This window comes from Miniopterus natalensis, chromosome 9 (assembly GCF_054644295.1).
Source record: "Miniopterus natalensis isolate mMinNat1 chromosome 9, mMinNat1.hap1, whole genome shotgun sequence".
In the NCBI taxonomy this organism is placed as follows: Eukaryota; Metazoa; Chordata; class Mammalia; order Chiroptera; family Miniopteridae; genus Miniopterus; species Miniopterus natalensis.
Window position 1 is genome coordinate 835,716 of NC_142089.1, and position 129,163 is coordinate 964,878.

General features: G+C 61.8%; 4 protein-coding genes across 4 annotated transcripts; 2 read left to right on the top strand and 2 right to left on the bottom strand.

The window, feature by feature from the left end:
* Positions 1-781: 781 nt before the first annotated feature.
* On the top strand, positions 782-57,513 carry SKI (SKI proto-oncogene). Its single transcript, XM_087820067.1, has 7 exons — positions 782-1,790; positions 51,272-51,394; positions 51,507-51,622; positions 52,244-52,506; positions 52,600-52,901; positions 54,114-54,344; positions 54,547-57,513. Exons 1-7 carry the CDS (start codon positions 822-824, stop codon positions 54,733-54,735), a joined length of 2,193 nt encoding a protein of 730 aa, XP_087676193.1. The 5' UTR covers positions 782-821; the 3' UTR covers positions 54,736-57,513.
* Positions 57,514-69,944: 12,431 nt separating this feature from the next.
* MORN1 (MORN repeat containing 1) lies at positions 69,945-96,457 on the bottom strand. The gene is made up of 14 exons (XM_016216832.2): positions 96,382-96,457; positions 95,527-95,598; positions 94,054-94,152; positions 93,451-93,561; positions 92,255-92,345; positions 91,613-91,700; positions 90,058-90,154; positions 88,206-88,316; positions 83,717-83,840; positions 83,129-83,298; positions 79,304-79,440; positions 79,098-79,177; positions 72,094-72,140; positions 69,945-70,167 (listed from the first exon to the last, which is right to left on the bottom strand). The coding sequence occupies exons 1-14, from the start codon at positions 96,455-96,457 to the stop codon at positions 70,019-70,021; spliced, it is 1,452 nt and encodes a 483-aa protein (XP_016072318.2). The 3' UTR covers positions 69,945-70,018.
* Positions 96,458-96,774: 317 nt separating this feature from the next.
* RER1 (retention in endoplasmic reticulum sorting receptor 1) lies at positions 96,775-106,914 on the top strand. Its single transcript, XM_087820068.1, has 7 exons — positions 96,775-96,863; positions 99,666-99,753; positions 101,065-101,169; positions 103,135-103,234; positions 104,486-104,564; positions 105,516-105,651; positions 106,073-106,914. The coding sequence occupies exons 2-7, from the start codon at positions 99,673-99,675 to the stop codon at positions 106,160-106,162; spliced, it is 591 nt and encodes a 196-aa protein (XP_087676194.1). The 5' UTR covers positions 96,775-96,863; positions 99,666-99,672; the 3' UTR covers positions 106,163-106,914.
* A 450-nt stretch (positions 106,915-107,364) lies between these two features.
* PEX10 (peroxisomal biogenesis factor 10) lies at positions 107,365-113,603 on the bottom strand. The gene is made up of 6 exons (XM_087820069.1): positions 113,490-113,603; positions 112,721-112,801; positions 111,831-112,237; positions 110,285-110,460; positions 110,034-110,169; positions 107,365-108,984 (listed from the first exon to the last, which is right to left on the bottom strand). Exons 1-6 carry the CDS (start codon positions 113,599-113,601, stop codon positions 108,916-108,918), a joined length of 981 nt encoding a protein of 326 aa, XP_087676195.1. The 5' UTR covers positions 113,602-113,603; the 3' UTR covers positions 107,365-108,915.
* Between the last annotated feature and the right edge of the window lie 15,560 nt (positions 113,604-129,163).

A 129,163-nucleotide genomic window follows, 5' to 3' on the forward strand; every position in this document is an offset into this window, starting at 1 on the left:
CGGGGCGCGGGGCGGGGCGGCGGCGTGAGCTCAGCGCCCGGCGCTCAGTCCGAGCCGGAGCGAGCCGCCGGGAGGATGTACGCCGAGCCCCGCGCCGCCGCCGTGCTCTGAGGCCGCCTCACAGCGCTCCGCCGCCCCGGAAGCCGCGCGCGCGGGGGCCGGACGGGCGGGCCGCGGAGCCGGCGCGGGCGGCGGGGTGGGCGCGGGCAGGGCCGGGCCGGGGCGGCCGGCGGCGGGCGCGACGCGGCCGGCCAGCGCCGCCGGGACGAGCCGGGCGGGCGCCGCGCGGTGGGAGGAGCGGGGCGGCGGCGGCGCGCCGCGCGAGGACGGCCCGGCGGGCCCCGCGCCCGCGCCCCCCGCTCCTCCCGGGCCCCGCGGCCTCGGCCACCGCGGCGATTCGCGCCTCGCGGCGCCGGCACCTGCCCGCGCGCCCCCCGCGAGCCCCGGGCCCGCGAGCGTTGGCGTTGGCGTTGGCGGCGCGCGCCGGGGCATGCCCCGCGCCTAGGGCCCGGGGGGCGCGCGGGGGGCGCGCGGGGGGCCCGGGCGGCGGCGGCGGCGGCGGGCGCGGCGCGGGGCGCGTGGATGTGGCGCCGGGCCCGGGCGGCGGCGGGCTCCAGCGGCGGGACCCCTTCGCCCCGCCCGCCTTCCCTTTCGCGCCCCCGGGCGAAGCCGAGGCCGCGGCCGTGATCGGCCGGGAGCCGGCGGCGGGGGGCGGCCGGGGCCGCGGCCGGGGCCGCCGCCGGGGCGCTCGGGGCGGCGGCGGGGGCCGCGGGGGCCCCGGCGCGCGGGATCGGGAGCGGCCCGTGGAGTCCGAGCGCACCATGGAGGCGGCGGCGGGCGGCCGGGGCGGCTTCCAGCCGCACCCGGGGCTGCAGAAGACGCTGGAGCAGTTCCACCTGAGCTCCATGAGCTCGCTGGGCGGCCCGGCCGCCTTCTCGGCGCGCTGGGCGCAGGAGGCCTACAAGAAGGAGAGCGCCAAGGAGGCGGGCGCGGCCGCGGTGCCGGCCCCGGTGCCCGCGGCCGCCGAGCCGCCGCCCGTGCTGCACCTGCCCGCCATCCAGCCGCCGCCGCCCGTGCTGCCCGGGCCCTTCTTCATGCCGTCCGACCGCTCCACCGAGCGCTGCGAGACCGTGCTGGAGGGCGAGACCATTTCGTGCTTCGTGGTGGGCGGCGAGAAGCGCCTGTGCCTGCCGCAGATCCTCAACTCGGTGCTGCGCGACTTCTCGCTGCAGCAGATCAACTCGGTGTGCGACGAGCTTCACATCTACTGCTCGCGCTGCACGGCCGACCAGCTGGAGATCCTCAAAGTCATGGGCATCCTGCCCTTCTCGGCGCCCTCGTGCGGGCTCATCACCAAGACGGACGCGGAGCGCCTGTGCAACGCGCTGCTGTACGGCGGCGCCTACCCGCCGCCCTGCAAGAAGGAGCTGGCCGCCAGCCTGGCGCTGGGCCTGGAGCTCAGCGAGCGCAGCGTGCGCGTGTACCACGAGTGCTTCGGCAAGTGCAAGGGGCTGCTGGTGCCCGAGCTCTACAGCAGCCCGAGCGCCGCCTGCATCCAGTGCCTCGACTGCCGCCTCATGTACCCGCCGCACAAGTTCGTGGTGCACTCGCACAAGGCCCTCGAGAACCGGACCTGCCACTGGGGCTTCGACTCAGCCAACTGGCGGGCCTACATCCTGCTGAGCCAGGACTACACGGGCAAGGAGGAGCAGGCACGCCTGGGCCGCTGCCTGGATGATGTGAAGGAGAAGTTCGACTACGGCAACAAGTACAAGCGGCGGGTGCCCCTGGTGAGTGTCCCCACCGGCCTCGGTGGAGGGAGTGGGAGGGGCGGGACTGGGGAGAGGGTGAGGGCCCTGTTCGGGCAGGGGCTCTGTCTCTGCAGGCTGGGACCTGTGCTTCTGCCTCCCCCTACGTGTCAGGGTTTTGCTTTGTTTTAAGAGAAAGTCAGGTCGGCTTTAGAGTCCTCGTTGACAGTCCTGTAGCTTGGGAGGAAGGCTCTCCTCCTGCCTGACCCCTAGGACTAGCCAGCTCGCCTGGTTATTGGGGGCGGGGGGCTCTGGCCTGGTGGGTGGAGAAGCCTTCCTGAGGCCCACAGCAGTTGCCCAGATAGCCCGGGAAGGGCAGGCCTCTGACCTCAGACACTCTTGCCCAGAGTCCTGGGAAGTTTAGATCTGGACCCGGCCCAAGCTGGATAGGCCCAGGCCTTCCTCTGGGGGTACCCAAGGAAGTGTCCAGACCAGGTGGGGGCAAAAGGGCACTGCCATCACCCTGAAGCCCCCAGGCTCGCAGACAGGGGTGCCTGCCTGTGGTCCCCAACAGATAAGATTTGACTAGGCAGAACCTTTTGTATCTCGAAGTCCTGGGAAAACACACTAAAAAACGGAACCAGGTGTACAGGCACCGTGGCAGGGGGCCGAGACTTGGGGACTCCAGCTCTGTGCGTCTCCCTGGGCCTTCCAGGGAGTGAATCCAGAGTCTGTGTGTAAGGGCCAGGGCCACTGGGCAACGGGCTTGGGGCCTAATCAGCGGGCACCCGGGGCCCTGAGTTATAGTGGCCGATGACTCGCTATTTGTTTTGGATGTGCCCATTTTCTTCTCTCTGTCTGAAATGCTGGAGGGCACCGAGGGCAGGGAGGGCCTGGCCCAGGCTCTGTTTGTCTGGCACGGGACGTGTGTGATCCCGGCAGCTCCCGAGCCACTGGGCCCTGAAACCAATCACTGAGGTCCGCACCAACTTTTTGTGGCATCTGTCCCCTCCCCAGGTGGCTGCAACTTGCCTTTTAAATATCCAGGCTTATTAAATTGCACACACAGAATGCTGCACTGGCTCAGCTATTCTTGGGAGGCCTAATTAATTCAGCTATTGCATCAAACTTCTTTTTCTGAATCTGTGAATAGAGGCTCCCGCCTGATTTTCTCTGGGCGCCCCTCCAGCGGAGTGTCAGTCTTGGGGAGCGGAGGAGGGGCTGGGGAAAATGAGGGCCTGTCTCCTGTGCTTGGAGGGGGCCCCGCGTGTGCGTGTGCATGCCTGTGCATGTGTTCTGTGGTGTTTTTGCCCTAGGCTAGCCCAGGGCCCAGGTGGCAGATGTCTGCAGACTGGGGGGTTACTGCTGGGCAGGCCGGAGGGTCCGCGTGGGCAGCGTGGGGTTGGGGGGATGCCTGTGGAAAGCCTGACGGCTGGGCCCTTCATTTCAGACAGGGTCTTGGCTCTGGGTGGCATGACAGGCACTCCCTGGGAACTGGGAGCCTTTCTGCGTGGGGTGGCTGCACCCTGGACAGCCAGTGTGGCTTGAGGGAGCCCTGTGTGCAGGACTGGTTGGTTCTGGCAGCCTGGAGCTGGTGGACAAGGCCATGGCAGGTCACTTACCTTCAGAGTGGACAGCAGAGGGTGTTGTCTGGCAGGGCGTGTCTGCATCTGTGTTTGTGTCCGAATCTGGGTCATGTGTGTGCTTGTGGTCTCCTGCTTTCCTGGGGTTTGGCTTTTAGTTAGAGCTGCAGGCCAGGCCTAGGCTCCCTTGCAGCAGGCCCTGTGGTTCTGGGTGCAGGTGTCTTCAGGCTCAGGGAAGGCCTGACTCGAGCCCATGGGCCCAGGCGCTGCCTGTGGGGAGAGCAGGACAGTCATCTGAGCCATGGTCTCAGACAAGTGGTCAGAGCACACTTTCACTGGCCATTTCAGCAGATGGTCAGTGATCTCCTCAAAGCTGCTCAGAAGTCTTATGTACTGATATAAAAGAAATTCCCCAAGTGGTTGGGGTCTCCAGGCCTAAGTGGCGGCCCACCCCTGTCCTCATAGGGGTGGCCTGGGCCTGTGGTCCGGCATGCCTCCCTCCAGGCCTCGGCACTGCCTGCCTGTCTGTGTCCCCTCAGACCTCTGCAGGCCACACCTCCAAGAGCTCCTTAGTGCCCCTGCTGCTGGCTCCTCCGCCTCCCAGGCTTTTCTGCCAGCCTTGCCCCCTTGTCCTGCTGCCTTGGCTCTGACGGCACTGTTGGGAGTTTCGGGGTGTGTGGTTCCCTTTAAATCTTCCCAGTACGGCCGTGTGCTTGTGTGTCTACGTGCCAGAGGCACCACGTGAGGAGGAGGGTCTGAGCCTCAGGGTGGGGGGACACACAGCTGCCCAGACTCTGCTTTCTGCTGGGTCTGGAAGGAGCTGCCTGGGAGGACCCCTCCCAGTGCCCTGCCTGTCTCTGTTCACTCCTCCCACTCGCCTCTGGACAGTGTGCTCGTGGGGCGTTTTTATTTATTCACTTCCTTCGTCGCTTATCTTAATAATTTGATATGCCGAGGATGTGAACAGAAGGCAACAAAGAACGTGCTAGAGCTGCTCCTCGTAGGGGACAGGGCTCCCCGAGGCAGAGGGTTCTAGTGGGCGGAAGTGCGTCCCGGGTGTGGGCGGCCAAGGTGTTGCCAGGCCTCCTGCCAGACGGACACTCAGTCAGCACTTCTTTGCCAGCGATGGTGGGAGGGGTTGGTGATTTTCGTGGAGTCCCTGGTGACCCGATCGCCCTCGCTCCCCTTGCTTCACCTGTGGCCCAGGACTGGCGGTTCCTGTGTTTGCCCCAGGGTGGACCCGAGCGTGGACCAGGTGCCAGCACTGAGCCTTGAGACCCTGTGGAGGTGGCAAGGCCCGTGTGCAGGTGGGCAGCCTTCCTTGGTGATGCCACTGATGTAACAGGCCCTGGCATGAGTGCTCTTGGCTGTCCCAAGGCACTGCTTAGGCCCCGGCTGCTGTCCATGGGTGTCCACAGTGGGTAGCTGGGTGGGAACTGCATGGGGGCTGCTCCCACATCCTTACTCTGCCCCTCACTGGCTGTGTAACCTAGAGCTCAGTTTCCTCTCTGTGCCTCAGTTTCCTCATGTGTAACATGGGGACCTAGGTAAGTGGTGGCCATTGATATTTTATTTTTCTCAGGTGTGTAAGTGTTGGTATCACAGGTGGGTGGAGATCTGTTGGTTTTGCTGCTGAAAAGACATTGCAAAGAGATGAGGACCTCGGCTCCCGCTCTCCCCTCCCATTCTGCACAGTCAGCTCTGCCCCTCCCTCTCGGACTTGTCTAAGGGCTTTTGGACTAAATTGGACTAATTTTTTAGCAGCACAGGTTGCTGTCAGTCATAGAGGAGACGTTGGTGCTACCAGCTTGGGTGCTGCCTGGGTGAGGCTTGTGGTCCCTCCTCCCAGGGGAACAAGGTGCTTCCCTTTCAGGGGACGACAGGGCAGTGCTCTGCCTTCCCAGGGCCAAAGCAGGGCCAGCTCTGTGTGTTGGAGAAGCAGGCTCCTCGGAGGTGCTGCTGGTGGTTCGGTGCCCTGGTTTTCAGACCGCAGAAGCCATAGCGCTGTCTCCGATTCCTGAATCCTGGGAGGGCTCTTCTCGGGAGAGCTGCCCTCATCGTGGGGCTGATGCGTCTTCGGGGCGGGCGCCTACTGGCCCCACGGTGTGTGGCGTGAGCATCCACGACTGGGTGGTTGGAGTTTCTAATGTCGGAGTGGTTTTCCTTGCCTTGCCCGATGACTTCCCTGATCAGAGGGCGGTGTTTCTCGAAGCAGAGACCTGGACAGGCCATCAGTGTTGAGGAGCCTCTGAGAGTCTCTTGGTCCCTGTTGGAGAATGACTGTGGCTTTTAGGTGGAGAGGCTGGGTGATTAAGGGGGGGGTGTCCTGGCCTGGGGACCCTCTCAGGTGCATTCTGCTCTGTAAGCTGAAATTCCCATGGGAACGAGTCTCATCTGGGAGGTCCCATGAGGCTGGAGCGGGTTCTAGGAGTCCCCTTCTGTCATGGGGTGGCCACACTCACTCAAGGCCCCCAGGACCGGGCAGAGATTTAAGGATCACCTATCCCTTTGTCCACTGGTGTGCTCTAAATTCGTGGTGTCCCATGGTGATTTCCTGACTCTGAAGGTGGGGTACCACCCTGGGTGATGCTCTGCGGTGAGGCTCTGGCACCTCTCCCCCATGCAGAAGGATGGCGCCTGTGAGTTAGTCTGGACGGGAGGGCAAAGGCCTAGAGCAAAGATCTGGGGGTGTCTTCTCAAATAGGGGAACAGCAGCTGGAGCGAGGCTTTTGGTTTCTGCCCTGCACACTGTAGTTGGCTGTGTGAGAGAGGGAGGGTGTGGGGCTACTGGGTGTCCTCTGTCTGCCTGGGCTGCCGGGTGTCTGTCCGCAGCAAGCAGAGTCACAATGGGTGGTTCTCCAAGAATAGTCTGTCTGCCCATGTCCAGCAGCCTTCTTTGGAGCTGGGCTGGGCCCCTTGCCTTCTGGGATTTCCCCGATGGGGGCGTCTCTCTGGGGGGCAGCAGGTCATTGAGTGGCTCTCACCTCTGTCCCTGCTGCCCTCCCTTGGGTCCCTCCGTGAGCGCGGGGCTTTGGGAGCAGGGTCACTGCCTTGCCTCAGCGTGTGGGTGTCTCAGTCCTTCTGTAGCAGGCTGTGCAGTGTCTGTGCCGGGTGTCGGGTGAGGGCAGACAGGACGGGAGGTGAGGAAGTGTGCAGAGTGTGACCCCAGCCCTGCCCCACACCCTGGCCACCAGGCGCTTCCGGGCCTGCATGCTGGCTGTCTGGCAGGAGGTGTCCGTGGCCAGTGGCCGGCGGCCGGACTCTGTGGCCCAGAGACTATTACACAAGCAGCAATAATGTGGCTCTTTCTAAGGATTGCGAAAGAGGGAGGGTTTCTCCACTGGAAGAGTTATGCAAGTTTCAACTGAAATGTTTTTTGAAAGTTTCTTTGTTTTGAGTCAAAATACAGAGGCTGAATTATTTCCCTAAGACCTGTGAGAGCCCGAGGAGGAGGAGAAGGCTTCCCTTCTTCCTGAGTGCCGTCCCCTCCCGCCTGGCTGGCCACTGGGCCTCGGCGGGCAGGGCACGTCGGGATGGCGGCTGGGCAGTGAGATGGTGGAGCTGGGCACGCCTTGTGTTTATGAGCCGGCTCAGACGCAGGGGGCGGGCCAGACTCGCAGAGGGAACAGGAAGTCACTGCTCAGGAGTATGCGGGGGTGGGGGGTGGGGGTGGCCAGTGGCTCCTGCTGTGGCCACACAGGGTCTAAGGTGGTTTCAGTCCTTGGCCTTGGGTTAGAGCCACCAGCGGTGTTGGTGGGAGTGGAGTGGGCCAGGTGCCCCCCGCCTCCCACCCGCCCTCTGGGAGGTTGGGCCCCAGGTAGGCCAGGTGGGGCCTGTTCAGGTGACTGCTGGCTCAGGAAGCACCTAGCGTGGCCCCAGGGTTGGCAGCCGAGTAGCGGCAGCTCAGATGCTGCTTTTCTGTGGAGAGAGGACCAGCTCACCAGGAGCCCTGCCTTCCAAGCAGCCAGGCCCTCCTGCTTCCGTGGGCTGCGCGTGGCATGTGTTTTTCCAGGCGGCATTGCTGAGGCACCTGGTGAGGTGGGGCCTACTGGGGTTCCGGGGGTTTTCCAGCTCTGGGAGTCACCACCACTCGTGTCTGCTTATCAACTAAAATGAAGGACCCAGGCTTGGGTGTGAATTTTAAAGGAGATGGTGGGGACCAGAGTGACATCTGGAAGAAGGACCAGAGTGGATGGAGCACCTGCTGGGCAGAGGAAGCCTGCTGGGTGCCAGTGCCCATGTGTGGGGTCTTCGGGGTTGGGGGGCATCTTGGGCTGAGCCTGAAGGATAGAACCAGACTCTGTCCTGGTGTTCAGCCCCCGTGTCTTCTCTGACTCACAGAGAGCTGTGACTTCTCAGTTTTGGAGCCATCGATAAGGATTCAGGAAGTCTCGGCGGGACTCTGGCCGACAGCCCGCCGCGGTCTGGGTTCTCCTGTGATGGTGTGTTTGTGGTTGTGTTGTGGGCCTCACCGGGGTGTGAGGGTGGGGGGCTTGGTCACAGCTGGGTCCCTGATTCCGGCCCCCAAATAAATACCCATCAAATGACTCACGAAGGCATGAAATCATTAGTTGTCGGTTTACTGGCAGCTCTGCTCTCAATGGCTGGAAAGGAGAGATGGAGAGGGAGCCATTCTCAGGACCACAGTGGAGGCATTGGGCGAGTGGTGCTTGTCCTTGCCCTGCTGTGTGTGTTGAAGAAGGTGGCTTGCTCAGGTCTGTGTGGGGCACTTTGAGCTTGGGGCCGCGCTGACGGGTCCATGCTGGCGCATGGCTGCTGCCTGTTGAGCGGCAGCGTCTCCGCTGTGGCCCTACCTGACTTGGCTTCCACTGGGACACTGGCCGGCTCCTTTGAAAGAAACATTTTTTGTTGAAAATAGGCTTCCTGCTTGTTGCAGGGAAATGGGGTGGCGGCAGCAGTGGTGGGAGGTTGGCTCCTGGGCTGTAGGCAGGTGAGGTGACATGATTGGCACCCTGGTCAGGGGTTCGTTCTGTCCTGAGGGTCAGCGAAGCCACAGGCTGTTGGAGCACAGGTGGTCTGAGGGCCCAGGGTGCCAGCGGAGCTCTGGTGTGGCCCTCGCCTCCTAACTCAACCCCTGAGCCTACATGTGAGGTTGTGAATGGGGGTGACAGCCACCAGTGGCAGCTGAGTTGTGCACCTCCAGTCCCCGGGTGCAAACTCCCAGGTGTGGGTGGCACCAAGGAACCAGGCTGTCCCTGCTCGAAGCAATTAGGAGTGGGGGTGGTGGACATGTTTCTGGACTCCCACCAGGTGTCGGATTTTCCCACTTACCTGCATCATTCTTCCTCTGCCCCCGAAGGTGGGTGTGACTTGGTGTTTGGGGAGTAGTCTGGAGTCATGGTCTCCTGTACCCCCTTCCCAGCCAGGCAGGGGAGCTCCTCCAGGCCTCTCCTGGGCCACGCGGCCCCGTGCACTAAGAGAGAGCAGCTTGCTGGGGGGAAGTGTGTTCCTGGCGGGCTGAGTGCCTGTCTTGCCTCATGTGTGGTGACCCTGGATCAGAAAATGACCCCAACACTGGAGCACCCCACATCCCTGTGGGTCAGCAAAGCCATACCTGGCACTGGCTGGCAACAGGGACCTGGGCCCCACAAGGCCACGGTGTCTGAGTGACTGCGAGAGCCTCTGTTGGGGGGCTGGTGCCTCCCTTTCCCTGTGGAGCAGTGCCAGCTCCTCTTGCACGTCCCAATCTGTTTGCTGTCACCTCAGCACTCCGTCCATGATCGCAGCCCCCTGGCACTGTTGTGTGGCTCAGGCCTGGCAGGTGGATGAGGCAGCCATGTGGAAGCAACAGTGATGGGATGCTTGCTTTCCAGACCCCGCCGTTTCTGTCTCTACACAGAGCTGGAGTTTGCTGGGGGAGCGTGTCTGTCTGTATGTCGTGGCAAGTGTCGCCCTCCTGCACATGGTGGTGCTCGTGGTTCTGCTGGAGGCTCTCTGTGTCGCCTTCGTCCCATAGCTGCGGCTCTGGGAGCAGTGTCTTGTTTTCTGCCATCTGAGGCCATGCATCTGTTTGCCTAGGTTCTGATTTCATGTGAACTCACTGCTACACTTGACTGTTACAGCAGACGTGGCTGTCACCCACGTGGCATCCTGTGCAAGGCAGGGGTGCCTCACGCAGGGGCCCGTGTGCTGGTCTGGGGAAGGTGAGCGTGGTCATGTGCACTCTGACACATTACCACCAGAGGGGTGGGTGGGTCTCTCCACTGGCAGGGCTGGCGTTGGGCAAGTACGCAGGGGAGCAGGACAGACTGGCAGTCAGGCCGCACCGTGGGGAAGCTGGGACCCGCTCCCTGGAGGACAAGTGCGCCTGTCCCACATGGTTCTGGTACCCGCTGGTATGACAGCCCATGTGTAGCAGGCGTGCTGGGCAGCAGGCGGGCACCGCCATCACACTGCACCACAGTGACCATGTCCACTGGGTGGGGGGCTCCCTGCCTGGGGTCAAGCCTCTGATGCCCCAGGCTCTCCTGGCCCTCTCTGCTGCCGCTCGCTTCCCAAGGTTACAACCGATGTGCCCAAACCATTAAGAAAATTATACTCCCAAGTCGAATGATATGCAAATGCAGTCAATTAAGCGAGGGGATTTTAATTAGCAGTTTAAGTTCATGTGTGAAGTGCCTTGCCTTAATTACTTGACAGTTTTGTTGTAAATTTGCTAAGTTTTTTTTGCAGAACTATCAAAACTGTGATTTTTTTTAACATCCTTGTGCGCAGTAAGTGTCGCCCAGCCTGCCTGACCCTTGTCGATTTTGTCTCAATTTACAAAGGTCTTTAAACTGTGAAAACAAGGTAAGCCGTGGGCTGCCTCCGTGCGGCTCAGTGAGGGAGCTGCTCTGTTTCCTGGAGCGGGGCTGGCGTGGTCCTGGGCTCTGGGTGGAGGAGGGGAGCACCTCCTCTCAGTGTGGCGCCGGCAGCCCAGGGCAGTGGCCCGGCTGGGAAATGTGCCAGGAGGGCCTGGAGTGGAGGTCAGGAAGGGCCTTGACCTGTGGGACCACAGAGCAGCAGTGGTCCCAGAGCCCAGCCTGGGAGCTGTTTGGTGAGAGGCCCTCGTCCTGTGGGCCTGCTCCTGGGCCCCTGCAGCTCACGCCGTGGCCCCCGCTGCCTGCCGCAGGCCCAGGGACTTCCAAAGCTTGATGTTCCTTCTTGGCTACGCTGGAGGAAGCCCCTGCTGCTGCCTCCCGGGACCAGAGCATCACGTGTGCGCGGGGCTTGGGCTCAGGAGGCGGGCAGGCTCCCCTCTTTCCTCGAATCCGTGTGGGGAGAGTTTGCTTTCTTGGCTGTCTCGTGTTAGGGGGTCCTCTGTGGTTGTTCATGCCCCAACTTAATTGCCCGCCTGAGCTGGATGCCACCGAGGCTTTTGGTTATGTTTTCTCACATGTTTATGCCTGAAGCGTGATTTTTGTGCTGGGCCGAGCTCTCCGTGACGAGGCTTCCCTCTCGGTTCCCTCTGTGAGCCCCAGAGGCCGAAGACGACAGCCCACAACAGGGCCTGCGGTCCCTGTGGTCCAGGCTTCTGGGGCCCTGCTGGCTGTGCAAGCAGGTGGGAGGGAGGCAACGGGGCCTGGAGAGCTGGGGAAGGGATGCAGTGGCACCCGGGGCTCCGCAGCTCCCTGGGCTTTGCAAGGTTGGCAGGCTCTGGTTGGTGGGCCTGGGGACCTGGGCCTCTGCCGGGCTGCTCAACCTCTGAGGGAATCGGCGCAGGAAGCCAGGAAGCTGTGGGGCTGCAGGCAGGGCCTCGCCCATCCCCGTGCATCCCTCTGCGGCAGCACAGATGGCCTGAGTCCCCCTGCACCTACTCCTGGCGGGACCAGCGAGGAGCGCTCTCAGTGTCACCGTGAGGCACCTATGGACGCAGTGTCATGTTGTGGTGGGACGCTCCATGCCAGCACCGACCAGAGCCTTGTTAATGAGCCTGGCCCAGCTCAGCAATTACAGCGTCCAGCTCATATTGTTTCATCTAACTCTCCCCTCTTTTTTGTGAGGAGGCTGTGATTTTTTTAAAAGCAAATCTCAGGCATCATCTTATTTCATATTTAAGTGTTTTAATATCTGTTTAACACACACAGAATTGTGAGAAACCACAACCCTACGGTGCCATTCATGTGCCCAACAGAACCAGTGGGATTCCTTAACGACCACCAGCCCGTGTTCGGATCCCCGCCATTTCAGAAACGTCTCTCCTGTGGTTCTTTGCGGGGTCCGGGGCCTCTGTGTGCATGTGCCTGTGTGTGCACGTCTGCATGTGCACGTGTCCAGCACACAGCATTGTGAGCCTCCTGCGGTATTGAGGGTCTGGAACTTATTTAACGTCCAGGACATTTTTGTTGTTGTTATTACAAGTGATGCCTCACTGTCTTCCCGGCATGGCAACACGTGACAGTGTGGACTCAGCGTGCTGGGCCCCTGCTCCTCTCTCATTGCATCCCTCAGGGCATCCCCTCCCAGCCGTCCCCCTGCTGCCTGGACCTGGGCCCCAGCTAGGACGCCGAGGCTCTGGCTCCAGTGCGGTGGTGGCCTCACGCGGTAGCTCGTCCCCATTCTCCTGTGGGAGCGTGTGGGCGCTCGTGTCTGGAGCAGGGGACAGAGATGGCAGGTCGAGCCAAGGGGTGGCCCTGTTTGGATGTCCCACTGCAGGGAGGGCAGAGCCTAAGCCCCAGGGTGGTCTGTGGGCTCGGGTGTTGCTACAAAGGCATCTCCACACAGGGAACCTCAGATGGGAGTTCCCCTGGGAAGACTGGGCGGGTCAGCTGTAACCCTGTTGTCTTATTTATTCATACATGACACGAGACGTGTTTCTCCTGCTGCTTAGTTCCCGTGGGTGACTGTGCTGGGGTCTTTGTGCACCTGTCCTTTTTTTCTCTTTCATTAAACACAGTGGGTGGTTGTTTGTTAATGACACGTGAGTTTCAGGGGCACAGTCCCCTCAGACCCTCTGTGTGTTGCACTCTGTGTGTTTGCTGTGGGCACGCACTTCCGATCATTTCCTTAGTGTACTCTGATCCCTAGGAGGGTCAGGGCCTTTTGGAGGGGCCTTGGTTTTACGTGTTACCAACATTTTCTCTAAATGCCCATGTAGTTTACAGGCCTAGAGAATCATTAAGAAGCTGCCCGTTTTCCTGCCTCCTCACCACCTTAGATTATTGTCATTCAGAAAACACATTCCCATTGCTGTACAGCCATCACTTCCATCATCTCCAGAACTTTCCACTTCCAGGACTGAGCTCTGTCCCCACCAAACACTCAGCCCCACTCCTTGCCCAGTCCCTGCACCACCGTCTACTCTGTCTCTATGGATCTGACTCCTCCAGAGACCTCCTGTGGGTGGAATCCCACAGCATTTGTCCTTCTGAGTCTGGCTCATTTCACTCAGCATGACATCCTCTAGGTCCATCCATGTTGTAATGTCAGAGCTTTATTTCTTTTTAAGGCTAATAATATCCCAGTTTGTGTGTGTGTGTGTGTGAGAGACATTTTGTGTGTCCATTCGTCTATCAGTGAGCACTTGGGTTGTTTCCATGTTTGGCTCTTGTGAGCAGTGCTGCTGTTAACGTGGGGGTGCACCCAGGGGTGGAGTGGCTGGGTTATGTGCTGATTCTATGTTTAATTTTCCGAGGAGCCGCCACACCGGTTTTTGTTACGTCTGTACCAATTTACATCCCCACCAACCGTGCACAGGGTTCTGGTTTCTCTGTGTCTTGCTAACTCCTGTTGTTTTGTGTGTTTTTGATGGTAGCCCTCCTAGTGGGTGTGAGGTGGTGTCTCACTGTGTGTTTTTTATTTAAATTTTTATTTATCGATTTGAGAGAGAGAGAAACGTCGGTTTGTTGTTCCACTTATTTATGCATTTACTGGTTGCTTCGTGTATGTGCCCTGACTGGACATCAAACCTGAAACCTTGGCACATGGGACAACGCTCTAACCAACTGAGCTACCCGGCCGGGGCCTCGTTGTGGTTCTAGTTGCATCTCCCTGGTAACCAGTGACGTTGAGCATCTTGTCATGTGCTTCCTGACCACACGTGCCTTCTTTGGAGAAGTGCCCGCTCAGGTGCTTTGCCCTTTTTTCGAGTTGGGCTGTTGTGTTGTTTGGCTGTAGGAGTTCTCTGCACATTGTGGGTATTGATCCTGTCACCTGTAACTGTCTGGTGTTTTGTGTACCACTTGTGTTGTGGTGTAGTCTTCCATCTGTGGCTGGAAACCAGGCTGTGGGGTGTTGGAGGCAGGAGCAGCTCTGAGCTGGAGCTCTGTCTGTTTTTTAAACATGTTTTTATTGATTTTAGAGAGAGAGGTAGAAACATTGATGAGAGAGACATCGATTGGCTGCCTCTTGCATGCTGCCTACTGGGGATTGAGCCCATAATCTGGGCTGTGCCCTGATGGAATCGAACTGGGGACCTCTTGGTGTCGGGAACAGCACTCAACCACTGAGCCACACTGGCCAGGCTGGAGACCCTCCCTTTTAAGAGTACATGCCATGCATCCTGGGCCCCTGCCTGTTAGAGGTGGCAGTGACCTGCTGGAGCCAGGGGCTGCTGGCAGCCGGGGTGTCACATGGGAGTGCAGCAGCAGCCGACCTGAGTGTGCATATTGTTCATTAGGGAGCCCTACTGTGTGTCTGGCCTGTGGCCACCCAGAGAGAGCCCCAGAGAGAACTGGTGGAGGGCCAGGGGGTCCGTGGGTGGGCTGGTGGCTGCCTTTGCCTCCTGGGAAGGCCTGTGTGAGAACACTGGCGTGTGAGTGCGTGTGTGTGCGTGTTCCTTTGTGCCTTGGCCTGGGGGTGGGGGCAGGGAGCAGGCTTTCAAAGGGTGAGTCCTCATGCACCTCTCTTTCCCTTCTTGAGTCTCTGTCCCACCCGTTTCTGGGGAAAGTTCTTTAAAAAAGAACTGGAGAACGGACTCACTGGAAGGGACACTTCTCGCCCCAAAAGACTGGGCTCCTTTCTTTTCAATCTCAGCACCAAACGTGTTGGACCTAGGGCAAGGAGATGGCCACCCATGCCCTGGGACAGCTCAACCCTGACTTTTCCCCAGAGGGTAGGAGAGGAGCCAAGGCTGCTCCTGGGCAGCAGGAGGGGCCACAGGATGAAGGTCAGCTGGGGGTGGGCATGGTGGGCCTGCAACTCAAGTCCAGCTTGGCCCTAGGATATTGGGAGTTTGGGGAGGCCACGGTGACAAGTGGCCTGGCTGAGGCTGGTCCTTCTAGGAGGGCTGTATGCTGCTGAGCTCTGGCACCATGCAGGGAGGTGAGCCTGCGCAAGTGGTCAGGGTCATGATGCTCAAGGGGAAGCCAGGCCCCTTCTCCTGAGCCCCGGAGGGCATAGCCGGCTGCCTCTCAGGGTCCTGAGGCCTGGACAGTCTCCTGGGCCAGGCTGGGCAGTGCCCACACTGCCCTCAGCCCCCTCCCTGGCCACTCTGATTGAACCGATGACTCAGCCATGACAGCCATTTCCGTTACTTGGTTTCCAAACGCCCCATCTTGACCTCCTGCATCCATGCGGCCTGGACCTAGGAAGGCTGACTCCTGGCGGGACCAGTGCTGGGCCCTCGGTCCAGCTTTGTCTTAGCTGCTGAATATTCATGAGGGCCATGAGGGTGAGGGCAGCCCCCCCCAAGTGGCTCTTGAAAGGAGGGGCCTCGAGTTTTGTTTTGCAAAACAGCTATGGCCCCACCTGCTGGGTGGGGGCGAGGGCTCTGCTTGGACTCTAAAGGAAGGCCCAGGGCTGGGAGCCAGCGGGGCCTGGAGGGTGGCTCTTTGTGTTTGGGTTGAGGAGAGACTGCAGCCCTCAGAGCCCCTGCTCCCTTTCCCTCCGCCCAAGCGAGGCAGCAATCACTGCTTCCCACTCTGATTCTGACCCACTGTTTCCTTCGCCATCTCCTCTGTGCAGAGTAGATGGTGTAACTTTGGGTATTTCTGGCCAAGGAGGAGTTTCTAGAAGGTTGAGGGGAAGCACTGTCTAGTGGTTAGGGGCGTGGACTCCCCAGGCCGGGACCCCAGCTCTGCCGGGTCCTGGGCCATGTCCTGTCCTGGCCTTAGTTTCCCCATCTGTAGAAGGTGGGGATTGGTGTGCTCACACGCGCCCCTGCACGCGGATGGCGAAGGCACAGCAGCGTGGCGGCTTCCAGCTGCGCGGCCCTCTCTCAACAAAGCCCAGTTCATCGACAGGAGCCCGCCAGGCACACGAGGCTGGCACTGCAGTCCTCCCCACAGCCCGCCAGGCTGGTCTCATGAATGCCAGCAGGTGCTGAGAGTGGAACGCAGAGGGTGTGCCAGCAGCGGGTGCATCGTAGACTGAGGCTGGTGCTGTCCGCTGTCAGTGTGCCCACACTGGCCACCCCAGATCTACAGCCCCTCCGGGGTCTCAGCCAATTTCCCCAGATGGTGTTCACAGAGGGGTATTTGATGGTACATCTCACCTGGGCCTCTGGGTGCGATCCAGTTGTGGGCTGGTCCACACAGCCCCTACCTCGCCCACGGGGATGCTGGGAGCCACCACTGTTGGGGGAGCCCTGCTTCATCCATGCAAGCTGATGGTGTTGCAGGCTCCTGGGCCCTGAGTGAGGGCCAGGCGTGCGCAGGTGAGTGGCTGTGCAGACAGCTGTGCTAGTCAGTTGGTGCCTGAGTCGGTTAGGGAGTCACTTCTCTGCTGGGTTTGATCTCAGACGATCCCATGGCCACAAGGAAGACCTGGGTCGTGTTCATAGTGAGGCTGGTGAGACAGGTTTTCGAGCAGGACAGCTCTTGGTAATCCTTCAGGCAGCGACTTTGGTAAATGTGCCAACAGTGGTGGCTCCTCACCGACAGCCTGACCCAAACGGTGTGGCTGAGTCTGGGGAAACGCCTATCGGGAAAAGGGAGGTTTTTCAGAAAATGGAATAAAGGCACTGTGTAAAGAACCGGTATTGAGGCTCAGTTTCCTGTCCTGCTGTTGGTGGGCGCTGGCTGGAGGTTTGGGGAGAGAAGGGCCAGTGCAGCTGGCTCATGGACCTGATTTGTTTGACTTGCCCTGGCCTGACCCAGGGGGGGCCTCTTGGTCCTCCTGTCCCCCTGGGTTCCTGGGTCGTTGTACCAGAGGATTGAAGTGGAATCCGGGCTCTGTTGTGACACCCAGGGTTTGTTACATGCAGTTCGGGAAATTTGGAGTTTTTAGAGTTACGTGTCACGCTGTTTCATTCTGGGGCCTCTGGCTGCCTGTTTTACAGAAGGCACCGCACGTGGTTCAGACGTGGAGGGAGCTCATTTTCCCGCACAGCTGACTGGAGGCTCAGATGTGGCCCTGGCTGGGCCGGCCCTGAGCTCCTGACGCACATTCTCAGCACGTGTTCTTGGTGTTCCCAGGTGTCCACAGTGTGGGTGGACTGTAGCCCAGCGGGCAGAGGGCAGACACCGGCGTCAGTAAACCTGCCGCCTCCTCCGCCTGCTCTGTTTTATCCTGAACTGTTTTCCCACCTCTGGTGAAGCCGAGAGTGCCATTCACCAAGGCTCAGGACTGCAGGTGTCGGGATGCGCGGGTGCTCATGAGAGCATGTGTCCTTCACTGTGCTCCTCGGTGTGGCCACAGCAGGGTGCCACCTGGGACCCAGGACCCAGCAGGAAGGGGATGTGCCTCTTAATTGGATCACCTTTGTCCCAGAGGCCCTCTGCCTCTGGGTCCCCCTCTGCCTTACGATGCTGGCGCATTTGGAGGGCGAGGCCATCCTGTGGATTGTCCCTCCCGTCAGGGTTCCCAGCGAGTTCCCTGGTGGGACACGGGTGGCATTTGGGGGGGCCCAGCAGTGTCCCCCATCCTCCCCAGCACTGGGGCAGGAGGCTGAGTCGTTGACTCCCCTTGGGTCGATGACTTTGATCTCACCCATGGGTGGGGCCTGCCTTTCCCCTCCCTGGTTAATAAGCAATCCTCAGGGCGACTTTGGACCCTGCCAGCATCCTGTCCCCATGAACTTTCTCCCAGTGGGTCCAGTGTCCCTCGAGATCCTGCCTGACCCGGTTAGATGGCTGTCGGTGTGCTCGGTCTCCTCCCTCTGTCCTGCCGTTCATGTCCCTGTTTCTAACCCAGTCCCTCACAGTGTTGCAGTCCGTTCTTGTCATCATTTTGATACCTAAATTGTCCCTCTTTTTGCCACCTGCTGGGACTCGGTTCCTCCTGATGTCCTTTCCCGGAGGACCCCCCCCAGTACCTCCTGGCAGCACGATGCCCACCTGTCCTGACCCGGTCACTGTGAGGGAGCCCGGTTTCCAGGGTGGTTTGGACGGATGGATTCGCTGGCCGTAGCCACGGACGCATCCTTCTCTCTCGGGTTGGAGTTGGGGCAAGATAGGCAGCAGCCGCTGACGGCAAACTATTTTCTGCACGTGAGCGTTGGCTCCATGTCCCGTTGTTGTAGGTCATTTATAGAAACCGGGCCGCTTCCTCCCATCCGTGGTTTCCTCTGGCTCTGGTCTCTGGAGGCCTCCCACGCAGTTGTGTCCGGCGGCATTTCACTGTCCCTGTCAGTGGCTGGATGGCAGCCTCCTCCCAGAGCCCGTGTCTGCGCCTGTAGCTGCTCCAGGAAAGATGAGAGTGTTGTGAGAGTCGCTGCTGCTGTTTTAGGATGAGGGCATGCCCGCCGCATGGCTGATCGTCTAAGAGTCCTGTGGACCCTGCAGGGGTAGACAGGCTCCTGACAGGTGCCCTGTAGCAGCAGGGGCGGCCGCCCCCAGTTCCCAGGCCTGTGCTGGGCACACTTCGCCTCCCAGGGAACGTCCTGGGCCCTGGAGCCCTCGGCACTGTGCAGTTGCGGTCTCTATGGGTCACAATGCTTTGTACCTGTTGATGGCTTCTGTGTGCTTGGGTTGCTACTGTAGAGAAATACCAAACATTAAGCAGAGGACCAGCACTTTGGTGACTTGTGGCTTTAGAGGAGACCCAGAGCCACACGACATGGCCACCTTGCTCTTGGACCTTGTCGGCATAGTCTGTAGGCTCCAGAGGAACAGGCCAGTGTCCCACAGCCCTGCTGAGGTTGGGCAGGCCACTCACTGCTCAGCTCTTAAGAGCCTTCTAGTGGTTCCAACTTGTCAATAGAAAGAAGGTTGTGAGCACTGCCTCATGAAGGAAGATGCCTTACTGGGTGAGGATTCCATGGCAGGGTTCGATCATCGTGTCTTTGGCTGCTCCACGGGGTTCAGTGCACTGCGTACGGCCTCACCCATCTGGACCCCAGGCACATGGGCGTGGGCGGAGACCGTCATCTCTAGCCCTAGCCTCCATGTTGAGCAAGAGTGGGTGTCACGGGCCGGGGGCACCCCAGCCCCAGGACTCTGTCCGCCCTAGAGGAGGCTTCTGCAGTAGCATGTGCTCGGTTTGATGGGCCGTTTGTTTGTTGACCCCAGGGCCAGCCTTCTGTGGCAGGGAGAGGGAAGTTGTGAGCTGGTCTGTCCTCAGGACGGGCTTGCTGAATAAACAATGGGCAAACCCAGATTCTTTCAAACTCTCCTGCGCACACAAGCCTCGTCCCCAGCACATGTGCATCCATTGATCTGGCCACCTGCTCTGCTGTCTGAGGGTCTGAGACAGGCAGGAATGGGCCACCGTGACGGTAAGGGGACGAGATGGGCTTCCCAGGGCTGCTCTGGGTCTCCTGGTGCACATCTGCTGGCCGTCTGCAGGGCCTGGGGGTGGCATGGGGCTGCGCGGTGGGCAGAATAGGGCTCCTGCCACATGGAACCAGCAGCTGGCTCACCAGCACTTTCTGCCCCAAGGACCTGATGCTCACTCAATGCCACCACCCCACCAGGGGTCAGTTTCTGTGCAGACTCCTTCACTCAGACCCTGAGGCCCTGTGGCCCCAGGAGCCCAGGCCCAAGTGGGAAGGAGCCCCACAGCTGCCAGGTGGCAGTGAGGGGTAGGAGGGACCCATTAGCAGAGGCCTTGGCCAGGTTCAGTGCTGGTGGTCTGTGTTTCGTGGATCAGCTGGACATCTTGTACAGGGTACTTACTGCTGGCAGAGAAATTTCTTATTCCCCTAGACACCCACACTCGTGGTCCATGACCTGCCTTGATGCCAGCTCTGAGGGTTTCTTCTCGCCGAGAAACCGTCCCAGGCTCACATGTGCCTGGCCACAGTTGCCACCTTATTGGCGTGGGATTGCCCCCTTTCAGGGAGGTGAAGTCGTTGGCACTCGCCCCCCCCCCCCCCCGTGTGTCAGCTAAAGAAGGACCTGTCTCAAAGGTGCCGAGAAGAGGCAGCCATCATCCCTCTGGGCTCCTGGGAGAACCCAGCCGTGCTGGAGGAGGTGAGGCCTGCTGCGCAGCCTTTGGGGCCTGCGGCCTGCCATGTCTGAGTTCCTTCATGGGTCTGGCACTGTCCTGAGCTGTGCTGTGTGTTCTTTGTTTCACATGTCCCTGCTTCGTTCATAAGTGGCCTCTGGATGGACCCAGGGGGCAGCTATGTTTCTCTGAACCATTTTGATACACGTGGGAGTTGCTTGTAGATACTGAAGGTTCTAGAAGGTCCATCCTATAGATAGGCCACAGCCTAGCTGGATGCACCTGCTTGGAGTGTGGCTGGTGGGCCTGCTTTCTGCTGTAGCAGCGCATCGGTCCCGCCCCCTGGTTGGTCCTTCTGCCCCAGATAAGGTGTCACCCGGCTGTGAGCCTGATGGCGGAATTGTCACATGTTGGTGCTTATGGAAGGAGCCTCACCCTGGAGCACACCAGTGCCCTTCCCTGTGCATCTCTTGTGTCACACAGTACTGGGAGACCCTCGCCCCACCAAGGTCATCTTGTCGCCTCCCTTTCCTTCGAGCAGCCTTGCAGTGATGCTTCTGTGTCCCAGGACTTGCCATGCCGAGAGCTCCAGATCCTGTTTATGTGTCTGGTGGCTTTTTGCTTTGATTTCCTTGGTGCTCGGTCTGGACATGTTGAAAACACACCCGCTGTCTGTCCAGCTGTCCTGTGCACTCCCGGTCGTCACTGCTCTCTCTGGGGGTAGGCTCAGGGGGCCGGGGGTGGGAGCTCAGGGAATCTTCTCTTTGCTTCTGGTGTCCCCACTGTGCAGGCCAAGTTATTCTGGCTGAGACTCAGTGATTGTGGGCAGGATTGGGATGTCCTGGGTCGGCTTTCCCCTGCTGTGGGCGCCAGCGGCCTTTACTCTGCGCTGCCCAGCGAGGCCTCTCTGCTGTGCTCTGGAAGGTGTGGACTGGTGCCCTGCTCCTCGGGCTGATGTCGCTGCTTCGTTTGTTTGGAGTTTGAGGGTTTGGTATTTGTATCATAATGTGGTGTTCTCTGCACTTTTATCGTCACTTAAGGTGTCTCTGGACAAGGTCTCTGGCTAAAGGGCTGAAGGCACGATCCAGGCGTCCCGCTGTTCGCTGCTTTTCCTTCTCTTGACCCTGTTTCTGGGTCATCTGCGTTGCTGCTTCCTGCAGGCAGAGCCTGCCACCTGTCCAGGCCTGCTCACGGCCTGTGTCTCAAGTCTTGACAAATCTGTCCCTTATGCTGATTATTGTGACTGTGGGGCTGTGTTCACCCTGATCTACACAGGTGTCCCGACCTCACTTCCTGTTCGCTCCACCCTGGGTCCCGTGTCCCGACTTCACTTTCTGCCTGCTCCACACTGGATCTTGCAGTTCTGACATCACTTTCTCTGTTTTGTGTCCTGCAATTCTGACCTCACTTCCTGTCTGTCGCCTTTGGGTCTCCCAGTTCTGCCCTCGCTTCCTGCCTGCTTTGCCCTGGGTCCCCCAGTTCTGACCTCACTTCCTGTCCCCCTTGGATCCCACAGCTCTGACCTCACTTCCTGCCTGCTTTGCCCTGGGTCCCCCAGTTCTGGCCTCACTTCTTTCAGCCCCCTGTCCTGGAGGTGGTCCTGGTCTGGTTTTCTCCTCTCTTTGGTGGTGTCTCTGGCCTGAGCCCTGCACAGGCTCTCCCTGCCCAGGAGGCCAATATGTGAGACCATCTGGCCCTGCACTGGGTACCCACGTGCCTGGTCCCCACAAGGCTCCCACCTGATGGGCTTGCTGAGGTGCTCTGGTTCCTTCCCTCTGGAGGGCCTTCTGGATGAATGGTCCCTTGGGTGCCTGGGCCACTGATCGCCTGGTCCTCCCCTCTGCCTCGGGGTGTTACTTTATGGTGTCCCCAGCTTTGGCACCTGACGCTCACTGTCTTTTCACCCTCTGCTTTCAGCTTCTGGGGCTTCATTTTTAATTCTGAGCCTCCCTTTCTTGCTCCTTTCTTTGTGGAAGCGCCCACCTGTTCCTGTTCCCTTGCGCTCCGTCCCCAGGGATGTTGGCTGTGTTTGTTTGGCAGTTTCTTTTGGTTCCCCTGAAGCTCCTGGGCTTGTTTTTGACTTTGGCTTTTGCGGGGCAGCTTTCCCTGTGTTGGTGATTCTGGTCCCGTCGAGGCTGGAGCACCAGTGGCAGCAGCGAGAGTCCAGCTCTGTTCCTCGCGCAGACCCGCTCCCTCGGCAGTTCCCTGTGGCTCCCGAGGCCTGAGCTTCCCTCGCGGCCCCTGCGCGTCTTTCTCCGCAGCCACCTCCCACCCTCGCGTGTGCTCACGGCCCCTCGTCCACTGCAGGGCAGGGGTTTTGGTGAGTTTTTACCGAGTGGGGCTGCAGTGCTTCTGCTCCTCTTTCCTCAGGGTGCACTTTATTAGCTTCCCTGGTGTGTCCCTGTGGATTAGCACAGCTTGGACAGTGGAGGCCGGGCACAGGGCCGCCTGTGACTTGGACCCGAGGTGTCCCCAGGATGAACGGGATTTACTCTCTGAGAATGTCCTCCCCGGTCATGTGTGTGCCCGTGTGTGTGTGTGCCTGCGTGTGTGCGCATGCCTGTGCGCGCGCATGTGTATGCACCATGTGTGTGCCCGTGTGTGCGCTCGCACACGAGTTCGCTGTCCTTGAGGTCTCACAGGCGGTGTCTGAGGCAGAACGTGTCCTGGTGGGTGCTGGAGAGCTGACTCAGGCCCCTGGTCCCTGGGCTGACTCATCCCCGAAGGGTGACTCAGCCCCAGTCCTGTGAGTGCTGCAGGGCTGTTTTTCCAAATGGGCTGGAGAGGAGCCGGCAGCAGCCCTTCGAGACGGGTGCTGAGAGGCGTCGCCTCTGCCTTGCTCTCCCCCCCCCCCCGCATGTTCCCGTGTGTGCTCCCCGTCAATAGACTTAGGTTTTATCCTGCGAAATGCTTGCTCGGTGGTGTTCATTCTTGGCTCCGGGTCAGTCTATCACTCTTGCTGCCTTTTCTAGACCAATGGTTCTTAAATTCGAGCTTCAGAATTCTGAAAATGACCGGCTTCTGGGTCCCACCCCCAGAGCTGTGGATTCCTAGGCTTGAGGTGGGTCCTGAGAATGCATTTCTAATAATTTCCCAGGTGACGTTGCTGCTGCTGGGACCAGACCCCGCCCTCATCACAGCTCTGGGCCACAGCAGCCCCCACCTGTTTGTGTAAATAAAGTTTTATTGGCTCTCAGCCTTCCGCTGTTCACGTGGCCTGTGGCTGCTTTTGCGTGGCAGTGGCAGCCTTGAGTCACGGGAGCCCTGGGCCCCCAAAGCCAGGAAAGCCTGTGATTTGGCCCTTTGCAGGGAGAGCTTGCTGACTCCTGCTTCAGGGTTTCTGTGTAACTTTTTGGGAGGGGAGAGAATGTGTTTGGGATGAACTGTAGAAGAAATGGTGGCCTTATGCTGCTAGCTGACATTTGTCACTGAGCTATGGATGTTGTTTAAAGCTATAGGACAGACGAATTCTAGAACATCAAGGGTCCAGGTGGGATCGTTGCTGTGTCATTTTTAAAAACAGCCTTTTTAGAACCATAATTAACGCAACAAGCGGCACATAGAGTGTGCAGGTTGGTAACTTTGACAAATGTGTACACACATAAAACTGTCACTGTGGTGAAGATAAGGAACCTGTCCATCAACCACAGGTCCCTGTGCCCCTAGGGACCCCTCCCCAGCCCTGCTCTCAGGCTGCTGCCGATCAGCCTCCTGTCACAATAGGTGAGTTTGCCTTCTCTGGAGCTTCACATAAATGAATCTGGTTTTTGCTATGGTTTCCCCCACTCAGCATAATGATTCTGAAATTCTTCCCTGTGGTTTTGTGTATCTATCAGTCGCGTCCCCCCCCCCCCCCTTTTTCACTGCTGGGTGGTGGTCATCGTATGGATTTGCCACAGTTCTGTTTACCCATTCTCCTGCTAAGGTGATTCAGGTCATTTCCAGTTCTCAGCTGTCACAACAGCTGCTGTGGATGTTCATTGACAAGTTTTTGTAGGGACACACGTCTTACTTCCTCGGACAGATACCTGGCTGTGGAGAGGCTGGACCATGTGTTCACGTGCACGTTTAATTTTAGAAATGCCAGAGTACCTCCCAAAGTGCTCACACGGTTTTCATCCTCATTAGCATGCTCGAGGGTCTCGGGTCCCCCACATCCTTGCCAGCACTCGGGGTGGCCATCTTTCCACGTTGGTCCTTTTAGAGGGTGCACAGTGCGACCTCACTGGGCTTTCGTTTGCGTTTCCCTGCTGGCTGCTGTGTTGGGCATCTTCTCATGGGCTCATGTGTCACCCATGCATCTTCTGTGCTGCATGTCTGTGCCGGGTTTGCCTGTTATTTTAAATTGAACTGTTGTCTTACTGTTGAGCTTTAAGAGTTCTTTATATATTCTGGGTGCAAAGTCCTGTTCACGTTTGTATTTTGCAGCAACTTCCTGTCTGTCTGTAGCTTATGTTTTTTTCCCCCTTAATAGCGACTTTTGAAGAGTAGAATTGTGAAATTTTGGTCAACTCCACTCTATCAGTTTGCTCTTTTGGGCTGGGTTCTTGGTTTTCTAGCTGAGAAAGCTTTGTCTACCCCAAGGTAACGAAGATGACCTTCTGGGCTTTCTTCTAGGAACGCTGTAGTTTTCAGGTTTACGTGTGGTCTGTGTTCTGTTTGGAGTTAAGGTTTTGAGTCTGACGCAAGGTGTGCCTCCCAGCTCCTGCCCCCACCTGTGGGTGCCTGGGTTCCAGCGGCACTTGTGGCAAAGCCAGTTGGTCATCCTCTGGGTTGTTTTTGCACCTTTGTCTAAACCCAGTGGTCCACGGGCGTGTGGGCTCACCTCTGGACTCTGTAATGTTCAGTTGGTTTATATGTCTGCTTTTACATCAATAATGTGTCGTTTTTGTTACGACTTTCTAATTCTTAACATCAAGTAATGTTAGCTTTCCAACTCTGTTCTTTTTTTAAATCTTCACCTAAGGATGATTTTTAGAGAAAGTGTGGGGGGGCGTCAATGTGAGAAAGAAACATTGGTTGCTTCCCGCACAAGCCCCAGCAGGGCCCAGGATCGAATCTGCACCCCAGGTACATGCCCTTGACCAGGAATCACACCCAAAAACCCTCAGTCCACAGGGCGACGCTCTAACCACTGAGCAACACTGGCCGGGGCTCCCAGTCTCCTTTCAGAGGTGTTCTGGCTATTCCAGGTCCCCTACATTTCTTTGTGAATTTTAGAACCAGTTTGTGAATTTCTATGGAAAATAATCCTGCTGAAGTTTCGATTGGGGTTGAGTTGGGTGACAGGTATGTTCAGGAAAGAACTGACATCTTAAAACACTGGGCTTTCCACCCACGGTCCGGCACAGGCGTTGCTGGCCTGACCGCACCTCACAGATGTCGTGTTTTTCACAGGTCAAAGGCCAGACCCTCCAGCAGCCGAAGGATGATGCTAGCGGGAGTCTGGGACCCGGCCTGCAGTGTCCCCAAGGTGCTCCCGCGCCACTCCATTGGTTTACTTGCGTTTAACTTCACCAGCGCTGCCGTTCCAGTGCACAGTCTCTGATGCCTTTTGTCGGTTCCCTTTTTAAAAAGGTTTCCCTTTTTCCCTTGTGGTGTTACAGGCAGTGTAGTTTTTATCTTTAAATGTCAAGTCCCTGAGTTAAAGTCTCCAGTACTGTGGATCTCTGTGTATCGATCTTGCGTCCTGCGATCTTGCGACGCCCTCACTAATTCTAGTAGCTGCTTTTTGTAGATTTGCCCCGGTTTTCTGCACAGATGATGGTGGCCTCTGCGAATGAGCCTTGCTTCCTCCTGTGCAGTCCGGGTGCCTCCTGCCCGGCTCGCCTGAGCGCAGGGGGTGGGCCCTGCTGGCGGGGAGCCCGGGGGCCCGGTGGGGGCGGGCCTGTCGGAAGGGAAGCCCGCTTCCCTGAGGAGGGGCTGCGGCCGGGCTGGCCAGTGTCCTCTCCTCCTCCTCCGGTTCATTAACCTGGCGAGTTCCAGCGACTGGCTCACCTCTGGGCCCTGGGATGTGCACCCCGTCAGGCGCTACCCTGTTAGGACCCTGTCTGCTGGGCTCCCTGGGATGTTTTGTGTAGTTTTTGCATTGGCCCTCGTGGGGGATGCTGGCCTGGGTGTTCGTGTGACGTCTTGTCCGGTTTTGGCGGCACAGCCACGCCGGGTCCCTAGACCAGTTGGGAGGTGTCCTCAGCCTCTTCCCTCCCCTAGGGAAGGACTCCTCCTTTTTAAAGGACGGGGTAGCACTTGCACGGCAGCCCATGGGGCCGGGAGGCTTTATCGCAGGAGCTGTTTTTAACCTCACAGGGCTGCTCACGTTATCTGTTCTCGATGAGAGGTGTTTGTTGTTACAAGTAATTGCCTAATTCTTCTACGTTGTCAAATGAGTCGGGCGTAAGGCTGTTGGCCACGGCCCCTCGCCGCCCGGAGTACCCGCAGGGTCCGGCTCCCGGTCCCGATGCCACCGCCCTTCTCTCCTCTGTTCCCGCATCAGTCTGGGTGGAGGGAGGTTTATCAGTTTTACTCACCTTCTCAAAGAACCAGTTTTGGCCCAGCTGCTGTGGCTCAGCGGTTGAGCGTCACGCCATGAACCAGGAGGGCCCCGGTTCGATTCCTGGTCAGGGCACGTGCCCAGGTTGCGGGCTCGATCCCCCAGTGGATGTTCCTCTCTCATCGATGTTTCTCTCTCTCCCTCTCCCTCCCTCTCTCTCTAAAATCAGTAAAAACATGCTGAAAAAAAAGAGCCCGTTTTGGTCTCATTGATTTCCCTCCGGCTGTTGTTTTTCTGCTTTCTTATTCCATAGGTTTCTTTTGTTCTTTGTACCCTCTTACCTGGCTTACTTTAGGCTGAGTTTTTCCTTTTTTTGAGACCATTTTTTCTAATAGACATTGGTTTTCTCCTAGGCGCTGTTTTAGCAGCAGCCCACAAATTCTGATACGTTGTGTTTTTTTTCATTCCGTTCATAATACAGCCGACCCTTGAACAACACGGGTTTGAACGGCATGGGCCTTTTCAATAGATGCTGTAAATGTATTTTCTCTCACAGTTTTCTGAATCACGCTGTCTTTTCTCTGGCTGAGTTCACTGTAAGAACACAGAATACAACACAGACACACACAGCATGTGCTACCAGGCTGTCGGTAGTTCAGTTTTGGGGGAGTCAAATGTTATACACAGATTTTCAGCTGTGCACAAGGTCGCACCCCTGGCCCTGGCATTGTTCAAGGGTCAGCTGTACTTTCCAGTTACTTTTTTGATTGCACGCAGGTGTGTTTCCTCCCAGATTGCAGTCTGTCCTGGCGTTTCTGTCCTGGAGGAGAACCTGTGCCAGGCAGGCCCCGCGGTCGATGGCGTTCAGATCGGCGTCCTCGCTGGCTTTCTATTGACTGCCCTACCAGTTACTGACAGGAAGCGCTGACGTTTTCTGTTGTAACTGTAGGTCTGGCTCTGTGTAGTTATGTCCGTTTCTGCTTCGTGTATTTTGTAGCTTTGTTATTAGGGACCTCAGTGTTTATGGGTTTTGTGGGTGGGTTTTTAAAATTTCTATTACTTGACCGTTTTATTGATTCTGAATCTCCCCTGTCCCTGGTTCATGCTCTCTGCTCTGAAGTGCACTTTCTCTGGTGTTGACGTAACTGTCCAGCTTCTTTTGGCTGTTGTGAGCATGGCTCATCCCTGTCCGTCTTCTTTCTCGCCTGTCTGCGTCCTCTGTTTAAAACGGGCCCCACGTTATCTCTCCCAGTCTGACCATCTCTGCTCTTTCACTGGGTGTTGCCACTGTGAACATTTAATGTGACTGTTGAGATTAGGTGTGAGTCATCTTGTTGTTCTTTTTTATTATTATTATTATTTGTTTACTTTTTAGTGGTTTTCTGCTTTCTTTGGAGTAACCAAACATTTTTTATGACTCCACTGTATCTCCTTGTCGGCTGATTTGCTGTACTCACGCTCACTGTCCCAGTGGTTGCTCTGGGCCTCAGGTGTACCTTTTCGCTTTCTGCCTCCGACTTCCCATGTCACCCTTCAGTGGTGGCCTGGGCCGTCACCTGTGGTGTGAGGACATCATGGCAGAGTCCATCCTTTCTCCCAGCTGCTCACCACCACTGCACTGCCACATTTCATAAGCCATGGATACATTGTTGTTGTTTATGACTAAATACTTGATTTTTAAATGTACTTAAGTAACAAGAACAGATTTGATATAGTTACTTTGTAGCTCCCATTTCCAGTCCTGTTTATTCTTTTGTGTAGACACAGATTCCTTCTCGTGGTGTTTTCTTCTGCCTTGGGTTCCTTTAGCATTCCTCCTTAGTGTGGGCCTGCTGGGAGTGGGCTGGGGGTGTCCTTATTTCCCCCTTTTTTGGAGAGATTTTTGCAGTGGGTATAGGAGTCCAGTTGGCGGTGTTCTCCCCAGAAGCCTGGTCAGCTGTCCTTCCTGCTCACTCTGCATGAGATGCCTTCAGGCTTTGGGCTTTGTGACAGGTTTGAGCATCTCAAGGATGCAATACTTCGCTGTAGTTTTCTTTAGGTTGCACGTGTTTGTGGTTTATGGTTTTCTTAAGTTTTTTGGGGGAAGGGATTTTTGGCTACTATTTTTACAGCTTTTTCTGCTGCCCCACCTCCTCCGGTCCCTCCAGTTACCCATGTATTAGGCCGGCTTAAGTAGCCCGAGCACCTGGCTGGTCTTACTCCTTTGGACTCCTTTTCTCTCCGTTGCATCTTGGCTGGTTTTCCCTGCCCTACTCATGCTCACCCATCTCATCTTCCGCAGGCCCGTCTGCCGTCCGTCCGCTGCAGTTTTATCTCAGCCCTGGTTTTCATCTCTGGTCTGACAGGACTCTCGTATCTTCTGTCTCTCTGTTTGACTTTTTGAGCGTGTGGATTATAGCCTTACTGATGGTTTTATGTCCTTTGGGAACTCACCCATCTGCCGGTTCTGGTGCGTCTCAGTGGACTGATGGTTCTCGTCATGGCTCACGTTCTCCTGCTTCTTTGGCTGCGGACATGGTAAAATTTACCTGCTTGGGTGCTGGGTATCTCTGTGCTCCTGTAAACCTCCCCACGCTTTGTCCTGGGCACAGCTGGGTTCCTCAGAGACAGTTGTTCCTTTCAGGTTTTGCACTTAAGGTTTTTAGGTGGGTCCAGAGCAGTGCTCCTTCTGGGGCCAATTACTCCCCTTTCCTGTAGTGGAACCTTCCTGCGTAGCCAGTGCCCCACGAATTCGGAGGTTTTCCAGTTTGCCCCGTGGGAACAGGGGCTCTGCCCCGCTGGGTGTGCGCCCCAGGCTCGGCCCCTCTGATCCTCCGTGTGGGTCTTTCCTGCCTTGAGCAGTTCGCTCTCGCGCTGCTGCAGACCTGTGCTCCACAGGCCTGGCGCTCTCCCTGCTGCTGTGGGTCCTGTGGACTCCAGCCACATGGTCTTGTGTACCGTCAGCTCCATCTCCTCTCCTGGAGTCCACTGGGCCTGCCTGGGTCCCCTCCCTGGGCCGCAGCCTGGCTCTCTCGGGCAGTGAGTGGGCGGTCGGAGGGCTCACCGTGATTGCCTCTGTCTCCCGGGGATCATAGGCCACAGTTCCTGGTGTCTGGTACCTCGAGCGCTGCTCCAGGCGGGGCGTGTGGCCCTGTAACATCATCCTGGCTGCAGTCCGCCCTGTCGCAGCGTAGCTGTTGCCCCCACAGTGTTCACTCTGAGCCTCTCTAGTCAGCACGCTCTTCGTAAAGGACCCTGGAGAACGAGACGGGGACGAGAAGACTCGTCAGTCTGCTCGGCACAGACAGCTGCCCGGCGGAGGCGGCTCCGTGTTCTGGGGCCAGGTGCCACATGCAGCGCAAAAGTAACTCCCGACTCTGCGCGACGGGTCCTGGCGGTGATGGTGACTTCAGGAAGGAGGGAAGGTGGCTCCAAGGTGGAAGGTTTTGGGGGCTGTGGCACCGTGCTGACTGGCAGGCCTGGGAGCGGATGCGCTTCCCTTGCTCAGCGATTTGCTGCGTCTGCCCGTTCGCTCTGTCTTCATTGCCGCCTCCTCGGCTTCAGCGGGATTGATGGGGAACAAAGTGCTGTGATTTTGACTATTGAAGCCCACAGCTGCACTGAGCCAGCCTGAACTGGAGCAGTCACAGGCTCGGTGGCCACACACTCCGTGGTGCCTGTGAGTGTGGAGCCAGCTGAGGAGGGAGGGGGCTCACCTGGTGCCACTGAGAACTAGGCCTGAGCGGAGAGAGGACTGGCTGTTCCATTTTGCTGGGACTCCTTCAGCGTGAGGAGGCGGCAGGCTGGGGGCTCTGTTCAGGGCGGGACAGAGCAGTGTGCGAGGGCGAGGCCAAGTCCTCCGCTGTGGGTGTCATCACATCAACACCAGGTTTCAGTCCGCGTTCATCTGGAGCCTCCTGTAGGCTGAAGGTGCTCGAAGGCCTTGGGGTGTGGCCAGGCCCGAGGGCAGTGCTGTGTGCTCACAGAATACCTTGGCACAGGGCTGTAGGGACCACTTGGGTCAGCGCTGTGTTCTGCTCTTTTCTGCAAGGTGCTGGGCGAGAGAAGTGGTTGGCGGGCTGTGGCCCAGAGGAGGAGTGCGCCCAGGCGTCTCTCAACATCTCAGCCCCACTCCTGAGTGCGTTTCAGGGACACGATGGGCCTGGGCGTCCAGGCCTTTGTGCTTCTAAGCGGTGCTGTGGCCCGTGGTTCCTTCTCCGGGTGACTGGAGGCCCCCCGCACACCCCGAGGGCTGGCCAGCCGGGAGGCTCCTGCCCCGGGAAGGCTCGCGCCTTTCTCTGCAGCCTGGCCTGGCCTTGCGTGTGACACTGCATGGCTTGTCCCTGGCACACCTGCAGTTCAGGCGTGGCACTGGGGTCAGGCAGGCCAGGCCAGGAGAGTGAGGTTCGCTTTGCTGATGGAAACCCTGTGGATGGGGGTGGGGATGGGCGTGGGGAGCAGCCTGGGGGCTCTGTCCTCACCACCTGCTGGCTCATTGGGTGTGTGCTGGGCTGAGGGAATCGCCGCGTTTGGGGCATGCACAGGAATCTGTGTCCTCAGTCCCCGTGCACAGGCCCACCCGTGTCCCTGCACATCCCCCTCCCGTGAGGCCACGCCCTGGGCCTGCAGTCGCTGTTCCAGAGTGGGGGTTAGATGTGCTCTTGTTGTAGGAGAGCCTGTCTGGGTTGGGGTCAGAGGCCCGATGGCACTGCTGGGGCTGTTGTCATCCATTTTGCCCCTGTGCCCGTCCAGTGGGTTTGGTTGTTTTTGGTTCTCACATGAGCAGGTCTGGGAGATGCTGGACCCTGCCTGGTGACCTGCTCTGCCTGGGCAAAGGGGTGTGGCCACAGGTCCAGGGCTCCGTCCCCATTTACGAGAGGTCAGGCGGTCACAGTGGGTGATGAGGCCTGCAGGCCCTGGCCGCCATCTGGCGATTGTAAAACGGGCAATACACATTGCTGAGGGGGATGGTGGGGAGGCAGAGCGCAGACGGTGGGGCCCCCTCCTCCCGCAGACACCTTTGTGGCCCTCTCTCTGGTGTCTGTGCCAAGGGTGAAAAGTTCAGCTTGTCCCATCTCCAGAGGAAACTGGGGGTGGGGCCGAGCGGCTTTCTTTCCTTTGGGTCCTAGGACTCCGGGGGTGGCCAAGCAGGGCTGGCCCATTGTTGGAAATCCCTGGGCGGACAGAGTGGGCCATCGTGAGCTTTGCAGGACTCTCAGCCGGGCCTTGGACGAACAGACAAGTTCACAGGAATCCTCTCCTGCCTGCCACCCCCAGCCTGGGCTGTGCAGGTTAATGCTGTTCACAGCAGGTGATAGGAGTATGAGGATCACTGGAACAGTCCCCTCACTTGTGGTCAGTGGCCCTCACGTTGCCATCACTCTTCCATCCCTTGGCACATCCCCAAGGCTCCAGGTGGTGGGCACCTGCCCCCCCATAGTCTGCTCTGGCTGTTGGGGAGCTGGAGGGAGACAGCATCCTTCTTACAGGGTGGGACTCGAGCTGCATGCGGGCCCTGTGCCTGGCAGCCTCGAGGGCCCACGAGGGCCCTTTGATAGCATTCCTTTTTAGGAGGACCTCCTCAGTGTCCCATCACTCATTTTCCTGTGGACAAGAAGGGCTGGGCTGGGGACTCATGGCTGTGGCCAAGGCTCTGCTGCTGGCCACAGATGCCATTTCCCTGCCAGTGCTCGCCCTTCCCGCCCCCACAGGTCCCCCTGGACACCGATTCTGCCTTTGTTTCTGAGGGGCTCCTGGGTGTCTGCCTGGCCCATGGGGACTTGGGGACCCTGGGGAGCCCTTCCCCCCAGCTGCAGGGCCAGGATGTGTTGACATCTGTGATTACTTGAGTGGCTGATGCAGGGACAAAGACAGCTGGCCAGAGTTGCAGAGAGCCCCTTCGAGAAAGAGGACCTGGTCCCCAAGACTACAGGCATCGTTTCCCAGATGGGAGGGGGATGGGGGCAGTGGGGCGGGTGGCGCTTGTCTTGTTTCCCTGTTTCTTCTTCTCTGGGGGGCACTGGCCCCTGTGGGCAGGTGCAGGGCCAGCAGGGCCGAGAGGCCTTGGGAAGGGGCTCGTCCTGGCTGATGGGGACACCACGCCTCCCAGGCCCCTCGCTGTGCTCCAGGCCTGGGCCCTGCAAAGAGGCTGGGTCGAAAGGTCACTGCCCTGATTTTTATTGCTGGCTCTCGAGTTCTCACGACCCCGCGCCCTCTGCAGAGACGGGCAGGACGGGGCTTTGACAGGGCCTTTCAGGGAATGAAAAACGTCGAAAGTCTGAATTGAAAGTCACCAAGGTGAAATGTTTCAGTAGCTTAGAAATGGTGCTAAAAACAGGAGAAAACACACATGCATCTAGGTCTGGGGTGGATGGAAACCAGAGTGAAGTGGGCAGCCCCCTCCCAGAGCAGGCCAAGGGGCCACAGGTGCTGTCCCGGAGCCCTGCGTGGGGCATCTGCATGGGGCCCGTGAGTGGGGGCACCCTGTCGGTGCTCCCCAGGGCTGGCCAGCAAGGGTGGGCGCTCACTGGCTCAGGTCCAGAAACCTGGGTGCCTTTCTTAAACTGGCAGAGGGTGAGTTTGCATTGGCACATCGCACCCAAGTCCCTGGAACCAGACACTCCCACGTCTCATGAACATTGTCCCTCATGCAATCGCACGTTTTATCAGAACCGGACTTCCTGTGGCTGGTTCACGTTCTGTCCCAGTGTTGGAGCCTCCTCTTGCCCTTTATCACGTGCGCCGGTTTCTCGGCCTGGCAGCAGGTCTGGTGCTCTGTTCCCGGGATGATGGGGGTCACCCAGCAGCCCTGTGTGACCCGTGTGACCTGAGGCATCCTGGTGCTCAGCCAGCCCTCCACGAGCTTCTTCCAGGGGTGGTCAGGTGGCGGGAGCTCCGGGTCTCAGGTCCCGGAGCCACTGGGTGGCTGACACTCCCCACTGCCCGAGAGCACAGGCACTGCCCCCGCTGCCAGGAAGACATTCGTCTCGTGGCCCAAATGTCCGCCCGGCTCACTCTTCCCGGATGACCCCTGAGGACATCTGGCCCTGTATCCTGTACTGTCGAGGGGCCCACAGCAGCCACCTGGGACTCTGGCCCAGCGCCCCGGGGAGACTGAGCATGCTGGGCTGGGGTAGGGGGGTGTTGGTGGCACTGGTGCCTGTTTGTGAGTAACATGGGGCCGCCCCACAGACCCTCCTTGTACAGAGCCACCCGGACAGGAGGTGGGAAGGGCCCCTGTGGTTCCTCTTCACTCTGCGGCTGTGCTAGGACCCGATTCCCCAGAGGGGTCGGAGCCTTGGCCGCCTGCATCTCTTGCTGTCGGTCACTCTGCAGTCAGTTCTGAGACGCAGTGCAGATGGTTCCGGTGGTGGGAGGGCGAGTGGGGAAAGCATGGGCCCCGCGGGACTGGCCGTCATTTCCTGTGGGTCTGCACCAGCCGCTGAGCAGGGCCCAGCAGGGCGCCCAGAGTGTGGGGTTCAAGCGTGGGATCCAGGAGATGTTCCAGGCTCCTCACCTGAGTGTGGCCTAAGGACCTGGGGGCGGGGCCTGGCTGGGGGTGCCCAGTGACTCTGCGACCATGACACCCTGTGTGGAGCTCCTCTCTAGTGGCCGTGCATGTGCAGGGTGGGTTGGGCTCTGAAGATGGGGGCAGCCCGAGTGCTCAGTGCTCCAGAGTAGGGGTGCCAAAGCTGTAGGAGCTGGGGGAGGGTGCGTGTGGCTGTGGGGAGGGGCACAGTGGGCACCGAGGCAGCCCCGTCTTTGGACCACCTTGGCATCATTCCTTAGAGGCAGCCCTCTGGTTTATGGGATTACAAGACTGTCTAGAAGCACAGGACGGACAGGGCTCCCCACTCCTTCCTTCCTCTCTGCAGCTCCTCCCCCACCACCGTCTGCTTTCTGTTTTCTGGGAGCAGGTCAGTGCTCACAGGCTGGGGAATTCTCCCTCACACCTCTGTTCTGGCTCCTCTGTGAACTTCCCAAGCATGTCCTCAGTGAATCCTGGGTGTGAGTTCCCGATTTGGCGCAGATAAGTGCTGCACACTCACGTCCTTCCATCTGCTCACATGGCACCTGAGTGCCGTGGCCATGTGTGTTCTGGCTTGTGGCCAGCCTGTCCCCAGCCCTCCAGCCCTGGTGACTCTTGGCCACATGGACCCCTGCGACGTGTTCCTGCAAGTAGGATTCTAGGTTGGCCGGTGTGATGTGATGGACAGTGAGATGGACGTTGCCATCTAGCCCCCTGTAGCAGTGTGGCCGTGGGACTTGAAGGGGCCACAGTGTTGGGTCCCAGGACAACAGTAGTGATGACAGGGTGGTAGGAGGGGAGGGAGGCCGAGAACCAAGGATACAGCCCCTGACCCTCTCTCCCTCTGGCCAGCACGTGGCAGCACCCACCAGCCTCCTGCTCTTCTTGGGTTGTGTTGCCGTGGTCCTGGCGCATCTTTGCTGTTTTTGGCTCTCCAGTCTGTCAGGGTCTCTCCTGGGCCTGGTGCCTCCTACCTCCAGGAGCAGCCACATGGGGGCTCTGAGGGCTGGTCAAGCCACTCCTGGAGAGAAGGGCGGAGAGAGACTGTGACAGCTGGGGTCCTGCCTGTGTGCAGACAGTGGGGAGGATGCTCACTCGGCCTCGGGAGCTCCCACGAGTCCCACTGGTGCGGTTGTGTCTCCAGAAGTCACAGAGCTCACGCTGGTTTCCCTGGGGAGAATGCCCCTGGCACTTCGAGGGTGTAGCACGGGGGAGCTGTGAGCTGTGCTGATGGCAGAGCAGGGCGAGGGCTTCGTGGTGAGGACATGGTGGCCCTCTGGCTTGCGTCAGGCCAGGGTGTCTGAGCTTATGGTTTTAAGTGGGGGAGTTCTCTGACATGATCTGGGTGGGGCCTGTCCCCCCAGCCCTGGGTCAGGAGGTGGTGGGGGTGTTGTTCCTGGAAACATCTGCTGTGTCTTTAAATGTTTGCTGGAAGGAAGTTGCAGGGGGGCGGGGGGCGGGGCGACCAGCCACAGGCCAGCACCCTTCCCTCTGGGCTCTGTTGGAGAGTCCTGGACGCACCCCTGCCTGGCCTGGTCCCCTGGCTCCTGGGAGCACACCACCCCCTCCCTCCCACACCTGGGCAGGTCTTGCAGGCTCCATGTACTGGGAGGATGTTGGGGCTTGGGTTGAGTGACTATGTCTTGCTCATCCCAGCTTTTCTTTCACTCTGAGGGGGTGGGAGTGGGGCTGCTCTGTGTGGAGGAGCCGTGTCCAGCCTCCAGGAGCAGGTGTCTGCCTTGGTGGAGCTCAGTCCCCAAAACCACCTCAGCCACTGTGCCCACAGCCCAGCCCAGGGCCGGGGTCCATGTGCTGTTCACACTGGAGCTTCCTGGAGGAAAGTGGCCTGGCTCCACCTGCCCACCCCTGCCCTGGGAGCAGGACATACCCCAGGGACCCCGGGACCCCTCCACTGCTGCGGCCAGAGGTGGTTATCTGGGTGCCTAGTGTTATCTCCAGAGAAAGGGCTAAGACCAGGGGTGAAGAAAGGCTGTCTAGGCCACGGGGACCCTAGAGGGAGGGGGTCACAGCTCTCCTGGCTCCTGCCTGCTCCTACACCCTGGGTGGGAAGGGCCAGACCAGGGCCTGCAGGACTCTGTGCCTCCAGTCCCCCTACCCCCCCCCCCCCCGCAAGGTTTACAGACCCGTGGGAGACGGTTTTGCAGAACCACAGTCCCTGCATGAGATGCACCCCCTCTGCCCCCTCCTGGATCTCTGCCCAGAGGGGTATACGTGGGGGGGGGGGGCAGAGCAAGGGACTGCCAGCACCTCTGAAGGTTGGCTGCCTGCGTTCTTGGATTCCTGGTTGCTTTCTTTCAGTAACTTGTTAGTGCTGCTGACTTTATGGGGAAAGATGAGCAGCCTGTTTGTGGCTCCCGTCCTGACACGCTCAGGACCCAGTCTCTGAGGGTTTTCTTTGTTCTGAAACTTGGGGATTCGTGGGCCCCTGTGTCCCCTCACATGTTTGTAACAGGTGTCCATGGGTGTCCGAGCCCTTTTCCTTCCTCTGACATTGGGATGATTCACACAAAGCGAGACACCCCCCCCCCCCCCCCACGGGGAGAGCCAGGCAGAGGCTCCTCTAACTGCAGAGCATGGCCGCTGCAGGTTCTCTCCTTCAGGGGCTTGGAGGAGGGTCTTGGTCTGACTGGTGAAAAGTATTTTGTTTGAAAGAAGGTCTATTTCAGGCCTTCAAACCTTAAAACTTCTTGAAACGTGTGACCTTTGGTTTTGCCAGCACACATGTGCCAGTGCATCCCTGCCCTTGACAGCTTCTGGCTAGGGTGCAGTTTGGCAACCGGTGACAATAATGCACACGTGGGTGCCCCCCCCCCCCCCGACCCAGTGGCTTTGCTTGCGAGGGGTTTCTCTCTCCCTCTAGTGAGCGAAGTCTGCAGGCAGGAGCTCTGGGCAGGCTGACAGTGGCGCTGTCCTTGCCATCTCCATGGGACTCTTGCCTCATGGCCCAAAGTGGCTGCTTGAGCCAAGTCTTTACTCCCATGTGCCAGTTGCAGCTGGGGCACGTGTCTTTAGCTCACAGGACAGGGTGGAGTTATGTGACTGTACCTGAGTGCCAGGAGGGCTGGCAGGTGAGCCCTTTAAGGTGAGCAGCAGTGTGCTTGATGCAGGCCCGGCCACAGCACTCACACCTGGCGCAGCCTGGCCTTTGCTGTCCTTGCTGGGAGGTGGTGCAGATCAGCCTTGAGATGGGCCCCAGGGTCAGAGCAGCAGCCCATATAGGGGCCATTTGTGGGGTTTGGGAGGTGCACAGCTGGGTGCACGCAGACCTGGGAGTCCAGTGGGACCGCCTCTCTGTTCTTTCCCTCTCCTGTGCCCTCTGAGCCCCAGGGGGTCTGTGGAGAGCAGCCCTGGCCTTTGGTGAGGACCCGGATTGGTCTGAGCCAGTCTGAGTGGGCTTCCTGTTAACTGTGGTTAGGTGTGCATCTCACTGCTGAGGGGGGACCATCCAGTCCTCCCAGAGCTGCCTGGGGATGCTGTGTTCCCAGCACCCTGGTGCTGAGGCCCCAGGACCTGAGGTGGTCACTCCTGTTGCAGGAGCATCTCCATCTCCACGAAGCTCTGGCTGAGTCCTGCACATGCCCCTGGGCTGAGGGCCAGAACCCTGAGAAAACCCTAGTGCTGATGAGACACCCAGGGCCTCCTGACAGCCTCAGATGGATGTGTCCGTGGGTCCTCCCTCAGGCTTTGCTGCACCCCCAGAGGTGTGTGGGTGTGACCCGGATCCCCTTGGACATTGCCACACCAGCTGGGTCCCTCCCGAGGCTGACTTCCTGACCAATAGTACCCAGAACCAGGTAGAAAACTTGTCTTCCATTGACGCAGAATGAGATTCGGATTGGAGGACCTTTCGGAGGTGTTTCTGCAGCCCTGTACAGGGACTCTGGCCAATCACTGGATGGTCACCCAAACTCCTGCCCACCTGGCACCTCTCTGTAGGCTGTGTCAGTGTGCTGTTTAGCTACGGCCCTGAAACCCTCCATCGGGGTGAGTGCAGCCTTGAGGACACCCGCCTCCTGCTGTAGCCCATGCATCTCTGGGCCCCGTGCGCCCCCCAGGCAGACACCCCAGGGGAGGGAAGCCACAGGCAAGCCCCTGCCCCCATCGGCCTTCCCTGGGCACCATGTGCTCCCTTCCCCCATGTCCAAGCCCTGTGCACCGGCCTGCGAGGGGGTTGGTGGCTGGCCCCCCTCCTTGTTCTTGCTGCCTCTTCTCTGGGCTTGCCAAGAATGCCGGGAAATTAGGGGGAGGGGACACAGGAAATGCCTCCTTCCCTCTAAGGACAGCTCCAGCTGCAAGTGGAGGGAGCTGGGGGAGGGGCGGGCCTGTGGAAAGTTGTCCCCCCGCCAAGGCAAACCCGCACATCCCAGCCCTGCAGACAGAAGGGCTCTTTCTCCCCGTGCTGGCCATTGTGAGTGTCCTCTGAAGGGACATCAGGGCCTGCTTGCGACGGTCTCCTGCTTTCATCCAGGTCTCTCTGTCAGCCCCTTGAGGCTGGGGCTTTTCAAAAGCAGATTAAGTGGTGCCCCACCCATTACGGGCTCACCTTGGCCCCTTCTCCAGGAGGCCACCCCTCAGCGTCCTGTCTGTGTTGGAGGAGCCTGGCCCTGGGGATTAAACCCCTCTGCACAGTGATCCCGGCTCTTTGTCCTGCGGGTGGCATCTCCTCACCCTGCCGGGGGCCTGGCCTTTCTCCCAGAAGGGTCCTGGGGAGGCCATGGTACCTGACACCTCACATAGGCATCTTCTAGAAAAATAAACCCAGTTTAAAAAACAACCGAGGAGACAGGCTGTAGTTCAGGTACTTAAAAAAATAAAACAGAAGACCTCATGCTGATTAAGTCACTTGGACCCCAGTCTCAGAGTGAGGGTCAGAGTGGAGGTGGGATGAGGAGGGGGTATGGCCCATCCCTCCTGGGACCCCGCCCTTAGTGAGCAGAGTGGGCCCAGACCAAACCCAGTGCCAGGAGTCTGCTGTGGGTGGTGGGCGGGGCTTCCCCAAACCGAGGAAAACCTGGAGTCCACAGGCTCCAACGCCAGTCCCAGCTGTCCACCCTTCATCCCGGGGCCTGGGTGGGGGCTGCTGGTCACTCCTCCTCTGCCCAAGAGAAGGTACAGTGGGGCCTGTTCTTGCTCCCCCAGTGAGCTGCTCTGCCAAGAAGTGTCCGGAAGACCCCACCCTTCCCACGTGGGCCTTGGTCTCAGGCAGTGAAGGAAGGGGCTTATGGGGCATGTGAGAGCCAGGGGCCCGGATCCGGGCTGGTGTTGGCCCTGGCGGGGGGAAGGGGTCATGTTCCTACTGGGCCCTTGGTGCAGGGACTTCATGGGACACGGGCCTGGCAGCACTGAGAGCCTTGGTGCCTGAGCCCAGGCTGCCTCCACTGCCAGGCCTGCCTCTGGGCATCGGGGCCTGGAGCCTGCCCTCGGATGCTCTGCTGCGAAGGGGCGGTTGGGGCCTCAGGGCCAGTCCACTGGTTTCTGAGCTGTGAGGGATTCTGCTGTTGGGAGACGAGTCCTGTTTTATTTTATTTTATTTTATTTCCTTTCCTTTTTTATTTTATTTTATTTTGTGTCATTGTCATTTTTTTAGTCCTGTCCCAAGGATGTTTTCCCTATCGCTTCTCAGAGCGTGTGGAAGAAGGGGAGAGAGAGAGATTGATGCGAGAGAGACACATCAATTGGTTGCCTCCCTCACATGCCCTGTCCAGGGCCAGGGTTCAAGCCTGCAACAGAGGTACATGCCCTTGGCTGGGATTGAACCTGGGACCCTTCAGTCTGCAGGCTGACGCTCTAACCACTGAACCAAACTGGCCAGGGCGAGATGTGTCATATTTTAAATGACAGGACTCCTGGTGAAGGGAGGATGTATTGGCTCGTCCCTGCCATCCGCTGCTCCCAGGTGGCAGAGCTGCGTCGCCCCAGGTGGAGTCGGAAGCATCTGAGTCCTTCCCCCTGGCCGGTCAGGCCCCATTCCATACTCAGTCCTGGCTCTCCTCCTGGTCCCTGAGGACCAGCCTCCACCTCCCTGTCCCAGGTTGCTGGGCAGGGCCCTTTGCCCCCCACACCACCGCAACTGGCAGTCATAGCCCCAGACGGGAGAGGTGTTTGTGGGTCCCGTTTGTCACTTTGTCAGGGCATTTTGTGGAATGTGTTCTGCCAGTTTACTGGGGAATGTTCTGGAACTACTCTGGTGGCCTGCCTTTCTGTGTGCTGGCCGAGCTGGTGACAGGCCGGTGGCTTCTGGGCTCCAGCTTCCCGTCTCCACATTCAGAACATGGTCACGTCCTTGGGGACCCGTGAGCCATCCTCCAGCCCAGGCACTTGAGGCCCTGGGGACAGACCCATGGTGGCTTCGCTGGTCTGAGCTTCCCTGCAGCTGGGCAGCGCAGGCGGCCAGTGTGCAGCTCAGTGTTGTGTCGGTTTCTATGGCAAGAAAACAACCAGGGCGTCTGTGGAGCTGGAAGGAGGGGGAGGTGCCAGGAAGCAAAACAGACCCGCGAGTGGGCGGGGCGGCCACTGGTTTCCACTTCCTGGCTGGGAAGCGGGTGAAAGTGGCCTGTTCTGTGTGAGAGCTGCCTGGAAGGCCAGGACCAGACCTCCCACAGGAGCGGGACCTGCCGGGTGGACTGGCCCTGGGGAACCTGCCCTGGGGGGACCTGTCCCAGGGGAACCTTTACAGCCAAGAGCAGAGGGCAGCCACTGTGAACCTCTGTCCTGCTGGTGGGAGTGCCCAGCCGAGCACAGAAGGCCACAGAGGGTCTGGTGCCAGCTGTCCTTGGTAATGACCCAGTCCCAGCCTGCCTGCCTTCCTGCACTCACCTCCCCTCTCATCCACCTCCCACGCCCACCCTGCCCCAGCCGCCTTGCTCAGCCCTGGGTGCCCTGCTTTCTTCAGGGCCATTGGTAGATGTGGGTGTGGTGGCCACTGCAAGCATGAGGCGCTGAAGCCACGTCCTCCTTCTTGTCACAGGTCACCATCTCTTGGCCACCAGTTCCAAGGGCGTTGCCTCCCTGGAGCCTCCCCAGGGGAACCCAGGTCCCCGATGTGGCACCCCCCTGGCTGAGAGCATGACCCTTGGGGAGGCTCCCCAGGCTGCCGCGCTGAGCAGGGACTCCTGCACCCCAGACCCCGTGCTGCTGAGAAACCTCCCCAGATTGTGTTCCCTGCCCCTTCCCTTCTGCACCTGCCCTACAAACACACACAACATTTTGCTTTCACTGAAGTTTGGTTTTGTCTCGTGTTTGGAGCTACTAGAGTATTTTTGAGTTTGGGGCAGGTAGTGCGGTGGAGCTCTGGGCCTTGCTCAGCTGATTTTGTGGAAACAGCCTCACCACGTGGCACTGGTGCCGAGCCGCTGCTGCTCCCTGATGCCGACTCTGCCCACGGCTTTGTGCTTTTCTGTCCCCTGCGCAGCCCGCTGTGTGTGTGGGTGGGTTGGGAAGGCGTCCACAAGTGGGCTTAAAGCTGTCTTTCGAAGCTGTTGTTATTAAACCCAGTAGAAAGTGTTTCCACGTTTCCCTGTCCAGTGTGGGGCTGGGCGGCCACCCAGTAACACTCTCAGGTACTGTTGGCTGTGTGTGGCCGGCACACTTGACCTCCGGCAGCCCCTTTGCCTGTGTGGGGAGCCCTTTGTCTTGGGCTCTTCCAGGCCGAGTCTGACCTCGCTCCTCTGCCCTCACTGGTGCCCCCCGCAGGACCCAGTGGACAGTTTGCAGGGGGTGTCAGCTGGCAGGCACAGGGCCCCCTCCTGCTTCCTGGATGAAGGTGCTCACCTCATCAGGTGCAACCCTTCTCCTCTCTGTCTTCAGGCTTGTGTGGTTTTTATGGCTCTTCAAGGTTGTTTCAGGTAAAGAAAAACTGGAAATTTAAGTTTCTGCAGTAAATTTTACTGTCCATCTTCATAGTGAGTGATGCCCCTTTCAAACCCGAGTGTGAGAGCATTTGACGCACCCACATCCTGAAATTGCACTGTTTTGTGCCTGGAACACACATCTGAATTTCTTTCACACAGCTGGTTCTTGTTCACCTCTCGATCCCCCCGATGTGCACCCACTGAGGAGCGGGGAGGGCTGGGGGTCCCTATGTCCTGCCTTCCTCATCTTTAGCGCAGGCCAGGCACCGGCAGGTCGTCTTGCTGCTCTGACGGCAGGTGGGCGGTGGCCGGCCAGAGGGAGCCCGGAGCTGGTGGTGCCCCTGCCTAAGCCCACCTTTGTGCCAGCAAAGTCTTCGCAAGTGGGATGGGGCTGTGGGCTGCAGACTTAGTCCTGGCAGGGCCTTGCGGGGGACCAGGGGGCCCTCTAGGGGTGGTTATGGAGCAGGTACCTCGTCCCTCCCTCCTGCTGCCTTTCTCAAAGCTGCCCCTTGCTGGGTGTTACCTGCAAGGTCAGCACTGAGATAGGGGTCTGGTGGGTGGGGAGCCTCCAGTGGCACTGTTTCCTGGGTGTGCCCCCCCGGGATGCTCAGAGTGGGGGTGTGGGGGGCTCTGGTGCCCTGTACTTCCTTAACATCCCCAGGGCCTTGGCAGCCATTGGGGGCCCAATGGCTCTTCTCCCAGACTTTCTGTGGTAGAGTCATGTCTGCTCTCGATCTGCTACAGGCTGGAGGCCATGCTTGTCCAGCTCTGGGGCTTGGCTGTGGTGGGCCCACAGGTGTGGCAGGGCAGTTCCCTTGGGACTTTGGGTGATGGGGCGAGATCCGGGGGGTGGAATTTGGGCCTTAGTTCCAGGCTTGGAGGTTTTCGTCCTTTGACCCCTCCAAAAAACCCACCACCCAACCCAGCTGAATGTGTGTCTATTTGCTGCCCACGACCAGCTGCTGGGCCTCCTGCTTGGTGGGGAGCCCCTGTCACCTCCGGGACCCCAGCTGCCAGGCTCTTCCTCCTCCTTCATCTCCTCCTGGGCTCCCGCGCCCCCGCGTCTCGTTATAATTGAGCTGTTATGCATAATTCATCGCAGGGCGTGAGCTGGAGCCTTTGTGCTGGGAAGGGGGTTGGACGAGTGGAGCTTTCTCTGCAAGACTTGGCAGGCCCGGGCTTGCCAGCTCCAGGCCCAGCTGCTCCTCCTGCAGGAGAGGGTGGCGGGGAGATGGCGCCTGGGGAGGTTCGTCGCTGGGGACACAACCCCCGTGTTGGGTCAGGCATCCTTGGGGGTGCAAACAGCATGGGCGCCCTGGCTGCTCACCTGGGCCCTGTCGACCTGCTGGTTTCCTCTGAAATGAAACACCTCCGACTCTGCTCTCGGCCAGGGCCTGGGGGGTCACCGGCTCTGAGACAGTTGGTACCTGATTCAGTATTTGGAGGAGTGAGGAGGAGGCAGGAGCCGCCAGGTCCCAGGGGCCCTGATTATGGCGAGTGAATCCACGGTGGGTGCATCTGGGGTTCAGTAGCCCCTTGGTCAGCATCAGGCTGATGTCCTGTACCTTTGGGACCAGATGGGGGCAGCAGGACATGTCTCTCTGCCACTGAGGACCTGTCTGAGTGCCCCCCATGAGCCTATCCTGCCAGCCTGGGCGGATTTCAGGCCAAAAGCAGTTTCTTTGCACCCTTAGCTCTGTGAGAGGCCCTGTCCGGCCCCTGGGTGGGGGCGGAGCCGACAGCTTCCCGAGGTCCTCCCTCGTCAGGCCACACCCGGTTCATACGGCCTGCCCCGCACCTCACACTGACTTCCAGGGGCCATCACTTCCGACAGATGACACACGGGGTGTTGTTACCTGTGGCACGTGCTGCACGTGTTGCACACGCGTGCACACGCATGGACACACACAGAGGTCTTTGTGTGTCTGAGCGTGGCAGGTGTCTCTGTGAGTCAGGGATGTGGCCTTTGTCCTGGGCACGGGGTCAGGTGATAGGAGGGGTGGGAGGCCCCCTGTGGGTTTGAAGAGAGCATTGGAGGGCATCCCCTGGTCCCCGCCCCACGCAGGGGTGCATCACCTTGGAGGAAGTGGGTTTGGGGCAGCCCCGAGTGTGAGCCTTTCAGAGGGTCACTCGGCGACTGCCGTCCACACGGAGGTGTGGAGATGGCGGGGAGGGTGGTGTGGGAGGAGCCGGGCACTTCCTGTAGCAGATGTGTGGGGGTGAGGGAAGGAGGCCAAGGACGCGCAGGATCTGGGGTTGGGACACAGGTGACTGCTCCGTGTTTCTGCTGCTCCCAGCAGTTAGGGCGAGTGTCCCAGCCTGTGGGTCAGGGTCCCAGGCCAGAGGGGTCCCAGGCAGAGCTGCCGTCATCTGCTGGGAACTTCCTTGTCAGACAGAGGCCTGGCCAGGCACACAGGCCTGGTGGTTCTGGGGCTTGGGCTCCGTGTGTCCGTGGCTTGTTAAGGGGAGTCATCCTTCCTGGGGGCTTTGGTGGGTTAGGGCTGCAGGGAGCAGTTGTGTCAGGTGAGTCCCCGCCCGGCTGAGAAACCTCTTGCTCAGGCCAGTTCTCTGCCAGCCAGCCAGCCTTCCAGGAACTTGACCACAGTCTCCGGTGCTGCGGCCCCTTTTCCTCTTTCTGCAGCTCTGTCTCAGTGTGGGTGGAGAGGTGTTTTTTCGGGTGAGCCACCCTTGCCTTGCTCCCCTCGCTGGCCAGGGCTCTCAGGAAAGACCTTTTGCTCACCAGCTCCCAAAACAAACACTGGATTTTCAAAACAGCTTTATTGTTGGAGTCCTGGGTCTGTTTTAAAGTCCTTGTAACAGTTACCTTCCAGTGACTGAAAGGAAAAGATTCTAACTGCCCCCCCCCCCATCCATGTGGTTCTCTGGTTCTAAAAGTGAGGGTTTGTGTGGTTGGGGAGGCCCTGGGATCAGGAGGGACGGTGGCATGAGGGGTGCAAAGACCTCTCAGGGTCGGGATGGATGTCTACTGTCCTCATGGGAACCCATTCCCGGTCTTGGCTCCTGTGATCTCACCCGTGGCCACGCCCCTGAGCAGGTGAGCCTCCCGCCTCCGGAGGCTGCTGGGCTCTGTCTGCCCCCCACCTGCCCCAGGACTCTGCGGGGTGGGGGTAGCTCCCAGATGTAGGCGCCCCCTCCACATTCGAGGCTTCCTTTGTGTTCAGACAGATGGGGGCTGGTGGGCAGTCTCCAGCATGCCCTGACCACCCCGGACTCCAGAAGCTGCAGCCCAGGCATCCCCCTGCATGGAGCCTGGGGAGGGACAGTGCTGAGTGGCCATGAGGGTCAGGTGGTTTCCTCAGAAAGTGGGAAGTGGCAGGAGAGGCAAACTTATATTGAAAAGTCAAAGTGACTCTAAAATTGCTGTTTCCACTTTGTTTTGGAGTTTGGGTTTGTGCTGCCTCGGCACCGCAGTAATCAGAAAATAGGTTAATTTCAGCTAAGCATAGTATGAAACGTGAATTATCACGTGGAAAATACTAATAGTGCTCATAAAAATAGCTCCGAGTTTCTAGATCAGGGAGATCTTTAGGAGGGGTCCACGGCGCAGATCCTGGGCTGGTGGGGTGTGGAATTCTGGGCACGAGAGTGAGGCTTCACCTGCAGGGGACGCTTGGTCTGGGTCAGCATCCCCACCACCACTCTTTAGAGGAGGCCCCAGGGGTGTGGCCATCTGCACGGTGCTGCCCAGACCCTCTGCCCACATGCCCTCCACACTGGCCTCCGTGATGGCTTCTCCTGGATGGGGTGCGAACTGGGTGATCCCCTCCTGGCGGGCGGGGTCTTTGGCCCGAGGTGGTCACTGCGGGCTTCCCCAGACTGATAGGACAGGTGTTGATTCCCCTTTATCTCGGCCCCTGGGACTTGGGTGTCTCCTCCCGAGCTCAGCTCCGCATCAGCGTGATGCCATGTCACCTCTCTGATGGTCAGAGTGTGTGTGAGGGGTTCTGGGTCTCTCCACGAAGGAAGGGGCTGAGAGGTGGCACAGCGGGTGCCCCTCCCGCTCAGGGCTGAAGGCTTCGTGGCTGGGCCCACGTGACAGCGATGCTCACCCGAAGAAAATCGAGAGGGCCTGACAGTGTCTGCTGGACATTTCCATGAATAGTTCTGTTTTCACCTGTGCTGTTGGCTGTTTTTCTCTGACCACACACTGAATGACGGGACAATGACAGGCCCTCTGTGCTCGGTCATAGAGACCCTCCTCCCAGCACTGCTGCTGGCCTGGCCTTGGGCTCTCCCTGCTGGGCGGCCGTCATGTACACACACCTGCCCTCGCGCACCTGTCCTTGCTCTGGGGGGTGAAACCCACTTGGCTCTGTCCCCGGGCTGGGCAGTCTCAGGAGGCTGATGTGAAAAGTCCCTCCTCCAGGAATCTGGGGGGCTTGAGCTCTTGCTGGACCTTCCTTCTCAGTCCACAGTGGCTTTCTGACTGGAAACCGCTTCACCATCCAGTCCCACGTTGAATCTGCCCACTGGGAAAAAAGCTGCCTCTGAATTGGAAAATAGATATGTGTGTTAAGATTCATCTGACGCCCGTAACGTTGAAAATGCTCCAGCCTGGCTGGGTGGCTCAGTTGGTTGGAGTGTCCTCATGTACGTCAGAAGGTTGCAGGTTCAGTTCCCAGTTGGGGTGCATGCAGGAGGCAGCCAGTCTATGTTTCTCTCTCATATCAATGTTTCTCTCTTCTCCCTTCCTCTCGCTGAAGTCAATTTTTTAAAAAGGGGGAAAAATGCATTTTACTTGGGTGCATTTTGCCAGTTTGTAAGAATGTTCCATCACCTGCTGGCTCTGAGGCCTGGGTGTGAGCTGCAGGCTGGTTCCAACTGCTGAGGTGTCCCTGGTCTGGGGTGCAGACTGGTTCTCACTGCTGTGGGGTTCCTAGGTCTGGGGTACAGACTGGTTCTCTCTGCTCGGGGTGCGGGTGAGTTCTCACTGCTGGGGGTGTCCCTGGGTCTGGAGGTGGGGCTGCTGTCTCTTGAGTGGTTCATAAAAATGCTGATGGGACCACAGGTGATGCCAGTCACATTTTCAAAATGCTCTGCCCCTGGGGGTAGCTTCAGGTTCCAGGGCTGGGAGGTGTGCGGCCAGGTCACTGAGAGGGAACCTGGATGGTCAGGCACTGAGGGTGGGGGACAGAGTGAGGAGCGGCAGAGCATAGATGCTCGTCCAGTTATTTGAGATGTCTTGGGTCTAGTGAAGGGGCCCAGCACGGTTCCCCTTGGCCCGTGGTTGTGTGTGATGGTCTCGTGCCATCTGCCCACCTGCGAATTGGTGCCAGGTGTGAGAGCCAACTGGGCTGGGCCTTCTCCTGAGCTCCCCTCACAGGACCCTGGCCCGGGCCATGTTGTCTACCGGGGTGGACTCGGCTCCATTGTCAGCCCTAACCAACATAGGGTGCCTATCCCTCGCCTGGCAGGAAGCAGCCTCCAGGAGCTGGGAGCCACCTGTACTCCTGGTGGCTCAGGCCCCCGCCCGCCAGCCCACCTCCTGACTCAGTGGAGCAGGTTGGGGTGTGTACCCGGCCCAGCCTCACCCTCCATACACTCCTTGCTGCCACAGCTTAGTCCAGGATGGGCTGTGTGTCCTGAGCGCTGTGGGATCCATCCCCTGGTCATGAGGACCAGGACGCTCCCTGCCCTCTGACCAGGGCGTCCTTTCCCTGGTGGTCTGTGTGGGAGCCTGATCTCTGGGGTGAAGCCATGTGGTGCCTCGGTGCTGGTGTTGGAGAACCTGTAGGTTGTGGCTCAAAGATGTGTGTGGGTCGTGGCCTGGAGGCCATGGTGCCCCAGGGCTGGTTTGCTTGTGGCATTTCTCCTCGTGGCGGCTTCTCTGGCCTTTGCTGAGCTGACAGTGAGTTGGGAAACCACTGACCTCGGCGGTTTGGTTTTCAACCAACAATTCATTTCACTTTTTTAAAATAGGTTTTTTTATAAGAGCTTTATTGAGATAATTTGCATAAAATTCACCCTTTCCAGTCTCGGCAACTGTCACCATTGCTTAATTTTAGAACGTTTTCTTTCATCCGTCCAAATAAACACCCGGTACCTGGTAGCTCTCACTCCCCAGCACCAAGCACCCACTTCCTGTCTGGATGTGCCTGTTCTGGGCCTTCCACATGAATGGACTCACCCACCATGGCCTCTGTGCCGGCTTCTCCCTGAGCAGTGTTCTCGGGGTTCCTCCGGTTGTAGGGAGTGTCTGTGCCTCACTCCTGACTCGGCCAAGTGACACATGTGGACAGACCACTGCTGGTGGACATCGGGCAGTTCCCACGTGTGGTCTGTTGTGAACAATGCTGCCACGAGCACTCACGTGCAGGTGTTTGTGTGGATGTTTGCTTTCCACAGTTGGGAGTTCGTGCCAGGAGTGGTTGTCAGATCATGTGGGGAGTCTTTGTTTCACTTGGGGGACCCGCACACTATCACAAAGTGGCATGTCCCCTTCCTCCAGCAATGTGGGTGGAGTCTAACCCTCCACATCGTCACCAGACTCCCACTGTCTCCCGGTGAGCGAGCGAGGCTCCCCGCTGTGCTCTTCAGTTCAGCTCTGGGGGAACCGTAGTTCCCCGTGCGAGTGTCAGAAGTGACAGAGACCTTCCCCGAGTGCTGCATCTAAGTCCTCCGAGGGTTCCGGTTCCTGTGGATATGCACTGAGCAGCGGGATCACCGGGCCATGTGGTCACCAGTGTTCCCACAGCAGCTGCATGTGCCACATTCCCGCCAACAGTGAGCAGGCTCCCGGTGTCCCCGTGCTCTCCAGCGCTTGCTGTTTCCTGTGGGCTTGGCCGTTGCCCTCCTTGTAGGAGGTTTGACTTTCGTTTCCTTGGTGACCTGTGATGCTGCTTGTTGGCCACATGTGTGATTTGTTTGAAGAAATGTCTGTCTGAGTCCTTGCCCTTTTTTCAGGTGTTTCCGTGTGTGCTGAGTTGCTGTTCCTTTGGTGTTCTGGTCACAGACCTCTTGTCAGATAGTCTAATCTGCAGTTACTTTCTCCCTTTCCGTGGGGTGGGTTGTCTCTCTCTTTCATGATGGTGTCCTTTGCAGTGTAGAAGTTTCTGGCTTTGATGACCCCCCTCAGTTCTTTTTTATCTTCTGTTCCTTGTGCTTCAGTATCAGCTAAGCAATTTGTTTCCTCGGGGGTGGGGAGGCATCTTAGCCCCTTCAGCAGAAACCTTCACACCTCACCTGACTCCAGACACTTGGGCTTCTCTGGCTTCTGTCGTAGAGAAGCTGCACAGAACCACCTGGGAAGGTGAGGCTCGGGGTGTCTCCTTTTAAGGATCCACCTTTCAGCCATGTAGGAACTGAGGTGATAGTAGTGGAGGTGCTGTCAGTGAGGGTCTGTTCAGAGCGGCCCTCAGGATGTCAGCGCAGGCAGGTTCTCAGGGCTGTGGGTGATCCTGCTGCTTCTGCCACGCTGGCCTCCAGGGTTGTGCCCTGTGGGAGTGATGTTGCTGCTTCCTGTGCAGAACAGGGCTCAGTCTCCCCATGTCTCACTCAGTACTCCCAGAAACCCGTCCACTGCAGCCAGGACGGCTGGGATGCTCTCCCCAGCCAGCTCCCAGCACAGCCTGCCCGTGAATTGGATGGGGAACTCTGTCCCCATTGTCTGACTTTGTGCCCACAATGCTGTGTAGATGCCTTGCAGGTGCTCTCAGTCACACTTGAGACTGGCTCCTTTCCACAGCCTGCTCCCCTTCTGTGGGTTGAGACCTGGTGGGAGGGGGTGATAGAAAGGATGCTGGGGGTGATGGAGAGGGTGGTAGAGGGGGGAGGGGATGCTGGAGCAGGAACAGGAGGGGTGATGGAGGGATGCAGGGCAGGTGGGCTCCACAGCATAGCACGTGCATTTGGGTACACCCATCTCTATGTGAGCTTCCCATGGGCGGTCCCTGCTTGCTTGGGGAAGTACGTGCTTGCACCCTTGAGGTTGGGGTCCCTCTCTCTCCGGGTGGCAGAGTGGGGGCCCAAGCCCATCTTCCTCCAGCACCGACACCTCCTCCCTATGTGGCCTGTTATCCGGACTCGGCCAGCGCTCGCAGCCGCACCTAACCACCAGCTGCAGCCCCCGGTGGGGGAGGGCCCAGGCGCCCCTGGGTGATGGGTTCAAGTGCTCTGTGTCTGCACACTGGCCTGGACAGGAAGCTGCCTTCACCCTGAAGGTGCACCCCGCACACCCAGCTGAGCGTAGGGGGCTGGGCTGACGAGTGCCACGAGGTGTCTGACACCTTCAGCAGTCTCCCTGAGGTTTCTCGGAATTGGTGCCTGTGGCTTTACTCTTGGTGAGAACCTGACTTGTTTCCTTCCTGTGTCCTATCTGCTCAGACAGGAAGCCCCACCCATGCCACGGAACACCACCCCCCCGCTGTCTGTGCTCAGGTGGGAGGTGTCTGCACAGTGCAGGCAGAGATCTCCCGCCAGCTGGCACCCTCGCTGGAGTTCATCTCCCCTAAAAGGCAACGCTGAGTGGGTCTTTCCTGAATGATTGTCTTTGTGTCTGCGCAGACTGTCCAGGGGTGTCTGTGGTTTACCTCCGAGACATCTCCCAGGAGCTGGATTCGCACCTGACTCAGCTGCCCTGTGCCGCCCTGGACTGACCTCCTGGCCCCAGGTGTCCAGGGTCATTGTCTCCCCTGGGGCTGCAGGACTGCCTGCTTTCCTGGAGTGAAATTTGGGAATGAGGCTTCCTGGCCCTCCCCCCTCCACTTGTCCCCTGAGCTGAGAGGGGCTGCAGGACTCATGGCTGTCCTGGGTGTGGTGCGGGCCATTCGCGCACACACACATGCACACACATGCTGGCTCACTCGGTCGGGCTGGACGGGACCTTCCCCTGGAGCCCTCGGTCCAGGGCCCCCTGTCTGGGGTCCAGCCTGTCCCATGTCTCCTGTTTCCCAGTGACAACCGTGGTGAGCAGTGCCAACTGACCACTTGCCTCCCCCCACCCCCCAGGGGAGTCCCTGCCCTCTCAGGGCCAGTTTGGTGATACAATACTTCCTCCAAGTGCCCCAGGAGGTGGGAGGAGCCCCACATCTGCCCTCTCCTCCTGAGGTCAGACTGGGAGAGTGACTGGGCATTGTCCCAGCAGCTCCTCTCCCTAGGTGAGTGGTTGTGTGCTGGCCCATGGTGTGGACCCAGGCACAGCTGCCCTGGCGCCCACATCGCCTCTTGGACATGGCCAGGCCCCTTGTACATTGGGGAGGCACTCTACATTTTCCAAAGACAGTTGTGTTTTCCTGAAAGAGACCCTGGACCCCCAGCATCATAGAGCTCAGCTTACCTGTACACGGTGTCCTCTGTGTTGAGAAGTTTCCTTGGAGGCCTTGTTGCTGTGGCCTTTTACCTGCACCCTCCCACCTTGTATCATCCTCGGGCCCAGAAGCAGTCTTTGAAGTCAGTTCTAGTTGGTGAAGTGCAAACTCTCGGGGAGCCGTGTGACACCCCTGGAAAGCTTTGGGTGCCTGACAGAGGGCCCCATGCTCAGCCAGGGAGCCTGTGCCTGGGGCCTTCCCAGACAGGCCCCTAGGCACAGGGAGGCAGGGGCTGTTCCGAGTTGCTGCGCATGCTCAGTGCTGTGGTGAGTCCCGCTGAGGTCCTCTGCCATTGTGGGGTGAGGTTGTGGCTCCTGGCCCCACACATGGTTCATCAGTGCCCAGGTGATCCCACACACAGGTCAGGGTCTGCCGCGCTGGGCCAGCCTCATGCACAGCTGGGTCTGCTGGTTGGGGGACCCCTACCCAGGGCATGGATGTCACGAGAGGTGCCAATGGGAACATTTGTATCGCTCACAGGTCTCCTCTGAGCCCCCTGTCTCCATAAGAAAAACAGATGATGCTCCCTCCCAGCACCCCACATCTTCTGAGAAGGACAAGCAGTCCGGCTGGCTGCGGACCCTTGCCAGCTCCTCCAGCAAGGTTCTGCTCAGGCGGGCGGGGTGGGGTGGGGGCAGAGCCAGGGGCGGGGCCTGGCAGACAAGGGGTGGGGCGGCTTGAGCTCAGCCTCTGACTCTGCCCCTGTCCCCCTCAGAACCTGGGCTGTGTTCACCCGCGCCAGCGCCTCTCCGCCTTCCGACCCTGGTCCCCTGCGGTTTCTACGAGTGACAAAGAGCTCTCCCCACACCTCCCAGCCCTGATTCGAGACAGGTAAGGGCTCACTCTGCTCGGTCAGCAGTCACCGCAGGCCTGGGCATAGTTGGACTCTGCAGCCTGGGTGTCAGGGGTGATCAGCTCCCTACTGAGCTGACCCGCCAGTGTTTTCAGACAAATGGAATTGAAGCGACCTCAGGTGGCCTGAGTGCCTGGGCAGACAGTGAAGCACCGGGGTGTGTTCCCACCCGCGTGTGGTCTGCATGCATAGACTATTACACACGCTCCCTCATCCCAGCTGCCTGCCACCGAGCCTCCGTGGGCTGTAGCTGTGGGAACCAACTGCCTCACGTTTTAATTGTCCTGGGTATCTGTGCCCGTGGCCTATGGGTGATTTCTAGGCTTCACACCCCAACTCCAACTGCCTGGCCATTGCAAGTATTGGTCGTTTTGATGGGCCTCAGGGTGAGCTCATCTAGAACTTTCTGTGGTGTCAGGAGTGGCTGTGGCCCATCCATGACATGGCGGCCAGGATGTGTTTCAGCCTCTGGGGCCCCTGGCTAGTGTCTCCCTCACAGCTTCCATGCTGAGTGCTCGCAGGCGGGCAGCTGGGGTGGGGGTGCATAGAGTGGGGCCTGGCTGGCACCTGCAGCCCTGAATGCCCATCTGCCCCTGCAGCTTTTATTCCTACAAGAGCTTTGAGACCGGCGTGGCCCCCAACGTGGCCCTGGCCCCCCCGGCCCAGCAGAAGGTCGTGAGCAGCCCACCATGTGCCACCATTGTCTCCCGGGCCCCCGAGCCCCTCACCACCTGCATCCAGCCGAGGAAGCGGAAGCTGCCGGTGGACATGCCTGGGGCCACAGAGCCCCCGGCACCAGCAGTCGCCCCAGAGGAGGACAAGGACTCAGAGGCCGAGGTGGAGGTGGAGAGCAGAGAGGAGTGTACGTGAGCCTGGCCCTGCTGTTCCCCCAACCAGCCCTTCGGGGGGGCTGGGCGTGAGCTCCCCTGTAACCTGCGCCCGTTTGTTTCCACAGTCACCTCCTCCCTGTCCTCGCTGTCCTCGCCATCCTTTACCTCATCCAGCTCCGCCAAGGACCTGAGCTCCCCCGGTGTGCACGCCCCACCCGCCCCACCCACAGCCCCAGACTCCGCAGCCCCTGCTGACGCCCCAAGTGGGGGGCTGGAGGCGGAGCTGGAGCACCTGCGTCAAGCCCTGGAGGGCGGCTTGGACACCAAGGAGGCCAAAGAGAAGTTCCTGCACGAGGTGGTGAAGATGCGTGTGAAGCAGGAGGAGAAGCTAAGCGCCGCCCTGCAGGCCAAGCGCAGCCTCCACCAGGTGAGCTGCGGGTGGCGCCGGCTGTGCCTCAGGCGGTGGAGGCTGTGCCGTGGTCAGTGAGGAGCCCAGGGCACTGCAGGTGTGACTCCACTGCCCAGCTCAGCTGTTGTCATCAGGAAGTGGCTCTGAGGGTTGCTTTAAAGCTCTGTGTTCTGAAGGTGGTGCCACCAGGCCTCCGGCAGTAGGCATGCTGGCACCATGCAGGGTCTCCACCGGCCTGCCTTAGGAAGGAGAGGGGACAGCACATGCACAGATGCTCACACTGCCTCTGCTCCCCCCGCACCGGGTTCTAGATGAGTCTGCAGAAGGGATTGGTTGCTTTCTGATAAAGATAGGGCTGGAGGCTGGAAGCGGTCTGGGCCCCACCTGTGCGTGAGTCACCCCTAGCAGGGCAGATGGGGACCCCCCTGTGGGTCCTTGAGCTCGGCCAGTACTTCCAGCTCGCCTTCTCAGGCTCTGTTGTTTCTTTTGGGAGCTGGGCAGTCTGAAAGCTCCCAGCGCCTGGGGGAGGGCAGGGCCTTCCCAGCAGCTTGGGTGAATTCTCACCTCTGCTGGCGTCTGGCAGCTCGAGGACAGCTTCACACGTGGGCTGCTAGCACAACACAACCCTGTGGTCTCGAGAGCCCCAGGATCTCAAACAAATGTCCTCTCTAAGCACCTCCCCTTAAGTGTATTTCAGGCATTAGGCTCCAGAGGCTCCCCCTCCCGGGCCGCGGTTCTGGCTGGAGGTGTGACTTCCCACATGCATATTTATAAGAGTGTTTGCGGGGCTGAGTCACTGATAACCCGCTGGAGCAGGCTCAGGAAGGGGGTTGTCTCCATCTGGCTCCCTGCCACCTGCCGCTGGAGCTGGGTGAACCCCTGGCTGCAAGGAAGTCCCAGGGGGTGGGGCACAGAGGGACCTCGGGGGAGAGGGCTCGAGGCAGGTTCAGAATTCGGCAACCCGCCCTTTCAGACCCCAGGCCGAGTGGGTGCGGCGAGAGCAGAGCCCTGTGCGTGGAATGGAGGGGGAGCTCGGCCTGGGGCCTTGTGGGGCCGGGTCAGGGCGCCGGAAGACGGGGGGCGCGGAGGCAGCGAGGTCCTGGTGCGGGGCACTGCTGGGGGGCACGGGCGCTGCAGAGCCTCCAGGCGGTGGGTGTGTGGCTGGACGCGCCCGGGACGGCCGGGGCGGGGGCGGAGCCCGGGGCCCTGACGCTGCGCCCGCCGCCCCAGGAGCTGGAGTTCCTGCGCGTGGCCAAGAAGGAGAAGCTGCGGGAGGCCACGGAGGCGAAGCGCAACCTGCGGAAGGAGATCGAGCGCCTCCGCGCCGAGAACGAGAAGAAGATGAAAGAAGCCAACGAGGCCCGGCTGCGCCTGAAGCGGGAGCTGGAGCAGGCCCGGCAGGTGCGCGTGTGCGACAAGGGCTGCGAGGCCGGCCGCCTGCGCGCCAAGTACTCGGCCCAGGTACGCGGGCGGGGGTGGGCGGAGGCCCCGGCGCGTCCCGCTCGGCTCCCCTCCGGTCAGCCCGGGCGGCGGGCGGGCAGCTGCTGCTCTGCGCCCCTGACGCCCGGGGCCCGGGGCGCTGCTCTGGACCCGCCCCCCCAGAGGCTCCCTGGGACGGGGCTCAGGGCTCGGGGCGGGGCGGCTGACGCCGGGTCCGTTTCAGATCGAGGACCTGCAGGTGAAACTGCAGCACGCGGAGGCCGATCGCGAGCAGCTGCGCGCCGACCTGCTGCGGGAGCGCGAGGCCCGCGAGCACCTGGAGAAGGTGGTGAAGGAGCTGCAGGAGCAGCTGTGGCCGCGGCCGCGCCCCGAGGCCGCGGGCGGCGAGAGCGCCGCCGAGCTGGAGCCCTAGCGGAGCCGCCGCGGTCCCGGGTCGGACGCTGCAGGGAACGGGCGGCGGTCACCCCGCCGGGGCTCCGCGCGGGGGGCTGCCCCCTCCCAGCCCAGATAGCACAACGTCTTACTGTGCCTACAACCAAGCGAGTGTTTGGAACCACATACTTTTGGAATCCACTGCAAAATTTTCTACTGGCCAAGTTCACGTGAGCAAGCTGGGCCCCCGCAGCCAGAGCCAAGGCCATCGGTGCGCGGGTGGCTGGGGCCGGCCTCTGCTCGCTGGGACGTTCTAACATTTACACTTTTGTTATAAGCTATTTAAAACCAATAAGACTTGATATTCAGAAAAAAATCAACACCTTTTTTAATGACTAAACTTTTGAAAGCCCCACCAACACACGACGCCATCTGAGGACCCGATAAGGGAGCTGGGGCGGCAACTGCCCCGCCCGCGAAGCCATCGCAGCTCGGTGCGCCCGCGCCGCGCGAGGACGGGAAGGGTTTTTCTCCAGAGTCTATTTTTTCAGCGACAAGGACCCAGGCCCCTGCGCTGCTCGGGCCGAGCGAGGAGCCGCCTGGGCTGACACTGCCGCCTTACCCCGCCCGCCCGGGCTCCCGGGCGCCGCCCAGGCCTCGCCTGCCGGGAGGCCACCCGAGACTCCGCGCCGCCGACTACAGCGCCCCCTGCGCAGCGGGTGGACATCGCTCCTTCGTCCTGGGACTGAGGCTGCAGCATCGGAACAAAACAGCATTATTTCACTTTTTCTCTTTCCTTTTGTTTGTTCATTTAAACGTATATTTAGAACCGCACTTTGTCGAAAATCTTCCCTTCTTTTTATTCCCCAGTTGACTGAGGTTTTTACTTTTCAAACGTCGAGACCGACTTCTAGAGCAGGCCACTTCCTAAGTGCTCGAGCGTTTAGAAACCCCTCTGGTGCTTGGTTGAACAAGGGAATCACAAGACAACGAAATGCAAAAACTGAACTTCGGGGGGTAGTTCTGTGCCTTCCAGCATCTTGTACAGCGAGTCCCGACGCGTCTTTTTACCCCCAGGTATCCGTCTTCAGTAGCGATCGAATCCGCCACTATCGAAATAAGTTCCTTGCATTTATTCCAAATAATCTCGTTTACTCTCAACTGTTTATGCAAATTGTATAAGGTTTTTTATGCCCAAGCTCGAAAACGATTTCCCAGTAGACAAGAGGCGCCACCCACCCGAAAATGATGGTATTTATTTACGTTCGGAAGATCTTACCGGAATTCTTCGCCTGACCCCGTCCTGACACCGCGGCAGCTGTGCGCGAGGCCGGAGCGGAGACGTGGGTGCCGACACCCTCTGCGGGGTTCGCCCTCGGTTTACTGGGGGCCCAGGTGCTGCTGGACCCCCTTCTGAAGTGCAATGCAAAGGGGACGCCATGTATACGCAGCGTGTGTGGGTTTTGTTTTCCCTTTTGCTTTGTTTTTTGCAGTTATTAACCCGTATGCATGGACTTCTAGCCGCGGCCACCACCCCTCCATGGGCATTATTACCGTGTCGTGTAAAGGGTCAGTTGTTAGGCAACTCTCAGAATGCCGTGTCAGCCTTGTTTTTCTAGAGTTGTGTTTTTTTTCAGTCACTTTTCAAGGGAAACTAAATGGTGTAGTTGGAGCAAAGCTTTACGTGTCGGTGTGCTTCTGTGCGGCCGTGCTGCTCAGCGGTGTGGCCGACCGAGGCCGCCCTGCGCTCGGGCTCTGGAGGGAAGTGACTTCTCCAGGTTGTGCACGAGGGTGCCGCCTGCCCTTGCCCTTTGCACTGTCCCCCCTGGTCCCCTGCACCTCTCTGCTGGCTTTGTCCCCGAATGTCGTCGGAAAGAGCTAGATGTGGGGTGGCATCCTGTCCCACCCAGGCCTGCAGAGCCAGGGGGCGGAAGGTGGGAGGCGAGGCAGTCGGGCGGGCTCCCCTTCACCAGCAGCTCGACTTTCCTGGGCAGCTCCCTAGGTGGGTCCGGCGGGCAGGGGTGTCCACCACCCCCACCCTCGGGTGCAGCTCCCCATGCAGGCCCAGACCCGCTCGGTGTCCTTCCAGAAGGAAAAAAGGGATCGGTCCTGTAGGCTGTTGACTCCCCGTGCGTGACACCCATTGTCCGACGCTTGCGTGTTTAGCTGAGTTGCTCGTGTCTGTGCTGGAAGAGACTCCACGAAGGGAAAACACAACAGCAATAACTCATCCACGGAGCAGCTAACTCACCCGATACTCCGCTTTCGTTCGGAACTGGCCGGGACAGACGCCGCCTGTAAATACTCCCGTTACACTCTGTATCATACGTGTACAGGGGGTTCCCAGAAGCCCTTTTCCTACCCGGTAGCTGTCTCGTTTAGTGGGTGGTTTTAACGGAACAGGCTCCTCTGCCGGGAGGGGCGGGGACACCCTTGCGGGTTTCCCGAGCAGCCCCTGCCCGAGCTCGCCCGCGCCGCCCGGGCGCTGGGTCCAGAGGAAGCTTGTTCTTAAAGTCAGGAGTCACACACGACATTTTTTTCGATTAAGGAAAAAAACACAGCTCTACCTTTGTATCCGCCAGGAGCGTCCGCACCGCCGTCCCTGTGCTCTCCCTCGCTGCTGCTAACGACAATATGACTTACTCTACGATTCGAAAACTATTTTTATGTAATTAATGTATGCGCTCTTGTTTATAAATGCCTGATTTAAAAAGAAAAAGAGAACGCTTGGCATATTTATCTATTCGCTCTGTACCTGCTCGTCCTTTGGCGCCCCTCCCCCAAACATGACCTTGTACAATAAAGGACTTTGAGAGGACACACGGCCGCCATGCTTGGGCCACCCCATAGCCCCTGCTCTCCCCCTCCCCGACTCCCCCTCTTCCCCTCCTTCCGCTCCCCCTTCCCTGGCTGCCATCCCTGCCGGAGCCCAGGGAGGGGAAGGGTCATCTTGTCTGCCGGTCAGATCCATCTGTCCCCCAGGTCACGCTGAGCTGCGGCCCCTGCTGGTACTAGGGTGTCAGCTGGAGGCCCTGCCAGGGAAGGCTGGGTGTGCACCCCTTCCTGGACCAGCCTCCGTGGGGTCTGTGAGGCCTGGTCCCCCAGAGCACCAGCCCATGTCTTTCATGGGGAAGGGAACAGGGTGTCAGAACCCTCGACCCCAGAGTGTTGCCCTGGGGGAGAAACAGAGGCCCGCTCCATGCCAGCCTGACTTCCCGGGAGGCTTCTCCAGACCTCGCAGACCCCCCTGTGCTGGGGCCTGGGCGCCAGACTTCCTTTGCCCGCCCACATCGGGCTCTCAGCCTGGCCCCAACTCCTCACTAGTTGTCCAGAGAACCAGGCGGTTGGGTGGGAGGACAGGCACAACCCAGCTTAAGACCACTCCCAGGTCCCTGTCCTGCAACCGTGGGGTGTCCCCCCAAACCTGGGCCCAGAAGTGCTGCTGCACACAGATACCCCCCACCAGTGGTCCCCAGGTGTAGGTGGCCTGGCCCAGGTGGCCTGAGAAGGCCCATGCCATGCTAGAGCTGGCCAGGACAGGCTGGGTGGAGGGTGGGAGGACAGTGGGACCCAGGAGAGAGCCCCCACTCACTTGGCTTCTGCTGCTTAGCCCCTACCAAGGCCCAGAACCCAGGACCCCAGCAGCTGAGATGGGCGGAAGACAGGCAGGCTAGGTGGACAGAGGCTGGGCCGCTACCCCCTTCTTGCTGTGCATGGGCCAGGAGCCCTGCCTGGGGCCCTGAGGTGTGGACAGCAAACCCACCTCAATGGGGCACAGCTGAGGCCTGGATACCCTCTGCTCCCAAGAGCATCCCCCCACCACAGCACCCTCCTCAACCCAGGAGTCACCTAGGCCTGGCTCCCTGCCCGGGCAGGGCTGGATACCTGGGCTCTGTCCTTTTTGTGGAGCAAGCACCAGAGGGAGGAGAGGGAGCCAACGCTTGGTGGCCAGACCCTGTGGTCCCTGTTACTGGGCCATGTGGTCCCTCCTGCCTGACCATGGCCTCTGCCTGGGTGTTGGGGCACACCCAGCACTGTCCACCAGGAGGGTCGCCCTCCCCGCTGTCTCCTGGGGTCTCCTGAGTGGGCAGCTGTCCACTGCAACCCATTGGGGTCCTGGGCCCCCTGCAGCCATGGGTGTGAGCCGAGGGGAGTTGTGGGCTGCAGGTGGGCAGCTCAGGCCTGAGCCCACCCAGAAGAGCAGCACGGCCACAGTGATCTCCAGGACTTGTCCAGGACTTATTGTCATCACTGGGCCTCGGTTCCCACCACTGGTGTCCTCACCCCAGGGCCTGCCAGGTGGGTGCCCAGAGCTGCCATGAGGCCCGGTCCGGGCTTTCTACCTGCTGAGGGCCTTTCCTCATCCTCCCCCAGAGCACCTGCCACCAGCACCCAGACCCTTGGGCCCTCCTGGCTCCCACCCTTCACCACTTGAGGTCCAGAGAATCGAAGGGCGGGCCACGGGGCAGGGAGGCGGAGGTGGGGAGGCTGGCCCTGCTGGAGGCCACGGGCAGGCAGTGTGTGGTGTCCATGTGGCCAGTCTGCAGGCCTTGCAGCTGGGCCGATGGCAGCTTCCCGGCTCTGGGCTCAGCTCTCTGAGCCCAGGCTGCCCCAGGCTTCACTTTGGGTATAAACTTACAGCATTAAAAAGACTCTGGCCAGTCCAACTGGTGTGGCTCAGTGGTTGAGCGTTGACCTATGGACCAGGAGGTCACGGTTCGATTCCTGGTCAGGGCACATGCCAGGATTTCGAGCTTGATCCCTAGTAGGAAGCGTGCAGGAGGCAGCCAATCAATGGCTCTCCCGTCATTGATGTTTCTCTCTCTCTCCCTCTCCCTTCCTCTCTTCGAGATAAATAAAACATTTTAAAAAAAGGCTCTGGCCTTCACCATCCCAGGGCAGACAGGATAGGGGTCTCCTGGCATGAGAACCCCCTTCCCAAAGCCATTCTGAGGGGGTCAGGGAGCCCCCTGTGGGTTTAGGGAGAGGTCAGCACAGGAGAAACCCCTCCCTGGTATTCCTGGCAGCCCCTTGCCTCCAGGACAGGGAAGAGGGAAAAGGCTTGGAGAAGGCAGAGCTGGCCCTCCCACCCCCGCTTCTGGGCCACGGCCTCTGCGGGGACCCACAGCCGTCCTGCAGCCTGGTCTCCATGTACCCGTGCTCTGGGGCTTACCTCCCCTTTCCCTGCTGATGCCACTTTCCTCCCACCCCCACCCCCAGCCTGGAAGTGAGTGAGCCCAGGGCAGAGGGGTTGTTCCTGGGAGCCTCTTGGGATCCCTAGTCTGTCCCTGTCCCCCACCCCAAGCTTTCACTTCTGCCTGTCACCAGCAGCCTGGCCCTTGTCCTCAGCTGTGCCTGCCTGTCTCCTCTTGGGTCTCCGCCCCTCCTCTAGTCTGTGGGCCCCAGGGCCATAGTCTGGCCCCGGGACCCCACCCAGCACCCTGTGGTCAGGGGGCTAACCGCAGGCCGAGAACTGGAACTCAAGCCCTTATCTGGGGCGGCGGATGCCAGGCGTGCCCTCCTGGAAAGAGGAAGCCGCCTGCCCACTCACAGCAACAGCTGCACAGCCCATCCCCGAGCCAGCCCTGTGTGGCCCTCAGCCTGCACCCCACCCACACCCCAGCCTGCCCTGCGCCCCCTCTCCTGCTCTTCTGCCTGTCTTGTCATGGTTACTCCTCTTGCTGGCCAAGAAGAGACAGGCCAGAGGCCCCAAGCACTGGCCTGAGTCTGATCAGGGTGGCTCATGAGTCCCGCGCCCCTCCCCAGGAAGGCCTCAGGGAGCTGTTGGCCCCAACCCTGGATGCACTAGGTGAACCTGGGTGACGACCACCTACAGAGAGGGAGGGGTCCATAGGGAAAGTGGGGGCTGGTCCACTCCTCTGGCCTGTACCTCAGGACAGTCTGTGCCCTCAGGTAGGGCTGGGACCCTGCTGTCAGCCCAGCGGGATGTGAAACCGGGGCCTTGGGTGGGATCCCAGACCCTCCCCACCGAAGCCACTATGCTCTGGGGCAGCAGCCCTGCACCCTCCTGTCTGCCCCACCCATTGCCAGGCCCTGGAAGGGGTGGGGACAGAACTTTTGGGGCCTGGATGCCCGCCAGCCCCTGCCCCCCATGTATTGATGACGTGCGCCCTGCAGGCCCCATGCACACAGCCATCTGTGCCCAGGCCTGTGCCAGGGGCTGGGGGCTGCGTGGGCTGAGGCTCCCAGCCCTGGAGCAGGTGGCCCCACTGCAGGGGGGTGAGTGGGCAGGTGGAGCCAGCCTGGCTTGTCTTTGGAGCGTCCTGTGCTGGGCAGGTGTCCGGTTGGGCTGGGGTGGGGCGTTCCCGCTCTGTGCCCGGCCTGGCAGCTCTTTTGGGCAGGAAGCTTGGCCCAAGCTTTCTCCCAGGTCCCTCCTGCTGCCACGGAGGTCTGTTCCAGAAACCTCCGGGGACAGGGCACCTTGTGAAGGAGGCAGCTTGAGGTCGGGGCTCAGGTTCCCGTCCCCATGAGGCCCCCCTCAGAGGACACGTGTCCAGGGCCACCTGAGTCCAGGCCCGGGCAGGGTTGAGAAAGAGGGGAGGGCAGGAGAGGTGGCCCTGGTGCCCAGCAACGTCCCCTCGGCACTGAACTGCAGCCCCAGGGACAGGCTGGGGAGGCGGGGCTGGGTCCAGGTCCCATGTCCACCTGGAGGGCTGAGGGGTGGCCCTGCATCCGCATGCTGGTTGGCTGGCACACAGACCTGCAAGGGTGGGTATATCCACCCATCCCCTGCCTCTGCCCTCCCCTGTTCCCCTAACCCCCTGGCCAGGCTCCTTGGGCAGACGGTGCCAGGCCTCCAGGCTCCATTCTCCAATTGGTGGGGTTCCCAGGTCCACAGCGGGGGTGGGAGTGGGGGTAGGGGTGGGGCAAGCAGTCATCGGAAGACTCCCAGAAGGAAGGCTGCATTTCATACTCTCCAAAGCCAAACCTCCCGGGTTCTGGCCAGGCGGTGAGGGAGTGGCTGGGTGACCCTCGCTGGGCCTGGCAGAGGGGTCTGGGAGGGCTAGGTCATGCCCTGTTTCTGTGTCACAGCCCTAGTATGTGTCCATGATGCTCCCTCCACAGGGCACCCAGCCAGAGTGGCTCCAGTGGGATCAGCAGGGCAGATGTGAGGGTGGCAGACATGGGGGCAGGAGCTGAGAGAAGTCACAGATGCCCTCCCTGCCCAGGGAGTGGATGCAGGGCCTGGGGGCTGGACAAGAGGAAGGGGCTGGGCGACAGGACCAAGGAGGGGGACCCAGGTCCTCAGGAGGGCTGGCAGGACCGGAGGAGCCCAGGAACGGGAGGGGCACCTCGTCTTCGCCCGGGGTCTCCTGGCCTCGGGAGGCCAGCGCCTGCTGAGGCGTGTACATGCTCGTGTGTGCACATGTATGTGTGTGCAAGGACACACCTGGACTGCAGGGCTGGGGACTCGGAGGAGGGAGACCAGGATCTGCAGTAATAGCTCCTGCTGCCCAGGGTTCAGGGCTCCTGTTGGACTCACTGAGCTGGCACTGATGGGGAGGCGCCCCCAGGGCTGGGCTGGTACCAGGGTGGGCAGCAGAGCCTGGGCAGCCCAGCGGGTCAAGCAGGACCCACCAAGGCAGACAGTCCTCTCCCTCTCCACTGTGGCACTGGGGCTGCAGGGGCGAGGCAGGGGGTGAGTTCCCATGGGGCCCAAACCCGCACCCTGTCCTGCCCGCGCGGGGCCCTTGACCCGGTGGACGCCCGGCCCACACCCCGACTTCCTGTTTCTCAGTAAAAAGTCCCAGAGAAGGCTCCTGCCCAGGCGGGGGGGCGGCGGGGGGCTGCGGGGGGTGTTGCGTCAGAGGCCTGGGGACCCCAGGAGGGCGGCAGGGGGTGTGCCCGCGGGTGTCCCCCCATCTGCTGTCCCTCCACACCCGCTTCTCTGGGCAGGAGGGCAGTGGCTTGGACAGGCTGAGAGGCGGGGGGCAGCTGGTCGGGGTCCAGTCTTCCCCGCCCCACGTGGTGCCCCCCGCAGGCGCCGGGGCGGGAGAGGCCCCACCCCCTGCACCCCCAGGTAGGCGGAAGGCCCGCGAGGGGCCCCCTCGCCCCCACCCCCGGGCAGGGGCAGGGGCAGGGGCAGGGGCAGGGGCAGGGGCAGGGGCAGGGGCAGGGGCAGGGGCAGGGCGGGGGCAGGGCAGGGGCAGGGCGGGGGCAGAGCATCTCCCGGGAGTCGCGACGCGGGTTCCAAAACTCCCCCGATTCCCGTCCTTCTGGCCGGAAGCCGGGCGGCCCGAGGGGCTCCGCGCAGCACCCCGCGGCCCCCGCCCCCCCCCGCGGCCCCCGCCCCCCCCGCGGCCCCCGCCCCCTCCCCGCGGCAGCGCCGCCCGCAGACGGGCCCGGGCCCGGGAGGGGCGCCCCGGGACCCGCCTGGCCGAGCGCGAGCGTCCCGGGGGGGCCGCGGCCTCGGTCCCCGCGACGCCCCCTCGGAAAGCGCGCCCCGCCCGCCGCCCGGTTTCACTTCCCCGCCCCGCCCGACGCGGGGCCCCGCAAACAGCCGCCCCCCCGCCCCGCCGCGTCCGGGGCTTCCTGCCGGCGGCCGGGGGGGCCCCTTCCCGCCCCGCCGAGTCCGCGGCCTCGGCGCCTGCGCGGGCCCGACACCCCGCCCCAGGCCCCAGGCGGGGCGGAGCCGGAGGATGGGGCGGGGCTTGAGACGGGGCCTGAGGGCGGGGCCTGAAGATGGGGCGGGGCCAGGGACGGGGCGGGGCCTGAGGGCGGGGCGGGGCCTGCTGGGGGCGTGGCGGGCTGCTGGGCGGGGCCTTCCGGGGGCGGGACGGAGGGCGGGGCCTGAAGATGGGGCGGGGCCCGGGGCTGGGCGGAGCCGGAGGACGGGGCGGGACCTGAAGATGGGGCGGGGCCATGGGCGGGGCCTGGAAGATGGGGCGGGGCCTGAAGATGGGGCGGGGCCTGAGGGCGGGGCGGGGCCTGGGGACCGGGCCTGGGGCTCCTGGGGGTGCTGCGGGGGGCGCCCCGGGTGAAGGGGGGCGCGGTTAACCCTCCCAGCTCTGCTCTGGGAGCCCCACCTTCCTTAGCCCCTGGTGGCTAGGCCTGGGGGTGGGGTGGGGAGACCCCAAGAGCGCAGAATGCCACACGGGCACTGCTCCTCCTTAGGGGCGCCCCCTTTCCTCCGCCCGTCTTGGGGCGCACGCCCGCTGCCCGCCCCTCCCCACGGGGCCGTCTTGCCCCCCAGCTGCGGGGATCCCCCACTCCCGGGCTCTCCATCGGGTCCTTCGGCTCAGGGCCTGGGGGGTGCCCCGGATGTGCGAACCCCTCCAGGGCCTCCGCCCGTTTCTGCCCCGCCTGCGCCTCCTTCCTGGGGGGTTCTGCAGAGGGGTCTCACCAGGGCCTGGGTGTGGGAGGGCCGAGGAGGGTTGAGGGGTTCGGGGTGGGTAGCACCCCTCCCATGCCCTTTCCCAGGCCACCAGGAGGTGGGCCCACAGACTGGGATGCACCCCGCTGGGCTCTGAAACAGTGTTTGTAGGGGAGCCCTGTCCTGGTCCCCCCTCTGGTTGTGGGGTGCACCCCTGGGAGGAGTTACCTGGAGGAGGAGTCTCCAGGGTTTTGGGGAGTGTCACTGTCCTGGAGCCACAGGACAGTGAGGTCGGGCTGGCCTGGTCCCCAAGTCCCGCACATCTGGTGGGTCCTATCAGGGTGCCCAGTGGGAGGGCGACAGCCCTATTTATCGTCTCTGTCAGAAAATGTCCCTGTCCACGCAGTGGGGTGGCCTCCTGCCCTTGCGACTCGGGGCCTCGAGCCAAGAGCTGCAGTGACGGTCACGGCCTGGCTCGACCACTCCCCGGCCACTCCCAGGCCTGTGGAGGGACAGCAGCCGTTCTGGGCCTGGGGCTTCGGGCCCCTGGGTTACTCAGGGGCAATGGGCAGGGGCCCAGGACAGCCCTCCTCGCCTGCTCGGGCCCCCGCCCGGCTCCCAGGGTCCCCTGTGCCTGCCCAGGCTCCATCTCTTCCATCAGAGAGGCCCTGGCTGGCTCTCGGTGGCTGTCCCCTGCCCCGCTGCCCTGAGAGGACAGGGGCAGGAAGGGGAGGTGCTGAGAGGTGTCAGCCCGCAGTGGTCTCGCTGAAACAGGCCCAGTGACTCCCTAACACTCCCTCAGGACTGAGGGCTCTCAGGGTGCTAGAGGGTTGGCGCTGAGGGCTGCCTCCGGAGGGCAGTGAGCTGGCAGGGGCCAGGCCAAACAGAAACCGGTCTGGCATGCTGGGCACCAGGGCACCCTCTAGGAAGCCCTGCCTGGGGGTGCTCTGCACAGCTGGCCTTACCACCCGCCTGGCACGGGGATCAGGCAGCCTGCCCAGGCTGCGGGGAACGGAGGCCTTCCTGGGGAGTGTCCTGGGTGGCCTGCCAGCCAGTGGGAGAGAGGCTGGGCGGGGCTGCCCATGCCAGGCGGGCAGTGGGAGGGAGGACACAGACAGGAAGAGTTCTGTGTTGTGCTGACCACAGGGCCGGCCACTAGGTGGTCTGAGAGGCCCTGCTGGCCAAGGCCCAGGCCCTGCTGGGAGGTAGGCCTGGAGGAGAGGGGCAGGTGCCCCTACCCCTCTCATCTCTGTTTCTGTCTCTCTGTCTCTCTCTGTGTCTCTGCCTCTCTCTGTCTCTGGCACACAAACTCCGAGTGCGAGGTGAGGATCTCTCTCTTCAGGGCAGCGCCTGCCAGGTGCTTCTCGTGGGATGTCACTCAGTAAATATCCGTTGAGCAAGCGGACTGTCCAGTGACCGTCGGGGCCAGGACTGTCCAGTGACCGTCGGGGCCAGTGCTCCCCCGTCAGAGGTCAGAGAGCTGGCGGAGGGCCCTGAGGGAGACAGGCCTGGGAAGAAGGGCTGTGGTTGGCTTCGGCCAGGGCCAGGACCTGGAGCCCCGACCCAGCCTCCTGGGGGCTGCATAGCTTCCTGGGGTGTAAGATTTGTGGGGGCAGCTTGATGCCACCCTCTCCACCAGCCCCTGCCCGAGGCCCCACCCAGCAGGGGGAAGGTAGCTTTGGGGCCTTGGGACCCAGGGCCTGTACCTCCGCCTGGCCTATTGGCGGCTGGTTCCCAGAGACTCCAGGAAGCTGCCTCCCTCTGAGGAGAAGGCCTGGGGGTCTCCAGGCCAGAGGCTGGTGCAGCCCCCCCAGGGCAGGCCTGCTGGAGCCCCTGCGGGTGGCTCAGTTGGTCAGATGGTCCCATACACCAAAAGGTTTCAGGCTCAATCCCCGGTCGGGGCTCGTGAGGGAGGCAACCAATCGATACTTTTCTCTCTCTTTGTCTCTAAAATCAATTAAAAAAAAATCCTCCAGTGAGGATTTTAAAAAGAATTATTAAAATTTTGTGTGGGGAAGCATTTAATATCTTGCTTCCGGGTATATATTGTCAGTTTGGCTCAAATAAACTCATAAAAATTCTCAAAAAAAAAAAAATGTGTACAGATTTGGGACACTGTGGGACACAGTGTGAAGACTGGGGGTCCGGTGGGAGTGGGAGTGGCTGCCTCCGAGGTCCTAACCCACCCAGCACCCCCACGCCTTCAGCGTAAGTCCAGGCCAGTTCCAGGTGCTGTGGCCCCGGAAAGGCCTGCTGTCCATCAGGTGAGGTGCACTGGCCAGGGGAGCGTCCCAGCCACTCATCCACCCACCCATTCATCCCTCAGGGGCCTGGCAGAGGCTGGGCAGTGGGTGGGGCAGGGGGCAGCCCCTTCACCCCAGGACCCTGTCCTGCCCAAACACAACGCCCTGGGGTCTGAGCCCCGGGCCAGCAGCTGAGGCCCATCTTGTCCTCTCATTGGGCCCTCAGGGCCGCCTGCCAGGAAGCGGAGGGTCTTGTCCCGCCTGGACCGGCCTGGTTTGCTTTGATGACGGAGGGTAGGTGGTCTCACGTCTTGTGTCTGCAGAGGTTTCACTATGAAGATGCCGGCTTCGCTCCGAGTCCGCAGGAGCCCTCTGTGGGCAGCCCCCCGCCCTGGGCCAGCCCCCCGCTGGGCTTCCTGCCCTGGGCTTCGTGATTCAGAATTAGCTACCCAGGGACCCTCCTGACGTTGGGAGACAGCAGCTGCTTCTGTTCCCAGCACTTTTCTCCCCTAAATTGAAACATCATTTTCATTGTTTTTCTTTAGATAGAAATGTGTTTCTTCTTGAGGAGAAAGCTGCAGCAGGATTGCTGACTCTCGGGGCAGACGCGGGTGCACAGGGTGGGAAGAGCACATGGCCCGCTCACCAGGGCCCCTGCCCAAGGCTGCCCTGAGTCTGTGCAGCCGGGGTGGGCACGGCTTCCACCCCGCCTCAGCCACAGCCTCGCAGGCGGCCCTGTCCCGACGGTCCCCCTGCCTCCGCCAGCCTTGGGCAGGACAGAGCCCCCAGGGCCCAGGCGCTCTGACCCCGGAGCCAGCGGTTCCCACGCACGCTGGGACACTGGCCCCTGCCCCCGGCCTCTTCGCAGGGACACTCAGAGGCGGAAGTTCTGCTGAACCCAGCTGGCAGCATCTGTGGCCGCGGGCTTGCTGGAATCACAGAGGCTGCAGGCACGGCTAGCTCCAGGTGGCCCCAGCTGCCACCCCACACCTCGGGCTCAGAATGACATCTCCTCCCTCAGGAAACTTCTGGACCCCCTTTCCCTCACTGGCTCTCATCTCTTTAAGCTCCCACAGCGTCCCCAGAATGGAGATGGTGGAGAAACACCTGGGCCCAGGGCTCAACATCTCGGGTCCTGCAGGGAGTCAGCTCCATCCACATTGCCCCGTCCGCCCACCGTCGATTGGCATTAAGGGAAAATTGGGTGGGAAACCTGCTGACAAAAAAGCAGGAAGGGTGAGGTGATGGAGTGGTTGTCAGGCGTGTTGGGAAGGGCTCTTTCAGGCGGCCCTGTCCCAAGGGTTCCCCCTGAAGTCTGGCGTTGGGCTGATGTTGGGTCCTTTCCTTTCCACTGCCTTTTGTCTTCCAAGTAAGAACAGTGATTCCATGTGCACCTACCCTCTGCAAACAAACCAACCTCTACTCCACCCATAGTCACATCCATCACCTGAACACCCATCTATCCTTCTGTCCATCCATGTACTCATCCATCCATTAATCTGCACTTCCATTCATCTACCTGGCTAGCCTGGCTAGCCATCCATCCACCCACCCATCCATCATCCATCCATCCATCCATCCATCCATCCATCCATCCATCCATCCATCCACCCAACTGTCCATCTTTCCATCCATCCATCCATCCATCCATCCATCCATCCATCCATCCATCCATCCATCCATCCATAGATCCATCCATCCATCCATCCATCCATCCATCCATCCATCCATCCACCCACCCACCCACCCATCCATCCACCCGTCTTTCCATCCACCCACCCATCCACCCATCCATCCATCCATCCACCCACCCACCCACCCACCCATCCATCCACCCGTCTTTCCATCCATCCATCCATCCATCCATCCATCCATCCATCCATCCATCCATCCATCCATCCACCACCCATCCACCTCATTAACCCCCCTATCCCCCCACCCCCACTCTCTTCCTTCCATCTGCTCACCCGTCCACCCAACATCCCTCCAGCTCTTTGTCTGTCAGTCCTTCCTGCTGCACCTCCTCAGCCTTGTCTGTCCCGGAGCCTCCCATGCTGCCTGGCGCAGAGCAGGTGCTGCAGATCTACGCTGACCCAGCACAGGTGAGCCGAGGCCCTCCAGCCGGTCACGCCATGCGCTGGGCACTGAGGCTGCGCTAGTGAGAAAACTACCCCAGCGCCGGCCTTCAGGAGACGACAAACGAGACGGTAAGTGACGTGTGTGGCAGAGGAGGGAAGACGAGCCCAGGAGGGAGGAGTCGTCGCTGGGGGTGGGTGAGGCAAAGCGCCACGGAGGTCTCCTGAGGAGACCCTGGGAGACGAGCAGCTGGGGAGAGCGAAGGGCAGCGGGAAGGCCTGAGGCAGGAGCCCAGGCCCTGTGGACGGCACAGAGAGAACGGGAGCAGCCGGAGACGAGGGCAGCTCCACGGGGTCCAGCTCCACGGGGCTTGAGGTCTCGGTGGTGATTTGGTGTCACCTGTGACACCTGCTGGTGGGGCGGGCGAGGTGTGTGGTGAGATTCTGTTGGGCTGGGGATGAGCTTTGAAGTCTGGACCAGGCTTGCGGTGGCCACAGAGCACGAGAAGGTGGACAGGTGCCGACCACCAGGGCCTGGGCTGGTCCGGGGTACGAGCAGGAACTCGGCTTGGGGCATGTTTAGCCTGCCTGCCTTCGATGCCCCGGGCAGGCTGCACTGTCATCGCTGTACCTGGTGCCCTGCGGCCGCCTGGAGAGGCCTGGTCTGCAGAAAGGACCAGGAGGTGGGTGAGCACCCCAGGGAGGTGCGGACGGAGCCCTGGCCCCAGTGCTGGGCAGTCAGGGGGCGCGGTGGGGGTGCCACGGGGAGGAGTGTTGGGGTAGCTGGGCTTGGAGGGTGCACTGGGGCCCAGCGGTGACTGTGCTGAAGAGGGGCAGGGCGCTGGATGGTCCCTCTCCATTCTCATTTCTCCGGGAAGGAGGAAGCAGGTGGTCAGCTGGGGATGGGACAGAGTGGGGGCTTCAGGGAGAGGGAAGCCAGGGGCCAGGATGGGGGCTTAGGTCTGGGTTCTCTGGGACGTGTGAGCCCACTGGTGGGAGTGGCCAAGGACGGGCACATCGCCAGCCCTCTGTGTCGGGCATGTGTCTGGCTGCCCACAGGCCTCCCCGGAAGCCCCCATGCGCACCCCGCCAGCCTCTGGCGCCCTGGGTGCACCTCAGAGGCAGCTGTGACGTCCGGAAAGCTTCGAAGTAGCTCAGACACGCAGCCCGTTTCTGGAAAACCAATCACCTGCTTGCTGCCCCTTGATTTCTCGTTTGGGAGCCGGTTCTGACTTCCCAGGCCGCCCGGGGTCCCTGCATCCCCACCGAGGCGGGGGTCGTGGGGAGGAAGCTGAGGGGTCAGCTGGGATGGCTTCGCTGCAGGACTGGGGGGAGTGTAGGGGGTGCAGACTCGCCAGCCCAGAGGGGTGCCCAGCGACCGCCGCGGCCGGGTCTGGGGACACCCGGAGGAGCCACCCTGTGTGTCCGGGTGTGTGAGGAGGGGATGTGCCAACGGGTATTTGTGGCTCAGGCATCAGTGTTGAGCACTTTATTAAAACCAGCGGCTCTTGGGTGTGTGTGGGGGCTCCCTGAGCCCCCTAATCAGGCCACTGGGGGGGGGGAGATGGAGGATAGCACCCCGGGAAGCAGAGGCAGGGCTTCTGTCCTTTTAAAGTGAGGTGGTCTCCTGAGGGGACGCCCGTTCCCAGGGGCCGGAGGCAGGCGGCCCTCCTAGTTCCCGGCTTTGGGGCCTTCTCCAGGGACATGGGGCTGCTGGCCGGCCCCCCTCGCAGAGACCCGAAGGTGCTTGAAGGCGGTGGGGAGCGTGCGGCCCAGAAACGGAGGAGTGGTCACGTCTTGGATCATGATGACATATTCCCCTGCGAGAGACGGGAGACACGCTGGGACTGGCACCCGGCAGCCTCTGCCCCCGAGGCTCCTGCCCACGCCCCACCTGAGACCCCCAGGCCCCCGCCCCCGCCTGCCCCCGGACCTGCCCACCCTCCACCCCAGCTGCTGGGGGCACGTTGCAGGTGAATAAATGAATTTGGGGCGTGTGAGCCACCTCTACCCTCAGGATCCAGGCCCGGCTGCAGCCTTGGGCTCCTGGGGCAGAGCTGAGGCCGGACCAAGGGCAGCTGTGTGAGGTGGGCTGGGCAGGGCCGGGGGCGGGCGGGCAGGGCCCCCTCCCCGCTCAGGGGCCGTGTGGCTGGGTGCTGGGATCCTTTCGAAAACACTTTCCCATCTTTTAGGAGAAAAGCCATTTGCTTCCTCTAGAATGTGTTTTCAGATGATCACGGCTCTGAGCCCTGAGCTCTGAGGCCGCCTGCTCTGAAGCCCCCGCCGCCCGGCTGCGAGGGGGGCGCTCGGCTCGGACCCGGTGGGCAGGAAAAACACTCCTTTTTGCAGCCCGTAAACCGTCTGGAGAGCTTCAAAGTTGGGGAAGGAAAGTGAGCAATAACAGAGAGTGAGGTTGCCATGGAAACCGCCGCTCCCTCCCCCGGGCCGCCGGGGCTGGCACCGGAGCGTGGAAAAAGCTCGGGGCTGGCCCGGCGCGCACCAGGAATGCGGCCGCAGCTGAACGGCCCGAGTCGGCTGCACCGGGAACATTCCAGAGCCCGGCCTGGAAAACAGGCCGCTCGGTGACCCTCCGCTCGGGCCCCGGGGTGCGACGCCGAGCGTTCCCGGGGCAGGACCAGAGGGGACCCGCCGGCCGGCTGGCCGGCAGGAGTCCGCTTGGCCTTGAGTCAGCTCCTTCAGAAAATTGCGGTTTGGGGGCCGGGCCGGGCGCCTGGGAGGGGCCACATTCCGCAGCCGGGGGCACCGGGCCTCCCCGGCCGCCCGAGGAAAAGCCGCGCATGGCAACGCCCGTGTTTCCAAGCAGCCGGTCTCTAGGTGTTCCCGAGAACACAGCCACGCCAGCCGCGGCCAAGGGCACCACCGGGAGCCGCAAGGGCCCGGCGGGCAGCCGCCCCAGAACCGGCCCCAGCCTTGTCTGACCTCGTCCCGAGGCCTCGGGCAGATGGGAAAGCGCCTGGCTGGTGGCCACCGTGCTGGCCTCAGAAACTGCCCGAGGCCCGGCCCCCACTGCCACGTGGTCCCGTTGTGGGCCTTGCGCCGGGCGTCCCTACTGAGCCCCGCCTGCACCTCGGGGAGCTGGCCACCCACTGGCTTTGCCCTCACAGCCTGGAAACGGCTTCTCCTTAGGGCCCCGTGAAGTCCGGGCAACGCCCCCGCTGACCCCTCCCAACTAGCACAGGGGGGCATCCCCTCCACCCACCTGCACCCCCCCTCTTCTGTCACACAGGGGGGCCCTGAAACGGGGGGGTGACCATGGAGCCAGCCCTGTCGGCCGGTCGGCACACGGGTGGCTGCTGCTGGGACAGGAGGTAGGGTGCCGCCCACCCCCAGGCCCTGCACAGGGACCTTTCTGGGGGAGGAAGGGCTGGGGCCTGGAAGCTGCCTTCCTTCCAACTGCGACCCTGGAGACGGGAGCAGGGATGGCCACCTGGCCGAGGGGCACCCAGGCTGGCAAGCACCCTCCTACTGGACACCCCGGCTTTTCCCAGGGGCCAGTCACATCTGCCTCCACCTGCCCAGGGCCCCACGCTCCTGCCTCTGTGGGTGTCCGGAGAGCTTGTACTGGGGGCCGGCCAGGCTGGGAAGGCAGGGTGCCCACCCCCAGCCCCAGACCCACCCGGCAGAGGAAGGGAGCCGGTGCCCGCCTTCCAGAGGTGACCCAAATGACCTGTGTGGACCCGACAGTTCCAGACGGCCCGCCTGGTGGAGTCCCGCTGCTCGCCTACCTGGGAAGGGCCCTGCCTCTGGCTCTGCCTCCGCCGCCCCGTCAGGCCTGTGGGGAGGAGAGAAGAGAGGCCCCCATGTGTGTGGCACCCTCCACCCCGGCACCCACGGGGGCCGTAGCACTGGGGGCCCTGCGGACCGCGGAGGGCACAGGGGTGGCCGTCCTGTCCTCGAGGCCCCAGCTCTGCCTCAGGCGTGCAGTGTGCGCGACCCCTCTGGCCGCTCGGCCTGCGCTGCGGGAAGCCGCGAAGCTGGGACCCCCTCTGCCCGCCGGCCTGGGCATCTCGCTGTCTGAACCCAAGTGTGGCACCGACAGCCGTGGCTGGGGTGACAGGCCCACTCCCGTTGCCCCCGGTGCAGCCCCAGCGGAGCTCCGGTGCCCAGGCCTCTCCGGGGGGCAGGGCCGGCGGACAGCAGCCGAGGCTGCAAGTGACGGAGGCAGCCGGGAGCAGGGGGCTCGAGGGGGCCGGGCGCGGGCACGGTGCTGCCCTCCAGGAACGAAAGGTCATTGTCACCTCAGGACGCAGAAGAGGGAGAGGAAAGGCGGCAGGTGGACACGGGGGGGGGGCCCAGGGCCAGGCCACGTCCGAGGGATGGAGACCCTCACTTCGGCCACAGCTGCCCAGGCTCTCCGGGGTGGGGGCAGCTTCAGACCCGTCCCAACACTCCCGTCTCCACCAGGCGGTTTCGGGGCCACCACCCTGCGAGTTTCCACTCTCCAGTGAGGGATGGGCCCCCAGGGAGGGTCCCCTGCTGGGCGGAGGCAGCTGGCTTGGCGTGGATGCCCTGAGTCCTCCGGCCTCTGGATGTGTCCCAGGTGGGCCGGGCTGGGGTCTGCCCTGAGTTACCCCACCAGAGGGACTTGGGGGAGCCAGGAGGGCCCCCCACCCCTGCCCTCCACGGCCGGCGGTTCCCTGTCGACAGAGGGCGGGGAGTGCGGGGCCCCCCGGCTGGGGCTCGGCGACCTGCCAGGTTCCGACCCCTTGCCAAGCTTAAATACCACGTGCACGGGTTCGGGTGATAAAAATTTAAAGACAAAAGATTTTAAAGTTACTTCATTTCGAGGGGGGGGGACGGGCCCTGGCTCGGCCCCCGGAGCCACGTTAAGGATTCTGAAGTGCGGCGGGAGGGGGGCCGATAAATAATTTAGTGCTAAGAGTATCCAGAGCCGGCCGGCTGCCAGCGCCAGGCGAATGCGCGGCGACGGGAGCCTGTGCGGGTTAACGGGGCCCCGGGGCCGCGAGCAGCCGGCGGGCCGGGCAGGAGCTGGGGCCCGGGGCTCGGAGACCCTGGAGGGGCCGGCCTCGTGCCCCAGGAGACCTGGGACGTGCTCCCCAGGAGACAGAGCACCCCTAGAGCCCTAGGCGGGGTGTGACCCCGGAACACAGACTGGGCACCTACTGTGTCCACAGCACTGGGCGGAGCGTCCAGGAACCCACAGGGCCGCCGGCTAACTGTCCCTCAGGATAGAGCCCCGGGCCAGGGTCGGGGGACCACGGCGGGAGCGGGGGGGGGGGGGGACCGGGAGCCGCCGCTGGCCAGGGCTGGCCCCTCCGTCCGGCGTTTCCGGTCACGGTTTCCTCTTCGCCTGGGCCTGGCGTCTTCATGCTTCTCGGGCTTGGGATTTGCCGAGCGCCTTGGATCTGCAGGTTGATGGTTTTCATCAAATTCTGAAACAGTCCCGTTATTTATTTCCTTGACTATTTTTGGCCTCCGCCCCCCTCCACTTTGGAGCCTCCTGTTCTGGGGCCGTCTCAAAGGTCAGGGCGCTCGGCCCGCGACGGTCCGGGTTGTCCCTGGCGTCCGGTCTCCAAGTTCGAGCCGTCCCCGCGGGTCCGCTCTGCGGCCGACCCTCCCACGTGCTGCGGTGTGGACGCCGCTGTGACCGTCTCCAGAAGCTCCGCTCGGCTCCCCCGCGCCCCCCGAGTCTCCACTCGCCGCGCCCCGTCTTTCCTCCCGAGCACGTGGGTCCAGTGGTGGCAGATTAGATCAGGGTCGTCCCCTCTTGTCCCAGCCCCGTGGCCCCCGGGTCCGTTTTGACTGACCCGTGCTTCTGGTTATGCGTCGGACTTTCCGGCATTTTCCGTGCCTCTGCCCGGGCCCTGCGGGCGTCACGTGCGGCCCACGGGCACTAACGAGAATCGCTGGCCTAGGAAGCCGGGAGCCGAGAGCCCGGCCCCGGTCGAGGCGCGAACTGGGGAAAACTAGCGCCAGGTGGGCAGCTGTAGAGACGCCACAGGCTCCCCGACCTGCCCACGTGGGACGCGGGTCCAGCGCTTTCTGCAGCAGGCAGGTAACTGCCGGAGCTCAGCTGCCCTCCCCGGGGCCGAGCTAGAAACTGTCGGCGCCTCCCTGGGACCCCCAGGAATGGAAGCTGCAGGGCAGGGGCTCGGTGAGTGGCACCCCACGGCCCCTCTCCCGGGGGGCTCCGCTGTCGAGGGTCCACTGTCCCCGAGGCACCCAGGAGGCCTCTCCTTACCCAGGCTCCGGGGGTCATTCCCGGGGTCACAGTGCCACAGGGTCCCTCCAGGTGGGGCCCCCCCCATGGGGCCGGGAGGTGCAGGTGCGCAAGGGGCTTAGTGAAAACCCAGCCCTGGCCTGAGGTCGAGGGGCCAGCACCATTCAGGGATCCCATCCCGTGGGCAGTGGGCTCCAGGCCCAGGGAAGCTTTCGGGGTGTTCTCTGTTGGAGGGTGCCTGCCGGGGGACCCTGAGTGGCGCCCCAGCGGCGGCCGGCGCGGGCGTGTGACGGGACATGAGCCCCCCTCCCAGCTCCATCCGCGGGTCCCGGCTCCAGGCCTGCGTCAGGCGGGAGGCATCCGCTGGGCCGCGGGGGGATTAGGCGCCAGCTGCTCCGGCCGCCCGGCCTCCCACCTGCTCTGCTCCCCGCGGCTGCACCAGCTCCTCCCTCGGCCTCTCCAGGTTCCCGACGGCGCCGAACACCCGCCCCGCCCCTTCCTCTCGCTCTCCCTGGACACCCACCCTGGGGAGCTGCCAGCCAGGGCACCGGGGGGCCTAGGCCCGGCCCACCCCGCGAGGCCCACGGCCGGGTGAGGGAGCCCGGAGGACGGAGGCCCCTGGGGCCCCGGGACCCGCAGCCCGGACGCCGTGCCATGCCCCTCAGGCCAGGCACACGGGGCCTGCTGCCCCCTGGCTCCCCTGTGCCCTCGACGTGGCCTCCTGTTGTCTCGGGACCTCTCGCCCTCAGATAAGCACCCCCTCCTCTGGGTCCCCACTATTTGCCAGGACACTGCCTGGGTGCAGGGCCACCCACAGCCAGGAAGCATCCCGGCCACGCTCCCTGTGACGAAGGCGCCTCCCCAGCCGAGGGTGCCCAAGGCCGGATGCCCCGTGTGCGGAACCCGGGCGGGGGGAGGGGACGCCCAGAACTGGCCCTCAGAGGTGACCACGGCTGCAGGAGGCCTGTGGGTCCTGGGCTGTGGCCACAGGAGTTACATTTACCCCCCTGCGGGGCTGGCGCCTGAGAAAGGACAGGCCGCCACCTGAGCTTGTCCTTTTCGGGACCCGCTAACCCTGGTGGCTCCTGCCCAGAGCCTCTCCGGGTCCCGGCAGGCTGGCCAGCTGTGGGCTCACCCGTCCCCAAGGCTGCTCTGCACTCGGCGGCCGAGGGGGGACCGGGGGCAGGTGCGGAGCCAGGGGCCTTGCTCGGCCACCGGGAGGGGCAGCCTTTCAAGGGGGCGAAGGCCCGCATTTCGCACGACGCTCAGCAGTCACCCCAGCCTGCGGGGAGGGGCCGTGGGGGCCGTGAGCACCAACTACCTAGTCAAGTAAAAATATTAATTGGCTCCATCTGTGTCGGCCTAATGACCGGTTAAATGACGGATCACGGGCGTCTTAATTAAACCCGCTTTCCCGGAGCGCGTGGGGGAGGGCTCGTGGCCCGCGTCGGGCCGGGGCATCTCTGCTGAGCCATCAGTGAGCAACTGTGGGCAAGGTCGCGCCGCGGACTTCCCGCAGGCCGCGGGGTCGGAGCCGGGCCTGGGGCTGCGGGCGCCGGCTCCGTCCCCGAGCTCACGGTCAGGGCTTCTGGGGAAAGGTGGGCTGGGCCCCGGCCCCCATCCCACCGGGATCCTCGCGGGGCCGGCCAGCTCCCGGCCGCGTTTGTGAAATCGAGTCCGCGTTTTGCGGCCGACACGGCCTCGCCTCGCTCAGGAGCTGGCGGGGCCTGTGTCATGTTGTGAAATTCCGTCATGTGCCAGGAATGTCTCCGCAGGAATGCGCGGCTGACGGAACAGGCCTCCCGGGAAGCAGGCCCGTGTGAGCCGCCCGGTGTCGGTGTCGGTGTCGGGGCTTCAGGTGACGGCTGAGGCGGCGTGGGGACCCGACTTTGAGGCCGCGCAGAAGCCCCGGTGCGGCTCGCGGCGGGGAAAAGCCGGAACCCCATCCGCACGCACTCTCAGGGGGCCTGGACTAAACGTGCCACAGCCCCCGTGACCCCGCAGCCTTCCCGTGTGTCACCCACGAGCAGGGCCCTCCCAGGACTCTGGGGGGGTGCAAACCCCTCACTCCATGGGGGGCCCCCCCGAGTGCGGTGCCTGGGCAGCCCCTTCCCCCCGCGCTCACCCCCCCGAGAGCACGCGGTGAGCAAGTCCATGGGGCCCCCGCAGCTCCCGGCACCATGTTCCAGGGTCGCAGACTCGGGGTGCAGGGGCAGGGATGGGAGGGTCTCTAGTGTGGCCTCATGTTGTGGGCAGGTATTGGGGTGCTGGGGGGGGCGTTGGCACAGCTGGTTGCTGGATGCGGGGGCTTTTCGAGTCCAGAGCCAGGTTTGGGGGCCGGTGCCGGGAGCTGGTGCCCAAACCAGAGTAAGGCGGCTGGTGGGGACGTCCCACAGCAAAGGGGTCAGGAGGCGCTAGTGGTACAGGCAGGGTCCCCCGTTCTGCCCTGGGTGGCGGCTGGGGGGTCACACAAACACCTGGTTGGGGCAGAGGACTCAGGGGCACAGAGCTGGGGGGCTCGTCAGCAGCGGGGCGTCCGGGCCGTGGGGGGCGGCAGGATCTGAAGGCGGCCAGGAGGTGGGCTCCGAGGGCTGTGGACTCCGGGGGAGCAGGGATCACGTCTGCGCTCTGATGTCGGCTGCCCAGCAGTGCTGGGGGCCAGCGGGGCGCTCTGCACCGGCCTTCACCCCACAGCCTGGGAGCCGGTTTCTATACTCAAATAACGTAAGCTGTGCTGCACGTGGATGGAGCCCCAGGGAGATGGGCCGGGCCTCGCCCGGCTGACCGCCCTGCCCCTTGGGGCCTGGGCCCCGGGCGTGGTGCAGACGTGGGCAAAAGCAGGCCATGGTGCTGGCCACGGGCTCACTCAGAGACGGGGGGCACTTCAGAGCCCACGTGCACCTTCCTGGGCGTAAGCGGAAGATGCTTGAGGCCCCCACAGCATCGCCGGCAGGGCTCCTCCGTTGCCTTTGGTTGGCGAGGGCCTTGTTTTTGCCGAAATGAGACGTTTCCACGTCAGCCTCAGCGTCAGAGTTGCCACGGTGACAGCCTCAGGCGGAGGCCCCGGGCGCTTGGTTCTGTGACTCGTGTGTCAGCTGCTGGCGCTCACAGGTCCCGAGCCCGACGCTGAGCACGGGGCCCCGGGTAGCAGGATCCGGCTGTTTCTGTGCAAAGCGAGCGCCAAGTGCAACTCGCACTGCGGCACAGACGGCTCTGCCCTCGGCGCCCGCGGCCCAGCAGCTCGCAGCAGGGCGCCGGCCCCGAGGGTTTCCACCCCCACTTGTCCCACACCCTTGGTGGCGCCGACGTGCCAGCTGATGGCAGGAGCTGCAGGCAGCCCAGGGCCCCCTCCCTCCTCCTGCCGAATTCCTTGTTTTCCTGAAGCGCGGTGGCTGGGTCTGGGCTCAAGGCCTCCGCGCTCTCCTGTGGCTATTTCGACACCCCGAGGGCCGGCAGTGTAGGGACAGGTGCTCTGGTCTTGGCCGTGCGAGGCGTCCCCGGCATGCTGACCCCCACGCTGGGGTCGGAGGCCTGGCCTTGCAGGGCGGGTGTCTCGGAAGGCCTGAAGCCTGGCCCGAGGCTCTTCGGTGCCACCCGAGGGGTCGTGTCTCTCAAGGGCGGTGATTTCTCTCAGGGTCTGGGGGCTGAGTTCCTGGGATGCTCTGCCTCCAGCTCCAGCTCCAGCTCCAGCTCCAGCTCCAGCTCCAGCTCCAGGTCTGCTGGGCTCCAGGCTGCGCCTCCCAGAACCCCGACCCCCAAAGGAGGCCACAGGTGCAGGTGGCAGGCGCTGGTCGCCCTGCAGAGCCCGGCCTGTGCTCCACAGCGGCTGCATCTCGCCCTGCACGGCTCCAGGCGTGGGGTCCTGGGGGAGGGAGGCCGGTCCAGCCCCGCCGGAGCAATCCTGGCCCTTGTGGGTGGGCGGGGGCCCTGCTGCTCCTGAGAGCGGAGGCTGGGAAGGTTTCTCGGGAATTCAGCCCCCACCAGTGGAAAGAGGGCGTCACTGAGAAGCGGCCACGGGCGCAGGGGGGCCTCCCCGCCTCCCCATGGGGACCGCTGGCCCCTCTTGGAGGAATGCGGCAGGCCGCCGAGCTCCCTGCCGCACTCAGCGTGTTCCCTGGGCGGGGGGGCCACAGGCCCCGTCTTTTGCAGGAAGCAGGCCCTCTGCCTACCTGCAGCCTGTCTGAGCAAGTGGCCCAGGGGTCGCCGGCAGCGGCAGGGACACAGCCGGGCCAGGCCGCCCCCCGCTGGCCCTGCTCCGGGAGCCCCCTTGGTGCTGGACGGGGCCCCAGGCTCCCGTGGAAGCAGCAGACCCGGCACCCCCGTTGTCCAGGCCTCAGAGGCCTTTGCGACCCTTGGGCTGGCTGAGGCCGGTGGTGTCTGCAGTGCTGAAGGCCGTGGGGAACTGAGGCAGGCGTGTGCAGAAGGGCACCCCTGCCCCCGCCCGGGATGTGCACACCCGGGAGGCCGGCTGATGGCCCCCACCTGTGGCCCAGCAGCTGGGGCCACAGGCCAGTCCCCCGACACCCTGTGTGGGTCGGCCTCTCCTACCTGCTGCCTCCCGGTGGGTCCTGAGAGGTGGGCGTCTCTGTCCCGGGGCCGAGGCCGCCTCTGGGCCTGCTACTTGCCTTCTATGGGGAGCACAGAGAGGGGCTCAGGGGCGCCCCAGTAGCCCCCCTACCCTGGGCACCCCCCGCACTGGCTGCAGTGTTGGGCAGCCTGTGGACCCAGCCACGTGGGGGCCTCCCGGCCCCTACCTCATGCAGGCTGTCCAGGAACGGGACGGGGTGGTACCCGGGCGGGGGGGGCCCGAGGCAGACGTCCGAGAACTGGGCGCGGCCTCCCTCCGCTCGCTGACAGTCCTCAGGACAATAGGACCCGCAGCGTCGCCCCACTGAGGAGACAGAGGTCCCCAGAAAAATGAACAAAAAGGGCCTTTAAGCCTCGCAGAGCACAGACCACGTGCCGTGGCCCAGGCGGGCGGGGCAGGACGGCCGTGGGCGGGGGCTGGGAGGGTGTCCGACCACAACGGCCCCTGGACAGGCCCTAGCTCAGAGGCTCAAGCTGGACGGACAGAGCCCAGCACCCCCTCCCGACACAGTGTGACAAGGACCGTTCCCACGTCGCGGCTGGTGCTGTAGGCAACTCAGGTGGCCGGACCCCCACGGGATGGCCGGAGCCAGGCAGGGAGGGACGGACGCTCTGGCTCAGAGTCTGCAGGGGGCTCTGGGTGAGGGGGCTCCGGGGGGTCGCAGGCACTCACGTCCCTCCCCGGAGCCCCACTTCTGCAGGGCGAGTGGCGACGGGCCCCAGAAGTGTTTGGGGGTTACAGGTGGGGAGGACGTCCCTTGGCGGTGGCCTCGTTCCGTCGCTACGGCGCGTGACGGAAAGGAAGGGCCTTGCTCTGTGCGGCTCGCGCTGTGCGCGCCCCAGGCAGCAGCAGGGACTGAGCTACCAGCGGCCTCCACTGCCCACAGGCCCCAGCCCTGTGCCCCGGTGCCCTCCGCCAAGGCGACCGTGTGAGTGGGCCCCGGGCAGACAGGGCTGGCACTGCCAGCTCCCCCGATCGCAGCAACTCGGGCCCGGGTGGGTCACACGCTGTTCCCAGGGGCGCAGGGGACACGAGGGACATCTGGTGTGCAAGTCGCCGGTCGCCGGCCGCCTCCCTCGGGCTCGATCCCTACAGGCGGCCTGCGCTTTCACCGCCTGGGCACCCGTTCTCAGCACACACGCCAGAGGCTGCCCGCGCTGGGCACCGGGCTGCATGTCTTCAGTCCACGTGTCGGGCCACGCACTTCTTGCCGCCCCACCCGGCGCCTTCCATCATTTCTGCGGCTGAGCCCGTGAGACCGAAACCTGTGGCCACAGCCCCTCTCCCTCCCCCGTGCCCACTCTCGACCCCAGGCCTTAGACCTGACCGTGCGCTGCCCCCGGCGGGGCTCCTGGGGCCTCCCTCACCCGGTGGCCTCACGGGAGCCAGGCCACCCCCTCGCTGCCTCCGGCCCCGTGCTGACCACCCGGCTTCCCCCTCCCTGCTGCCTGCTGCTCCTGGCATACTTCTGGGGCGCCCCCCAGCAGGACACCCCAGAGCCGGCCCTGGGAGCAGAGGCCTCCTCCGTCCAGCTGAGTCCCTTCCGAAGTCTCGCTGTCGATGTTAATTGTGGCGACTAAGCTTCGTCAGCAAGATGGAGGTCACCAGGCGCCCCTGGGGAGGGGGCTCGGACGAGGCGAGCGGCCAGGGGGAGCGGGCAGGGCGACCTCTCCAGAGGGAAGCGTCCATTAATCACCGTTTACAGCCGCCCCAATTAGACGCCCTAATCACCTGTGTAGGACACGGAGGCGCGAGGCGGGGGAGCTGCCGGAATAAACAAGGCTCCAGGGGCGGCCGTGACCGCCAACGGCTGCCGTGGGCTCAGGACCTGGCCAGGCAGAGAGCCAGTGACAGGCCTGGATGTTTCCTCGTTTAAGTGACTCGGAAAAAAAAAATGTTATTGGCCCTGAGGGGCACAAGCGTGGTCTCGCTTGGAGGTGACAGACACACCACATTAGCTTTTAGGGCAGACTCAACCCGCGAGGCCCCCACTCCTCAGGAGGCGGCCACCACCCAGGGACGTGGCTCTCAGTGGCCGGGGCCCGTCAGCAGATGGCCAGACCCCCAAGGTCACGGGGAGACAGCCCACCCAGCCCCACGGGCCCCGAGCAGTGTTGTGATTATGGGAGGACACGTTGGGGAGCTTCCCATGTCCCCCAGTGGACAGGCTTCTGAGGCCCCGACCGGGCTGTCAGGAGGAGGAAGCCACAGTGGCCCTGGGAGGCAGGCCCGGGTCCCTCTGTGTTGTCCCGTCTGAGACACACGTGCACCCGGCGTGTGGGCAGTGACCTTCCGGAAGGAATGTCCACGTAGCCACAGAGCCCCCTCCATCCGAGGCCTGGCTCTGCGGGAAACCTCCGGCCCGCAGGGCCAGGCGGAGCCCCGGGTGCCCGCCGCCTCCCTCGTCTCTCTCCAGGCTCCTGAATCTTCTCCACCCACCGGTGGCCGAGGAGCTGCTGCTGGGGCTGAATGCGAGGGGCAGTGGCCCCGTCCCCCGCCCTCTGGCTGCGCCCGTGTGGCCACAGGACACACAGAGGCAAGTGCTCCGGTCCCAGAACAGACTCCGGGCGGAGGAGGTAAGGGGGTGCTCCTCCGTCAGACCCCCGGTGGTCCGTCCCCCACCACCCAGCTGACGGGCTCTTCCTCCTTCCTGGAGCCCCAGCACACAGGGGCAGCTGCAGGGCGAAGAGCCCAGTGCCCTGGACGGGGGGGGCGTGGCAGGGACGCAGTCTGGGTGCTGTGGTCTCGGGGACCCTGTGGGCCCACCCCCTGGTGCCTGCCTCCAGGCAGACACCCCCGACACCCCAGCATTTGAGCTCATGCCCACTGTCTCTGCCATGCTGGCCCTGGAAGCCACGCGGCACCTGGAAGCCACGCGGCACCTGGAAGCCACGGGGCACCACGAAGCCACGCGGCACCCCGAAGCCACGCGGCACCCGGAAGCCACGCGGCACCTGGAAGCCACGCGGCACCTGGAAGCCACGGGGCACCCGGAAGCCACGCGGCACCTGGAAGCCACGGGGCACCCGGAAGCCACGCGGTGCTCTCCTGTTCTTTTCTGGGACAGCCTGTTTGCTGTGATTCCTCGACAGGGATTTCATAGCACAAATTTTCCCTGGAAGATATGATCCCCGGTGCTGCTCTGCCATAATGGGCTGTAGTCAATTAGCGTTAAAATGTGTTGTCACCCAAGAGGCAGCGAAACCTCCGCAAGGTCTCGGCTACACGGCCCGTCGTTTTATGGGCAAGATCGGCTTGGCGGCAAAGGGCACCTTGGTTCTTAAAATCGCCCAGTAGTTACAGGTCCTTCTCCTCCGATCCCATCTCACGGACGCGCGAAACCACTTGTTCAGCTCGGATCGGCCGGAGACGCTGCCTGGGAGGGCTTCGCGCATTCAGAAAGGGAGGCGGAGAAGACGGCACCTGAGGCCCTCCGCCCGCGGCAGCGTTTCAGGCTCCCAGGTCCCATTTGCGGGGATCGTGGGAGGCGCTGGGGCCCAGCTGGCCCATCCGGGCCCGGCGGGCAGTGACCGGCACCTGCGTGAGGGTTCCATGGGCGCAAACCGCTGGGGCCCCGCGGACGCCCCGCTGACGGCAGAGAACACGAAAGGTTCTGCCACGTGAGCGGGGGGCGGGGTTCCTACAAGTTACGGGACTAGATTTAAAACCTTCGATGTAACATCAACGTGCTTTGTGACCAAGCCCTGGGCTGGGCCTGGACCAGACTCGGGTGAGGACACCTGGCGACAGTCCACGTGCAGGAAATCGCCCTTTTCTCAGCGAAAAGCAAACCGTCTACTCGGGAGTTAGAAACAACAGAACAACTGAAGCATCTCACGTCAACAGGCTAATAAGACGCGGTTTTCCGATTGCCTGTGACTGACACGGGGCCTCTGGGACGTCCTGTCCCCCAGCCCCGCTGTGCCCATGTTCGGGGGACCTGCTGGCCCCAGCGCACTGCCTGCCGCCGACCGCTTGGTGAACCACTCACCAGGCAGGCTGCCGTGGGTGTCCCCCTGGTCACGCCAGGCGTCCGGTGTCGGCGCCGCCTCCAGGTCTCTGGGGAGCGGCGAGTCGGCTCCAGCACTTTCCAGGGCAGCTCTGGCCTCCAGGCCCCCCGATGTGGGGCAGGACAATGGGTAGACGATGCACTCGAACCCGCTGCGGAGGGAACGGCAGGCGGGGCTCAGCTCAACACCAGCTGGCTGACACCTTCGGTGGGGACACGGTGGCCCAGGGGCCAGCCCAGGGAGGAGAAGGGCCGCGGCTGCCCTGTGAGATAAGGGGGTGGGAGGAAGGGGGGGGCAGGGGCGGGGGTCTCCCTCTGGGACCACCGGAGACCACGCAGAGGCCCCAGCCGCACCTCCCACCCGGCCTGCCTGGCGCCCACTGGGTGTCTGAACGAGCTGCGGCCTCCCTTCCGCTCGACTGAGCGAGTCGCGTCTGCTTGTCGGGGCCACGTCCCCAGCGCTGGGCGGGGGCGAGGCGGGGAAGGCCCCAGCTGGGGTGGTTCAGGCTACTCCTCCTCGGAGCTGAGGAAGACGCCCCGCGGGTGCTGCCCACGGTCACCCTCACTCACAACGGGGTCAGGATGGGCGCCTCCCGTCTGTCCTTGTCGACTGTGAAGAAGCAGACCTCCGAGTAGGCCGGGAGCTGCACGTACCTGACGCCCGCCGAGACCCTCAGAAGCCGGCCGTCCTCGCCTGCGGGGGAGAGAAACACAGTGCGCCCAGGAAAGGGAGGAACAGCCCCCAGGACCCGGGCCTTCTCCCGGGGGCCCAGGGCGGTGGGCACCGGGGAAGAGCACTGCCAGCACGGCCCCGGCTGTGCCCGTTCCACCTGCGCTCTCTGCCCACCTCTGGGTCCCTGCTCTGCTAGGCCCTCTGCTCAGCTGCCCACACTGGCCCTGACCTGAGCCCAGTTCTGGGCGCAGGGCACTCGCTGTGCCTCTGGCTGTGGCCCCTTCCCCCGGGAGGGTGTCCCCTTGCTGGCCACGCAGGGGTGCGAGCAGACACGTGGAGGCTGGCCTCCCTCGTGGGCCGGGTCACCCCGGTGAACGTTGCCCCTCATTACCCATCTCCCACCCTGGCCCAGGACACGGGCCTGTCCTGCTTGTCCGCACCCCCCAGGCGCCGGCACAAGCGGGTCCCGTGGACTCTGGGGCTCAGGGTCCGATGGAGGACAGGCGGTGGCAGCCACGGATGGACCCAGCGAGGCCTGTCACCCAGCCTCCCTGATGCTGAGACCTGGGAGAGACGCGGCCGGCAAACCCGGGAAGGGCTCTGACTTGGAAAGAAGTGGAGACAGTGCAGAGTGAAAACCAGCTGAGGTTTGATCTGCTGACGTTTCAGGTCAGGATGGAGCCACTGGGACCTGCTCACGCTCCTGCTTTAAGCAGCCAGGAAACCAGATGAAATGCAGTGAGATGGGCTTTTCAGGGTCCTGGGCGCCAGGCAAAGACATGGTCCCTGGAAGATGGGAATGAACCGTGTGGCCCCTCGTGGCCGGGTCACTGTCTAGGGGCACGTGGGAGCTGAGAGGGCACCTGGGCAGAGGACTCTCTCGGGTGAGGACACAGTGAAAATGAAAGTAGATCCAAGATGTTTCCAGACAAAGGAAGCGGGAAGAATTCATCACCAGGAGACGCGTGTGACGAGCGGTGCTGAAGGCTGAGTCCTCGGGCAGAAGGACAGCGGGACCACATGGAAACCTGGAGGGATGTGCAGAGCCAGAGCCAGAGCCAGAAATGGCAACTAGGCGGCTAAGGGGAGATTTCTCTTTGTCAAACTCTTTGCAAGGTAAGTGACCATTTAAACAAAAGTCACAGCAATGCATCGCGAAGGTGATTAGGTACACGGATGTAACACGTAGGAGGACAGCGGCACCAGGGTCGGGGGTGGAGAGAAAGAAGTATCCTGTGTAGTTCCCGCAGGTGGAGAGTGCAGGAGGGCCCGAAAGGAGACGGGTAAGTTAAAGGTGCACATTGTAAATCTTAAGCCCCTGAAATAACGAAACAAAGAGTGACAAATACTAAGCCAACAACACGGAAGATAAAATGAGTCAATAAAAAATCCCCAATCCGCCCTGGCTGGTTTGGCTCTGTGGTTAGAGTATCAGCTGGAGGACTGAAGGGTCCCGGGTTCAATTCCGGCCAAGGGCACGAACCTCGATCCCGGGCCCGGTCGGGCCACGTGCAGGAGGCAAACATTGACGTGTCTCTCACATCGATGCTTCTCTCTCTCTCCCCCTCTTCCACTCTCTCTGAAAAGCAATGGAAAAAATATCCTCAGGGGAGGATTAAAAAATAATTAAAATAATAAAGTGTGCTCTTTCTAGGCAGCGTATAGTTGGGTCCTGCTTTTTTAATCCAAGCTAACCATCTTTATCTTTTAATTGGTGTGTTTATGCCACTCACATTTAATATAATTTTGATAAAACAGATTCAAACTTGCCATTTTCCTATTTGTTTTCCATTTTCCTTGGCCGTTTTCCCCCTTTATACTCTGATCCTGTCTTTTGTGGTATTTTTTTTTTTTTTTTAATTTTAAAGAATTTATATTTTTTCCATTGCTTTTCAGGGAGAGGGGGAGAGAGAGAGAGAGAGAGGAAGAGAAACATCCATGTGAGAGAGACACATCAATTGGCTGCCTCCTGCACGTGCCCCAACCAGGGCCAAGGATTGAGCCTGCAACTGAGGTTTGTGCCCTTGGCTGGAATGGAACATGGGACCCTTCAGTCCACAGGCTGACACTCTAACCACTGAGCCAAACCAGCCAGGGCCAAAGAGCACACTTTAAACAGAAAGACACAAACAGGTTGTGGTAAGAGGGCAGAGAGGCTGACACCAGTCAGGAGAAAGCTGGAGTGGCTACGTTAACATCCCCGGAAGTAGGCTGCACAGCAAAGACCACTAAGGGATAAATAAGGTAATTTCACAGTGATTGCTCAGTTAACTAAATGGCATAAAAATCCTAAATGTTTATGGTCCTAATAACAGAGCATCAAAACAATGAAGTCAAAGTTGACAGAAATGAGTGTGGAAACAGACACACCCACAATTATAACCAGAGATTTCAATACACCCCTGTCCATAACTGATAGAACAGGCAGACGGAAAATCAGCAAGGATATGGCAAACTCGAGCAACAGTACAGCAAAATACGCCTGATCGACTTTTACAGAATATTCCACACAAAAGAGCAGAATCTGCACTCTTCCCAATATGCTCACAAAACATGCCCCAAAACAGACCCTATTCTGGGTCGTAAAACAAGTCTTGATAAATTTAAAAGGATTCCACATACACAAAGTATGATTCTCACCACATGGAGTTAAATTAGAAATTATTAGCAGAAAGATCTCTGGAAAGTCTCTAAACATTTGGAAATGAAACAACTAGCTTCTAACTTACTCATGGGTCCAATAAGAAATCAGAAAGTATTTTGAACTGAATGAAAATGAGAGCACAACATATGAAATTTTCAGGATGCAGCTAAAGCAGTGCCCAGAGGGAAATTTATAGTAATAAGCTCCTATACTAGGAAAGGTCTGAAGTAACCGTAGTTTCCACCTTAAGAACTAGAGAAGGGACATTAAATTAAACCCAAAGTAAGGAGAAGCAAGGAGTAAGACCAAAATCGGAATTAATAAAGTAGACAACTGAAAACAGAGAGTTCATTGTGTATCAGTGAAACTAATAACCTCCTGCCAGAGGAGTCGGAAAGAGAAGAAGGAAGACACAATAACCCACGCTGGGAAGAGAGGTGCCATCGCTGCGTTAAAGGGAAAATGGGCTTGAACGGGCTTATGTGATAAATCTGGCAACTAAGATGAAATGGACAAATACTTGGAAGAAAGCGATGGCCGGAGTGGACCTGTGTGTTACAGACCACGCTCGATGCCACTCACGCCCTCAGGGTGGCGCCTGCGGAGAGCACCGCGTGGTGGGGGTAGAGTCAGCCCTTGTGCCCTGTGGGTGGGACTGGAAACCCGTGCAGCCTCTGGGGGAAAACACTGTGGCATTTTCTTAAAAGTTCAAACATAAATCCACCATGCGCTCCCGCGATCCTGCCCACGGGTGTACAGATGAGAACACGTTCCCACGAGAGCTCGGACACGAGCCTTCACAGCCGCCAAACAGTGCGGACAAGTCGGCGGCCTGTCGGCGGGTGGGCGGGCGACCGGCGTGGTGTGTGGACACGACGGAAGACCACTGGGCAGGGGAGGAAAGACGACCCGGAAACTTGGTGGGCATGGCCGCAGCAGAGCAGAGAGATGCCCGCAGGGCTCATGGACATGCCCAGAGGCAGCAAATCCACGAGAGCGCGGACAGCTCGTGGCCGCGTGGGGCTGAGGGTGTGGACGGGCCGTACGTGGGCTCAGGGGTCTTTCTGGGTGAAGGAAATGGTGACGGTTTTCTGACTGTAAATTCACTAAAAGCCACAGGATCACGAATACAGAGGAATTTCGTGGTATGTAAGTGACGCCTCGATAATGTTAGAACACAGCTGTGACTGAGCGTTTGGTGCACGCTGCACAGCATGGCGCCCTAATTGGAGCTTGTGGAGCTAAGGTGAGACAGTGCACCTCGGGAATCTTGGGCACTTATTCACGGGGTTCTGCCCCCGTCGGGGTCTCGGGACCGACCGGGTGGGGCCCCTCTGTGGGGACTGGTTCCCAGGGCGGGAAGGGCTGTGGGAAGTCAGCCCGTCCGTCCCCTGCATCACCACAGGGCTGACCGGGCCACTTAAAAGAGCAGCCTAGGCAGGTGGAGACGTGTCCTTGCTTGATTACCCCGGAGGACAGGGACCTCTCCCCTTCAGGCTGAGACCGGCCTATGCAGACGCACACGGCGCCGTGTCTGCATCACTCTAGCTCTGCAACGTGTGTGACGACGGCAGGCACACGCACCCTCATGCGCACAGGGGCGCACGGAGCACACGTGCTCACACATGCTCACACGTACACACATGCTTGCACACGCACATGCACACACGTGGCTTCTTGCTTGAGGGCCTGACACCTGTTTGTCTGTCTGAAAAAGCCGGCGTCAGGCCGGGGACACTCACTCTCGGCCACGCCCCCGCCGTCCTGCCGCAGCTCCACGCTCACCGAGAAGGGGGATCCCTGCGCCACGTCCATCACCTCTGGGCCCAAAATCACGATTCTCGTGGCTTGTGCTGGGAGACAGCAGAGACGGGCTCTGGTGGGTGCTGCCTGCCCGCCTGCCCGGCCCGAGGTGAGAGCTGCGGTTGTGGGTCCCGTCCCCCTCGCTGGCCCTCTCCACGCACGGGTGGGACACCCTGTCGGCTTCCCGGCACTGGGAGGGGGCTCTGCCTACAGGTTGCAAATGCAGGACGGCAGAGGCTGGAAGTCTGGACCGGCCACCTCCCTGAGAAGCGGCCTCGGCGGCCGCCGACACCAGGGCAGGTCGGCTGCAGCTGTTTGGAAGCTGTTCGTTTCAGGGCTGACCCGACTGGAGTCAATGGCTGCAGAGTGTCCGCCAAGTGTTGGGGAGGTGGAGTGGGTGGCAGGGTCAGGTTTGCACCCGCCGGACCAGCCTTCACCCCCCTCCTGCCCTCAGGCCTGTTTCCCCTGCAGCTGAGGTGGCAGTGTGGAGTGGGTGGGCCCCGCACTGGCCCTCTGGCCTGGTCTCTGCCCCCCAGGAGTGCGGGCCTCTTGCACAGCAGGAGGGGAAGCCTGGCAGGGCAGGGCTGGGAGCTGATGGAGCTGGGTTAGCAGCTCGCAGGCCGGGAGGGAGCGATGCAGGGTCGCTGGGACCGGTGGGCCCTCCCGGATGGTGGGCCGGGGACCCGACGTGCATAGCAGGGCGACGCCAGAGCCCACGTTGGCCGGGGAGCCTGGTGGCCAGGCAGCTTGAGAACCCCCGTTGGGCAAAGTGAGGCCTCATCACACCCAGGGACGACAGGACCCCGAATTTGGGGGTGGGCAGGACCTGGACTCCCTCCCAAGGTGATGTCACTAAGAGGCTCCTGGTGGACTCAGGGCCCTGCCTGACGCTGGGGGGCTGGAAGGACCCAGGGCTCCTCTAGGGGGCTCCACATGAGGGAGGGGCGCCTGGCTCAGCCCCGAGCCCTGGTTGTGGGGTAGCAGGACCCCTGGGTGCCAGGACCCCTCCCCCAGGGCCCTAGCCACCTCCCTTCCCAGGACCTTGGCTCCTGCCCAGGCGTCCGCCTGGCTCAGCAGACACCCCTGTGGGCTGGGACAGTTGTTACTGACGCCCCTGTGGCTCTTTCCACCAAGGGTCCTGGGCCCCCCGAGGTGCAGGGGGCACCCCTGTCCAGGAGTCTAACAGGGTGGGGGCCACTTTAATGCTCAGGGGGCAGCACAGGAGAGGGAGGCAGCCCCCCGGGGAGGCCCCTGCAGGCCACCGGCCACCTGTGCTCACGTCACGGAGCCGAGAGCTCAGGTGGGGGCCGGATGGAGGCCCGATGCTGGGAGGCCCCTTGGGTCCCCGGTCGGACTGGGGGCCTCTGAGTGCCATACGCCCTTTTGAACCCTGTTGAAACGTTTTCTAAGAGGAATTTAAAGTTATTTTTTTAATCCTCACTAGAGGATGTTTTTTCCATTGCTTTTCAGGGAGAGCGGGAAGGAGAGAGAAACATCGATGGGAGCCACCCCAGTGGGGGGAAGGGGGGGAACCTGCAACCCAGGTAGGTGCCCTTCACCGGGAATCAGACCTGTGACCCTTTGGTGCGCAGGCCGACGCTCCAACCCTGACCACACCGGCCAGGGCCCTAAGCGGGGTTTCAGGTTCCACCCCATCCTGGTCCCCCAGCTCCTCTTGGTCCCACACCCGCCGGGGGACTGCCCAGGGCCGCCTGAGGAAACGCAGCCGGACCCAGACGAGACCCCAGGAGAGGGCCTCGCGCGGTGGGGAGGCGGGGGGACGACACCTACCCACCGGGTGGCCGTTGACCCACATGCCCCTGTAGACGAGCCCGGAGCAGTGGGCCATGCTGCCCAGGCCGCTGAAGACGCCGCTGTGCCACTGTCCCTGCAGGGGGAGCGGCCGGTGAGAAGCGGGGGCAGCCTGCGTCCCCCGCCCCAGGCGCTGAGGGGCCCGGGACCCAGGGCTGCTGGGATCCAAGCTGTCCCCACGGGAGAGATCGCCCTGCGCCTGACGCGTCCCAGGGGGCTCTGCAGGAGGCGGCCCCTCTGAATTTTAAGAAGCCGGGAGCTTTGGGGCCAGTGGCACACACACAAAACGCAAACAAAACGCCGGCTCAGAAGGGCCCGCTTTTCAGCATAGAAACCCTTCTAAGGAAAGACGCCGGAACCTGCGAACCCGTCGCAGCCAGGCGGGGCCGAGGCGCCAGGGCATGTTCTTTGGTAACGAAAAGGCCAATTAAAACCCGCTGGGGCCCACACAGCCCAGGCTGGAGGGGCCGCAGGCTGCGCCCCATGTGGCCTCGCCGGTGACCAGCCTCCCTCCGAGCGGCCCGCGAGCCGGACGGCGGGAGGGCAGGAAACCGCTGCGTGGAGCTTTCAGGGCCGGGGGCCTCCCCTCGACTGTGAGTTAGTCCTGCAGAGGAAATGCCGCCGGGCGGTCGGCTTCGGTCCCACCTCTGCAGAGCTAACTGGGCCCCAGCCCCTGCCCTGCCCTCCAAGGGGCCCGGGACGCTCAGCGGCTCCGCTGGGGGCAGGGGGGCTACAGTCAGTGCCCGGCTTGGGGGGCACTGCCCACAGGGGACCCGGGTCTCCGTGACGTGAGCTGCAGGCCTGGGGAAGAAACTCGGGGAAGGAGTGTGGCCGAGGGGACTGGCCGGTGCAGATGGGCCCACGGGACGGACCCTGCAGGCTGGGGCCCTAAAGAGCTCAAACACCCCAAAACCTGGGGAAATGCTCCAGCTCGGAGCTGCCAGCCGTTGGCAGGGCTGTGCCGCCCCCTGGTGGCGAGCGGGCAGGCGGTGGGCACCCCGTAAGCCTGGCGTGTGCAGAGCCCGTCCCCCGTCCCGGCCTCTCAGCTGAGCCAGTTTGCAGGGGAGCCCCAAGTGGGGCCCAACAGTGCCCGGGCCACGGATGCCCAGCGGGCAGCCACGACCCGCGGTGAGGCCCGGGGTGGCCTGGGGGCGGAGGGAGGGCCGGCCTCTGGGGATCACGCTTTTCACTGTCCGGAAGGATGAGCTCTGCCAGCCCTGCCCGGGGCCCGAGGGGCTCCCGGGCCTGCGCCTGCGCCCGACAGCGTCCCAGGGGAGCCACGGCTGGGACCCGGGGGCGTGTGGTAGCCGGGGCTCGAGGCGGCTCTGTGCCCCGCTCCCTGGTTTGGGAGCCTCCTCTGTGCCCGTTTCCTCACCTGTGGGGTGGGGAGGGACCCTTCTTCCAGGCTGTTGGGAGACCTGGGTGTGGATGGTCTGAGGAGCCGAGGACGTCACTGTTCCCAGTAAAGTGGGGACAGTCACCATCCCCACCGCCCGTGAGGCCGGGCGGCGAGCACCTGGCCGGCCCCAGGTACCTCGTAGGTGGAGCCGTCGGCGCAGCGCAGCTTCCCGTGGCCCTGACGCTGGTCCCGGACCCAGTCGCCATCATAGTTGTCACCGTTCCTGAGGGACACACAGAGGCCGCGCTCAGGCTGGGGAGCCAGGTGGCCGCGCTGACTCAGACCAGCCCCTCCGACCCACCGGGCTCAGCGTGCGCCACGGGACAGAGGCAGAAATAGGCCCCGAGCAGATGGCCTGAGCTGCCGCGGTGCCAGGGCCGGGCTGCCGGGGGCAGGAGGCCTGGGCGCTCGGCGGGGCGCAGGGACGGGCGCAGGTCCCGATGAGCGCAGGGCCCCGGCCCCCGGGGTGTGCCGGACTTGGAGAGGTCCAAGGGGGAGGCGGACCCGCAAATCCCAACGGCAGGGTTTTGGATGAGAAACTGGCCCAGGAGTTTAAGAGGCCGGCGTCCAGCCTGCGGCTGGAGGGAGACAGGCGTCTGCAGGCCGCACTCCCCCCTCCCGACCCCCACGGGGATTCTGTGGGGGCTCCATGCTCCACTCAACACACAAACGGCCCATTTCAGCAACTGAGGGAGGAAGCACAGGCCCCACCAGACACACGGCCGAGCTCTGACGACTGGGCCTGGCGCTGGGTTCAGGCCTCGGCCACGTACTCACGGGAAGGCCATGTGCCCGTGGCCGTGCCGCCTGTTGTTGTGGAATGAGCCCCGGTACAGGTGCCCGTCCTGGTCCACCAGACACCCGTGTCCTGGGGAGGAGCCGAGAGGCCAGTGTCACCTGCGCCGGCCGCGGGTGGACCCCCAGCCCCCGGAGCAGGAAGGTGGTGTCTTTAGGACTCGGCACCCTGGACCCAGGGGCCCTTCCAGGGGACAGCGTATTTGATTTGGGACGGCGCCTGCAGCCACGACACAGCGGAAATGGCTCCAGGGTGCAGCTCTCAACGGCCCTGAGGGGCAGGGCCACGGCTGAAGGGGCCCCTCAGACCCCACGGAGGTTGACGCGCCTGCTGCCTGGAGGGTGACGCTGCTACAGGGCCCAGGGGTGTGTGTGTGTTTGCAGGACCCTCAACGAGCGGCAGGCACTGAAGGGCCCACTCTCGGGACCCCGGTCTAGAGGCAGAGGAGGCCCCGTGCGCACGCGGCTGAAGCACTGTTTGGGGCTTTCCGGTTCTGGGCCGTCGGAAGTTCTGGTCATTCGGGCCCTTGGACATCTGTGACCGTCCTGCTGGCCTCGGAGTGGCTGCGCTTCCAGGAACCCTGAGCCTTCGGCCTTCGAGCAGCGCTCACCGCCCACCCACCCCTGGGGCGCAGTCCGCCCCCCGCCCCAAGTGTGGCCTCCGGTCTCGCTCTGTCCAGCAGGGTGAGGAGACCGAGCCCAGGCTGAGGCCTCAACAGAGCTTGTGCTTCTGGCCCCTGGGAGCCCCGAGGCCGCGGCGAGGACCCTGGGTCCTGGCTGAGCCGCCGTGACTGTAGCCGTAGGGCGACCCCACACAGAGAGGACAGAAGACCTGTCCAGCTAGGCCCAGGCCAGACCGCTGACCCCGGGATTGCAAGCAGATAATACAATGGTGGTCGTTCTGAGCCACTGGATTTGGGTGGCCTGTCCCACTGCGGGGGCTGGCGTCACAGGCCCGGCCCCGCGCACACTGCACTGCGGCAGACGTGGCCCTGGGGGCAGAGAGGAGGGCACCCTCGTCTCCTCCCCACCCCCACAGTCACAAGGGGGGGCCGGGTCCCCAGACCCAAGGGGACACCAGGCTCCCTGGTCAAGCGCAGGCCCCTGAGCCCACGCAGCCTGAGGAGTCCGAATGTGGGTGCTCGGCCAACATTCCCCGAGTCGGGCGGACGTCAGACCTTCCCTCACTCCGTGGGACAGCTCCCCTTCGTAACGCCCGCCGGCTCTGTACGTCATGACGCCCTGCCCTTGCGGCTCTCCCAACACAAACTGGCCACAGTAGGTGTTCCCTGGGGTCGAAAAGGGGGAGGGGAAACGAGCTTGGGGTCAGAGCCATTTCCTGGGTCCCCCACCCGTCCCCTGAGCAATGGTGGCAGCCGGGCCATTTCAGACAGACGAGAGGGTCTCTTCGTCCCATTACTGACTCTGGTTCATGAGGGAACTGGGGACCAGGTGGGTCTGGACCTGCCCTCTTGGTTTCTGCAAAGTTCACCCACACTGACCCCCGGTGAGCACTGACATGCCCAGGGTCTGTGGGGTGAGCCTTCTCTCCACTGAGAACTGACCGCCGCACTTGCCCGTGAGGGTCTGAGGGTCTGGAGACAGCCCCTGGCCATGCCGTGGGCAGCAGTCCATCGCCCTGCCCCAGGTTGGCACCGCTGTTATAAGACGCCCCAGGGAAACCAGGGCCCCCCATTTACAGACGAAGTGCCTTCTGCTCCCGGAAGAGAGGTGGTTTATGAGAAAGGAACCAGCGCGCCCCACGCGTCTCGGCAGCTAACCTGTGGCGGCCCAGTGCCGGCAGCCTTTTCCCACGATCTCGCCGTCCACAAACTCGCCTTCGTAGTAACTTCCATCCTTAAACAGCAGCTTCCCTCTGCCTGGTGGGAGAAACTGTGACGGGACATCACACAGCGGTCGGGGTGCCCGCTGGTGCCCACACGTGGCCGGGCCATTTCTCAGAGAGAAGAGTGGGCTCCGGAGTGCTTGGGTCCCCATGTGGGGCTCCTCCTCTCGTCCAGCACGTGTGCTCTGCAAGCTCACCCGCGTACGTACTGATTAAGAAGAACATTCTTGCCCGGCTGGTTTAGCTCAGTGGTTGAGCGTCGACCTATGAACCAGGAGGTCACTGGTTCGATTCCTGGTCGGGGCACATGCCCGGGTTGCAGGGTCAACCCCTAATCGGGGCGAACAGGAGGCAGCCGATCTATGACTCTCTCATCGTTGATGTTTCTCTCTCTCTCTCCCTCCCCCTTCCTCTCTCTGAAATCAATGAAAAAAAACCCACTCACACAAAAATAACAAAAAACATAAGAAAAATGTTCTTGACACAAGACTGAGCCCTGTGCTATCCTGCCCGGGGTAACTGCAGACCCATCAAGAGTGCGGAGGAGGCCACGTCCCCTCCTCCTCCTCCTCCTCCTGAGGGACACTACGGCCACCTCACGCCAGGGCAGGGGCAGGAGTCTGTGGATGAAGGTGACAGCTGAACAGTGCGTTTCAACAAGGGGGCCCACTCAGTCCAGCCCGGCGCTGGTACGTCTCACGGGCGAGTCTCACACCCAGCCTGGAGGAAGCGTCAGGTTTGCGCGAAAGTGAGAGATCTCTGTGCGGCAAAGACACCACAACAGGAGCCAAAAGGTTAAAAATACAGAAAATACTGGAGCCAACAGGTGCAACAGTTTCATGTAAGAAAATAGCAGGAGGCCGATTCTCCAGCAGGAAAACCGGCAGAGGACGGACGTGAGCCGGCAGAGCCCCAGACGGACGTGAAACTGTGAGCAGAGCTGTGGACCGCCCGGGCGCCGCCTCTGGGGAGGCCTCCAGGTGACCGTCACGGACACTCTCGCTCTTCTGCGGCTCAGACTTTCTACAGGACTAGGTAGGCTCTTCCTCATCAGAAATAAACCATGAAGGCAGCTGCCACTGTTTTCACGTTGGCAAAGATGAACTAAAGCCCCAGGGAGGACTTCCCAGTTGCAGTTTCCCTGCCTGTGCGAAGGTGGCCGGCCGAGGGGTCTCCTACGACCGCGGTGCCATTGCCCGGGCTTGCGGCCGGCCGCGGGGCAGCACCAGGGCGTCTTGTCCCATGGTCCCCAATGCCACAGGGAATGCCCTTTCCTGGGCAATAGGGACAGCACGTGGGCCCAGTGCCCCTGGCACCCAGTGCCACCCGCCCACCCCAAGATCCCCAAGGAAATGGGCTGTCAGCTGCAAGGCGGCGGCTGGGGGAAGGGGCCACAGACGTTTCTTACCGTGGGTCTTCCCTCCTTTCCACTCCCCTTCATATCGAAAGAAAGAATTCGGGTACACGTAGACGCCGTAACCTGAATATTGGGGAAAGGGTGCCCAGGTGAGCGCCGGACACGTGCCCTGGCTGACCTCCAGCAAGCACTCGGCAGGCGGCCTGGGGGCTCTCCAGGTGTCCGTGCACTTCGCCTCCCTGACTGCCCAACACGCTGCCCGGGGCTGGGCGGGGGTCAGCGCTGTTCCTGTGCACTGTCCACCCAGCCACTCGGCCGCTGGCTCATGCACCCAACACCATGAGCACCTGCTGGGCGCAGGGGGGGGAGGCGGTAAGCGGGGCGTGGGGACCGCCCTGGAGGGCGCCTGTGAGTGAGGCCCAGGGTGGGGATCGCCCCTGGAGGGCACCTGTGAGTGAGGCCCAGGGTGGGGACCGCCCTGGAGGGCGCCTGTGAGGGCCCTGAGTGGGGGGCCGGCCTCTTCTCCGCAGGCCCCCGGGGTGGCCTCCCGCCCCACCAGGACGCAGCCTCCCTCTCGCCACTCAGGGGCTGACCGCAGCACCCCCAATTCCCAACCCGCCCCCCAGCCCCCTGTCTGCGAGGCACAACTTGGGGGGAGCGGCTCTAGCGAAGTGTGGGCGCTACTGGACTCCTGCATCTGCTCAGAACGGGGGTCAGGCCCCGGCCGGCTTGGCTCAGTGGTCAGAGCGGGACAGCAGCACCCGCGGGGGCGCGACCCTTTCCAGGCCCCGGGGGTGCAGATCGGAGCTCGTGGGGGCTCGCGTGGGGAGCGCCGCCGGGATCGGGGCCGGGTAGGGTGTAGGGCGCCCGGACGCCCGCCCTGCAGCCCCGCCCTGCAGCCGTTACCGTCTTGCGGCGGCCGCCCCGGCAGGTTCCGGCGCTGCACCGGGATCCCTGGGCGTCCTCGCCTGGCCGCTGCCATCTTGCCGCTAGAGGTTTACCTTGGCAACCACTACAGCCCTCCTCTATTGGCTGGTTGGTCGCTAGGGGCGTGGCCATGGGCCCAGTCCCGGGCGCTGACAAGACCTGGAGCGTCGGCGTCTGGGCCCGGAGCCAGGGGACGCGTCTGCGCCTGCGCGGCACAGCACATTTCCGCTGCTTCGGTCCTTTCCGGCGCGAAAAGGCTCCCGCGCCGGAAGCGGAAATGGTTGGAGGCTCTTGGCCCCGCCCCGGCGTCCATCTTGGAGGCCCGGAGGCGGCGCCGCGCAGTACGGAGCGGAAGTGCTCGGCTGCCCCTGCCCGGACCCAGCGAAGCCCGGCGCGGCCCCCGCCCGCGTCCTGCTCCCCGCGGCCCTCGGAGACCGCGCTCGGCCCTGCAGAGCCGCGAGGTACCGGCGGGCCCCGGGGGCCGGGAGGGTCGGGGCGGCGGGGCCCCGGGTCGGGGGGCGATGGGCCCCTCTCGCCCCGCAACGCGCCCTGGGAGGGCCGCCCCCCTGGGCGGTGCGGGGACGGCCGCTGTCCCCGGTGCCCGCGCCGGTGCCCGGGCTTGCCTGTGGGTCCGGGGGGGAGCGTTAGGCTGCGGCCGGGCCTGTCGGGGGGACGCGTTGGTACCGGGGCGCCCTCGGCGGCAGCGCCGCCCGCTCCCCAGCCGCCCGGGCCGGGGCGCCTCGGCCGGACCCCGTGTCCGCGGGACCCGCGCCCTGGAGTTTCCCGGCGGGAGCGCGCCCCGCTCGGCCCGTGGGTGTCTCCCTGCCCGGCGGGCGTCAGGCGGGCCCGCGCGTGGGGAGGGCTCCGGGGGACTGGGCTCGCCCCCGCGGGGCGCGGGGTGACCCGCCGGTGCCCCGTGGTCGGGGCGCGGGGCGCCTCGGGTGGTCAGGCCCGAGGAGGGAGGGGCGTACGCGGCCGCCAGGTGAGCGCGGCGCCGCCGGGAAGGGCATTCGGCGGGCGGAGCGGCCGGGGCCGCCCTGAGGAGGGGCGGCCTCTGGAAACGGGGCCCACGGGCTGCCCGCGACCTCAGGCCCGGGGCTCCGTCCCGGCTCCGTTTTCCCCGCGATTGTGAGTAAAGCCGTGGAACCCGGCGGGTAGTTCGCCGACCGCCGGCCCCTCCGGGCCTTCCTGGGCGCTGGGCCCAGCGGGGGGGCCGAGCGCTGCTCCAGGACTCGCGCTGCAGGTGGAGGAAATAGAAAGACGCCGAGAGAAGCGAGACGTTGCACAAGCTGAGAACCTGGGCCTGGGCGGAGGCCTCTGAGCAGAGGGCAGGCAGCTGGCCCAGGACCCGTCCCCCCGGCGCGGGGAGGCGGCCCCGGCCCCGGTAACCCCGCAGCCCCGGAGGAGACGCGGGCGTTTCTCCACTAGGAAGTGACAGAGCCGCACAGCCACAGCTGTTTGACTCCAAAGTCCACGTCCTTACTGTCGACGGCCCGTTTTCGTGGACGTTGTCGGATCGTCGGAACCGGGAGGCTGTGCCCAGGAAGGTCGTCCACAACCCTTTCTACGTGCAGGACGCACCTTCCAGGGGCAGTCAGGAGGTTGCCTCCAATGTCACTCTTACCACCTCAGTTCAAGTGAAAACGTTCTAATGCTCAGCGACTTGGTTGTAAAAAAGTAACGGGGAATCTGCAAGGAACCCTGGGTGGAGGATGGTGCTGGTGCTGCTGCTGCTGGCCTGGCCTTGGCCTGAACCAGGTGGCCCTCGAGCATCCTCGGCCACGAGTTCTCATTCAGCTCCTTTGGAAGCACAGAATTGTCCCCGGGTGGGATGTAAAGCTGCCCCTCCCGAGAAGACAGGAGGACCGGGAGCCACAGTTCTGCTCTGTTCAGCACTCCTCTTGTGTATGCGTCTCCGTGGGAGCAAAGGGCATTTTCCAGTCTCCACACACTTCCTAGAACTCTGCCTGGGGCCCACGTAGCTCCAGGAAAGGGTGTCCTGGGGTCGCAGTTGCACTTTTCTGTGCAGACTTGGTGACCTGGAATAGTGGGGCTGCTCAGGTTATTTTAATATTGAAGCTGTAACTGGAAAGTGTTTCCATTTGAGACCTGGGCCACACCCCCAGCTGCTGATCTCCACTTCAGAAAGAGGATGTCCTGTGTGCTCGTGGTGGGACTGACTGGGAAGTGTGGGCTCAGGCAGAGAGGGGCAGGTTCCACCCACGGTGAGTGGGAGGGCTGGCAGGGCCCCCCCCAGACACCCTCAGCCTCAGTGTCCTGCCTGAATGTGAAGGGCTGCTGTTGGTGAGGGTCATTTTCCAGATGAGGAAACAGGCCTCATGCTCAGGGCTTTGCAAACAAACCCACCCTGGCACCAAATTGGGGAGGTGCCACCTGTAGGTTGGGGACAGTGGTGGGCTTTGTCCTGGCATCTTCACCAGCTTAGGGATGGCAAGCCCCTTGGTCCTCTGGGTCCTTGTCATTCTAGGGCTCTGGCAGTAGCCTGCTTGGTTGGAGGAGGTGCTCCTCACTTTGGGCAAGTGGCTTAAACTACTTAAGGCTGGATTCTCCCTAGTGAAGTCAGGGCAATGATGCCACTTCACCTGGTTGCCTGGGTTCTCACAGGTGAATTCCTCAGGGAATCACAGCAGCATGTTGAAATAGTCATGAGTAGGTAGGGTTACTTCCACTTACCGATGAGGAACTGGGGCACAGACAGCTAACGACCAGAGAGTCAGATGTGACATTTTCCTCTTGGAGCTGAGGATGTGGCCCTGAGAGGACCAGGAGATGCCCACTGGCTGCTGGCGCATGGAGAGCAGCCTGGGTGTAGACGGGGCCGGGCTGGAGAAGAGGGGTGGTTCAGGACCTAGGAATGACAGGAGGAGGTGCTAGAGAGGCGAGTCTAGGGAGCAGGGGCAGGGGTGGGTGCAGTGGCCCAGGCTCTGGATCGGCCCCAAGGCTGGACTCCAGAGGCAGTGGGGCGGCTCCTGGGGACCAGTGAGAGGGTGCGATCCAGGCGATGGTAGCAGAAATGAAAGTCCACGTGGTGCTGCTTTGCATGTCACGTGCCTTACTGGCCATCCACCAAAGCGTGTCGCCTGCTGTTTCTTTTTCTAGGCAGCTCACGGGAAAGTCACCCAGAGGAAAGGGGGGCGGGGGGGGGGTGAAGTGCTGAGTACTGGAAAGCCTGCTCCTAGTATTGGTGGAACGTGGTCAGGTCCTTGCCTGCTTTTTAATTAAAAGTGGTCTGTTTTTCTCAGTTACAGAATGTCCGAAGGTGACAGCGTTGGAGATTCCGTCCACGGGAAACCGTCTGTGGTGTACAGATTCTTCACACGACTCGGACAGGTGGGTGTCTTGTGGCTGCTCTGTGCGAATGTTTGAACAAGAAGCCGTTGACCAGACATTGCGCAGGGCACGAGTATGCCAGCATTCCCAGCACACGGGAGCCTCACGCTTACACTTTCAGGAACCGTTTCTCTCTGCAGGGGCCGTGTCTTCTAGGATGGGCCAGACAGTGGACTAGGCCTCGGGGCCACATGTGGTCTTTGCCATACATTTGTTTTCGGCCTTTAATTTTTATTTTCTCCTCACCTGAGAATATTTTTTCATGGCTTTTCAGAGAGTGAGTGGAGGAGGGGAAGGAGGGAGAGAGAGAGAAACATGGATGTGAGAGACATGCATCGACTAGTTGCCTCCCACACGCACCCTGATAGGGAAGGGGAGCAAACCTGCAGTTGAGGCCCGGGCTCTTGGCTGGAAATAGAGCCTGAGACCCTCCTTGTGTAGGCCGACACTCTAACCACTGAGCAGCTCCCATCAGGGCTGTTTTCAACCTTCAATAACGAGAAACCTGTCTCGGCTCCCAGCCCCTACTCTGACCTCGCTGCCCCCTTTTCCGGCCACCCACATCCACATCTGCTGACCCCTTGCCCGGGTGTGCACACAGTGGTTGGACCCAGCCCGTGCAGCAGCCAGCGGTGCCTCAGACTACGCTCAAACACTGCAGATTTCAGTCTTAGGGGAAGAAGTAGGACTCAGTGAGCAGTTGCAGTTAGTACTGTGTCGATTTTTAAAATTAAAACAACATTTGAAACACTTGATTATGGAAGCCGGGTGATGGGTGTGTCTGGGCTCATGTATTCTATACTTTCACGACTGGATGAAAATTTTCACAATTAAAACTTAGTTTCAAAAGTAAAGTTGGACAGTACTCGTGCACTAATTACACGTGCACATGTACGTACGTGCGTGTGCATATAAAACTCGAGTCCCTCAGCAAACTCCGCGGCAGCTGTGGTGCCACCCATGCCTGCTCCACGCCACTGGGATTGAGATGGCTCCTTGGGCAGGTGGGCTGACTCCTGCATGTGGGGGCGACTCCAGTGTGCATGTCTCCTGCCTCAGCCAGCCCTCTGGGCTGATATTGGTTCTCCCCTGCTGAGCCCTCAGGCTGATGCTGGTGGACCATCTGCTGTGAGAAATTGTTCTATATTGTTTTTTCTCAAAGCTCAGATCTGCCTTGAATTATTGCAGATAAATTTGGGGTTGGCCATGGCATTCAGTGCGCAGTGATGCACAGCCTGAAGCAGAGAGGGGAGGCACACTTGCTGGTAGCCTCGCAGGGTCTGTGTGGTGCAAGCACTCCTGTTGTTGCAGATCTATCAGTCCTGGCTGGACAAGTCGACGCCCTACACGGCTGTGCGATGGGTGGTGACGCTGGGCCTGAGCTTCATCTACATGATTCGGGTTTACCTGCTGCAGGTAGGTGTGGCCGGGGTGAGACCCACTGTCTCCTTGGTATCGAATGTGGTGTGGTTTTTCTTCTGTCTCTGGATTCGGTGGGTTTGTGGTGAAGGAAATGGTCTCTAGGTTCAGTGAAGCTCCAAACGTTAAGAACAACTTCTGTGACTGTTGGAGTAGCATCGTTCACAGCTTGCCCTGAGCCTGTCTACTCTGGGGTTCCCAGGAACATCTCCATGGTGGCCTGGGGCCTCAGGACGCCCGGGGCCAGAGACGGGGGACAGAATCACCTCCTGGACCAGCCACCTTATTCCCTGGGGGCTGTGAGGGACGTTGGCTCCAGGGTTTGGCCAACTGAGCCGCACCTCTGCGAGGCTGAGGAGGGTGCAGGTTGTCAGCTTCGTGTGTCTGGGCACCCAAGGTGCCAGCGAGGGCTTTTCTCCCGCTCAGGCTATGTCTCCCAGACTCTACCTCGAGGGCGCTTACTCTCTGGCAACCACCTTGTCCCTCGGGAATTCTCTTGAGAGGATTCCTGTCAGCTAACGTCTCCAGGCCCACACCTTCCGGGGTTTCTTCTCTGGGCCTGGGAGATGTTTCCTCGTTTATGGAAACACCTTCTCCAGGTGGTGCCCAGGATCAAGGAGGACATACGTGGTCCACAGACGAGCACGTTGCTTCTTGGATGCTGCGACATGTCCAGAACTGTGCAACATTCTCGCATACTGAGTGTAGAGACATGTCTCAGATGTTATTTCTGGGTGTTGGTCCCTGCTAGCCCCACACAGTTCTGGGGGGCGGGGGGCTCAGTGTAGCAAGCAGGACTTGGTCTGCAGTTCATGTTTAATTCACTATCATCAATTTTAGTTTTGTGGGGTTTTTAATTGGAACTCAGTCCATCCTCTAATGGGGAGAACGAGCTGGGGACCTTGATCTAGAGAACATGGGGGTCATGTGATTTCCAGGTCCCCCTGGCGTGGCGCCCTTGGGCCGGCCTGCCTCAGGAGCTGTGCACAGTAAACAGACTCTCGCGCAGGTTTACTTTTCGGACTTGGAAAGTTTCCAGGCTGTTGAAAGTGAGTCCAGGTGCTGGTAGGTGCAGCATCCTCCACAGCTCCCGAGAATGTGTGCTCCAGAGCTTTTCTTTCTTTTTTTTTAATTTTCACCCGAGGATGTTTTTTCCCTTGCTCCTCAGAGACAGTGGAAGGGAGAGGGAGAGATGGAGACAGAGAAACATTGATGTGAGAGAGACACATTGATGGGTTGCCTCCCGCTTGTACCCTGGCCAGGGCCCAGGATTGAGCCTGCAACCCCGAGGTATGTGCCCTTGGCCAGAATCGAACCCAGGGCCCTTCAGTCCGTGGGCCTACGCTCTTACCACGGAGCCAAACGCGCCAGGGCTCCAGAACGTAATTGACCTCGTTCTTGATTTCCGGATTTTCCGGTTCTGGGTTTCTCTGGAAGAGAGGAGGGCCCTCCTGCAGAGTGTGGTAACAGGTCCGAGGCACATCAGGGCTGTCAGCCAGCGTATACTGGGCAGTGGTGTTGCAGTTCAGATGCCTGGCTGAGCCTGAGGCCTTGAGAAACCCTCCCTCTGCCATGCTCCTGTGGGAGCTGTTGTCTTCAGGTGTTTGTGCATCTAACTGGACCCCCCCTGGCTGTCCACTGTAAAGACCCCAAAGCAGTTTGAGAAAACTGTCACCATGGGTGCTCACCACACCGTTGTCCCTTGTGACTCTTGCTGCAAGGAACAAGTCTGCTTCTCAGCTCAGTCCACGGGAGCCAGGGCTCTGGCTGTCAACACGGGGGCTGGGGCTCTGGCTGAGCACAGGGTCCAGGGCTCTAGCTGAACACGAGGTCCAGGGCTCTGGCTGTGAACACACTGTCCAGGGTTTGGGGCTCTGGCTGTGAACACGGACGGGGTCCAGGGCTCTGACTTTGAACAGTGTGCCGGCCTGGGGCGCCTGACCTTGCTGCCTTCTCTTCCAGGGCTGGTACATTGTGACCTACGCTTTGGGGATTTACCATCTGAACCTCTTCATAGCTTTCCTCTCTCCAAAGGTGGACCCTTCCTTGATGGAAGATTCAGGTAGGGGGGGCAACCGTCCATGTGCTGTGGTTTGGGGAGGGCTGTGATTCACGTATTTCACAGGGTTGCTCCATTTTCTTAGAAATATCTGAAATCCAAACTGTGAGTCTGTTCTCTTGATGTTTAAAATGTACGTAGGACTTGAGTAATTATGATAAATTTGTAGAACGACTCATTAAACTCTCTGAACAGCCCTTCGAGGTGGGTGTTCCCTCTGTTATCCGATATGCAGATGAGGAAACTGAGGCAGGTGGGGCTGTGTAAGTTGAGGCCACGTGCAGAGTGGGTAGAACAGGGGTATGATCCTGGATGCCCCGAGGGTGCTCCTTCCTAAACCGCCAGCCTGTCCTGAAGTCCTCTCCACACGCCTCAGGTCCCCTCACGGAACCAGAGGTTTCCACAGCAGCTCACTGTGACTACAGAGGCCAAGGAGACCCTGAGCTCTGGGTTGGCTCCCTGGAGGGTGGTGCTCTGATTTTCCTGGGGCGATGTGTTCAAAAAGTTCTTGGCTCACGCTGCTCCTGGCCATACCTTGGCCGAGCTCCTGTTTGATGGGCCAGCCAGGGTGGGGATGGGGAAGGCTCGTGAACAGACGAGCCACTTGTTCGAGCACCTTTGTGGCCCCCATCGGAAAAACCTGATGCAGCTCCCTGTTGGGGGAGAGACACCTTCCGAGTGCTGGGCATTTTCTCATGGGTATTCCAGTGGTGACCAGAAGCCTATGATTTTTCTTTTTAGAATATTTAATGAAAATATTAAAGGAAGCACAACTTTTTTGAGTGGCCACTTGGGGGGATTAGGAAATAACTAGGAGGCCGTGTCTGTAGCCTCAGCTTCTCTGTTCAACAGGAGGCACCTGTGTCGGGTGGGGGAAGTCAGAGAGAGGCTGGCTCCCAGCTCCCCATGAACAGTGCTCTGGAGCTCAGACTCGGCTGGGCAGGCGGTCCACTGGTTGTGAAAGCCCTGTCTGTTTCTTTATGCTCCTTTGTGTGGTTGGAGTGTTCCTGAGTTTAACTCATGTGTAGTTGAATTTCTAAGCAATCAAAATATATACAAGTTCTTAAAAAGAAGTTCTAATATAATCTTCTAAAGTAACGAGTTGATTTTTAAATTCACTAAAGGTCCCCTTTTACCTTTGGTTAAATGATACGAGCCTGTATTTCATTCAAGAGCGTTAGGGGAAGACTAAATACAGTCATGGAAGTAGAAGGTGAGACCCGTGCTCTTTCTGATGAACACTGTGCCTTTCAGATGACGGCCCCTCGTTACCCACCAGACAGAATGAGGAGTTCCGGCCGTTCATCCGAAGGCTTCCAGAGTTTAAATTCTGGTGAGTTGATTCCTAAAGGTACTTGTCCTCTAGTGTGGTTGGTAGACTGAGAACAGGCTGTTTTAGCTCCAGTTAGCTAGCAAGTTAGACTCTTCAAAGAAGTGAGAGTTGTCTTTGTTTTGAACATTTGTTCACCCAAAACAGAATAGGTGTGCCGTGCTCGTGGGTCACGGGTCTCTTGGGGAGCCCACTGCCCAGTGGCTAGTTAACACCAAGGCTTTTTGAAACTAGCACAGAGGTTGCTTTTGGGTGGAATGCACCTGGGAGGGACAGGCTGCGTGACAGTCTCTGTCCCGCTCCACATACGCGCCCTTCTGGTGGATGCTCCTGTCTGCTCAGGTGTCTGAGGGATGCAAGGCTGGGCCATCTGGGGCAGGCGCCACTTGGGGACGGCTGCTGTTGTGGGAAGTGCTGTGCTGTGGGATGAGAGTGGGCTGGTACCCAGATTCCCTAGAGGCTGTGATGAGAGGGAGTGTGACAAGTGGCCGGGGCTGACCCTCCACTGTCCGGGGCATAGGGCTTTGTGACTTCTTCTGTCCTGCCTGTATTTGTTGGATCAAAAAACTGATGGGAACAAACTGCCACATTTTTGCTCTGTACTGTGGTCGTGTGTGTGGAACCTGGCGGCGCTCAGCAAGTCTGGGGACTGAGCACGAAATGCTAGGGAGAGGGATGCTGGCAAGATTGGGGGCCTGGGAGCCCCCCGAGGAAGCTGAACTGTGCTCTGTAGGAAGGGGGGAGCTGAGGAATTTTAGTGGGACTGTGAGCCTCGTGGACAGGCCCTGCATGGTGGGAGCCCCTGGGTGCTGCCTGGCCCTGGACCCTCCCCGAGTGGGTTGGTGTCCGCTCCCTTCACCACCGTCTTAGACGTGACTGGGAGGGATGCTGCGTTGCCCACGAAGGCACGCGAAGCCGCTGCTCAGGTGTGCGCTCCCCCTCCCTCCCTCCAAGGCACGCGGCCACCAAGGGCATCCTGGTGGCGATGGCCTGCACCTTCTTCGAGGCGTTCAACGTGCCCGTGTTCTGGCCCATCCTGGTCATGTACTTCATCATGCTCTTCTGCATCACAATGAAGAGGCAGATCAAGGTAACCGGGCGGCACCGCACCTGGGGAGGCCTGGGCGGGGCTCGGTGCTTGCTCCGCTGCCGGCACCGGTCTGGGCCACAGCCTGGTGTTGGCAAGTGAGCCCTGGGGGCACAGCTCAGGACTGGGTAGGAAAGGCCGTGGGTTGTGCTCTCCTGGGCACCGCATCATATGGGTCAGGCAGGGTCAGGACCTGCCAGACGGTGCAGGGGTTGTGCCCATGTTACCCTAAAACAGACCTGGGGCCACGCTGCTTGTCAGGGCGCCTCCCATCCTGGCCCTTCCTGCTCTCAGGACCTTTCTTGGACCCAGGCCATTCCCCACCCCCCACCCTCAGTCAGCCCCACAGGTGAAGCCTTGGACTGGAAGCTTGCTGCTGGAGTCCTGGTTTTCTTGCCCAACATGTCTGTCTGTCTGTCCCCAGCACATGATCAAGTACCGGTACATCCCGTTCACACACGGCAAGAGGACCTACAAGGGGAAGGAAGACGCGGGCAAGACGTTTGCGAGTTAGACGGCCGCCTGGCCGCCCCTCGGAGCCTCGCCGGTTTGAGCCATTGTAACAGCGCCTTCTTTCTTCACATAAAGTAGTTGATGGCGAGGGAGTCGGATTTTCTTTTTAAAAAGGAGCTTCAATTATTTGTAACTGAGATATCAGGTTCTTGAGGAAACTGACATTTAAACAATTGCATTGATTTATTTTTCAGTGACGTCAGGTGTTTAAATGGACAGACTTAGTAAGTCCCAGGCTGGGCAGTCGAGGGGGGCTGGGGGCGCAGAGGACCTTCCCGAGGACGCCGTGGCTGGGTCGCCAGCCGGAGCCTGCTGGAGCCCTGCGCTGGAAGGAGCTCAGCGTTCGAAAGGTTTCGCAGTAACGCTGGGTCCCAGCCCGTGTCCCATCTCACCTCACAGAGGTGTCCCATTGGCCTCTATCATGACTGGAAACCCTGTTCCTAACCACGATTGCTTTGGGGCCTGGAATTATAAATATATATTATATTTTAATTGTTTGAGATTATTTTGACATATTTTTTTCATACGTAAAGAGTTGCTCTGATTGATTTGAATTTGCTTTCACGCCACAGCCCCTTCACAGATGCGCGTGCTGGGCGAGCACCCCGTTCTGTGGGTTCTCGCTCGGCTCCTTTCTACGGGATACAACTCGGACCTGCATGCTGACTTTTTTGATGTGATAAGAACAAATACTCGTAAACCTTTTACTAAGTGACTTTTTAATTCAACTTTATTAAAGACAGTGTCCCCTTTCTCACGTAGTCTTTATCAAAAACGCGCCCCTGGGGGAACCACTGCCTAGAGCAGCAGGGCAGGCAGAATGTGGCTGTGTGCCTCACTGGGGGAGATGCTGAAGTGTGAACCCGTCTTTTCTCCCGGGTCAGGGTTCAGACTCGTGGCTCTGAGCAGTTTCCCACTGTCCTAGGGTTTCAGAGGTCAAATATGTTTTCCGTTTGGTTTTTCTTTTGCCAGTTTTTGCATCCCTGAAGTTTAGTTGAGCTCCTCTTGCTTTTTATTTTTAAATATATCTTTGATTTCGGAGAGAAGGGAGAGGGGGAGAGAGACATCAATGATGAGAGAATCATTGATTGGCTGCCTCCTGCTTGCCCCTGACTGGGGATCGAGCCCACAACCCAGGCATGTGCCCTGACCGGGAATCAAACCATGATCTCCTGAGCCACGGCTGGCCAGGCAGCTCCTCTTGTTTAAAAAAAAATCCCCACCCGAGGATGTTTTTATTATTTACTTTTATTTTTTAGAGAGGAAACACCGATGTCAGAGAGAGACATGTTGGTTGCCTCCCATACTCGCCCTGACTGGGAATTGAACCCACAACCTTCAGTGTGTGCATGGGCCGATGCTCCAACCGAGCCATCCAACCAGGGCTCCCCTTGCTTTTCAGAAGCCGAGTTGAGACCTTTGTCCCTGCTGGTGTGTGCGGCTGCACGCTGGGTGGTTTCCGCGTCGGCACTTGTGTTCTGCCTCAGCTGAGAGGCTCCAGCTCCAGATTCACCTTTCACACGGTTCCCTAGTAAGTGCTCAGGCCTGGCTCAGCGGGAAGGAAAGGATTTGGGGACCGGTAGCACCTGCTCTGGGCCGTTCCTCATCTGGAGGGCTGCTGCTCAGTCTGGCCTGTGGTCACAGTGGCCTGTGACCTTCATTACCGAGAATAGCCGTCTCTGCTGCTGGACAGCTGCTCTGTCACACTCCAAGGAACGGCTGCTCAGGTCTCTGCCACAAGCCCGAGCTGCACACTCCCAGCAGGGACGTGACGCAGACCAGAGGTCCTGGTGAGGGCGACATCAGCCTTGTGGCATTAACGCACTAGCACTCTGTGGAATTTGCTTCTTAAGAACACCTATGGCAAAGTCCTGTTTCTGGTACAAGTTAAATCGTTTTAAAAACCTGAAAAATAAAATTTGTGGCAGGAAGTAGGCTGGACATAGAGATGACAGCTGTCCCACCCGCCCGCCTTTGAGAGGTGGTTTGTGGCCTAGCTGTGAGGAAAACAGAACTCACGCAGGCTGGCTCTGCCCACCAGGCGTCCCAGGCAGGAGGAGACCCTCAGCATCTAAGGACCAGGGCAGACTTGCACTTTCTAAATGCACAACAGATGCACGTGCATTAAAGTACGTGCTGGGCACTGCAGGTGTAGGTGGAGCGCCCTGGTTTCCACTCCTGGGAGTGGCTGTGCCTGGGCACTCAGCACTGGGCTGTGGTGTGGGTGAGGTCTGCAGGTGGTGGGGCTGTCGGGCTGACCGCACCCCCAAAAGCAGGGACATCTCTGCTCACTCAAGACTTGCCCATTTAGGCCAAACCCTTATTGTCCACCAGATGCTGGCCCATTTCCCCATCGCAGAAATGGACAGTGCCCCAGCCTGTTTCTGGAATCAGTCCTCAGCTGTGTGGTTCGCGGAAGGGAGGGAACCTAAGACCTGGTTCCCACAGTTCCTCCAGAGGTGGCTGCGTTGTATGCAGGGTGAGGGTGGGGCGCCCACTGCTGGCCCTGGCTATAGCTCGCCATCACCCATCACGTCCGCAGGCTCGGGGGTAACAGCTGGGTGGAGCCCCCGCCCAAACCTGGCCCTGGAGGCCTTGGATCGGCCATCCAGCTTCTATCCTGAGCTGCTGGCACAGGATCTTACGTGACACAAATACAAAATTAGAGAATTTCATGATTTCTGTGCAAGTAAAGTTAATCTTCAGAATCAATTGTTTCTCCTGACAGGTGGCTCTGGGATCCTCCATCCCTGGTCACCGGAAGTGCCGCAAGTAGACGAGCTTCTGGGGAAGGAACTTCTCCCTGCACAGGGGACACTCCGTCTGTGGGGGAAGGAGAGGTCACAGGCTGTGTCCCCTGCAGGACCACTGTGGGCCCTCCCCCCACTGGCATCTCCAATAACCTCTGTTCAGTGTAAAACTGGAGTTACCTGCAGGGAAGGCCTAACCCTGGAGGTTGGGAAGAGCAGGGAACAGAGACCCTGCTGAGAAGCCAGCCAGCCCATCCACATGGTGACTGGGGACAGGTGAGGGCTCTCGGCCACCACTGACAGCTGTGTTGAGATGCCTACAGGCTCTCAAGCTGGTAATGACCGACTGCCTCAGCCTCTCTGGAGGCTCTAGGATGAAGGTGCCTATCTTCCGTGCCATTTCCTTAAGCCAGGTGGTCCCACCACCTAAGGCCACCTGGGCTGACACCAGGCAGCTTCCCTCTAGCCCTGGAAGGTCGGATATTTGTCTGCCAGGCACCCACTGGGGCCCACAAAGCAGAGACGGTCCCAGGGCAGCCTGTGCACAGTAAACAAGTTGAGCTTCATGCCCCTTGTTTACCTCCTCACCTGGGTGGCCCTCCCGCTCCCTCTCAGCCCAAGCAGCTGGATTCAGGCCAAGCTTGCCAGTAGGTGTGTGGGGGCCCAGGAACTGGACTCCTCCCTCGAGTCAACATGGAGATGAGAGGCATTCTGTGCTGACCACCTGGCTCAGTATATCCCTTGCCCTGAGGCCTCAAAGGCCACGGCAGGTAGCTCTGCGTCCCAGGGCTCCCACATGAGCAGTCATGGTGGGCGCCTGTCAGGCCGGAGAGGAGGGTCCATCACGTGTCTGCAGGCCAGGGCCTCCTAGGAACGGACATCCTGCCAGGAACGGATGTTCATAGATGCTGGGGCTGCTCTAGCTTGCTTCTAGCAAAGCGTCCACACAGCAATTGTAGCACCTTGACTCCTGATTCGACCCTGTACCTGGCTTACCTGGGGCTTTTAAAGACGCCCGCCCCCACCACCAAGAGGTTTCAGAGGCAGGCTGCTGACTGCGGCAGCCGCCTGGGCTGTCCTGCAAACCTGCCCGAAACCTGTGCTCCAGACCGCACTGCTGACCTTGGTGTCACACCACTGGGTGATGCACTCCCAGCAGAACAGGTGGCCGCAGGGTGTGGCTGTCGAGTGCCTGCGCTCCTCCAGGCACAGCGTGCACAGGGAGTTTCTGGACACCGCTCTCTCTTCCGTGTGGCTCCTGCAGGGGTGGGGAGGATTGAGCCTCAAAGTCCTTGCTGAGCGCAGGGGTGCTCAGCTCCCACAGGCTGGCTGCCCGCCCAAGCGGAGCCCCTCCCCGGTCCAGCCCCATGCACCTGCGGTGAGACAGTCCACGGTGCAGCTTCCACTCCCGCCGGGCACGCTGCCTCTGCCGGAAGCCATAGAGCTGCAGGCCCACGGACAGCGCCAGGTGCAGCAGCGAGATGAGCCCCAGCAGCCTGTAGCTTGCACGAGCCCTCAGGTCCTCTGCAGGCAGGTTGTGGATGCGGAGCTGTCAAGGACCCCAGGGAACAGTCACATGATCAGCTGGCACAAGGACTGAACAGCCTGGAGGACAGACTCCCCCAGCACTCAAGTGGCCCATCAAATGAGGCCCAACTCTGCCCCCTCGGTGCACAGGGGGGACAGTGAACGACCACGGAGCCTCTCAGCTGAAGAGGGCAAGAGCACTTTCCAGGGCCTAAGCACCAGGTGGGTGGGCACTTGGGGGACGCCGATGGACACCTCAGGGCCTCACTCCTGACAAGAGAGAAGTGCTGAGCCCGGAGGATGTGCCCGAAGCCAGAAGTGTGCAGATCACTGGCAGCAGGTGAGGATTCGGAGGTGGGGAACATCCAGGGAACCCCCATCTCAGAGAGGAAAGAAACCGGCAAAGAAGCCTGAGATAGAGCACCCAGCAGGGCAGGAGAAGAGCAGGTGGCAGATGCTGCCCACCAGCTGTCTGTTGCAGGGACAGAAGCTCCCTTTCAGGTGACCATGCCATTGGGGTGACACTATGTGCCACCCAGCCTCCCTTGCAGCTGGCGACAGGTGCAGCTTCTGGCCACGTCCACTTCCCATCTCCCTTCCCTTGACTAGGAATGGATGCAGCCAAGTCAGCAGACCTGCTGTGCCCTGGGTGCCTGCGCAGGGAAGAGCCCATGGCAACCGGAAGCCCCAGGAGAGGGACAAGCCCTCTCCGTGAGCCTCCGGTTTCCAGGTCCCTTTGTTACAGCAGCTCACGAACACACACCGATGGGTGAGGAGCACGTTGAGGACTGAGACTGCACCAACGCGGAGGCACAGGCACCCAGGACAATGCTGCTGAGGGAGGCAAGGAAAGGGGCGGGGCTTTCTTAAAGGGAGCACGATGCTGAGAGCAACACAGGAGAGGGAGCCTGGAGACCTTCTGGTGGGCAGGCAGGCCTGAGGGGCACTTTCTGTGTGACTGCGGACAAGGGTACTGGGATGGGAGGGTGTGAACGGTCACCCAGCAGAGGGGGCGGGCGCGGACCAGCAAAGACTAGTGGGATGCTGTCAGCAATGGGGCTCACACGGTCACTGTGGGGTCACTCTCAGGAAGATGTCCCTCCATCAAGGCAGTCTGGGAGGTGTGGCCACAGGCCTGTCTCAGAGTAAAGAGCAGGGTGCAGGGCCTGGCACCTAGGGTGGCCCACACGTGCTGGCTGTGGCAGACAGACTTGCCCTACCCTCAGGGTTTGTGGAAACTGAACTTCCTTGGGTTTTTTTTTTTAGCGAAATGTGAACCCAACGAAACCCAGCCGAGGACTTTGGCCCTGTGACTGCTAGTCCACAGAGGCCCTGAGAGCCAACTACACAGGTGAACCAGGATCAAGCAAGTCTGGGGGCACCTGCACTTACGTAGGTGACTCCCGTGAGCCTCTTGGCCAGATGGTAGAAGGCGCCGTGTATGTAGAACCAGGCGATGTGCAGCCGCTGGAGATAGCCCAGGCCCTGCCTGAACACCAGGACAGCCCTCAGCAGCACCTTCCTTTGCTGTTCTGTCAGAGTGGCCACCTGCCGGTGCACCCAGCGCCTGGCTCCCGACCGGCCTCGCACGCTGGGTGCCAGGCTGCCCTGTGACGGCCGGGTACCATTGCCATCGATATGCAGCTCGTGCTCCAGGTGGAGCAGGGCCTTGTCCAGCAGGTAGGGCAGGACGGTGTGCAGTGCGACCAGCAGGCCACGGCGCAGCCTTGAGGGCACCTGGCTCCGGGATGGGTCCACCTGGATGAGCCCAACATACTCCTCCCCGAGGGTCTGGTAGCCTGGGGAGGGGGGACACCCACGTGAGAGGCTGAGGCAGATCCTTCTCTCTACTGAGCCCCTGCCTTTCTTCTAAAGGACGTTCTGCCAGGGCTTTCACTGCCCAGGCCCCACGAAGGGGCTCAGTGCCAGGGCCCCTCATGGATTCCAGGGTTCAGCCATGAAGAACAGTCTCAATGGCACCCTGGGCAAGGTCCAGGACAAAGGGCCCCAGGGACACCAAAAGGATGAGAAGACACAAAGATGACAGGTGAGTGGACGTCAGAGCTTCCAGATGCCCCTACAGGGGCTCAGGGCCTGGCCTACCCTCCAGGAGAGGGTCTGCAGGGTCCTCTCCTTCCCTGAGGCTGCATCAGGCCAGCTCCAGGGACACTGGACACCTCCCAGGAGATTCTCATTTCACTGTTAGGCCCCCTCCTGTCCTCTGGGCTTGGCGTGTGTTGTGGGTCCCTTGGTCCCAAGGCCCCATGAGGGGGGGGTGCTACCTCCAAGTGTAGTGAGGCCAAAGTAGGCGACATCTGACAGCAGCTCGAGCTCCTTCCTCCACTCCAGCCACTTCTTTGCACCTGAGAGCAGAAAGGGCATCATTATTGCGGGGGGGCGGGGATGCGGCTAGGTCCTCCTTTGGCCAAGGCCCAGCCCAACCACCTGTTTTCGAAACTGAGACTGTCCTAAGCACACCCCTGTCCCCGGGCCTCGGGTGCAGCCCACTCTGCTCCACCTGCACCTGCCTTGCCTGGGCCACTGCGCCTCCTGAGCACCTGCCCAGCAGTAGCCCGTCTGCCCCTCCAGGGCACCTCGGGGTAAGTGTTCCAGCGCCCAGAGGGGCCACAAGGGCGGTGTGGTGCAGTGACCGGGGGCATCCCACCCCAGCTCCCCGCCCTGCCGGCGGTGGCCTCAGGCAAGGCCCCGGGGCCCTCAGGAACCCCAGTTTCCCAGCCTGTGAGGCCGGGCAGCAGCGCTCCTTTGGGGCCATGTTCGCGGGTGAAATGAGTTAACGTTTGTAACGCACGGGCAGCAGCGCCCGGCGCTGGGCCAGCGTCAGCCGGGCGAGCGGACGGACCCCGAGTTCCGACCGTGTCCGGGGCCCGGGCTCGCGGCGGCTGCCGGGGTTCCCGCCCCGCCCGCCCCTCCGGCGGCGGGGCGCCCGCGGCTCTCGCTCCCTCGTCCAGCGCGGGCCGCCCACGGGCCAGACCTTCCCGCGCGCGGGTCCCGGCCGCCGCGCCCGCGGCTCACCCCGCCCCCCGGCCTCACCCGCCAGGCTGTGCAGGGCGCCGCCCGCCGCGCTCCGCAGCCCGCCCCGGTAGTAGTCGTCCTTCTGGGCCGCGCGGACCACCTCCGGCGGGCTGGCGGCCGCGGGAGCCATGGCCGCGGGGACCCGGACGCCCCGCCCAGGCCGGCGGTGCCTGATGACGGCGGGGCTGGGCGTGTGGCGCGCACCTTGTGCGTCACGGCCCGTGGGGCGGGGCTGGAGCCGGGCCGGGGCGGGGCAGGAGGACGGACGGGGCCCGCGGGCTGGGATTGGGCGATGAGGGGGGCGGGGCCTGCCATTAAGGAGGGCGGGGCCAGGGCCGGGCTGGGGCGGGAGGAAGGCGGGGCCCGAGGGCTGGGATTGGGCGACGAGAGGGGCGGGGCCTGTCCATTACGGAGGGCGGGGCCAGGGCCGGGCTGGGGCGGGAGGAAGGCGGGGCCCGAGGGCTGGGATTGGGCGACGAGAGGGGCGGGGCCTGTCCATTACGGAGGGCGGGGCCAGGGCCGGGCTGGGGCGGGAGGAAGGCGGGGCCCGAGGGCTGGGATTGGGCGACGAGAGGGGCGGGGCCTGTCCATTACAGAGGGCGGGGCCAGGGCTGGGCTGGGGCGGGAGGAAGGCGGAGCCCGGGGGCGGGGATTGGGCGATGAGGGGGGCGGGGCCGCTCGGGGGAGGTCGGGCCCCGCCCCCCGGAGGCTCGGACCCGAGAGGGGGCGGCGGGCGGCCGCGGGTGGCCTCAAGGGCGGCGGGGGAGGCCGGGGCTAAGGGCGGGCCTGACCCGAGGCCGCCGGCGCGGTGGGGCTGCTGGGTCGCGAGGCCGATCTGGGCTCCGGGTGCGAGCGGAGCGTCGGGGAGGCGGGGGCGTCGGGCCGGGGGCGCGCTGACCCTCCGGGGGCGCGGAAGCCTCGCCCGCCCGCCCGCCCCGGGTCGGCCGGAGCCCAGCGGGCTGGGGCGGCTCCCCTGCGGCCAGGCTCCCCTCGCTGCCTCGCCCTCGGCGCGGCTCCGCACCCACCTTACGACCAGATCTTCGGGGTCCTCGCCGGGACCCTCCGCGGGCTGCAGCGCCCCCGCCCCGGGCCCGCCAGGCTGCTCTGGGGACTGAACCGGGGCTGGGAGGGGCGCTGGCGCGAGGCCTCGAGGCCGGGGCAGGTCCCCCTGAATTTTGGGAGCCACCCCCTGCTGCGCACCCCGCTTCCTGGGCGCAGAGGCTGCCTGCTGCTTTGGTTGGCGGCCTGGGGCAGACCCTTGTTTGGGGGGCTGCAGGGGAAAGGTGCCCGCACGGGGACGCCGCCTCCCAAGTTTCTGGCCGCCTCTCTAACGGCCCGAAACCCTCGGCTCCTCCCCGGCGCGCAGCCTGGGGGTCTGCTCAGGGGTGGCCGGGCCTCGGCACCCAGTGGGACTCGGAGGCGGCTCTGCTCCCTCCCGGGCCCTGCCTGCCTGGGCCGCGCCCGGGGTCACAGCGCCGAGCCCTGGGCTCCGCGGGCGGCCCCGGCGGCCCAGCCGGGCGCAGGTCCCCTCGGTGGCCTCACAGGTGCCCGAGCTGCTCGTCCGGGCGCCCCTGGCACCCGCAGGGCTTGGAGTCGGAGCCCGGGGGGGCCAGCAGGTGTCGCCCTCGGCTCGCCCGCCCCCGAGTCAGCAGGTGGACTTCTCGGGGGTCAGGGGGTGGGTTAGGCTGGAAGCCCTGAACTCGGGTCAGAACCAAAGACAGGGCGGAGTGACCGCTCCCGGGCCTCAGTGTGAAGGTGGGGACACGCTGAGGGCTGTGACTGATGGTGGGGTTCAGAGACCAGGCAGGGTGGGGGTGCGGACAGGAGGCCCTTGCCCGTCAGCCAGCCGAGCGCCCTGTGACCACAGCCCGCAGCCCCTGGGCGGCGCCCTCGGCCGGATTCCGGGCTGGGCTGGGGCGGGGGTGAGACCCTGCCAGAGGGTGTGCGCCCGTCACCCCTGCCCCGCCCAGGGCTAAGGAAATGAAAACCTTCCCTCCAACCTGCTAAGTTCTAGCTGGGCCAATATTCGGATTAACAGACCGACCGACAGGAGAAAATAAAAATGCTAGTACTTGGGCCTGGGGAACTCAGAGAAGCATGAAAATCCCAAAGACCCTGAGGCAACATTGGACGCGACATTTCTGGACAAAAGAGAAGGGGGGGCCTTAGACTTCAGAACTGGGAATGGGTGACTCACAGGTAACCAGGGAGGGGGGCCGTGCACAGCAGGGAGTTTCTCGCCAGGGAACGCAGGGGGGGACGCGGGCGTCTGGCTAACGCACCTGGAGGCGTCCGGACTGACGCTGGGGTGAAAGCGCCTAAGGCCGCGATTTCAGACTCTTCCATCTCATGACACAATAAGCTAATTACTAAAATTCTGCGGCACGCCAAAAGTATAATTTTTGCTGATCTGACAAGTAATAGTTATTGCAATTGATTTATCAAAAAAAAAAAAAAAAGTAATTACCTGCCCTTTTTGCTCCAAAAAGTGACTTTTTAAAAAATCAGGTGTCTAGCCCGGCCGGCGTGGCTCAGTGGTTAAGCGTCGACTTAGGATCCAGGCGATCAGGGTTCGATTCTGGGTCAGGGCACAGGCCCAGGTTGTGGGGGCTCCATCCCCAGTCGGGGGCGTGCGGGAGGCAGCCGATCGATGGCTCTCATCATTGATGTTTCTCTCTCCCTCTCCCTTCCTCTCTCTGAAATGAAAAAAATCATATTTTTAAAAAAATCAGGTGCCTATGCTGGTATCTAAGGGTTTCTGGTACCAAGAATTGACCAGTAAGATGCCGCCTATTACATGACCTATATGCTTATGGTTCAAGACGGGGCATTCACACCGGACGGCTGCTGTCGTTTTTTCACTTGACCATCTAAGGGGAGAGAGGTCGGTTATTAATGTTGCCCCCGACTCGAGCCGGGTGTCCGGGGTGTTAGAAGTTCCTGCGGACAGCGGGGTGCCAGGGCACCCTGCTTGACAATCACTGCCTTAGGTGATTAAGCCCAGACTCCGCTCCTGGGGCAGGTTTCTCTGAGTCTCTTCGGCAGGAAAGGGGGAGGGGCAAAGGTTCTTCCTGAGTCTTTTGTTTCTTAATAAACAGTTTAAAATCGATATCCTGAAGGGCAGCTTCTGGGTGGCCAAACTGATTCCCTTCACCCGAAAGGCACGCGGGGCCTGCTCTGGCTCCTCGCAGGATGCGGGCGGGAAGGCGCCGCGTGGGCTTTAGGCAGAGGCGGCTGAGGGGTCCGCCTGCCCCCACCAAGGCTGTTTCCCCCTCCCTTGCAGCAGCAGCCTGGGCAGGACCTCAGGGTACAGTGAACTGCTCACTGGGACGAACCCGGAGAACAGGTTTCTCCACCCAGCACAGCGGCTGGGAGCCCCTGTGGCCTCCAGCTGGTGGCGGCTGAGCCCTGGAGGTACCGGGGTGGTTGCAGTGGGTGTGGGAGGTGATCGACACCAGCACACAAACGTGCTGGTCGCCGGACCCCTTTCCGCTCTGTCAGGCCGGTCGCGGGGACCCCGGCACTTTCGTCAGGAGGGTCACATCCCGCGGCGATGACCAGGCCGCTCGTGCCAGCCCGAGAGCTCGCTGTGAGGCTAACGGAAGGAAGCGCGCCTCGTCTCCCCAGGTTGCTGCTGGGGTGAGGTTCTTGGGGTACCGTCGGCATAAGCATTTCCGGAGGCCCCCCTGGGAGGAGGAGCTTTATTCCCGTGGAATTACGCCCCCGGCTTTTCAAAGTTCCATTTCCCTTATTCCAGTCACAGAAGAAGTGCCGCCGGGGCCTCCGTAGAGCTGAAATCAGAGCCAGTGTCCAGTTTCCTGTCCATGCTGGAGCCCCATCCAGTTCAGCTTCAGGCCAGCGGCAGTCCATTAGTCCACTGCTGAGGGGTCCGCATGGCCGTGGGCCATACAGTGAATGCAAGAGAACCACGAGCGCGCCCCAAGCCACAAGAGCCCCAAGAATCTGGAAAGTACAGGAGAGCCAGCGAGCTCCTTTGATGGGGGGGGGTACGCCTGCCAACCCTCCACGCCCTTGCAGCGGCCTCGCCCATTCTGGCCAGCCATCTGTCCCCAGGTGTGACTGGCAGGCAGGCGCCTTCCCTGTGTCACCCCAGCTTTACTGGGCATGCATCCGTCTTCCTTTGTCGGGCCCCTGCCTCAGTGTTTTGCAGGGAACGTGCCTGTAATGTCTGGCCTCTCCCTCCCGCCATTCATGACTAGTTCATTACACCGGTATCAGGATCACCGGCGACTCTGGAAGCCGGTTGCTAACCACAGCCACAATTAAAGTCAAATTAAACCAATTAAATCATGTGAAACGGACAAATTATCTTAAAAACAAAGGTAATAAACACTGAAAACTCCCCGCTTCCTAATTATTGACAGCGAGCTGTTCTCTTGCCCAGGTGTGGCTGCATCTGTCCTGGGCGCCCGTGGAAACCACAGAGGCTGGTGTTTGGTGCTCGTGTCCCCCCCAACTCCAAGCTCAGGATCTGGGGGGGTCAGAGCTTGGTCGGCTGCAGCTGCGGGAGAGTTCACACCATGGAAACGGCTCACCCCCCCCCCACCCCTCAGGGCTTCTCCCCGGGGGGCTGGTTGCTGAGTCCTGACCAGCACGCCCCTGGCTGTGATCTTTGCTATTTACCGCATTAGAAATGAAAACCGGTCGTTTAAAAATATTTGTTGTCGCAGACGTATTAAAAATAACAACAATAAATCGTTCCGTGTTCATATAAATAGCTTTTTGTTGTTGTTAGGATTTTTTTTTCCCCATTGCTTTTTTAGAGAGAGTGGGAGGGAAGGAGGGAGGGGGAGAGAGAGACATCGATTGGTTGCCTCCCACATGCACCCCCACCAGGGATCAAACCCGCAACCCAGGCCCCTGCCCTCAACTGGGCATTGAACCCACAACCCTTCAGCCACTGAGCCACAGCAGCCAGGGCTAAATAACAGTTTATAAAAAGTATCTTTATTCCTCAAAACAAAGTTTCAGTGAGAAGAGGGACATGGTTTTACATTGTTGCAAATCTCTACCGTTGGCTCTTCTGCGATCCTCTGTCCCACGTGCCCCTGGGGGGGAAACAGGAGGAGAAAGCTGGCTTTTTAGATAGAAAGTGGGGGGTTTTTTCCTTGGATGCTGCACCCAAGCCAAACAAACGAGGCCTCAGACAGGCAGTCACCGTATGAGAGCTGGAGCCCGTCAGCGACGCCTGGGATTTCGTTACATCCAAAGGGCTCTTTTCTGCTTTCAGAGGATCCTCCGTGTGGTTTTGAAATGTCATGCTTGGGTCGCCTGGAAGGTATCCGTTTGCTGAGTTAGGCAGAATTTCCAAATGTCAACACATTTCGTTATATCACATACATGCCCTGTGCTCTTACAAGAGAAACCCTTTGCATAAATCATGCTCTGATCTCCGCGTGCTCCGCGGCCAGTTCAGCGTCCTCAGGAAAATGCTTTTTCTTGGTTTAATCCTGAGCGCAATGGGGAGCCCGGCGCCCTCGGAGCCGCCACCTGGCCTGTGCTGCGGGGTCGCCTGCCGTGGCGTGGGTCCCAGCTCGGGGAAGAGGGGCGTGACTAGGAAACGGGTTACACCTCGTGGGCCCGGAAACTGTCTGGGGACCCCTGGGGTTCCGCGGGCCACCCTTTGGGAAGCGGTGCCTCAGGCTGGTCTCTGCTTTCTTCGCTCTTCGAGATCCTAATATCATGTGCTATTCACAGGGTGTCCCCCACCCCAGGGGCCTCCAGCACGTCCCCCGACGGGGCTGCCCTGGACACGGGCCTCCTCTCTGGAGCACAGCAGCTGCACACACCTGCCCTGGCGAAGGGACCCCACTCTTACCCGCGACTTGTCCCTACACAAGGGCTCTGCCCTGGGCCGCCAGCCTCCGGGCCCAGACGTGCACCACGTCACCCAGACACTCCATCTGCCCTCGAGGAGCCCACCTGGCCCCGCACTCCCCGCAGGGCCCAGGGGCAGAGCGGCCGAGCTCTCCGCTGCCTCCACAGCCGGGCCACAGCGAGGCCTCGCCCAGCTCGTGGGGCGGCCCCGTGGCCAGGCTTCATTCTTAGACTTCTCACCTGCTAGGTCTGGGGTGGGGGAGGCAGGGGGGCCAGGCAGCTGGTGGCCCCCAGGAGAGGGTTCAGCTTCGCTGGCCTGCCGGCTACGGGGGTGCCCTGACCTGCCTCCCCGTCGCGGGGACTCCTCCACCTTGGACCTCACCTCCAGCCTGGAGACCGAGCTCGGGGGAGGCGTTGGGCAGTGTGGGGGGCACCCGGAGAGGAGGTTCCTCAGGCAGCCCTGGGGCGGCTGGGAGACGCTGGGCAGTGGGTCCAGGAAGTGTCTGGCGGAGTTTTGGGGACAGTCGGCCCTGTCCCAGCACAGCCACACTAGATGGGTTGAGGGGGGTCTTGCTCTCTCTGGGCCTGTTTCTCCCTCCAGAGAGTAGGATCTCCACGGTCTGGGTGGCTGGCGGGGGGCTGGGAGGGAGAGAACGCCCCACCCCGACACTCCAGAGGCTGGGGCCCTGGGTCTCCCAGAGCCAGGGATGCCAGGGGTGGGCGTGGTGGCTCCGCTTCCTGGGCGACGGCACAGGAGGTGGGGGCCGGAGGGCAGGACGTCCGGGAGCAGGCTGGGGCCTGCAGGGGATGCCCCTCCGACACTCCCACGGGGGCAGCCGCTCTGTGGGGCACACGGAAGTCCTCCATCCAGGGTAGGGAGAGGGTCTCAGGGGTACAGAGCCCCCCCCCGGGCAAGGGTGGGCGGGGAAGGGTGGACTGGCGGGGCTTCCAGGGCAGAGGGCTGGCCGCTCTCTGGAAATGGATCTGCAGGTCTGGGCATCACAGGCTGGGCCCCTGGCTCTGGGCCCGGCCACCCTCTGGCCTCTCTGGGCCCTTCATCATGATTAAACAGGACTGGCTGCTGGGGGCAGGGGGCCGGTGGACCTCTCTGCCCTGCCCTCCTGCCTGGCCCAGCCTGGCGCTGAATGATCCACTTGTAAGTGTAAGTGGGCACCTGTGGGCAGTGGGCAGTTCCCGTTGGCATCTGGGCCGGGATCTGAGCAGAGGCCTGAGACGGGAGGTGCCCCCTCCTTAATCTGGGGGCCTGGGTTCCTGGGGTCAACCTGTGAGAGAAGGGGCAGGCCTAGCTGGGGACAGCCCTGCAGCATGGTCAGCTATGGCCTCTGCAACCCGCAGGCCCCTCCCCACCTGGCCACGACCCTGCTCCAGCCCCCTGCCCCCCATCGGCTCCTGCTGGCCCCAGAACCTGTGAGAGGCGTCATGAGGGGCCCGGCGGTGGGGACAGGCGGAGAGGGGCTCAGGGAAGCCTGTGGCGCGGGGCAGCCAGGCCCACGCCAACCGCTGACCTCATGGTCTCAGCGGCCTCGCCTGGGCTTGCGGCTGGTGCTCTTGCCTAATTCGGTTCAACTGTGCCAGCCCAGCCGGAGCCCCACGCCCGGCCCGCGCGCAGCAGGCGTGTCCCGACAGGGCGCCGGCTCCCACTGCACCAGGAAGCGGCGGTGCTGCCCGGGAGCCCGCAGCGGAGCCAGCACTGGCCTTGGGGGAGCCGGGCTGAGAGACCCCACGCCTGTGGGTGAGCCTGGGCCGGGCAGTCAGGGCTTCCCGGAGAGGGGAGCAGCCTGAGGAGGCTGTGGGAGGGCGGGAGAGGCCTCCCCGGGAGCACAAGCCGAGTCCCAGGTGCCCCGGCCTGTGGGCTGCCTGGCATCCACTCCCTTTCCCTTCTGAGGCCCAGGACCCCGGAGGACTCTGGTGGCCAAGTCCAGGTCTGCTGCTGGACCAGGAGGGGGTGGGCCAGGGCAGGGAGGGCAGACTGCAGGGGGGCCTCTTTCTTGGGCGTTGGAGGGAGTCCAAGAGGCCTGGGTTTGAGGGGGGACGCGAGGTAGGGCTGCTCTGAGGAGTCCCTGGGAGAGCCTGGGCCTTCCCCCCCTCTGCCCTGTCCCTCCGTGGGCTCAGCTTGGCCTGGGTGTCCCACTGTCCATCCAAAGACCAGGTCCCGGAGCTGGGCCTGGGCATGAGAGGGGGCCAAGGCCTCCACGCTCCGCAGTCTCTCTGTGGCCTCAGGGAGGATGCTCGGAGGGGGAGCGGGTGGCCTGGGAGAGGCCCCTGGAAGCGGCTCCCGGGGCAGCAGGAGGAGTTGGGCGGATGGAGAGAAGAAGGGAGGGTCCAGGCAGGAGAGGAACCTGAGCAAAGGCCGGGGCGGGACTGACCCCTGGGGAAGAACATGAGGGGGGCGGGGGGGGGCCCTGGGTGGTGAGAGTTGGGGGCTTGGAGCCCAACCAAGTGGCCAAGGGGCAGGGGACGGCCTGAGAGGCCAAAGTGACCTCAATTCACTGCTCAGACTGAGTGGTGGCTACAAGTGCTGAGCCCCCGACCTGGGAGTGACCGTGCAGGGGGGACCTGAGGGCTGGAGAAGGCTGAGGGGCCCCCGCCGGGCCGTGGCTCCTTCTGTGGCCCGGGACCGGCAGGTACCTCAGCCCAGCGCAGCAGAAGGGCTGTGGCTCCTGTAAGAGAGACAAGTCCTGACACAGAGGGAAAGTCAACACTCTGGTGGAGAAGCCGCTGACAGGCCGGCCTCACCTACCTGCCTGCCCCTCTCCAGGTGTCATGAGCTGCGGGCTCCATCCCAGCAGAGGACGCAGGGACCCCGGGGGCAGAGGGACTTCAGAGCGGCCTCTCCCTGCCTCCTGCTGACAGCCCGCCCAGCTGGTGGCCCCGGCCAGCCCCAGCTTTCGCCCGCTGGCCCCCCTGCCACGCCCTCCACGATGGCTCCCCCGCCCGAGGACCCAGGGCCCTGCCTGGAGAGCCGATGGTCTTTCCTGAGCATCAATGTCCTGCCTGTGGGTGAGTGAGGCCTCTGGGCAGACGACAGTGGGGGTTCTGGGCCCCCCTCCGGAACAGGCGGGCTGCCGTGGGGAGCCGGCTCCGAGCTCGGGCACCCGCCCCGGTTCGAGGGGAGGTGGACTAATAGGAAGACAGCTTTGGGGCTGCCAGCTCCCCTCCTGCTCTGTCGAGCTCCGTCAGACCCCTGGGATCCCTCGGTCGACTGGAGGGTCCTCAGCAGCTCTTGGCACTGCCAGCTGTGCATCCCAGGGAGGCGCTTGGTGTCTCTGGGGCCGGGTCCTCTCTGCCATTTTTCTACGACCTGTGAGCTCTTGACGTCGGTTACACTGGTTTAGGCGATGCTCTCTTCTCTCTCGACTTTGAAAAGATGGGACTGTCAGGTGCGTAGTGTTCAATGCATGGGTCTTAGGTGTGCAGCTGGATAAGTTCAGCGGCCACCACCCAGGTGAGGAAACAGGGTGTCCCGCCAGCCCCTCCCTGGGACTGTCCCCTCGAGCCCCGGGGGTCACCGCTATCCTGACTTCTGCCACCTCACGTTCACTTCTGCATTTGCACTTCCAACGCCTGGAACCTCACAGGTGTGCAGGTGGACAGGGGAGCCTAGCCAGGCCTGAGAGCCCTTTGCCCGAGGGGAGGGTGGGTGCCCAGCAGTGCCCTCCCCACCCAGGCAGCACAGGCTCCTCTGGAGGCCGCTCCAGTCTCTCTCCTGTAGTGTAATTATCTCCACGGCCAGCCACGTAGAATCTACCCACGTGGGGGAATTACGTACCACTTGGGTACGAGCCACGGGCTGGCCCAGGCTGGCGGGGAGCAGGGCTGTCCTCTCCCGCCCAGCACAGTCAGCTGTTTTCTGTCCTGTGTTCAGCTGAGGCCCACGGATGTGTGGTGTGTCTGCCCGCTGGCCCCGGCCTACCAGCCCTGGACTCAGGAGCCACCCTCTTTGGGGGTCCTCAGTCCCCTGGGGGCAGCGTGGGCACTGTGGGGCCCGGGCTGCTGGGGCATCTCAGGAGTGATTTCTCCTGTGCCAGGTTGTTGGGCCTGGTGCCTGGGCATTGTTGGGTCCCTGGGGGTCTCCAGTCAGGGGCGGGTTCTGAGGTCTAGCCTGGGAGCCCCTGGAGCCTGGCTGGTGTGGGAGAGCCCAGGGATCCTGGGCTTCTGGTTTGCTGGGCCCTCTGCCCTGTGGGCCTGCCACTGGCTGCTGGGGTGTGTGGAGGGGGTGTGGGGGCGGGGGTTTCCTCCTGGCTCCCCCTTGATGGACACAGCAGCCCAGGGGACCTCAAAAGCTTTCCCGGATGTTGGGGAGATCAAAGAGGGAGGGTCCTGGGGTGAGGTACGGAGTTGGTGTAGGTCTGCATGAGGCCCAGCCAGCGTGGGCGGGCTCCATGGGCGATGCCGGGCCTGCCTCTCAGAGGGCGGGTGCCTGCCTGCGTGCGCACACGAGTCCTGCTCTCCCTGGGGGGTCCATGCTGCTCACTCGGTGATGACTCCCCAGGACCGCCGGTGGCAGTGAGCATTTGCAATGTGCACGCGTGTGCCACACGGATCTGTGAATGTGCGCGTGTGTTCACGCCCCCTGCGCCCCTGCACCCCTGCACCCCTGCACCCCTGCAGCCAGCCCAGGCTTGTCCCTCCCACATTCCCCAGATGGGTCTGGACAGGTCTCTGCTGCCACAGGGGCGATGTCTGCTCAGAGATGTACAGCCCCCCACCGGGGCTCCAGGGCCCCCGCTTTGCAGCTCAGTTAGGAAGGAACACCCAGAGAAAAGTGGGGCTGGGATGGGGCAGAGGAGGCTGCTGGGCTCCTCCTCCAGGGCCTGGAAGCCCTAGGCCTTGGGACAGGCAGGGCCCTCAGTGGGGAGCCTGCGTCCGGGGCATGGGGCAGCGACCGGATCAGAGGTGATGGTGTTGAGGAGAAGGCTCCACCCTGGACTGCGGTCCCCTCCCTGCTCCCTGCTCCCTGTGCTCCTGTCCCCTCCCCATGCTCCCTGACCACCTCCACGGCTGGGTGGCTGATGTCCGGCCAGGGCCTTTGCTGGGTGCTGGACTGAGGGCAGGGACAGGGAACCTGGCCTGGCCCTGGGGGTCCTTCTGGAAGGCTGACCAATAGGAGGCTTCCCGGCCTCAAGGATAGGCCGGGAGTTGGGAAGCAGGGCCTGGTGTCCTGGAGGCCGCCTGGGGACACCTGTCTCCCTGAGGGTCAGGAGGCTCCTCCCTGTTTGGGGCTGAAGTTTGCCTGGGCTCCTTGGAGCTGCAGCACCTGCCCTGGCTGATGCCAGCTCTGTCCCCGATCCGCAGACCCAGGCGGGTGTGTGGGGGTGAAGGTCACGGCGGGGCCCAGGAGGTGTGGGCCTGGGGTCTCTTCTGGCCATGGGACCCAGGCTGGGCAGCTCACCTGGGGCCCGTTGACGTTGCCCAGTGCCTGCTCGGAGCCATCCCCATTGAGACCTGCGGTCACCATCCGGGACGGGGCGTGGACCCGTTCTCCAGACTGGGCAGTGAGTGTCGCCCTGAGCTCCCACGGAGCTGCTGGTCCTGCCCCAGCCTTGGCCCCTGCCCGCCGGCCGGGAGAGAAGCCAGCAGCTGGTGGGGCTGGTGTGGACAGGCCCTGGGCTGGGGCAGGGGGGCAGCACTGGGGAGGCTCTAGGCCCCACGAACAGCCCCCACCCCCACAGTGCAGCCTGCTTACCCCAGTTCTTGGTATCCATGGTAACGAAGGGGGTGTCAGAGCTACTTAATCCCACCCCACAGGCTCCAGGGTGGGGAAGCGCAGATGAGCCGCTCCCAGAAGTCAGGGGAAGAGGGAGATGTGGGAGGACTGGAGGGCTGGGCTGGCACGTGGGCTCCCAGCGCTGGGTGTGGCTGCAGCCAGCCACATCCACGCTCTGAGGCACCAGGGGCCACGCCGTGTGGGGGAGGGCCTGAGCTCCCCAGGCTGGGCCCTTCCCTGGCCCTGACAGCGCCCCCACCAGGATCTACAAGCACCCACCTCGAGACACTGCTGGGGTCCCAGATGCTCATGGGGCGGGTCAGGGCCCGGCCACGCAGGGCTGGGCTGGACAGACGGGGAGAGGCCCCGGCGCCTCCAGGGAGAGGGAGGGCAGTGGCTCTCCCTTGGCCGCCCGGGTCCCAGCCTGCCCCCCACCCGCCTGGGGTCTTGCCTCCGGGAGGTGCAGGCCCTGGGGCATCAGGTCAGGGGTGTCCATGGCCCCCGGCAGCATGCGCCCTAAGGTGAATGGGGAGGGTGGTTCCACAGGAGCCGGGGTGGCGGAGGGAGGCCTGTGCTGGGGGTACCCCTGGGCGCTGCCACCTTGGGGAGCTGTCACGGTGGAGTCCCTGGGTTGCTGACCACCTGGCTGCCCTGAGAGGTGCAGTCCCTGCGGGTCAGGTGGGGAGAGGGCCGTGGCAGGGGCAGCTCCCTTGTCTTCGGGGCTCTGAGCGGTGGCACCCTGTCTCCTCCAATGGGACCGAGGGGGGAGGCGTTGGGGGTATCTGCCCCCCGTTTCCAAGGGGGCCCATGTCCAGCCCCCAGGCAAGGGGGCATGTTTGGGCTGCCCTACCCCCCTCGGCCCCATTCATGCTGCTGAGCCCGTGGTGCTGACGAGTCCCCCTCCCGCAGCACCCTGCCCAGCCTGATCAGGGTGCTGACGGAGCAGCTCAGAGATGTGCAGTCACTAACGTGGGCTCACACAGCAGGGTTTCTGCTTCTTTGGTGGAGCGAAGGCCCAGCTCAGGGAGGACCAGTGAGGGGCCAGGGTGGTGCTGGGCCAGCGAGGGCAGGACACAGTGCTGGACCTGGCCTGCCGAGGGACCAGAGACGGCAAGGTCTCTGTGGGGTGGACAGCGAGCGCACCCAGGGCTGCTGGTCTCCCGATGCACAGCGGCCGCCCTCCTGGGTCTCCGGGCCTCTGAGGCTGACAAGTCCTGCCTGGCACCTCTCTGGGTGGTCTGGGCCGGCAGCTGGGACACCAAGTGGCCACGGGGGGTGGGGGAGCGGTTACTGAGGCACAGCTGGGCTTGGAGCTGAGGCACGGGCTGGCTCTGGCGCCCTGGCCAGTGTCCTCCCGTCCCTGCAAGGCTGGGAGGTGAGTCCGTGTCCTCACTGAGCTGGGGCTGGAGGTGCCTCGGTGGCAGCAGCCTCTGGGCCATGTGGCTGGGACCGTGGCTGGGGTGACAGGCGTGTGTCCACAGGACTCGGGCGCTTTCCCTGGACAAAGTGTGTTCAGACCCACCCCTCACCCCCGGGACTTCTGTGTCGGCTGGGCTGGTTTTCTTTTTTTCTGACCATAAAAGAAAGACCATCTCAGAGGAAAAAACAGCAAGATGTGAGGAAGGAACAAGATTGCCGTCCCCTCCCTCCGAGCCTGTGCTGGGCATCTAGCTGTGCTCCCGGTGGCCTGGCTGCCACCTCCTCACTGTCCAGCTCAAGCCCAGCCCTGGGGCCTGGACGCACCAGGCTCCCTTCTACCCTCTGCTTTTCTCTCTGGGGCTGAGTTTCCATGGCTGCCTCGCGCTCGGGGATGCGGCGATGCGGCCATCACGAGTCTTAGGAAACTTCTAAGTGCTCCTGTTATAAATAACGTTGCGGGAAAGACTCGAGCTGTGTCTCGCTCGGACTGGGCTTCCGGTGGTTTCCGTGGAGGCGCCGAGCCGTTGGAAGCTCCCGTGAACTGCTTCCTGGGCGCACTGGCGGGCGGCGGGGGTGCTGGGACCCTGTGCACGGCTGTCTTCCCAGAGCCGGCCAGCCTGGTGCAGGGCCAGCGGGACACATGGCCTCCCCTGGGGGTGATCTGGGGAAGCGTCTGCGCCCGGGGCCATGACAGCTCTGGGCTCCTTCCTCCCCTGGGCACCGTGGGCCTTGGTAGGGGCGGGCTGTCCTCCTGCAGAGAGCCCTGGTCCTCAGCAGGGTGCAGCCCGGCTCTGGCTCTGCACAGGGCAGGTAGAAGCCCCCAGGTCCCAGTGCGGCTCGGGTGCCTCCGGCGCTCACGCTCGGCCTAGTGACTCGCAGCTTAGACGCTGCTCTAGGCGGCGGCCGGAAGGTCAGCCCACCAGTTCGAACCTCTAGCCCTGAGAGAGTGTGGTCAGGGTCTCCCTCCAGAGCCCCGCTTCAGGAGAAGCACCAGGCTCCCGGGGACAGGAGGGCAGAGCCTTGCTGGTGGTCCCCGCTCTGGGACCCAACAGGCCAACCTCAGCGCCTTTGCACGATGCTCCGTGTCACCGTGAACCCTGGGCAGGGTGTGAGCACAGCTGTCCGTCTTTACCTTCTAGGGTGTCAGCACCTCCCTGTGTGGGGGCCTAGGGAAGGCGGCGGGGGGAAGAGCTGCTGGCTGATGGGCCTGAGTGCAGGTGGCTGTGCACCTGGCCCGGCTCAGAGGCCTCGCCCCGTCCTGCCAGGCCTAGATGGAAATGCCTCAGTTTCCCCCTCAAAGAAAGCGTGGATCAGGAATCCATGACTCTTGAGGGCTGCAGTGCCCTTGGAGACCTTTGGCGCTTTGGAGACGGGCCTCCCAGTGTGTCCCCTCCCCTCCTCTGGTCCAAACCCCCTTAGCACAACAAAATGCCCAGGGCCTCTGGCAGGTGGGTCAGCCTGTCCTGGGCTGGGGTCCAGGTCACCCCCCTTCCCCTGTGCCCACAGGAAGTGCCTGGCTTCCACCCAGGCCAGCTGCGGCCACCAGCCGCTGGCCCCCGGCCCCCGGCTGCCCCAGGCTTGGGGCTCTGAGTGGGAAGCAGGGGCTGATCGCAGATCCTGCCGTCATCTTGAGAACGGGACGTCTTAAGACCAGATGCTTGTGGAAGATGAAACACACACTTGCTAAATTTAGCCGGCCGAGATGGCACATTCACCCAATTAGGCTTATTGACTTGGGGGGGGTGCGTGTGCGCCATCCCGGTCCCGCTGTGCCTCTCGCTGCCTCTGAGCGTCTCTGGGCCGCGTGCGTGCCTCCCTGGTGACCTTGGGCTGCACAGAGGTCCCTGAGCTGGGTTCTCACCGCAGCTGCCTGCCATGCCCGGAGCAACGCTGCCCACGGGCACAATCTCGGGGTACACGGGGCAGCTGGACTCCTCTCTGCTGAGGCCGCAGACACACTCCTGAGGCCACCTGAAGCTGGTCCGGCTGGTGTGCTTGGGGGAGCAGTGGGCAGGACCTCGTGTTCTTGCTGGGCAGCACAGACTGGAAACGCGGGCAAGGCCCTTGCAACATCTCGAGGGAAATTCTGTGGCTCAGGCCCTGGGTGCTGCACAGCCTCAGAGGCGGCGAGTGTGAGAGAGGAGGGAACCAGGGAAGACTTCCTGGAAGAGGCACCTCACTCCAGGCCTTGGAGACCAGGTGGGAGGGGAGGGGGCCGATGGGTGGGACCCGCTGGGTGCCAGGCTGAGGAGTCTGATGTTTTCTGGTGGGAGATCATGGAGTCCCTGAGAATTTGGAGCCCGAAGCAGCCCTGTTAGGCCTGTGTTCTTGCATCATGGGCAGGTGTATTAGAGGGAGGCTGGGAGCCAGAGGGGAGGCTGAGGGTGAGGCTGGAGGGGCTCTCGGTGGGGCGATGGTGGGCTGCGGGCCAGGCTGTCTGCCCTGGCTGCGGAAGTCACCCCGCTGGTGGGCACGGTGGGCGTATCCACACAGCACACGCCACGGGCAGGTTCTCACCCTGAGGCAGCCGCTCTGCCCAGAGGTTCCTGCTCGCCTCCGGGATTCTTGGAGACTCTGGCTCAGAGAGGAGTTTTCTTTCGTAGTTTCCAATTTGCATTTCAGTTTTGGCTTCGTGCAGGAGGAAGCCCAGGTTTCTCTGCCTCAGAGGTGCCCTTGGTTTCCGTCTTTGTCTCTGTCTCTGGGTCTT

Coding starts and splice junctions, on each gene's coding strand:
- SKI (XM_087820067.1), top strand. CDS start 822: ATGGAGGCGGCGGCGGGCGGCCGGGGCGGCTTCCAGCCGCACCCGGGG. Junction 51,395..51,506: donor TTGCCAGCTCCTCCAGCAAG/GTTCTGCTCAGG, acceptor TGTCCCCCTCAG/AACCTGGGCTGTGTTCACCC. Junction 54,345..54,546: donor GCGCCAAGTACTCGGCCCAG/GTACGCGGGCGG, acceptor GGTCCGTTTCAG/ATCGAGGACCTGCAGGTGAA.
- MORN1 (XM_016216832.2), bottom strand. CDS start 96,457: ATGGCAGCGGCCAGGCGAGGACGCCCAGGGATCCCGGTGCAGCGCCGG. Junction 79,178..79,303: donor TCCTGGACAGCCTGCATGAG/GTAGGGGCCGGG, acceptor TGCTCCCCATAG/AAGGCAAGTAGCAGGCCCAG. Junction 70,168..72,093: donor AGAGGCAGGGCCCTTCCCAG/GTAGGCGAGCAG, acceptor CGTCTCTCGCAG/GGGAATATGTCATCATGATC.
- RER1 (XM_087820068.1), top strand. CDS start 99,673: ATGTCCGAAGGTGACAGCGTTGGAGATTCCGTCCACGGGAAACCGTCT. Junction 101,170..103,134: donor TTCGGGTTTACCTGCTGCAG/GTAGGTGTGGCC, acceptor CTTCTCTTCCAG/GGCTGGTACATTGTGACCTA. Junction 103,235..104,485: donor TTCCTTGATGGAAGATTCAG/GTAGGGGGGGCA, acceptor TGTGCCTTTCAG/ATGACGGCCCCTCGTTACCC.
- PEX10 (XM_087820069.1), bottom strand. CDS start 113,601: ATGGCTCCCGCGGCCGCCAGCCCGCCGGAGGTGGTCCGCGCGGCCCAG. Junction 112,802..113,489: donor CGCCCTGCACAGCCTGGCGG/GTGAGGCCGGGG, acceptor TTCTGCTCTCAG/GTGCAAAGAAGTGGCTGGAG. Junction 112,238..112,720: donor TGGCCTCACTACACTTGGAG/GTAGCACCCCCC, acceptor CCCCCTCCCCAG/GCTACCAGACCCTCGGGGAG.